This window comes from Chiroxiphia lanceolata, chromosome Z (assembly GCF_009829145.1).
Source record: "Chiroxiphia lanceolata isolate bChiLan1 chromosome Z, bChiLan1.pri, whole genome shotgun sequence".
Classification (NCBI taxonomy): Eukaryota; Metazoa; Chordata; class Aves; order Passeriformes; family Pipridae; genus Chiroxiphia; species Chiroxiphia lanceolata.
In genome coordinates, this window is record NC_045671.1 from 2218856 (window position 1) to 2340751 (window position 121896).

General features: G+C 42.3%; 2 protein-coding genes across 16 annotated transcripts in view; both read left to right on the forward strand.

Moving 5' to 3' along the window:
* Nucleotides 1–17906, forward strand: part of PIAS2 (protein inhibitor of activated STAT 2) — a 28795-nt gene extending 10889 nt beyond the window's left edge. For 2 of the 12 annotated variants that reach the window (XM_032675026.1, XM_032675029.1), the window contains exons 3-14: nucleotides 1050–1134; nucleotides 1765–1815; nucleotides 1921–2011; nucleotides 5845–5979; nucleotides 7967–8072; nucleotides 8667–8740; nucleotides 9584–9744; nucleotides 10332–10465; nucleotides 10896–11067; nucleotides 13212–13351; nucleotides 15185–15222; nucleotides 15904–17906. In XM_032675026.1, coding sequence (XP_032530917.1) covers nucleotides 1050–1134; nucleotides 1765–1815; nucleotides 1921–2011; nucleotides 5845–5979; nucleotides 7967–8072; nucleotides 8667–8740; nucleotides 9584–9744; nucleotides 10332–10465; nucleotides 10896–11067; nucleotides 13212–13351; nucleotides 15185–15222; nucleotides 15904–16113 — 1397 coding nt within the window. In that variant the 3' untranslated portion in view covers nucleotides 16114–17906. Of the gene's footprint in view, nucleotides 1–1049; nucleotides 1135–1764; nucleotides 1816–1920; nucleotides 2012–5844; nucleotides 5980–7966; nucleotides 8073–8666; nucleotides 8741–9583; nucleotides 9745–10331; nucleotides 10466–10895; nucleotides 11068–13211; nucleotides 13352–13857; nucleotides 14854–15184; nucleotides 15223–15903 lie in introns of all 12 variants that reach the window. The other 10 variants (XR_004354410.1, XR_004354405.1, XR_004354406.1 and 7 more) reach the window with 10 other exon arrangements.
* A 23250-nt stretch (nucleotides 17907–41156) lies between these two features.
* Nucleotides 41157–110232, forward strand: ST8SIA5 (ST8 alpha-N-acetyl-neuraminide alpha-2,8-sialyltransferase 5). 4 transcript variants are annotated; one of them, XM_032676140.1, is made up of 9 exons: nucleotides 41157–41329; nucleotides 63962–64670; nucleotides 79192–79299; nucleotides 90823–90915; nucleotides 93141–93227; nucleotides 96416–96560; nucleotides 98834–98946; nucleotides 102330–102422; nucleotides 103455–110232. In XM_032676140.1, exons 2-9 carry the CDS (start codon nucleotides 64540–64542, stop codon nucleotides 103915–103917), a joined length of 1233 nt encoding a protein of 410 aa, XP_032532031.1. In that variant the 5' UTR covers nucleotides 41157–41329; nucleotides 63962–64539; the 3' UTR covers nucleotides 103918–110232. The 4 variants fall into 4 exon arrangements, with proteins under 4 accessions (XP_032532031.1, XP_032532034.1, XP_032532032.1 ...); XM_032676141.1 differs by lacking the exon at nucleotides 41157–41329 and adding an exon at nucleotides 63657–63756; XM_032676142.1 differs by lacking the exon at nucleotides 41157–41329 and adding an exon at nucleotides 63707–63756 and having other exon boundaries at nucleotides 64102–64670.
* Nucleotides 110233–121896: the final 11664 nt, after the last annotated feature.

Below are 121896 nucleotides of genomic sequence, written 5' to 3' on the forward strand. Positions count from 1 at the left end.
CATGAGAACACAAGTGTAGGTGTGTGGTTTTAACCCCCACTTAATTAAATAGCAAAATATTTCTATGGTCTTTTTGACATGTACTCAAGTATTATTTTAAAATATCAAGTGCCTCCTGTGGTGTGTATGTGCATATGTGCACAGTGTAGCTGTTTGTAACTGTTTGAAGAACTTGATGTGTGTTTGCTCCACCTGGGCTCTATTTCAAGTTTGTCTTCTGTTTTTGTGTGTTTTTTCTGGGCATAGAGATATTATCTGCTCAATATTGCAGTGTCCAAGGCAGTCCAGCTCTCACAAGTATGCCTGGTTTAGTTGTGCTGTTTTTGCATATGTCTTCCTTGCTGCTTATTTTAAATTGGACATGTCTAGCCTGCCTTTATTTCAGGTCAAGATTTTTAAGTTTTCAAGTTGAAAGAAAGTAGAAAAGTAAAATGTGCGTACTATTGACCTTTAATACTAAAATCTTGCTGCTTCCTGTCACTGACAGACAAGTTGGACTGTGATGTGAAAGTTGTAGTTATTTATTTTTTCACCAGATGCTACTGATGGGTGATTCCAGATACAAAGTCTAGCTGGCTTCTCTGGCACTAGGGGTTGTGGTCTCTCCCTGTCTCCCCAAAGGTTTAGTTACTTTTAGCTGTTTCTGAATTTTCCCAGCTGCCCATTGATAACTTCTGGTGCACGTTCTCTTCCTGTAGTAGGTTACAGGAGTTGTCAGCATCTCTGTGGACCTCCTTATGTCAGGTATCCAGTGTAATATTTTGTTGTGTGTTTGTTTGAGCCTTCCTCTCTTGGGAGAAAGGATTGTAACACAGTTTGCCAAGCTGCTTTAGTACTGAAGTGTAACATGATGTTGAGCCATCTGAGTGTAGTTGAATGAGTGATTTGTTCCGTTGCTTTCCTTGTGACAGTTACATGCAATTCAACCACAATTTGAGTACATTCAATGACTTATGCCTCATTCCAGGAAAAACTCAATTGCAGATCCTGCTTTAATCAATGACTTTAATCATTGTGGTTCAACCTCTTTTGTGTTTCTCTTTTTCTAGTACAGAGCAGTATTCAGCGATTCCAAGAGAAGTTTTTTATCTTTGCTTTAACACCCCAGCAAGTCAGAGAAATCTGTATTTCCAGGTAAGAAATGAGTGTGGCATAATGTAAGTACACTTCTGCAAAATTTCAGGAGAAAGTGTGCGGGTTTTTGTTCATTTTGTTCATCATGTACTCTGTAGATGCAGAGTGATAATCCTCAAGTTATGCTGAGTTTATCTGTCGTGTTTTCTTCAGGAACTACTGTGCATAGAATTTGTGTGCATTTGGGGTAAATCCTACCGCATTAAAGAGTTAACACTTACTGATTTTTAAATAATTGACACTATTTAGCGGGGTGGAAAGCTTCTCTTCCCTGCATGTTTCCTGTCTGCAGGAATGGAAGACTGCTTTTATCGTTTGTCCCAGGGTTCGTGTTGTTGCAAGACCAATGGTGTAAACCAAAATAATTCATAGGTGCTTTTTCCTCTCTGGCATCATCAAACTTTATGGCTACTGTAAACTCTTGATAGAGGATGCTGGTACTGAGGTCCTGCATAACTTAGCAGTAGCCAAACAGAAGTGTCGCTTGTAAGACTTGTTCATAGCTCAGTAAAAGAAAAATGAGAGCAAAGTTTAGTGATGCTGGGGCAGGTGTGCCAGTTCTGTCTGTGTATGACAGGAATATGAGTCCTGCTGTCTCAATGGGTACTTTTTTTCTTCTCTTTGTCACAGGGACTTCTTGCCTGGAGGCAGGAGAGATTACACAGTCCAAGTTCAGCTAAGGTACCTTTTCTGTAGTGTTCTCTTAAAACTTCTTAATTGGCTAATGTAACATAAGTGTTTGTGGGGACACTTGAAAATGATGCTTTCTCTTTTTTGTGTACACAGGTTATGCCTAGCAGAGACAAGCTGCCCTCAAGAAGATAATTATCCTAATAGTTTGTGTATTAAAGTAAATGGGAAGCTTTTTCCATTGCCGGTAAATGTTTGTATCATTTGTGGCTTCTTGGTGGCTTATGGGGGGGGGGAGGTTGTGTTCCTCTGTAATGCTGGCTTTCTAAAATAGTCAAGCTATTAGTCAAATAGTCAAATTCTTCTAATGTTAGGCATGTGGGTTTTACATTTGCTGTGTGAGATAGCCATTACTGCTATTAATCATGTTACAGCCACTGCATGGACTAATTGTGTTGTAGCCACCTATAGTGAACCTCATCTGTTGCAGTTAACATAACAGAATATGTCAGGAACAAACCAGTGTCTGCATGGAGAATCCTCCTCATGAGTCCTTAGGCTGAGTTTATTTGAGGGTGATATTTCCTGCTGTGTGGGCAGTCTGAGTTTGTGATAGGCTTAAGTTCTTCCTTGTCACAAGGGAATGGCATCACGTTCTTGTGTGCCACTTGTACATTGCCATGCATCTGTTCTGGGTAGAGCAGAGTTAATTATGGGGATGAACAGGCACTTCTTAGGCTTTGCAGCATTTGCTGATACTGGGACAGAACAGTGTTGGCAGTCACACTTCACTGGTGTCTGATGTTGCGGTACATGGGCAGGGTCACCTGCTGGGATATATGCAGAAAGGGAAAAGCACTCTCATTCTCGAAATACCCCTGGAATAGGTTTCTCTGTTCAAGAGAACAGAGAGAAACTCTTACACAACCCACTCAGAAATAGTTCTGGAACCTATAGAAGATGGAAAAAGTCATAGTACAGAGGTGTTTTTCAGCAGTGGGTTTGCAAAGATGCTGGTTGGCAGGAGAGAGTGTGAAACTTCTTTTTCAGAATGCTTGTAACCGTCTTGGTGTGTCAGATGTGTTGTCCTGTACCCTCCCTCCTCCCTTATGCAGCCATGACTTTTTTTTTTTTTTTTGGTGCCTCTATGCAGCTTAAATGAGACTCTTCAGTTTCTCTTCCTCCTACTTATGTCTTCAGGGTATAAGAGGGTTTCTTTTGTATGTTTTCTGGTCAGTACTTTTTGCAAGTGCCACGTACGTTCTCTGCGATGACCTTGAGCATTTTCTCCTCTCTTTGGCAGATTGTCTTAATTTCTTGCAGCAACCAACCAAAAAGAATTGGGTCTGTTGTTATCTTGTGGACATCAGTGTCTCGTTAATACAGTTTACAGTTTTTATGGGAGTTAATATAGTTTACACCCTGCTGTGCTGTGTTGTGCTCTCCATTTTGTGTGTAACTTGTCACAGTCATGGCAGAAACTGTAGTCTTGGATTATTGCTTTGCTTTGGATCTAAATCCTGTAGATTCTTCCTGCATGTCATAAGATGATTCTTTCATCTGTTTAGCAGAACTTTAGGTGAGAAAGTGAAAAAAACACTGTTGTCTTGGCAACTTCCTTTCCCCTCCTCCTTCACTATGAGCTGAATGACAAATACAGTCTCAGTCTGAGTGCTTCTGCAGACATTTTTTAGTTGATGTGGTCACTGTCTGCATCCTCTCATGGTTCCTTTCTGTTGCAAGAAGAGTAAGATAACCTCTTTGCCTCAAAGACCGGCATTGTCCATCTCAGTAGTGTTGGTGCTAGGTAAATAATGAGTGATACTAGTCTCTGGTGCCAGCTTGCACAGTTCATAAGTGAGCACTGACCTGTCTTTCCCTGGTATGGCAGTTCTTGCCTCTGCAGGTGTCTGTACATTTTTCTTGGTCATCTCCTTGGCTGCAGTCCTTACCAGAAGCTTCATGGAAATGCTGCCAGTGTGCCAATGCTGGTTCAGGTTGTGCCAGCTCATGTTAACACAGTGTTTCTTTGTACTCCTACATCTGTGTCCTCCTCTTAGTGTTGGGTCTGAATTAAAAGGAATAAATGTAGAGCTTGCCGTGCTGGTAACAAGGATTTGATACATGTTGCATTACAGCGGGGGCTTCTCCTGTCGAAGTCTCCTGTAGGGAAGTCAAAAGATAAATTGCTTTTCGTCTCAGGGGACCTCCATGGGCCACTGCAGGTCCCTTTCAAAGGCCAAAGTCCAGTAGGGCAGGGCAGGTTGGAAATAGCCAGATAGAAGAGCAGTCTTCTTTCTGTTGATAAATTTCCTGGCTATAGCAGATGATACCTGCTTTGAATAATATGGTTCTTGGAAGAAGCATGGAAGACTTAAGGTCCAAATAATGTTGGCAGTTGCTTGCCACTGGAGTTGGCAGCCTGACTAAACAGCCCATTCTGGTTGTGAAAGGCAAGCAGAGTGCTCTCAGCTCCTGGAGGATAGGAAGGGAAGGCTTCAAATTTGTTGTAGGAATTTTAGGGTGAATCTGTTCTCAAGAAAAACGTCTGTGGAAGAAAACCTCAACAAAAGCTTCACTGAAATGAGTCACGTGCACTGCAGAGTCTGTCTCTAAAAAAAAAGAAAAAAAATTGGGAAATGTAAGGGAATTTGCATTCTTTTTCTTCTGGAAGCAGGGCGGCTTCACTGTAGGTTGGAGGTAGCAGGGTTATTTTGGCTGGTATGGTATGGGTGGAAATACCCTCCTAAATATTGCAGGAATGGTGTATTCATCCACATAAACTCATTAGTAGAGAAAGGCCTACTACAGCAAAGCAATAGGGATGTATGCTCTATAAATGGCTGCAGCTGTTTTGTCTTGTTAAAGAAAAGGCAAATCATTCCATCTTTTAAATGTGAAATTGTCAGCAGTCCCCATGAGTCTGCTGCCTCTATGTTCTGGGGTAAAGCACACGTGGTGAAGTTCCTGGTCACTCATCTGTGGTGAGCACCACTAAAGGCAGTGATTATCCTATGGTATGCTGGTCTAGTGGGTGGAAGAGGCTTTTTTTATTTTTTTTTTTTTTTTATTATTACTGTTTTTATTTTCAGACTTACCATGTTTCAAAGTGACTCCTTTCCCAAGCACTAGTCTGTGAATGCATGAGTTTCTCTGGGTAAAGAAAGACACGTTTTTCCAGCATATTCTTTCCGGGAGTGTTTCTTGTATAAAACAACACTGCCTTGAACTAAATGAAATCTGTCAGTCAGTTCTGTGCAAGACAGAGCTGCAGTCTCTTGTTGGCATCCTTCAGGTGCGGGATGAGTTTGAGGTGAGTTACTGAAGGCTGTCTGTGACCTCAGGGGAGAGATCCTCAGAGTTTCTGTTGCAGACTGGCTTGTGTTCATCGTGATGGATGCAGGGTGAGAGGAATAAGCTGCAGGCTGATTGCATGGTGCAGAAGTTGGAATGTGATGATCTCTAAGGTCTCTTCCAACCCAAACCACTCTGTGATTCTGTGATCTTTTACATACAGCTGATATTCCATGTACAGTCCTCCTTCGGGGGCCTTGGCAAAGGACAGGTGACACTTGTTGCTAATGGGGCCAGGTGTAGTTCATGCAAGGCAAAGCAGGTACCAAGGAGATATGGGGCTCTTGGACAAGACATTGTTTCTTAGATAGAATCAGTGAAGTGTTTTCTCTGTGTGAAACACTGAGTTAACTCTTCATGTCGTGCTGTGTTTGTCACTAAGGCTGTGTCCTTGTGATGTTCCACTCTCTCCCAGTGGGGTACAGGGCAAAAAGGATGAAGCATCAGTATAACCTTTTACTCTTCCAGTGAACTTACCTGGTCCGAAACTGTGTTCTCTTCCACCTTTTCAGCACTCCTGTAAAACCCTTTTAAAACAAAAAATACCTTATAGTTGTGCTTAGCTTACAGTGTTAGACTGTCAAAGACTGATATTTCTCAGAATAAATGTTGGATTTGGTCTGCAGCCTAGAGAGCCTCTAGGTTTACCTGCTTCCCATGGATCTGTTTAAAACAAGTCTGTGTCAGCAGACTTGGTAACACATTAATTGTCCTTTCTTCCCACAGGGATATGCTCCTCCACCAAAAAATGGAATTGAACAGAAACGACCTGGTCGTCCCTTGAATATCACATCTCTAGTTAGGCTGTCGTCAGCAGTGCCAAACCAGATTTCCATTTCCTGGGCTTCTGAAATTGGAAAGGTAATCTGTGTTTTCTGTAGGGTGTGGGAAGTTTGTCTAAATAACCTCTTCTAGCATTCCTGTCCCCCTGCTGCCTGATGTGGCTGGCAAGGCACACACCAGCAAGTGTTTAGTGTTAGGTGGCTGAACTCACCATCAGTGCCAGGAAGCAAAGTTTGCTCTAAAACTGTGGTAGTTTTCAGTAGCACATATAAGATTCACATACAGATGGAAAGACTTCCTTATGGGATTCACATTAGAAATCTTCCTTTAAGGGTTTGCCTGAAATGCATGTCAAAAATAGCAAATTCTTTTTGTGTAAATAGTAAATCCCCCTGTGGATTTATTATGGAAAGAAAGGGAGAGTGCAAGGAATTTCTGACTTCATCCTAGGTTTAAATAATTGTTGCAACACCCTTTCAGCTCTTGGCAAGTCAAAAACTACTTATTCCTTTATCTCCGACTGGCTGTGTGAATTCTGGATTCAGTTACCAAAGTAGTTTGCTGCTTAAGTTGTTCTTCAGAATCAAATTCTGTGGACTGAAGGCACCACATGTTTCAAAGTGAGACTCCAGTATAAGCTTTTATATTAAAGTTTTAAAAATGAATTGCAGAGAAAGCTAATGTTCATAAAATAAATGAAGGGCAGTGCTGACATCAAAGGGTGATTTTTCTAAAACAGAGGTGGAGGGAAGGATCTAAGTTGTTGCTTCCCAATCAAAGCACAGAATCTTTAGATGACTCCAGTACTGTGTGTGGTCTTGGCTCTCCTGCTGACTCCTGCTTTCCTTCCCCCTGTACTGCCAAAGCATATTCTCATAGAAGCAGATGACTTGGAATGCTTGGACATCCTCCCTCTTGCCCTGAGAGGTGAAGCGAGTTCTTTGGTTTAAAGTTGGTGCCAGAACTTGTGTAGCAGCCGTTGCTTTTCATCCTCAAAGTGAGACCCTGGGGGACAGCATGGGGTGCCAGCAGCTCATGTGGTGTTGGCATGGACTGGGTTGATAATGAAGGGCTGCTGAGCGAAAGGGTTATAAACCCCTCAGAGCTGGGCAGACCTGAGCCTGTAGCATCCTCTCTGTAGGCAACAGATGGTTGTTCTTTAAAAAAAAAACCACCAAAAATCCTTGTTTCTTAGTGGTTTCACATGCAATTAGATCAATTTATCTGCTTGTCTAGGTAAGAGCTGGTTTTCCTCTACGTGGTAAAGGAAGAGCAGAGCTGTAGGTGTTGTTTAAAATGCCTGTGCAGTACCCAGGCAGTACAGGAGCCAGAGGAAGGTGGCTGGCAGAGAGTGGAAATAAAAGGTCATGGATTGCGCTCATTATACAGATGAAACCATTATTATCCTGCAGCAGTGGGGCTTGCAGACTTTTCATTAGTGACCTCAAAGAGGGAGTGAGCACTGAACAAAAGAAGCTGGCAAGTGGTGTGAGTTAGGGAGGAGTAGGAAATGCCAGGGAGCTGGGCCAGGCTCAGCAGAGTGAACACGGTGTAACAAGGCTCGGCTTAGAAGTGCAGAACAAACTAAAGAAAAGGTACAAAGAAACTGGGGCAGTTCTGTGCCATCTGAAGGTGTAGTGTTTGCACTGTAAAGACCATATATCTTCTGTCATGTGATCCTTTGAACTCCCCGCTGACACTGGTGAAAAGGGAAGGATTTAGGATACGAATGTAAAAAGTTCCTAAAGACTGTGTGTATGAGATGTGTCGTTATCTAATTGATCTTTTCAAGAAAAGAACCAAGGTTGTCTCTTGGTTGTGGAATTATTTTTCTTAGTTGTCATAACTGGAGTGAGACAGTTGAATTTGATTGGCCAGAGAATTCTGGCACAGCATTGGTCTTCCACAAAATTGAAGTTGTCTGTCAATGCTTTTAATAACAGTTAAGCAAAAAGTCAGGTTTTTGTTTTTACTGTATGGTACAGCTAGTGTAAATAGTGATCTGTTGACATAGTGGAAGTACTGTATGAAATCAACATTTCACCTTTAATCACTCTCTTTGTAGAGTTACTCCATGTCTGTGTATCTCGTCCGTCAGCTCACTTCAGCTATGCTTTTGCAGAGGTTAAAACTGAAAGGTATCAGAAACCCCGACCATTCCAGAGCACTAAGTAAGTCTCATTAACTTGCCTGTCCTGTACTTTTGGAGGGTGGTTGGTGTCTCTTTAAAGCTAAAACTGGTAATACAGAAGGGATTTGCAGCATTTTGAGATGAAAGTCCGTGCCCAGGTTGTCACAGGTTCCCTTTGCTGTTGCTGAGGCATCACACTTTTTTTTAAGTGAGGGTCCCCTGTGCTGGTAGGGAGCACACCTAGAGATCCCATCTGAAATGTCCTTATGGGAATGCCATGAGCACCCCTTACTGTGCTGGGCTGTGAGGTGCAGGTAAATATCTTAAAGTTCTCTTCACTCGTACCTTACTCATCGATAATTGTTTCATTTCTCTCTTCACATGTTGGGTTGAGTTTGCTCTACTAACCATGTGGCTGTTAGTGCATCTGCAATCAAACAGCATCAGATAACGTTGTGATGCAGTTTGCCAATTGCTGATAAGTAGTGAAGCTGTTGTTTGATATTGCTACGAACTAGCTTCCTAGATGCTTAATTTTTTTAGATGGCTGGAAGAAAGTACATGTACCAGTGAATCAAGATTAGCATTTGAAATAATGATGTCTGTGTATAACTTCCTACTTTATTTTAAATAGTTAAAGAAAAGCTAACTGCAGATCCTGATAGTGAGATTGCTACAACCAGTCTGCGGGTATCTCTGATGTGTCCTGTAAGTATGGCTGGAAACTTACAGATACAGATTTGTATTTTCATCTGTAGTGCAGAATTGGGCTGCTTTTCAGAAGCCCTGCTTTAGAAACCTCACTGGCTTTGTATTTTATATTAATGAGCCAATATAGAGTAGTGGGGAGAAGGCTGCATCTAAAGCACCTGGCTGTAGCAGCAGTCACCCATCTGTGGTTTAGAACTGTGAATGCCTCAGTTGTGATGCACTGAGGCAAGTTGCTGCTTGTGCCTGTATAGTGATGTCTGTAGAGGGAGTAACTTTGTATATTGAGGTGTTGAGGCTAATGGGGCAGGCTGGTTTATAATTAAAGGATACAGTAAAAGTAAGTAAAATCCATACCTCCTCATCTTGATAGCTTTACTTGTACTGCCGCTACTATAGCAAAAAAAAGGTTGGTCATCTTGTAGCAAGGTATTGCTGCCTTGGGGTTTCTGTTCCCGGGCAGAAATTGGTCATTCTGAGTCTCACTAGTACATGGAGCTTGGGAAAACGCCTGAATTTTTCAGTTAAAAGAAAATTGTGAAAGCAGGTACTTCAGTAGGTAATTTATTAAAAATAGGATCCTAGAAATAACATGGTTGCAGGTCCATTAGAAACGTTCCTGACTGTTTTCTGCTTTGGGAAGCCTTTGAATGTAGATTAATTGTTCCTTTAGGAGCATTGTACGTCCTGTGGTGGGGTGGATTTGTTGGCAGCACCCTTATCCCAGGGCACCTCTGTAGGAGCAGAGAGAGCTGTTTCACCCAGTGCCTCTGGATTCATTGTTAACCATCCAGGCCTGCTTCTGTCTTCAGTTTTGACACTCTTTAAATGCATCTCCTGCAGCTGGGAAAAATGAGACTGACAATCCCCTGCCGGGCTGTGACTTGCACACACCTGCAGTGTTTCGATGCTGCTCTTTATCTTCAAATGAATGAAAAGAAGCCTACCTGGATCTGCCCTGTCTGTGACAAAAAGGCAGCTTATGAGAGCCTAATACTAGATGGGTAAGAGACTGGGTTTGCAGATTACACAGTTACTTAAAAGTTTTCGTTATGTACTTGACAGCTACTTTGGTTCTTGAGGTTTAGCCATTTCATACTATTTTTTGTCAAAATGCTTTAGACTGGAAGGAACTGTTAGAGTCTCTTAATTTCTCCTCTCATGTAGAAAACTATGTGAGTTATCTCCTAAGTGCATCATGAGACTCTTGAGCCTCAGTGTATTTCCACTGGAGAAATCCAAATGTGACATCTAGGGATAGGTCTTCCTTTCACATGTCCCTGTCTCTGAAAGCTGTTAACTTCAAAGTTTAACTCATAAAAAAAATGGCCAAACTTGGTTCAAATGGTGATGATTTCTGCTTTTGTATGAAAATCTGTGAATTACAGTAATCTTGGAGTGAAATATGGATAGGTTGGGATAATCTTTTCTGATATCTGCAAAGCCTGTAATTACAGGCTTTCAGGTAAGCAGGAACTAAGGAGAGAGAAGAGTGGGTGGAAGGTGATCATAATTATCTTTTCTACTGTGTCTCCTTTTCACTTAGAAGAAAAATTTCACTTGGACTCAAAAGGGAAAATTTATTTTTCAGGCTCTTTATGGAAATCCTTAATGAATGTTCAGATGTGGATGAGATCAAATTCCAAGAAGATGGCTCCTGGTGCCCCATGAGGCCAAAGAAAGAAGCTGTGAAAGTCTCAAGTTCTCAGTGTACCAAAATAGAAAGTATGTACATCTGGGTACTGATTGCAAACCAGCAAAAATTAAGTCTTGGAGACTTAATTGTAGCTTGGATAATGTATGTGGGTGTTGGTGTTTGTTTTGTGGAGGGCTTAGTACTTCTGACTGTCTTGTAATTTGAACTAAGAAACAAAGAGTGCGCTTTTGGGCTTTGTCTTTGCTCTTTATAATAGCAGTTAAGAAAATGAAAAGGTTGCTTTTGCATCCCTTAACTGATAAGTTAAGATGAAAGTTTGTGCTTTAATATCCTCAATGGGACACAGAATGGTCACAGAACATTTACTGGGCTGTAACATTCTCTGCAGTGGCCAGGAAGGTGATCCATAAAGCAGGATCTGAGTTCCTGGTTGTGTTGCAAATAGAAACTGCTGATGTCACCAGCCTTTAGAGAACAGTGCTTTATTTTCTTCTTCAGGTTCCAGTGTTGTTAGCAAACCCTGTCCTGTGACAGTGGCCAGTGAGGTTAACAAGAAGAAAGTTGACGTTATCGACCTGACAACAGAAAGCTCTTCCGATGAAGAGGAAGATCCTCCTGCCAAAAGGAAGTGCATATTCATGTCTGAAATACAAGGGAGCCCAACTAAAGGGTTTGTCAATTTTAAAGTTAGTTGTTCTGTAATGTCTCAGATAAACTGATCTGTGGAGAAATGGACTGGGGATCCAGCTCCACACTTCCAGAGGAGAATTTCTAGGCCTCTCCTTGCAGAAGGTTGTATTGATACGGTAACTTTGTGCAGGCAAAACACTATTAAATAGTTTTACACCTTACAAAAGACTTGCACTGACTGTTGCTGTGTTTGCAGGGATGTTTCTTCATAGAAAAGGAAGCTGACTAATCTAGTGGACAGTGTTCCCATGAGAAAGTAGATTATGCTGTGTGGAGGAGTTCTGTGCATTCTTGCTAAGTTAGTGCCATCTTAAAGTGTGATCCTTTATCTTGCTGTTTGTTACACCCTTTATCTAATCTGCTCTGGTGCCCAGGGAGCAAGGCTGTGTGGTGTCTTTCATCCAAGGGAGGCACTTTGCTGTTTTGAATCGACACAACCTTTTCCTCCGTGTCTCTGATAAGCTCTGGAATGTCTTGAACGCTGTTGTTGGCCGTGATTAGCAGTCAGTCCTGCACCTTGCTTTGCACAGCAAACGACTTCTCAAGTCCTCTGGCAACTGCTCCATCTTTATAGTCAGGCCTGACTTCAGCACCAGGCTTAACTTTACTGCTGTGCCACCTTTTCTCTGCCCTGATCTGTGCACCTCGGCTCAGGTACTGTTTGTGGCTTCCATACTGTTCTTGCTCGTGGCCTGTGGGGCACTGGAGACCTGCAGGGAGCGAGGGGCACTGGTCAGGCTTGCCAGCACTCGCTGCTCCAAGCTCAGCTTTTAGTAATGCCTCATCAGTTAGTGTTGCTGCATGCGTGTCCACGTCTTTCTTATGTCTTGTACTAAAATAGTAGTAAATAACCCCAAACTCCGTCTGTTTCACCAGAAGAAATGAGGAGGTGCTCTGTGTCTCTGGTCCACAAGAATGTGTGTGTGGGCTTAGGTGAACAGAGAGTTGGTCATCTTCAACCACTTTCAGCAGCAATACTGAAATGCTGTTGCTTTTTTCTGAGGACTGTGGAGGAATCCTTCTGCAAGAGACTCTATTTCTTATTTTTACGAGAAAAAATAGCTACAAGTGCATCTCCTAATGAAGTTTCAGAAGGCACCAAGACTTTTTTCCATGCTCCTGTGTTTGACGTGGCTACCTGCAACCGTAATTGTGGGAGGACTGAGTTTTCTTGTCTCTCTATGACCCATGTGTTTTCCTTGCTTTTTGGGTATGGATATGGCATTTTCATTCTTCAAATCCAAGTCAAAGCCAGGCTTTTGGGCAACAACTTGTCTCCTGTAAACAGTGTTGTCTGCTGGTTTTGGCAAAACCATGGGGTGTCTTATAGGCAGGTAGGTGAAGTGGGAGAGGTGCTTATGAAGGGAGGGTCTGACATCCAAGTTTCTGACACCAGAAGTAGCTTAAAGACAGGAGTCCAGGGAGGAAGACATGAGTGTATAACACTCATGGCTGGAGGGAGTGATGTGAAGCAGCTGAGTGCAGGATTCTGGGTGTTTCCACCTGACTTGGAGTTTATGAACTACTTTATTCATGTGGCTGGTGCCTGAGCACCCGTGGTGGTGTCTGTAACAGTGTTGTGAAGAGGTTGGGCAGCAGGAGGAAAGGCAGTAAGGTTGGAGGTGGTTGTATGCTCCTGGAGAGCTAAACTTAGCTTGGGCTCAGGCTTTGAGTAAGGTGGGCTTATATTTAATTGCTACATGTATAATCTGTGCTCCAGGGGCTGGATAATGGTCAGTCATGCCCCTGGCATGGCAGGTTGGCACTGAGGAGGAGTTCTGAGGAGAAATCAGACTGAGCACTCCTGACTTTGGCCACCTGCACATCCCTCTGAGTGTGCTCACAGACGCTCGTTTCTGTCTTTGCCACCAATGACTCCAGCACTGTACTTTGTTTGCCAACTTGCTCTTATGTCACAGCTGCTGTTGAGAGCCAAGATACGGTCATGTTATTATGAAGACTGTTATGAAAGAGGAAATTAGAGTGGATACTTTGTAGTGAGTAGCCACGCTGGAGTTGTGTTGTAACCCAGTGACTTGTGAATGAGAGTGCACAGCAGTGTGTGGTTTCCCTTCTGCAACTAACGGCCAGGTTGTTTGTAATTTCCCATGCTGTCTGAAACAGGGTTCTCATGTACCAGCCATCCACTGCCAGAGTGCCCAGCGTGACGACGGTCGATGCTGTTGCAATTCCTCCTTCATTAACAGAGTACCCAGTACCATTCCATCACCCACCAATATCCAGTATTTCATCGGACTTGCCAGGTAGGTGCCGGATGTTTTTCGTGTGTGTTCTGACAGCATTATTAATTTAAGGGGACCGGGAGGAGGGGGGGTAAAAATTGAAAAATTGGTTAACACTTCGTTGGTTTTTTTTCTAATGGAACAAGACTATATGCAGTATTGCTCTGATGTGATGTCTAGACAAGCCCAGTACAGGCTGTTTGCCCAGTTTCAGGTTGCATTTTGCAACAGCAGTGTGACAAACGTTGCTTTTGGGGTACAAATTGGCACTTGGGCACAGCAGCCAGAGACTGCTCTCGCTGTGCTCAGTCAGACTTTGTGTAAACATCCTGTGGTTATGCACTGTAGAAGTGAGGGAGAGTAGTTGCTTGTTTAAGTTAGTAGAGTTGTGAAGGTGCTGACTCATCCCAGCCCTTGGTATAGATACTCTGCTTGCTGATTGTAGTGGTGCTCTGTCTAGACTGTATGAAAAAGGTTAAGGTGAGCTACAATCTGTGAGCTGACCTCTATTGACTTTCTTTACCTAGACATACCCTAAATGCCTATGATGTATTCTTCAACACTGCTGCTAAATATCAGACAAAAGGTGGGGATACTGATTGTTTTCTATCCTGGCTCCTTGAAAAGAACACTTGTATATAGGGACTCTGGGGGTTCTCTTGGCCGGCTGTAACAAACCCAGAGCCCAGGAAGTGGTGACTTGTGGTGACAGGTGTCACTTTGGCCTCCTGTACTTCCCCTCTCCCTGCTCCATTGCCTGTTTCCATGCCTTCCCTGCAACATCTCTGGGTTTTTTCCTCTTCTTTCAGCACCAGTTTGGCAATGAGATGGATATCATTCCCCCTGTTTCTCTGTCCATTTTGGCTCCCTTACTGCTCCCTCCCTCCACTTCTCCCTTGTTATGAAATCAGTTATTTTCTCAAATTGGTTAGGAGAGTAAGCTGAGAGAATGGAAGTCTAGAACTGTTGTCCATCTGTATTAACAGAAGTTCTAGAATGTGCATGAACAAAAGAAGCTGTCAATTCTGTAAATGCAGCTGAGCTTTAAATCTCCTTCAAAATTTCTCTCTAATGGAGAAGAGGAGGAGAGATGTCACTGGCCAGAACAGATGTGGAGGTGAGGGGAGAGGGAGGGAGTAAGTCGATCATTTCTTTCTGTTGACATAGCAAACACAAGGCCAATATTTAGAAACAAAACAAAAAATGTGGTAATTTCTCATTGGTTTCATAATTCTAAACATCTTGCCCTAAATGCTTACACGCTAATGGTGTTTAAGATGGACGCTAGTTGTCACTGCTCTTAGAGGATATACTTTGAACTACTTGTAGTTTCCTCTTCTTCATTCCTTTTATTTGTCTAGACACAAAACGGGGATGATATTAGAAATGTTTCCTTATTGGCTGCCCGTGGGTGGAGGAAGAGACCTGCTGCTTGTTTTTGGACTTGTGCATGTTGTGACTTTACTTCATTCCAGCATCTTTAATGTGATGACACTCTTCATGTCCCAGTTTGGCCAAGTCAGGTACAATATGCAGTGAAACTTGCATTATGAACCAACAGCTCCAAACGGCAACCTCCATCTAAGCAACCACATTGAACCACCCTGCAATATCCAGTGAATAATACATCATTGTCATCCTCATTCTTAAAAAGAGCCACTTGTACTAGATAACTTGTTTTGCTGCTGCCTGAAGTAGTCATTGAGAGTGGTGTCACAGTGGTATATTCCATTTAGAAGCTGTGTATCAATTGCAAAATCTGTTCTACAACCACAAAAAAAAAAAATTCCTTAAATTTGTTGTGTGTGAATAAAAGAGAGACTTACTGATTTATTATCCTTCTCTTCCTCCTAGGTCTGGATTTTCTTTCGCTAATCCCAGTTGATTCACAGGTAAGTTTCTGAACCGCTGTGGTGTTAATTTCCAAGTCTGATTTTTGTGACATTCTGCTCAAATAATTATCAGGGTGCTGTTGTCCTCCAAACCGTGTTTGCAGTCCACTTGCTTGGACCTAACCACAGCCCAGGAAAATCTGTTTTCCCAGTGAGAGCCAGTAATGTAGGTGCACTAAGGAGGGTTCAATTTAGCCTTACTATGATAAACCCAGGCCTGGAAACTCGCTCCTTACTGGCAGTTTGCCTTTCTAAAGCAAGTACGTGCTCAGCCCTAACTTGAATACAGCCAGGGTGGTGAGGCCCTGGCACAGAGAAGCTGTGGCTTCCCCATCCCTGGAAGTGTCCAAGGCCAGGTTGGACAGTGCTTGGAGCAACCTGGAATAGTGGCACGTGTCCGTGCCCATGGCAGGGCAGTGGAACAAATGAGCTTTAAGGTCCCTTCCAACCCAAACCATTCTGGGATTCTTTGAAAAGCAGAAAGGGGAGGATATGGGGAAGTGCTTGTGTGTGCCATCCCCACTTGCTTACTCTCTTTGCACAGCTCTGGTTCTTGCTGTGCACACCTTCATGGTGTTCCACTAGAAACGTGTCTGGTGCTTGTTGTAGGGAAGATGTATCTTCAGAGAATACATTTCCCTCGTGCAGTTAGTCTCTTCACTCTTCATTGTTTGTTTCAAGCAGTACTGTCCTCCTATGTTTTTGGATAGTCTCACCTCAACCTTAACAAGCAGCACGCCTGGCAGCATCATCACCTCAGCCAGCCACCAGGAGAGCAGCACGCTCGTTAGCTCCTCGGGCAGGGCCGAGCCCGAGGCCGGGGTGATAACCAGCAGCAGCAGCAGCAGCGCTCCTGACGTCATCTCCCTGGACATCATCTCCCTGGACTGACACTCGGGGCAGCACTGGACTCCCGCAGGCATTGCACAGAGCTGCAGCTCCTCCCTCTGGAACTCCATCGTCATCACCCCGGAGGTCATCCTGGTGTTTATTTTGAAAGGATTTCCCTTCTGGAAAGTGGGGTAAATTTGTTGATGCCAGGAGACAGAAGTGATAGGTTGGATGGTTGGTTTTTGGTTTGTTTTTTTTTTTTTTTCCCCTGCTCATTAAGTAGCTGGTGTGGAAAAGGCCCTTGGAGAACATGTGTTTATGCTTTTGGTTTGTTCTGGGAGCACTGCCTTTTTCTTGCTAGGTGGATTCCATAAATGTTTTCTAATTTGGTTGTAAGAAACAGCAATAATGTAAAAATTAATAAGGTTGTGGTTTTTTTTTTTTAAATAAATAAAGGAACTTAATCACTCTAGAACAACAACCTGGATAAAGGTGCAGAAGTGTATGAGTTAGTGAATTCTTAATATTTTCACTGGGGCCTGTAATAAACTTCATTAAGACAATGAAGCTTTGAAATAGCCATGATGTGTTGTTTGTCTTGTTCCCCACCTCCCCCTTACCTGGGGATATATAAGAAACCTCTGTAAATGGGATTGTTTGGGGGGGTTTTTCCTAATTTCATGTCTTTCTCAAATGCAACAAAATCCTAGGCTGTGACTTCTTCCTCTTTTGTGTTCTTTGGGCTAGGAAGGGGACAGACTATCTATGCAAACCCTGCATCACACAGTCTCTGTGCTGCCATGTCGGAATCAGGACACATCCCCACCACAAAAACTCCAACTATGCAGTTGAGAGTGCAGTTGCTTTCTGTGCCAGCTGTAAGGAGATAAAATGGGAATTAGTTTCTCAAGTGCAGATGTATTTGCAAGGATTTCTTGCTCGTGGTTTCTGTCACTTCAGTAACTGCTGTATCCCACATGGGAATACTGCACTTAGACTGTGGGGGAGGCTTGGCTTTTGGAAGGCAGAAGCCATAGCTGCACAATGTCCCCACCTAATTGGAATTATGTGTTTAGGGCTCAATGATGCTTTGTCCCATGTTTCCTGGCCTCCTGATTGTTGCTTTTCTACTTCAAAGGGAACAATTTCCTCCTGTTTTACTCCTCCAAGTGTGCTGCTTTGTTCGTGTGTGTGCAGTGTCTGCCATACACCTGGGGATAACCTCAGCAGTACTGTATGTGGAAGAGGTTACAGACTAGGAAAAACAAGTCATTTCCATAGAGCTGGAATAATGGTATTGTCTATGTATGCTGACATAGCAGCTTTTCCAAGTGGTGTGTTTCTGTTGAATAAATGTATTTGAGATTATTCCTTCCCTAATGTGAAGGTTTCACTTTTCTTCCTAATTTTATGTTCCTCATTCGTTATTTCTTTAATTGGATGTCTGGTGCTTTTTGCTCTCCATTGCTGTTACAGTATTGAACGAAGTACATGGATGAGAAATATTGAAGCAGAATGTTTTGTAACTCTTGTCTGCCCTGTACTCCCACCTTTAATGCTGCATTACTGTTCCTTATTGCCTTTTTTGTATGATATTTCACAGCAGTCTTGAGTTCACATGTTGGTCTTAATAGTGCATCTAGTCTTTTTTTCTTCTCCTTATCTGTTTAAGTTTTTGTACCTGTTAAGGATCAGTTTTTAGCATGATTTATTTCCTATAAAACCATGCTTCTCAGGAAGTTTTTCCTGATGGCCTGCAGCAGATCAGTGCTTTCTGCATCACCATTGCACAGTGACTTGACCTGTAAGTAGAGTGTGGAGAGGGGCTCCAGAATAAAGCATTTAAAACTGGTCTTTGTTGTTGAAGATGCTTTTTTTTTCTCTCCTCAAGACACCAGGGAATTTGTTGGGGTGGGTGGAGAGGGTGGATGGAGGAGGCTGCAACTGAACTGAGGCCTGCACCAATTTTCCTTTGGCAAATTCCCAAATACATTCTTGTCTATCCAAGACCTTCTCACACAAGGAAAATCTTGGAGAAAAAGTTAGATGACATCTTACTACTTTGAGTGAACTGTATCAAACCTTCAAGCCAACTGCAGAAGGAGATAAAGGTGAGATAATTAAAGATGCAGGTAACAGCATGCAATGAAAGCCTTCCTACGCCAACTGGACTTTTTTTTTTTTTTCCCCTCACCCATCAGTTTGCTACAACTTTTTCTGCAATTCCTGGAAGTGAGCTATCTGCTAAAATCCTAGTGACAGAAAGGCTCTACCTTCCTGAAGGCTCTCAGCCTGAGCTGGCTTCTGATTTTCATACTCCAGGAGGTTCTGCACCTGTCAAGCAGCAGGAATTTGGGTGTTTCCTGAATGGGAAAATAGTGTGTCCAGTGGGACCAGGGCAGTGCCCTCCCTGTGCTGGCACTGCTGAGGCCCCTCCAGTGCTGGGGCAGTTCTGGGCCCTCAGACAAGAGAGACATTGAGGGGCTGGAGCGTGTGCAGGGAAGGGAACGGAGCTGGGGAAGGGTCTGGAGCAGCAGGAGGGGCTGAGGGAGCTGGGGGGGCTCATCCTGGAGAAAAGGAGGCTCAGGGGGGACCTTCTGGCTCTGCAACTCCCTGACAGGAGGGGGGAGCTGGATGTGGGGTCGGGCTCTGCTGCCAGGGAACAGTTGACTGGATGTCCTGGTTCTGGCCAGGACAGGGTTAATTTTTCTTGTAGCCGGGAGGGGCACAACCAGGACACGGAGGTTGTTCTGTACCATGTCAGGTCCTTACTGCAAGTGGGGGGAAAGGGATTCTCTCCCAGTCGGGGTAGTGCCAGCTTGGGCTCCCCCCAGAGCATTTTGCATGTGAATCTCTTTTGTACCCTTTAGTTATTAGTATTGTTACCACTGGTTTTCTTATGTCATTGCCATTTCCAGTAAATTCTTATCTCAACCTGTGATCTTTGTGCCTCCAATTCTCCCCAGCCACCCATGGGGGACTAAACCAGGACTTGGGACAAGAGGAAAGGGCCTCAAGTTCTGCCAGGGGAGATTTAAATTTGATATTAGGGGAAAATTCTTCACAGAAAGCGTTGTTGGGCATTGGAAGGAGCTGCCCAGGGAGGTGGTGCAGTTGGTATCCCTGGAGGTGTCCAAGGAAGGATTGGACGTGTTGGTCAGTGGTCTGGGCTGGGGGACAAGGTGGGGGTTGGACACAGGTTGCACTCAATGACCTTGGAGGTCTTTTCCAACCTAAATGACTCTGTGATTTCAACATTGGTGGGAATTTTCTGTATCTGCTTTAAGTCTGGGTGGTGGATGATCGAAAGGTCACCCGGAACTTTCCAGCCTTTTGCCATCAGTCTCCAAGAGCAGGGAGGATTCCAGTTGGGAAATCAAAGAACCCGTTTTCTGGCTGAGAGGGCAAAACCTCAAAAAATTCAACAGGAATTCCTCCAAGAGCAACAGGCGAGGGAGATGCTTCCTAGGTTAAAAAGAACTGTGGATTAGGTAAGCTGTAAAGATCACCATTACTCATAGGTGACTGATTTTTTTAAATGTGGATTTTTGACACAAGTAGGGTTGATCACAAACAAGATACAGACAACAACAACCACATAAATTGAATTAGGATGTAATTTTTATTTCTTTTGTTTAGTGGGTAATCATACCATCACTACACTCCGTTAATAATGTGTGTGTGTGTTCAATGTGACCCTCTAAAAGCTTTCCATTTCCTTCCCAATTTTATGTGGAAACAATATCAGGACAAAACTGGGCATGAAACAGAAGTGATTATGACTTATCTAGGAAGTTACCCACAGGTGGAACACCCTCCTGCAAGCCTTTGCTTTTATGTGTTTCAGCCACAAGCTGCCAAGGATGAGAATGCATCACAAGGATCTCCAGGCAAAATCTGCCAGTGATCAAAGACGCACTGGAAAAACCTGCCTGCCAGTGCTGTATCTCAAGTTGGCAGTAAAACCTAGTGGGAAGGAAAAAATTAAAATTAAAAAGGGATGAGCCAGCCACAGGGAAAAAATAAAACTGGCTAATTGTGAGTTTCTGCATAGACAAAACCCTAAAACACTGTTCCTAACTGCAGTTAGGAAACTACTACTTTGCAGGTTATTCTTTCAAGGAGGTTAAAAGGAGGCCATCTCCCAGCTGCAAAAAGATCTTGTATGACTGAGTAAACTGGTAATAAAAAGGCAAACAAAATTCAATTTAGATGGATAGAAAAGTATATGGGGAAAAATATGTTTTGTGTGTCTCAGGAACTGACCTGATAAAACTTAAGGTCTGTACTGCTTACCGTAACTCCAAGAAGTGTTAGTTTAGTGTTCAGAAGTGAAGTGAGAAGTACCTATTAGGTAGTTCTTGTACCTAATAAGTGCTTGTACCTGTTAGGAAAGGAACAGGAAACAAAACATTATGTCCAGTGAAAGCCTGTCCCTTTATTATGTGGTTCCTTTATTATCAAAGCAGTTACTGCAGTGAAGGTTCCAGAAGGGGGTCGGAGGTGACCGAAGCCCTGGGCTGGCTTCCACACAAAGAACACACCTGAGCAGCTCAGACCCTTCAGCTTGGAAAAGGCAGCACTGTAGTAGGCAGGAGACAGAAGGCTAAAAATCAAACAACACGTTAAAAACCCCCAAATACTCAAAACCAGCCGTACAAACACACATATAAATTATTCTTCTAAGATGTTAAATCGCCAGTTTATACTTTAAAAGTCAACCATCTCTTATTTCATCACTGATTATTTAAGCAGTTACCACAGTCATGTGCTTTGGCAGAGAAGCACCCTCCAAAATAAAACACGTTTCTTATAGTTTTGTCATGTGAGGAGTTCCAAATGTGCCCCATGAAACCAGTAAACTTTATGTTCTACTGTCACAGGCTGCCCTTGAAGTGCATTTTTAAATGGGGAGGAGGGAAATGGGTCACACACACTGACCCCAGGGCTCTGTACCACACTGAAAAGCTGAAAGTTTCAGGGGCAGCATAAGAAGGATCACATTATAATTTTCAAGGTAGTCTTAGGATTGGCAGAAGGGTGTAATGCCACAGAAGCTACTCAGGCTGGCACTCTGTCCTCCCTTTAAAGACTCAGACTGGTACTGAATTTTCTACCCTGCTACTGCTGCTGGTGACCAATTCTTTCTTCCAAACTTGCTGCAAAGGAAAACCTTTGCTTAAAATGATGGAAACCCAGCCTGGTGTACAAGGAAAAGTCAGAATGTGCAAAAGCTATCACATTTTTCTGGCACCCTCTGCTGTCACTAAAGCCTAGGGGAGCTGGCTGCCAGGAAAAAGGGAGTAAACTATCTGTTCTGAACTGGAGATGCACAGGCATAACAGGCTGACAAGCACTCTGATAAAAACCGGGCCCAAAAAACCCTCACACTGGCTTAGACACGTTATCACTAGAGCTGCAGAACTCCCCTGCTTTGTCACAATGGGTCTCACGAAGCCATCAACATGAAAAAATTCTCCATTTTGCTGTTTTGTCCTTACTTGCACAAACCTTTTTCAGCCCTGATGGCCAAAACATTTTTTTAAGCCACTGGTCTGGTAGATTTCCTGCCTATCACCCAGCACTGTAGCCTGGATTTTATTTTTAAAGCAGATTTTAAAGTCTTGCAATTGCTTTTAGGACAGTTAAGACAAACTGGTAAGTGAATAGCTGCACTTGTTGATAAATAAATACTTTCAGGATCGAATATATTTTCCAGGCTTTTCGTGAAAGAATTTAATGTACTAAGAAATCCATTCATTCAAAGGATAGAAGTTAATGTTTAAACAGTTAAAAAAGAGCTTGTTAAAAAAAAAAATCTTTGTTGCTCTTTGTGGTTTTCTAGGATATCCACTGTTTGTTATCCCAACTGTTTACAGTGACAGAAAGAAAGGAGGGGAGAAAAAAACCCACCCAAATCACAACTTTTCCAATGGTACTGGTAATTCATAAAGAACAACATAATGGTGGTGTATTTGCATTTTTGGCAACCTCTGGTATTCTGGGAATGTGTTTTTTACCCATAGCACCTTCATCATCAGGTGGCCCCTCACAGAGAAGTTCCAAATTCCTATCAGAATGGGTTCACACACAAGGCACAGAAATCTTTAATCTAGTGAAATGCAGAATATGTTATTCCAGGTAACAGACCATTCAGATTTGCTGTATTCTGCTTCTGTCCCACCTTTGTCACATTGTTCTTCTTCTTGTTTCCAGTCTCTACAGGAAGCATGGACCCACTTTAGAAGAGGGGTGTCTTTCCTTAAAGTTAACCTGCTAAATTAAAAGAAGTCTCCCCTTACACCCTTGCAATTGAATGAAGACAAAATAGTATTCTACCCTAAAAACAGGATCCAGAGCTAGTTGGTGGAATGTCCTTAGCAACTTCTTTCCCTGTGGGCTAGAGGCTGATTTACTGAATTTTCCAGCTGCTGGATCAAAACACCTAAAGGAGATGTTTATTTTTATTCAGCCAGTTTGAACTTGCAGGAGTCCATTTCTCCTGCAAATTTCCACTTAGTTATTTTAACTTCACAAAGTTTCATATTTAAGCCAAGATTAAAATAGCAGAGGGTGGCTAATTTGAATATAGTCATAACTGTTAGAAGTTTGGGGAGGCAAAGGATGGCTTTTTGTTTGTTTAGGTTTTTGAGGGTTTTTTACTATAAACACTGGACTTCAACATGCATTTTTCCAGGTTGGACGGGGCTTTGAGCAACCTGATCTACTGGAAGGTGTCTCTGCCATGGCAGGGAGTTGGAATGAGCTGATTTAAGGTCCTTTCCAAACCAGACCAGTCTATTCTATTATTTTTAGGCTTTTACAGAGGACTAGGCCCTGTAAGCAATACTGCTGTCAAGAATTCTCTTACTTCACCCTGTGGTCTTTAACTGTTGTTTGAAGCCTTGCTAAAATACCATAAAAAATGAATCGTGGAAGTATCCTATGAGCTAAGAGAGTCAGAGTAGGTTAATTTATTATAAGGCCTCAGAAGACCAGCAAATACACTGAGCTTTCACACAGGTATAAAGAATTCAGCTAATTGTGTACATATCTAGTAGGAAATTCACTCCACTACTCACGAGATACAGTTTCAGATTTATAAAAGCACGGAAACACTCACTGAAATCAAAAGATTGCGTTTGCTCCACAGTGTTGTGTCTGTGTAACTCAGTTCAGGAAAAGCATTTGTGCTCTGAAGCTGTAGGAGTGAACCTTCTCTCTCTGCTCCTATGGAGCAGGTTATCAGAGAAGGCTCTCACAGCATATCTGCTCAACAAACGCCTCTCTCAGTGTCTTCCTTGAACACTCAAATGTGTAAATGTTTTTGTCGCAAGAGTTACAAATTCCTGCCTCTAAGTGCCTGTGAAAGCTCAGTTTTGCAGGCTGAGCAGGCACTGGTATGCACCACTGACATCCTCAGAGTGTCACTGTGGTATCTAAACACGGATCTGCAGCCATTCCATGTGTGTTGTAGTTCTCACTCACCACCCCAGAGGTTTTTCATCGTGTCTCCCTCTTTCTTTGAATGCTCAGCTGGAGCTTTGAAGCAAAAACCTCTCTTTGTTCCGTGGGAATGATTTTAGCAGAGGCTAAAACAAAAACTTCAGAAATACATTTGTAGAGCCCTACGTAGGATTTGGGGGATGATCACTTTGACAAGAGTGTTAACTGAATTGTTAGTGAACTTCCTCTGGCAATTAGAGGTGGCTCATTCCTGCCAGACAGACAAGACTGAGCTAAGAATGGTTGAGGTTCATAGAATCCAAGTATCAGAATTAAATCCTAAACTAGAGTCCTTTATATCAGCAACTAGGTTAAGCTGCAATTTTAGTTGTAAAACAAGCCATTTCAGGACAATCATGTTTGCACAAAGGGAAACAGGTCTAAAATCTGGTGAGAAGGTCTGTCTTGTAGCTGTTAGCTGAAAAAAAATAGTATCTGAAGTGACCCAGTTCTGACAATTTCTCACTCTAACAGCTGGACCACCAGAGAAGACTTCTGGTTGACTTTCCTTTTTTCATTTTACAATTCTCAGCTGCAATGTAGTAAATACTACTTGTCTTTCTATCAAACTATCCTTCCAGAGACATCCAGCACATTATGATACAATTATTGGTAGAAAAACATACACTTGCATCTTGGTATGAGAAAAGAGCAAATTAAATGTCTTATCAGTCAGGGGCAGCAGAAGGGCCATGTTTCTTGTTGTGTGAGTGACACAAGAAGCAAAGTGAGGCACAGAAAGCCAATGTTCTGGCTTTAAAGACCCACAGCTTCCCTTCAGCAGTTTGCCCCAGGCAAATGTCTGACATCTGATGTTTGAATGACACTGAGAAACTGGCTTGAGGTATACACAAGGTATACACATTTTGTCAGAGAGAAAGCATCACTAGAGGAGGATCTGCTTTGTGATTTCTGTCCTCTCTGCCAGTTGCTTTCACTCCCCAGCTGGTTGGTCTGAAAAAACAACCCCAAAAGGAATAGTATGGAGCAGCGTGGGTGGAAGGGGATGGAAGAATGGCTCCTTCAGGTTGCAGGGATCTGAACTGCCATAAATATATGCCATTGTTTCCTATCAAGGCTGGCAGTTTCCAAAACAAGACTTCAGCCACGGCAAGCTTTAAAGTTTTCTTTATAATACTATCACCCGTTGGTCCGGTTTCACCTTCTCCGGGTGTGGGAATGATGGCAGTGACATCTTCCACAGTACACTGGTAAAGTTCCTCCATCTCCAGCTGCAATTCCAGCACACCACGGTCCATTTTGTTCGTCATCAGTAGTGGTTTGACATGTTCTGCAATACCCTGCCCCAGAACAGTCTCTCTCTGTACACAAACCCCTTGATAAAATACAGGCACAATTAGCACTTGCATTATATACAGGGAAGATCTCTAGTCTACTTGATAGAGTGGTGACTGGCAAACTCAAATTTGGAACTTGGTGGTACCAAACCCATCATTCTCAGTTGCATGTAGAGCTCCATTTTCTGATGGAAGGGGAAGAGAGACAGGCAGCTCCACTCTCCAGGATTTCACTGAAAAGTTGTCTTTATTTCCTCAGTTACTCTACGTTCAGCCCAAAAGTTGGGTATGGGGTGGGTATAATGCCCTAAGATACAGGAGATGCCATGGGCTGAGGAGGCATATCAGAGTTCATATCATTAGAAGTTAAACTTTCAGGGAAACAAGCTTCTTCCATCATGATTTTTCTTTTTCTTAAGAAGAAGAATATAAAATACGCTGAGTCCTTTCTAATTGAAAAGCAGTTTCTAATTGAAACAGTCAACCACAGCAAAGGCACCATCAGTGACACAGAGAGCTGCTGTGACTTCAGAGAAGAAACTGAAGTGTCCAAGGGAGTCAAAATTAAGTTAATAAGAAAACCCAAACAACCCCTATATTGTTTGAGGAAGGCCAAGTCGCTGTCTGAGACTTTGCAATGCATAGAAATTGCCATGTAAGAGGAGAAAATAATAATAATTATTATAATTATTATTATTATTTTAATAATAATTTTTCATAATTTGTTGATTTTAAAAGTTGCATTGGTCGGGCAACTATATCTGCTCTGTTACTTATTACCTTAAGTGCCAATGCTTAATGTACTTCAAGGGAAAGCCCCAGGAAGGCTTCAATATTTCAATTTCCAAAGTTCTTAGGACCTAAAATTCTGCTTTGCTTGTAATTAATCCTTATTCAAAACCAACACCTTAAGATAGCAGTCGTAGCACAATATCACTGTAAGACACTTGCAGAGTAATGCTCCAAATCACTTTGAAACTTACTAAATTTGCAGTTGTAGACATCAAAAGCAGAGGTGATAGTAATGAGACACAACCCATCACAGTGGCTTTCTGTAAGAAATCCACTAAAAATTAAGGTTACTGCTAAGAAGGTTTCCAAAAGCATCTTTCTCTATAGTGAGAATCAGGACAAACGGTCACTGGGTCTCACTTAAAAGCCCTACTCCCAAATTGCCCAGATTGCACTCTGAAAACTGGGAGCTTCTCTTCTGCAGTGCCCAGCTTGATTCAACCGTCAGCTTAAAAAAAAAATCTGGCAAAATGCAAGGCTTTGAGAAAACCCTTTTTCTGTCTCCAGATTTTAAAGAAAACGAAAGGAAGAGAAGAAAGATACAAACAAAATCTTACGTAGACTCGATTCTCGCTCTTCTTTCTGTGTGTCTGTGAATCAGGTTTCTTCAGCTGTGGCTGAAGCACATAGTATGACAAGGTTGATTTGGTCTGGTCTGCTATGAAATTCACCTGGAAGTGGGAGGAAAAAGCTTCGGAAGATCAGCTATTGCTTCCTTTAAAAGCGTAGAGATGTCGATGTGAAATTTTAAACCTTTACTGAATTCACAATCTAAAGAGGAAACGAAGTTGTTCATACCTTTAAGCTTAGTATTACAAATATCTGGCCACATTTTTGGCATGTTTGTGTAAGTATGAGGAGTGGAGGCATGACTTAAAACACAGCTCTGATTTCGTACCACAAAATGTTGACTACCACGGTAGTGAAGAATCCACCTATGGAGACAGAACAGCTCACCCCTTCCAAATGTTTCTGGCTTCCAGAAAAGCCTGGCTCTTCTCCTTTCATAGCCAATACAAGATCTCTAGTGGTGGCCCAGCTCAGGCTCGGCCAATTTAAGGCCTCTTAAACCTCTTTAAAGACTTTGATTAGACAAGTGCAAAATTTTTAGAGCTCCTCTTGCAGATTATATCACAGAAAGAAACAGTTCTTGTTTCCATAATTATTCTATCTCTGGCTAAGAATAATTCCCCTCCTTCACTTGCAGAAAAGAAAGAAAACCAACCCCATAGAAATCTTGACCCCCAGAGGTGCTGGTGATTGTCTGTTAAGCACATGACACCTTAGCAAAGGCAGGTGAGATGTCACTAATCTCAGCCTGCCTCAGTCTGTAATGAGTCACCTGTAAATCACAGGAGTGGCTATTCTTGTAAATCCCTTTTAATGCAGGAAGTGCTTCACAGGAACAGGGAGAAGGATAGAACTGGAAGGAAAAATAATAGGGAAGAGTAAACAAGCAAACACAAAAATCACATGCTACATCAGTAGTTCATACTTGTTCAGGTGAAGAAGAATAGACCTCAAGAAACACCTAAATGTGTTCCTAGTCTGCACTGGAGTTGCAAATATCATAGAAATAAAATGAAATGCATTTTTACTGCTACACCAACAGAAGTTTCCAACACAGCCTGGGTGCTAATGGGCGCATCTGAACACAGGGAACCTGTCTTCACACAAGGATAAGATCTTAATTAAAAAAAAAAAAAAAACAAAACCAAAAACCCAAACAACCCAGCCCAGCTAAACATATACTTATATGTAAGGAACAAAACAGGTTTTTTTTTTAAAGAACAGATACACTGCTGATATATGTATTACTGCATATTCTCATACTAACTTCAGATTCAACTTTTGCATTATATATTTTCTCAAAAATTGGTTCTCATTAAAAAAATGAACATTTCTTATTAAAGTAGCCAAGCTCTTTTTAGAGATGAGAAATATCTAAGCAGCAGCCTGCCCTCTTCACCCCAAAATGTATTATTTTCCTACTCTCTCTCACTTTTACAATTTTTTCCTACTTCAAACTCTGCACAAATCAACCAGCCCACTTGCCTTCTCTTGCTGATAAAGAAAATTTAGTACAAACAAGACAATTTTTAGTGTGTGCTTATGCTTTCATCAGTGACCCATCCCACATGAAGGTACTTCATTTCTGAATTTGATCCTTTGAGTTATGCTTCAGCTTAATAAGGAAACAGTGATATTTCTTTTCTAGAAAATTCTAGGGTGTCTCATTCACACAGCATTTACATACATCATCTGAGACCTTGAAATATTTCTTTGATCTCTTGCTTTTCCATTTAGAGAAAACAGGACCTCTGCCATTCTTTTCTACTTTTATAATTTTCCCACTTTTAAAAACTGTGCTGTGCTAAAACAATTAAAACCAATACTTACAATTAATACTACAATTAACTATAATGCCAGAACTTGCTGTATACAGTTATTTCACAATGAAAATAAATGCTTAGGTGTTGAGAAATATACCTACCTGCTCTTTGTTTTAGCTAATTGTACACTTTCTTAATGGTATAAGTGAAATTCACTTCTGATTGACTTTTAACCTGCACAGATGCCACATTTTGAAGTGAAACCTGTGTTTTTCCCGTTGTCTCCAAGTTTCCAAATCACTTATACACACAGGCTACACTATTCTTTTATTTTGGGACAAAGGAGCAGAGATGACCACAGCAGTTTGTTTCTTGCTCATATTTTAAGCCTCCTACAGGTGTCCATTTATACTAATTCTAAATGTAAAGGTCGTGGACATGTTACTCCAACAGGCTTGGGTGTTCTCCTGTGGTAATAGTAATGTTCTACCAGACCTTCTGTCAGGAACTTCAGGATTATGTGTTAATAAATGCTATCTACTTAAAAATATTTTATTTACCACTTCATCTACACAAATGCCAAAACAGACCTTGCTGCTCTGTGAGAAAGGCACTGGTGTCACAGTTTTTTTGGTCATAAATACAACAGAAACCACGAAGTTAGGTTAAAAATTAACAGCAACTTTCATTTTAAGTGTTTTTCATTAAAGAGCTGTTACAGAATTTCTCTTCTGCTGTGACAGGCAGCAACCAGATCACAGGTATCTTGCTATAAGATGCTTTCTGCAGGGGAGTTAAGGTTGTCCATGTGCTCCAGCAAGCCAGAATGAGTGAGCTCAAACCAATATTTGTAGAAGGGGGAGAAACATCACCCCTTTATTGCAAACAGAACCTCACTTTTGCCAAGAAAAGTTTCACGGCCAGTACAGGCAGAAAATGACCTTGCTCCTTTTAACTTGTGCATTACATTATTTGGGTAGCCCATAGTGCAGTGATGTCTGTCCCTGGCTCCCAAAAATGCCTCCAGAGTAGGCTCCTTCCTCTTCTGCAGGGCATCTCTTTCTCTTAAAGATGTTAAATTTGTTGTTGTATTGAAGTGCATGCTTCACCTCAGAAATAAATATTCTGAAAACCAAAGAAAAAAAAAAACTCTTATGGAAGCTGATGTTGGTGACTAGAATGTCTATTTCAGTAAAAAATAATATTAATACAACAAAAGATTACAAGAATTTAAAAAAAAAAAAAGAAGAAGAAAGAAAAGGAAAATGTTTTGATAGCATTAATTATCAAGAAATGCAAATATGTACAAGCATCTGTTTATCACTGATTCACTACAATAAAACAAGATGCAAACCAGATGAAATGTTACCAGAAGCACAGTGATTTAAAATAATAGAATCACAAAATGGTTTGGGCTGGAAGAGACCTTAAAGATCATTTTGTTCCAACTTCCTGCCATGGGTAGGGACACCTTCCACTAGACCAGGTTGCTCCAAGCCCTGTCCAACCTGGTCTTGGACACTTCCAGGGATGGGGCAGCCACAGCTTCTCTTTGGGCAACCTGTTCAAAAATAACAGGGCAGGCTTGCTAAGGGGAAAAATAAATGAAAAGAAAACTAAAAGAACTACTCTGCAGTGTTTCTAGCTTATTGATTTCCCTGAGAAAATGCTGATCTGATCCAGGTCAGACTGTGGATCTAGGAGGTTTTTTCCAAGCTCATTGATTCTGTGATGCTGCGATTCTTCCTCAAGGTGAGTGCTTTGCAGCACTATATAATAAACACACGCACACACATACACGTAGCCTTTGCTTCATCAGAAGCAGTGCTTTTATCTCTTATTCTAAACACTGATGATCAGGGTTTAACCCCAAACCTTACCCTTGAATTCATGGCACACATTTGTGGGCAAAGCTGACCAGGAGCACTCCCCATACCTGCAAAAGGAGGAGAGAGAGAACCAGCAATACCCTCCCTGGGACCCTTCTGATGAAATAAAATGAGGGTAGGAGGGGTAAAAACAAATAAATAAGCTCAGGGAGTGCTTGAGTCCCACAGGTGGGCAGAAAGGGATGCGTTCAGGAACACCAGCGCTACCTCGTGCCGTTGTCTTCCTGGGATCCCAGGGTACCAGGAGGGGATGGAGGGCACAGGGAGGTAGTGGCACCCCCACCTCAGGGATGGCAGTGCCCTGGGTTCACTCGTTCTCCCATGGCTGGGAGCTCATGTTACTGCACAAGTTGGGAGTTGCACAGATGTGGAGATGCAGGAGAGCCCCGAGTGCAACCATCGTGCTAATCCTCCCTCGGTCCCTCAGGAGGAGAGGAGGGTTCCTCAGAGTAAAAGCAGACTGTAAAGACCAGCTCCTGGTGAAGGAAACTGAGAGGGATGAAGTCATTGTGTCCTGCAATGTGATGGGAGCTCTGTGTCTTCTCCCTTCCAGCTGCAGGGAAAGAGGAACATGAGTCTTACCACAACACACTGATTCAAAGCTTAGTTCTTTTCAAACATGGAATCACAGAATATCCTGAGTTGGAAAGGACCCACAAGGATCATCCAGTCCAAATCCTGTCCCTGAGAGTGTTGTCCAAATGCTCCTTGAGCTTTGGCAGGTTTGGGGCCAAGACCACTCTCAGGGGGAGCTGTTCAGTGCCTGACCACCCTCTGGGAGAAGAAGCTTTTCTTGACATCGAACCTAAACTTCTCCTGGCACAGCCCCATGCCAGCCACGGTGTTCACTGCTCTGCTCGAAGGACCACCCCCACTGGGTTTTCCCTCTGAGGATGTGTAGTTTTGATTTCTTGCTTGGAGCAGACAGTCAGGCTCGGTGCTGTAACCCCTCATTAGTTACCTTTAAAAATCAGTTAAATGACTGATCAGTTCCCTGTTGAAACGCAAAGATGACATCATGTCCCTTTAAAAATAACTCACTATCACAGAAGGCACTGAAGTAATAACAGCACTTCACATTTTTAATACAGACTTTCATCCGAAAACGTCTCTTAGAAATATTAGGTAATTAAATTGTCAAGCACAGAGTGAGTATGTGAATGTCTCCACGGAAAAGCACCAGCTTCTGGGACCAAACTAAGGGAAAATTTATACAGTAATACTTCCTAAGAACTGAAGGTCAGAAAAGATGAATATCAAAACAAGCATATTGTTATATATAAAGAACTATGTATGTGTATATATATTTATGTATAATACACTCTGGCTGTTATCAGCCATACAGATTGAATGTCTTTTCTAAAACCCCTGCCAGCCTTGGGTGTGGAAAAATGCTGTCCTGTTACTTTCCACAGAGCTTCTGCTCCACAGAGAACTTGTAGGATTTTGCTCAACTGGATAAAGTTTAATACAATTAATTATGTTTAAGATAATAAAATAGCAAGAGCAAGCACTCAGAGAAGGGCAAGAATGTGGGGATGTGGAAATTCTGGCCTGCAGGGTTGTATTTTTTTTATTAAACAGCAATTTCAGAGGTCATAAATGTGCAGACAGGAGTTTAGAATTACATGTTTCCTCAAGGGTATTACTCATTTTATTAAAATGCAGGTAGTAGCTGCACCATGTTCCTCAAAGGAATACCATAACAGAGGAAAAGTTACATCTAAGAGCTCCAGATCTCCTTTGTCCAGACACTTACTTCACAACTCCACATTGAGCTGGCCATAAGCCCAATGTGTTTGCTGCCTGGTCAGTACCTGTATTCAAGATAAAATAATCTATTTGACCAAAGTTCTTCTCTTGGCCAAGAATGAAAAATGCTGCTCTATTCATCTCTTTTCCCTGAATAAGAGGAAATGTTCACCAGGTACTTCTCTGTCAAGCTTTTCCTACACGAAGGCTCATTTTTCTTTAAGCATATCTTCCAGAGGTTGTGAAAGTAGATGTGAAATAGCTTCCTTTAAACAACCTGGTTGTGTCACAACAGAGGAAAAGTGCTGTTGTTTTGTTCTGAAGAGCTGAGCAGCGCTTGCAGGGACTTGCTTATGCAGCCTGAATGTCAGCTCTGTGCACAGTTCTCTGTCTGCAAGGAGAGTTCTTTCTGAAGACTTGATGGCTGGTGACAAAACCAGCTTTTCCTTGTGTCTACATGCATGCAAGTACACAATTTTAGGACCATTTTGCACAGCTGGTGCTCAGCCATGTTCCTCTACATATAACTGAAATTAAATTTATTTTCCTCTGTCTTTTTATTCTTTTACAATTTATGCCAGTCTCTGCAGGAAAACAAACCTTACAGAACTGCTGAAAATGTTGCAAGTTAACAGGCTGCCTGAAGAAACCACAGAGTGTTTACTGGCATGCCATCTTCATGGGTATTTTATTCTTTATATGACCTCCTTTCCATTTAAAAGTGACAGCTCTTGCACAAAGTATCTTTCAGCTTATACACTACCTAGAAAAATCTTCTTACAGATGCTAACCATTCCTCTTCCCACATTTTTTTTTCACTAAAAGCACAGTCTTCTGTGTTTCTGGAGCAATTACTGTCCTTATTCTCTCGTCCACAGCACCACCTTCAGCCGTGGGTGTGGAGAGTGTTGTACTGAACCCCTTCTGGTTTTATCTCAAGTAAAAAAAACATTCAATATAATCACCTAAATTGTGCCTGAAGAATGAAAGGGCTGTGTGCCATTAAGCACACACTTTAAGGGCAGGATGGAAATTGAAGTGGTACATTATTTTTGTACCCACCTTCTGCGTAGACTTTGTCTTTTTTTCATATGCCAGGATATGCCTGTGAGAATCAGAAATGATTTTTTTGTAAGCGATGAATTGTTCTTCTCAGGGCACTGTAAATAAGAGCAGATTGGCAATTTTGGAGGATTGGAAAACTTTGAAAAGAGAAGGTTTGTTAAAGTGCAGCTGAGGCTTCATGAGGGGAAGTTGGTTCAGACCGCAGCCAGTATTGCACCACCAGGGTAGTGAGGGTACAAAGAGCCAGAATCATTTTCATTAAAGATATACTGGAACAATAAAAAAAAAAATCATGCTAGTTAATACCTGTGTGGCAGGAGATGCCATTTCCCACTTTCATTGTCTCTCAGAATTTTTGTGCATTTTCACCTACCCTGTTCTGCAGTGGATCCTCATACACGTGCATAAGCTTTCCCTATGTGTTTCCTGTTTTTCCTATGTATTTCCTGACTCATTTTGGTCTAGATTCTGCTTTTTATTCAGCTCAGATAGATAGATTTGCCTTGCTTTGCAGTGCATGGAGTACTTGGTTTTCCATGCCTGTAACTGAGCCGAACGGTCCCGTTGTCTGTTCAAACCGATTTCTATAACATTCAGTGGTTTAGAGGGTGGGTGTTACCAATGGTTGTTTACACAGGGACTTGTGTAGACAGGCAGGACCTTCTCTGGCTGTCATCCAGGTTAGCCAAGCAGAAGGCCAGCTCTGACCTGAAAGCCGAAGAGCCCATCAGGCTAATAATATGTGTCTTTTCTCAGGAGTGTGTTAGTTCAGGTGTGCCCTGTCCCTGGAAGTGTCCAAGGCCAGGCTGGATGGAGTTTGGAGCAACGTGGGATAGTGGAAAGTGTCCCTGTCCATCGCAGGGGCTGGAATGAGATGAGCTCTGAGGTTCCTTCCGACCCAAACCATTCTACGACTTTATGGCATTATCATTAATCCATAGTTTCCATGTAAGTGCTGCCTGAGATCTCACGAATTCCAAGGGCATCTGAGGAACTCAAATCTGCCTTCAACTGCTTGTACATAGGATTTTCCCCTGAACAGTTCAAATTTGAACCCTGCCTGGATAAGGAAGACACTACCTGAGCGAAAAACTTAGCTTGTTTGTAAATCAAATGTATTGATTAAAATAATTTCTCATTTGCGGTATTAATACTGTTAAAACACTGCAGTTGATCTTGATCAATATGCGGCCTATTTATTTTATTTCCCAATTACATTTCTTTAAACCTACCATTAACTACTCTGAGAGCTCCTCTGAAGACAGAAAGTTATCCATGTTTCAGTAGATTGTCTATTTTGATCTGATTTCTAGTAACAAGAAGAAAAAAACTCCCAACTTTATTACTAAGCCATTCTACAACAAAATCTTTCCCTGTTGTAAAATACCTGATGGGGCAGCTGTTTCTCTACAACTGGTGATTTCACTTAATAACAGAGACCGGTTCTGTAGATTTTTCATCAAGAAGTGGTGGATCTCAAAATACTCAAAATATTTACCTCAAAAATACTCAAAATATTCCCGTGAATCTTCTCCTTTACAGTATTTCTATACAAATAAAGGCCTGTGATGGATGTGCTCACGGCAGCAAAAAGGAACCTGACCAACACAGTGTCAGAAAACCTGTGGAACTGATGCCAGTAAACCTCGTAAGGAGCAGAAAAAGCCTAAATTTTTGGATTTTCAGGAGTGTGAAATGAAAATCCCATAAGTAGTGAGCTGTAGTTGTATGGTATAATAATTTTTGAATAATTTTACTACCAGATTTTGGAATTTTCCAGAGTGGCACTGAACTTTCCCTAATCTGTTGCCACAGGTTTTTTTAACTTTGCAACCTCAAGCACCCTGCAGGTTTGAACCCTTGACTATCCCTATTATTTCTGCTCCTTCACTGGGTGATGTGCAAGAGTATTCAGAACTAATACTAACACATAAAAACAGCACATATGATTTTCAAAAGTGCTGTCTCAGTGCTGCCTTTATTCTGTTCTCCTTAAATCAATGAGGTTGCTGTTGTCACTGGAAATAGTTTGGCCCCAAACGACTGTTTTTGAAAAGCTGTAAAAATGAGACCTAAGCAAAGACCATCGTGTGAGAATCTGAAATGCTTTGTGTGACCATTTGTGGTAGCGAAACACACTAGTTTGTCTGCCCAAACCAAAAGAATGAGTAGGTAACTCAATCAAATTTGCTTAGCGTTTAGGGCTGGTCCCATAAATAAGGCATCTGACTTCACTGAGAAATTAATGAAAGACTTTACTGAAAAATTACATAATTTCTTTTCCAAAAGGTCCCTGCTTATGAATGAAATTAATGCTTCCTTACTTTGTCACAATTTGTTATTACAATATATTTTCTAATTATGTATGATTATTTTAAATTATAATATGGTGATATGAATGTAGAACTGGTTATATTTTATCAAAGATTAAAAAAGATTAGCTGTAGTGTTTGTTCAATTCTGGCTGCAAAAAACAGAATGAAAAGGAAAGGAAAGCACAAGGAATTAAGGGTTTTTCTGCTTCAGGAAGGACGCAGGCAGATTTTCTGCAGTGAATTAAATAAGAGCTACCACTCAGCTTTGTGGTAACTTTGGTACATTGAGAACATCTGCCAAATTGCACTGGAAAGGTCACATCCGTTTATCTATGAGCAGGATGTGTTCTGAAACTGATTGAAGGAGACGGTGTAGGCCGACGGGCAGCGGCTGTGGGTGCACCCTGAGCAGAGCCCAAGCAGGAGCAAACACGTTCCAAGGTGCTCCATCGGGAACAAGCAGCCTCCGGTGAACCCTCGGGTACAGGGGTTTGGAGTATCTGAGGAATCTGTGGATCTTTATTACTCAGGAAATGAACAGATTAAGACTGAAAGCTCCCAGCTTGAACCAGGCCCAGCAGACACAGCCCCTCAATCCAGGGAAGACGCTGAGGGGCTGGAGCATATGCAGGGAAGGGAACAGAGCTGGGGAAGGGTCTGGAGCAGCAGGAGCAGCTGAGGGAGCTGGGGGGGCTCATCCTGGAGAAAAGGAGGCTCAGGGGGGACCTTCTGGCTCTGCAACTCCCTGACAGGAGGAGGGAGCCGGGGGTAGTCGGGCTCTGCTGCCAGGGAACAAGGGACAGGACAAGAGGAAATGGCCTCCAGTTGCACCAAGGGAGGTTTAAATTGGACATGAGGAGGAATTTCTTCCTGGAAAGGGTGGTCAGGCATTGGAAGGGGCTGCCCAGGGAGGTGGTGGAGTCCCCATCCCTGGAGGTGCCCAAGGAAAGCCTGGACGTGGCACTCAGTGCTCTGGGCTGGGGGACAAGTTGGGGGTCAGGCACTGGTTGGACTTGATGGTCTTGAAAATCCAACCTAATTGACTCTGTGATACATTGGTAAAAACACTGCTAGCACTTTCAAATCTGGGCTGTAGGAGCTGTCACTTGAAAGCTCGGTTGGATCAGCTGCCTGGGGCAATCAAACTCAGTGTCTGGCTACAGCCTTCCAAGGCACATGTGCCCCTTTGAGGCACAGGGATAAGCTGCAGTTTGGGGTGGCCAGAGGAGGGGCATCCTCACTAAAGGAGGATGGAACAACCCTCCACAATTGTCATATCAATCCAGGCTGGTGAAGCAAATCCAGAGCTTCACCACCTTCCCCTTATACCCAATGGTGGTGTGGGGTGGTGAGGCTTGTAGTAATCAACTGTTTTTATTTTTTGAAGTATAGCCCTCTTCAAGCAGAAGTGATCCAACATACCTCTCTTAAAGCTACTGTGAAAAAGGGCGAAAAGCATTACTGCTGCAATAACACCACTGTTAACATATTTCTGATGATAGGGTAGTTATAAGAGCTTTTTGTGTAGTCTCTTATTATTATAGGGACTGCCATCTTCTAGCATAACTACTTCCTTCACCCAGCAGCAGTCATAAGCAGTTTGCTATAATGATGAATGTTCTCACAGTAAAAAATGGTATTGTAAAACTGACTGTAATCAGGGTAAAAGCGACTGTGGTGGTGCTGAATATCTGTTCATGGTCAGTTCTCTACAAAGCAGTGTTTTTCATTTTATAAGCAGAAGGATGATTTTTATCTCCCACAGTGTACCCTGAGAGCTAAAAAACAAAATTTGTACTTTTTAGTGTCCCTGCTATAACTGTGAGGCATCGGGTTCCTGCAGAGGAGGCAATTTTGTCAGTGACGCATGAGACAAAGTAGCATCCAAGCCATTCTTTCAAATTTTCATTTGGTTGTAATTCCAACAGGTCGATGGACTGGTTTTTGTCATTACTGGGAACAGACAGGAACATTTTTTTATCCTTGGCCTGAGCATGTGTCATAATCAAATGTTCCTATAAAGCTGGGAAATAACATTTACATCAGAGAAAAAAAAAGAAAAAGAAAAAAGAAAAAGAAGAAGAAGAAGAAAACAAAAAAGAAGAAGAAGAAAAAGAAAAAGAAAAAGAGAAAAAAAAAGAGAAAAATAAAAAATAAAAAGAGAAATAAAAAACAAAAAGAGAAGCAAAATAAAAAAGGAACAGAAATAAAAAGAGAAATAAAAAGAAAAAAGAAAAAGAAAAAGAAAAATAAAAAGAAAAAGAAAAAGAAAAAGAAAAAGAAAAAGAAAAAGAAAAAAAAAGAAAAAGAAAAAGAAAAAAAAAAGAAAAAGAAAAAGAAAAAAAAAGGAACATTCTCTGTCCTAGGCACTGCCATATGTCTTTCCAGTTGGAAATACAACAGGGTACAGTAAGGCAAGGACTGTGCAGGGACCCTGTTGTGCTTGACTGTGGGAAAGCATATGGTACAATAACATTCCAGCTCTGACTGTGAATGTTCCTTCTCTTGTCTTCTCTGGCAAACATGATTGTTCTAATATATATTTAACTGTTCTGTTTGTGCCTAGGAATAGAGTGTTCCTCCATTTTCTAAACTACTTATTAGATCAGGTCCCACTTCAGAAAAAAATCTCACAAGAAAGAGAGAAGAGGTATGAAAAATTTTCTCACTCATTTTTTGAACCACTTTTATAGTGTTGAAGAGGCTTGGATTTCAACAGCCTTTATGGAAACCTTAGGACTCTGAAACGCCAGGCAAGGGAATCTCTCCCTCTCTTGAAGCACTGGCAGCTTCAAAGAAAAACAGAGGTGGTCCTCAGCCAATTTTTGTGCCCCTGCAACAATGCAGACGTGCAGCTGGCTTGGTCTCAGGACTTCCTTCCTGGCCTTGGAGGTGATTGCATGGAAAGTATTGCATTTCAGGATTTATTGTTTATTGTTTAAGTTTCTCAGCACACTCTTTGGGGCATGATGCCACAGAAGTGTTAGCAAAACCCGAGTTCCTGTCATCCTGCTCTCCTGTGCTTGTCCATGCATGTCTAGGACTGCTTTGTGAGCTTCACATCTCCAGGGCCTTAATTTCTGCGGAATGTGATGAAATGCTTCGGATAGGTGTGAAATCAGAGAGTATAGCAAAAAGCAGGAGAGGTTATATTTGTTTCAGTATCATATTTCAGCATGCAGTGCAGTTTCTGAGTGAGGCTGTTGCTTGTGGCTTCTGAGGAAAAAGGCATAAATCTTGGGCACTTGGCAGTTTTGAAATAAGAAACCTGTGCAGGGAAGTTCATCTGTGATCATAAGCAGTTTCATGGTTGGCTTCTATTCCAAAGCTGGAGAAGGGTTTTATGTCTCCTAAAATACATCATTGTTATCTCTAGAGATCATATCTCTATCATAACTGTGGGTATTTGCATTGTCCAGTCCATTTTAAAAATCCTATTAGGCTTTTGACCTCTGTGATTTCTATCTGCACAAATTCCCTTGCGGAAAAACTGAGGTTTCACAAGGTTCCCTGCACTGAAGGCATGTCTACACTGCATTTCTGCATTGTGGTATCCAAACAGGGGTGTTTGCAACCTGAAGATGTGTCTACCAGCGTGGCTGAAAGCAAGCTGTGAATGCATATTTGGGCAAGGCTGAAATCAAGGCCAGCTTTGCAGCGTGGTTGTAGTACGGCTGTAAGTGACAGGGCTGGAATACTGAACTGTTGACTACGCTTCTGAAACTAGCTGTGCTTCCATCTCTCTTCTTCCTTTGCTTTTCTTACCTTATCTCCTTCATACCTGTTGTCCCCGGAAGATGAAAATGCAAAGTAATGCGAACAAACTCATGCAAAGCGAATGCTAAACAAATATCGCAGATTCTGTTATAAAGTGGAATCCGAGTTGTGCTTCCCAGCAGTGACTTGTGGGCATCACCTCTTGTTATAGTGGTATGTGGAGCATCCATTCCTTTGTTTATCTGCCCTGCTGCAGGGCCCTTGCTGACACCTGCATACACTGACTGAAGGATTTGGGTTTCATCAGCGTCATTGCTGAGTTCCTCACAAAAATACTCGCTCTTACTTCGCAAATGTTGAGCAGAGTAGAGTTGGCAACATTTATGGGAATGTCATTTGTGACATTAGCAGCAAAATGGCAGCATCATCTTGCTTTGACAGCAAGTGTGTGCTCTATTAGCAGTGCCCATGCGCTGAGTTTTTAATTTTATTGTAATTTGTGTTTTAATGCTTTTCCTCTGTGGTCAGGGTACTGCTCCACAACCAGACCAAAAGAAGGTAGCAAGGTTTTCTAAAGGTGTCAGTGGACATTGCTGTGTTGATAACAATAGCAGTAGGACCTCATCTTGTCACTCCTCTTATGCACCAGATCTCTTCAGTGTGCATGCACTTTTAAAACATTTTTAACGTCAATGCCTTTTGATCTGCTTTGTTTCCCTGAGATACAACTCTCTGTGAAAAGCCACTGCTGAGATGCTTAGTCTGAACTTACCGTTTCTGCTTGATCCTCAGGATCAGATGAAAACATTGTCAACTCTTTCTTTCTACTGCCTCTTCCGTGGGATGAAACAAAATTCTGAAAAAAATGCAGAAATGTCACCCTGAGGAGCTTATAATCCTTTCTGTCCATCTCCTACCAGCCCACTGTTGTCTGGTGATGGTGGTAAATCAAGAGTGAAGTCATATTTCTGTGAGTGGGAGCACTGTAAAAAAATAAAAGCACAGGGAGAAGCATATATAGCAAACATTCACAATTCTGATTTTAAAAAAAATTAATTCACAAAACATTCAACAATTCTGATAAAAAGCCAGCTCTTTCATGAGAAATTTTGAGCAACATTCCCATAAACTGTAGGACTCTGAGTGTATTGTGAGGACTGAGGTGCTGGGAGCTCCTTATGACCACCAACACTTCTCCATCAGAGGCCTACTTGAGTGGCAGAGAAATATTTTATCCCTCCTATCCCCATTTCTCCTAGGGAATCCTCCAAATACATCTGGTTTGGGAGTTCTAGACTACCGATGGGAAAGTTGGAACATGGTAAAGTCATTAATTTCACTGAGTTAGACTCTAGATTTAGTGCTGGTTTATTTTAAACAGAGTGAGTTGTTCAGAGCTTGGGGAAAGCACTTTTTAAGTGGGAATGCCAAGTAAACTCCTAAGTTATGAGAGAATTACAGAGATCTGGTACAGAATTGCACCAGAAATGGAGAAGTCCTGCAATGCAACTTCTTGTAACTTCTTTTCTATATGAGTGTCCCTAATCAAGCTCACACATTTACCCAGCTTTAAAACTTCAAATGTGATTTGTGGTGTAGAATTTGATGGAGAGTTGATAAGGCAGGAACGCTGCTCCAGAAGTCATCAGCAATCTGCTGTTATTGTTCAGTCTCACTGGAGATCTACCCGGAGGCTTTTAGCAGGAGCAGAAAGCTGCTTTGTGCTGTGTGTTAAACAGACAGTAGCAGGCAGTCCTGGCCTCACTCAGATATTAAGATAATACTCCAGATTCTGCAAATTTGAAGCTGTTTTGTGTTACCACTGTACACAACGTGAGTGGCCCCAAACAGGTCAGTGATTGAGCCAAGTTACTCTTGAGCCACTTTGCAGGATTATCCTGTAGATTCAGCATTTAACTAAACCTTATGCCAGTAATAAGTCTGCTTCCTTTTTTTCTTTTTTTTGCATTTCAGCACTCATACCTATAAAAAGTTGCATCGATTTAGGATTTTAGATTTAGAATCATGTTCATATTTTAAGAGAAATAAGCCCCTCTAAAGACCGTCTCAATGTTTCTTGTAGATTTGAAAATAAAGCTTGATGGTAAAAACGCTCCTTAGAGAAGTTTTATTGACTTCGGGGGATTTCAGTGCCACTGGAGCAACTGAAAGATCTGTTTCCAGGAAAGGCATGGATTTAGCTCAAGAAAAAGGCTTCCCCCAACACAAACAGCTGTTTCTTGTCACATGAGAAAGCAAAGCTGCAAAAGAAGTTGGGCATAAATTACAGGGTGAATAAAACTGCTGCTTCCCTGCAAAAACCCCTCACAAAAGTCTGGAGCATAGGAGGGTTTTCCGGCTCATGATGCAAGAGCCGTGGGCTGGGCTGAAGCTTGACATCAGGAGGAAACTGAAACCCAGCATTGGTGGAAGCTGCCTGTGATGCAGAGGTGAAGGCTGGATCTGGATGCTTCGGGGAGGTGAAAGAGGGGGACAGCCCGCGATCCAAAGAGCGAGAGAAGCAGGAGTCCCTGAGTGGCAGTGGAGGAGAAACTGGGAGAAAGGGGCGGTCTGGCAGAATAGGAGGGCAGCCTCAGCATTTGTAGAAGGTAAATAAGCAATCGCAGTAAAATAAGGGGCAAATTGGAGTGCAGAACGTCTGGTTGCTGCTGCTCTCCTGGTCTGGCTGGATTCCTTGCAGATGGTGTGTGCTGTTCTCTCCTCAGCACGTTTCTTTTCACTTGTGCAAGGCTTTACAGGGAATCTAGTGATCTACGCTAATCTAAAAGCCTTGTTAAAAACTGTGAATCAACTCCAAACACAAAAGAATTAGTTTTCAATTGGTGATTTTTCTTTTCGAAGTACATTTGTATGGGAAAAAAAAAGAGAGTTGAGAGACAGGCATGCCACATCCGTAAGATGCATGCGCTTTACGGGAGGGGGAATTGAAAGATAAAGATCTCCTGCAGTTAGCTGCTGAACTTCATGTTTACTTTAGATCGCTTCCTTTAGGTCTGTTAGCAAGCTGTTAACACCCGCAGGGAACAGAGTCGCCAAAAAATCTTGGAGTATTTAAACAGTTCTGATTGTATTTTCGTATGTTAAGAGAATGGTGTGAGATTGCAGAAGCAGGATATAAAGAGGGATCATAGTGGAAACTGACTGTGTGATGAAGTGTAAACAAATCAGAAGTCAAATTAAGTCCTATTAAATCTGACTCAGAGATGATTTGCCTCAACTTGACTTCTGTGGGGTTGGAGGGTGTTTTCTCCTGTGCTACCTAAATGGTATCTGAGCATTGTGCAGATGCTGCCGAGTTAATCAAACGAACATTCATTCGAGCACGAGCATGAGCTTTTAGGGATGAGTGATCAGGGCGTTTTCTGAGGCTGCAGGTCACACAGGACCCCCTCAAACTAAAATAACAGGGCACATCATCCTGTGTGTGGGTGGGAATGGGAGAAAAAGAAACCTCTCTCTTGGCATCTGACCCTACAATTGTAACACTGACTCTGCCCTTGAAGAGAGAGATTTAGGGTCTTGTTTCCTGGTTTCAAGTAAATCTCTTATCCAGGATCTAGTATCCCCTATCCACCAGTATGCTGAGAGGCAGCAGTAATGAATTTTTCCATCACATCCAGGGGAGGCTGATGGCAGCACTGTACCTCTCTGGCATTACACGCTCTAATTACATGCCAGGTTTTCAAGAGATGCTGAGGCATCACAGAAGAGAGAAAACAGATAAAAGCCAAGATTCCAAAAAAAAAAAAAAAGACAGACCAGATCAGACAAACACCAACAGAGAAAATGCAGCTCATTTCATGGGCAAAAAACAGCTATCACAAACACAGACTGCAGTAGCTGGAATTAATTGCACTCTGGAGGGATGATGCAGCACCCATGTCCTATCACACCTTTGTTTTGAAGATCTCAATGACTCTCCAGCCATACACCAGTCCTGTGCTCAGCACTGTTTGGCAGGAGGCCAGGATGGTTGTGCACTTAACTCCCTTCTCAAAAGACTTTTCCACAGGTATATCAGAATGGGGTATTTGATGGACTCATTAGGAGTAATATTTTAAATTAACAGTAACCAAACAACTCGATTTTTTGCTCAAAGATGATCCAAATTTTGGACAGGGCCCAAATAAACTTGGTTCAGATCAGTGTACAGAAGCACCTACACTTGTTTGAAGAATAACTCTAATATTTCTAAAGCGTATCAATATGTGTATGAATCATAGTTTTGAAGGACCGTAACTATTTTGGACTAAGGCGTTTAAGAATTACAGGTGTTTTTGACCACCAGTGTTGGTTTCCTGCAAATCTAAATCTCTGTCTTTGCAGAGTGATTTTGTTCTTGGCTGTTATTATGTTTACTGTAATTATAACTTATTTTTAGGAGTCCACTTCATATTTCAGGCACAAGTATGTTTCTGAAGTATTGAAAAACAGCAGTGTCGTCTTGTCAAGAAAAGCAAGAAAATGGGAATAGCCAGTACTTGCATTTATATAACATCAGTTGCCCAAGATCCAGGGAATTTAGCTGCAGATCTATCCCTGACTACGCTGAATATGATGGAGTACATGCAGACTCAGATCTCCAGGATTTGCATGGGAAAGAAAACTTGGAAAAATGGGAAGATAGGATACTCTGGATGACACCTGGGGGGCCATGCATGAAGAAAGGGACAACCTTAAGCTCTAGTAAAGTTGCCAGGTGGCTTTTATAGCTCAAGCTTACCTGTCTGGAGCTTTGGTACTATAGACAATATTGGTATAGGATTAGATTAGAATCCCTTTTTGTTGAGTTCTCTGAGCATCAGTTTGGTAATTTTACCTCTATCTCCTTTTCAGACCAGCTTTTACTTGGAAACTATTTTTTAAATTGGGATGTGGGAGGCTTACTAGGTCACAGAAAGTGACAGACTGGAGATGTAATCAATAGTTCATTTCTGGGAAAGAGGGTACCAGAGGAGGTGATGCAGGACAGGTGAATTGCTCTAATGGGGCTCAGAGTCATAGACTGAGAAAATTACTTTTTATTGCCTTTGCTCATCACCGTCAGTTCTAACCCTTAGTGTTCATTTATTAACTTTGCAATGATTCTCCAAAGAATTGGGATGCGTTTGCCTTACAAAACTCTTGGGAGTGTGATTCTTGCTGTTTGGGTATTAAGACACGTAGAAAATATTTAAATTTATTGATTATAACTGTCAATACAGTCTCTGTTAGGAAAGTTAGCTTTAATTAGTAAAAAAAAAAAAAAAGAGCTCACTAATAAATCTCGCTGTGTCTCTCTGGGCTTACAAGTGAGGATGTAGAAACACTGAGGAGCTTCCACCTCCCTTTTTCAGGAACAGAAGTGGAAGTACAACCTCTGAAGTGAAATCTCACACTACTGTCTTTGCCCTTTAAGTTAGAAGAGAACCCTTCTGTGTGGCAAGTTTAACCACAGGCAGCATTCTTGCATTCTTAGCTACTCATGTGGTTTTAGCAAAGTGCCACTTTTTGGACCTCTAAGACTGGGCCAATCAGCAGTTCCAGTTTGTGAACTCAGTTATATATATCCCAACTTGAGATCTGAGAAGGAAATAGCTGCTGGCCTGTTTTTACTGGCAGTGTGAGAACTGTGTGCTCAGTTATCAGTTCCGTTTTGCTACTGCTCCTGTCAATATCCTACAAGTGATTTTAGAAATAAAAATTGCGTGTGATCATCTTTGTTGGAGGGACTGTATTTTCCATGTCATCCCAGCAAGAAGTCAATATTCTGTAGTAGTCCCCCAACTATTAACTGCTATCTTCTCTGTTAAAGACCTTTCTTATATTTCAATCATGCTCATTTTAATGTTACTTTTAGTATTTCAATTCTGAAATACCTTTCAGCATCCTAGTAAGGGGCTTTTGTCTATCCTTGATTAAATGATGCAACGTATGACATTTCAAGCTTGCAACATTCTGTTCTGAAAAGCGAGTATCATTCAGTTTCAGTGCCTTTGCACTTGTTCATGTAAAGGTAACCATATATAGACTAAGAACCTCAAGTTCAATGGGTAACTAAATTTTGGAAATAAGACAACAACTGGTGGAATTTCTTAGCGATGTACAGCTTTCTAGACCTGCAGCTGAAACTGATACACTTCACACTTAGACAGCTAATAAGAAAAATACCAGTTTGAAAGAGCAGATTCAAAGTGGTGTATTTCTCTGTCCACTTCACACCTCAGTAGATCTGTTTCTCCAGAAGTTTGTACTGTTTATGATGAAACCAAAAAAATATTGCTGTGTTGTACGTTGGAGCAATCCACATCTTCTGGTGGCTTCTGGCCTGGGATTAAAATCACCAGAAAACCAATAGTGTTGTTACTTGCAAAACAGTTTAAGCTCAGCAAAAGTGGCATGGCTCCTGCTTCTTTTCATTTAAGCTTTTGATGTCTCTTAAGGCTTAGAACAGAGTGAGAGGTATTATTAGTTAGGCAAATGAATACTATCTGTAGCACTTTTCTTTATCTGACAAAGGAAACAAATGGCTTCAGTTAGGGCTGAAAGCAAATTGCTTGTGGTCCTGGGCCTCAAAACTTGCCAGATTTTCTGGGCCACATGCTGAATTATTTTTTTATGTGAGATTTTCACTGTTGATTATTTTTTGGCAGCACTACATAGATAGAGAGAAAAGAAAATCTGTCCTGAAAGAGATTAATAAAGTTTTGTAGAATTTCAAGGCAAATTTATTAAGTGGACTCGTGGGGGTATTCATTCAACATTACAGGAGATTGCTAGGAGAAACTGTGGAATTTCCTTGGAACTTCCCTGAGCAGACTGCCACAGTTTAGTGTAGACTTTTCTCCCAGTGGAATGTAGGAACAGAGAATGTCCAGAAGTTACAACCTTCAATAAATTGTCCCTGGCCATGGCAGGTGGGGATATTAGGCAGAAATCCTTGGCTGTGGGGGTGGTGAGGCCCTGGCACAGGTTGCCCAGAGAAGCTGTGGCTGCCCCATCCCTGGTAGTGCCCAAGGCCAGGTTGGACAGGGCTTGGAGCAACCTGGGACAGTGGAAGGTGTCCCTGCCCATGGCAGGGGTGGAATGAGATGAGCTTTAAGGTCCCTTCCAATCCAAAACATTCTGTGATTCCATGATTAGAAGACAGCTCTTGCTTCCTTACAACAAAACTGAGATAGAAGTTCCTCCTAACATCTGATCCAAATCTCTCCCCTTTTAGTATAAAACCTTTCCCCTTTTCTGATCACGCTCTGCCCTCATAAAAAGTTGCTCTCCATATTTTTTATAATCCCCCTTTAGGCACTAGAAGGCCACAATAAGGTGTCCCTGGAGCCTTCTCTTCTCCATGTGAACACCCCCATCTCTCCCTGCCTAATTTCACAGCAGAGGGGCTCCAGCCCTTGGAGCATCTCCATGGCCTCCTCTGGACCTGCTACAACAGGTCCCCACATCTTCCTTGTGCTGAGGATCCCAGACCTGGATGCAGCACTCCAGGGGTGGGCTCACTAGGGCAGAGTAGAGGGGGAGAATCTCCTCCCTCGACCTGCTGGTCACATCTAAGTTAGTCATTTAAGCACTTCCTGAAGTCAGTGTGGAGAGAGGAGCACACCCAAGGGCTGATTTGCCTCAGTACCTACCTGAAAAAGAAATGAAACTTTTTTTGGAGGTGCCCTTTTTCATCTGCTGATCATATCAGTTGTCTGCTGAACAGCTTTTCTACAGATTATCACCAAGAGAGCTAACATTCAATCAGATGAATTCTGGTTTTTTATGCACCACACATGTTCTCAGCAGGCCCAGGACACTTTTCTTCGAGAAAGGAAGCTGTATTTAATTTTTTAAAACTTCAGTTCAGAAAAAACCACAGAATATGTCTGTAATGCTATCAAGATTGAGTGTTAATCGGATATTTTTTCTGCCACTTCTAATGTAATAAGCTTTTTTTAAAAGAATCTTTCTGTAAAATGTGACATCCAAAAAATGTAGTTTCTACTATTTGCAGTAAACAGAGCAAAGACAGGTAAAGCAGGCTAGTGCCTGACCTTTGGAAGCTGAACATGTAAAGAGAGGACATTGGGATCATGAAATTAAGGAGCTGAGTACATTTTTTGTAATGCAATTTTTTTGTCATATGGTAGTCTGAAAGTCTACTGTGTTGTTTACAGTTAAAATATTTGAGTGAATGGACTTTGCATCACGATTTTGTGTGAAGAATTATCAGTGTAAAACAAGAATAGGGCTTGTAGTTCTCATTAATCTACATGTAGGACGTTTTATTGGTTCCCAGGGAAACCATTAAGGTGGCATTTGAAGAGTACAAATGAAAAAATATGATGAAGCACAGTTGGAGGCACAATCTCTTACAGAAGACTCTGAGAGTGAGTGAGTAACCCTAAATAATAACTAGATTTGAGGTGGCGTTTCCCATTAGTGAATGAGGACCTAACAACTGATCCTAAGAGAATGCAGAGTATTAAATGATACTAAGAAAAGTAATTTTAGAGATGTGACGCAGTGTTTTCAGCCTACATAAGACTTTAATCCTCAGACCTACTATTCTAAAAGTATCAGCTGGCGTTAATCAGGAATGCTTACAGCAGGGATTGAAATGGTCAGTTCACTCCTTTTTTTTTCCAATCAAATTTTGCTCTCAACTACACTGCTGTCCCGTGTACTTGTGCAGGTAGGATTTGGTACATAATTTCATCTTCTTTTGATTGCAAGCCAAATGAAAAATTGTGTTCGACTCGCTATACAAGCTGGTTAGTTTTCCCTCTAGATATTCACTAGCCTGTATAAAACCCACCATTTTTTAGGTGATTTAAAATGTGTTTTCAGTGTGTTTTTAGGAGATCTGGACAGAGCTGAGCCGTTGTTCCTAACCTTGTCCTGTAGTGGAGTGGTTCCATAGGATGGGGGATTTTTCAGTCTGGCTGGTTCATGTCACTGAGTTTGTGCCTCTGACTTCCAAGTACCCTCCCAGCCTCCTACACCTTCTCCCATGGAGTTTTCCTTATGCAGGACAAGAGGGATCATACTGGGATTGTAGATTAGACCCTGGGGACAGATAGGAAGGCAGGCAGTGTCACATGCCGAGTGACACAATTTCAACATCACTGTCTTTATCTGCAGGGAAGCAACATCTCTTACTAACTAACCCGTGTGATGGTGCTCACCACCCTTTCTGAGTCAGATGACCTCTTTCCTCGTGGCTGGAAGGAGCTGCCTGGGTGTCAAGATAAGCAAAGTCCTTGCCTCTCTCAATAGCTTGGCTCTGTTTTTGCTTGTGATAGATGACTCTCCAGACTCTGAGAAAGCTTTGTCTGTTACCCTCCCATATTAGACCAACATCTGAGCAATAGTCAAAGTCAGTGGCCCCAGGTTGTTTTGTGAGTCCTTTTCAAATCAGACAGTGACTGATGTGTCTGTTACCTTTTCTGGAAGGGACAAACCACAGTAATGTGCCATAGACAGGGCTGGCCATTGCATAGCCACACTAAAAGCTATCACCCCAAAACTGGAAAGACTCTTAAGCTTGATACCATCTTCAGGTGTTGAAAGTATGCCCAGCTGGGGTTGATGGGTCTGGTCCTCTCTTTCACAGAAATCCCAAATGGTTCAGGCTGGAAGGAACCACAATGAGTCATCTGGTCCCACCTCCCTGCTCCAGCAGGGCCATCCCAGAGCACGTGGCACAGGATTGTGTCCAGATGGTTCTGGATTATTCCCGGTGAGGGAAACTCCACACCTTGTCTGAGTAGCCTGTTCAGTGCTCAGTCACTACACAGCAAAGAAGATCTTTTTCTTGTTCAGGTGGGAATTCCTGGGCATCAGTTTCTGCCCATTCCTCTTGTCCCATTGCTGAACCTCCCACCCTGAGCAGAGCCTGGTCCATCCTCTGCCCCCTCCCTGCAGGCACTGACAGACATGAGGTCTCCTCTCAGTGTCTCCTCTTGAGGCTGAACAGCCCCAGCTCCCTCAGCCTTTCCCTGTCAGGGAGATGCTCCACTCCCTTCACCATCTCTGTCAAGCTCCACTGGACTTGCTCCTGGAGCTCTTTGTGCGTGGATGGAGTGAGGGAACAGTGCTGGATGCCCTTTTTCCTGAGCAAGCACATCCCTCTCTGACCCATATTGAAAATCTTTGCTGCACACCGGCATGTTATGAATTTCCTGGTGGATGTTGTGCACTTCTCCATGTGCAGGGATGCTGGGTGGACATGCAGGAGCTGCAGTGCAGTACAGCTTTGCAGTGGGTGTGGTTCATAACCAGAGTGTTGTTCTAAAGGCTTTTAGTAGTGGCAGTGTTGTGGATGAATTCTTCATCCACTCTAACTAGATGAAATTTCATTTATCGTCAGAGATCCTTGTTTTTCAAGAGTTTATTCCTTTTCAGTTCCATGGCTGGAGACTTAAAAAATAAAGTTCACATCTTGTTAGTTTATTGTAATTTTGAGAACTCATTCTCTGAAGCCCAGGGTTATTATTTTGTCCGAGTCTTGCATTGTATAACAGGGAAGAGTTTGTGCCCTTCAGAGTGGCCTTAAATAGCAGTAGCGCAAAGGAAAGCGATCAGATGCCATTAGCAGCCTTCTGCTGGATTAATGGCCAGCAAAATCTGGTGGAGATGCCTGGAGCTTTCTAGCATCATTGCTGTGACTTTGGACATAATTGCCCACGAGCAGCTACACAACATCCAGCTCGGTTACGCAACATCCAGCTCAGCCACAGCACCCGCACGTCCCTCCCCACCAGCTTTCCCAGCTGAGGCAAACAAGCCCTATTCTCCTGTGGTGTCACAGGGTGAGGCAGCAGCTCTCCTCTGGTCGAAATCCTCCATCTCCACATGGCTCTCGGGCTTTCTGTCCCGGCCACCTGAGTGAAACATCTTTATCTTCCTGCCTGCTTGGATGGGGTGGTTTCGTTGGAAAATCAGCCTGTGCTGTGCAAAAATAGAGAGATGTGATACTGTGCTGTCCAAAGATTTCAGCAGGGCTTGCTTGAGAATGCCACAAGTCACTTTTTCAGGCCATCATTTTGCAAACACTTTCAGCTGACAGAAGAGTCCAGTCTTCTCACTCCATCATCTCTTATCTTCCTCTCTAGCATCCCTTCTTCTGTTGTTTTGAGGTCTGTTTGTGTGCTGGGAAGCTAACCTTTTTAAATTGTTTTTCTTCTGGGTTTATTCTAAACTGGATTACCTCTCTGTTAATCATGAAAAACCCACAGCAACACTAATGCTGTGCAAGAGAAGGAGCAGGGCAAGAACAGACACAGGTAGATGAGAACAGGACAGGTGTGATTTTTCCATTTGTATTCCAGCTTAAGCCAGGTTGTAGTGCTTTTAAGGCTGCAACTTCATGTTTTCTTCAGCCATTAAAACACCATTCTGCCCCAGCACACCGTGAACTTTTCCATAAAATAATGTAGTCTAGAACACCTAGTTGGAAGTGTTTGAGAAAATCATATTTATTTTTTTTTTCTTTTTAATTAGGGCCTATTAGACCAGATGCTGCACTTTCATTAACCAGTTGCACGGATGTAGGAGAGTCAAAGAAAACCCTATCTGTACCCAAAAATACAAAATAATTATATAATTCAGTCTATTCCAAGTCAGGAGATGCTATTTCACCCCGGGGTGTCTTTCAAGCAAGTGCACAGACCAGGCTGCAGACGCAGAAAATGTGAGAGGAGGAGAAGAGGCCTTTGACAACCTCCTCAAGCTGGGAGGCAAAGGTCAGAGAGGGGAAGGGAGCTGTTGTACTTTGGATGTTCGGCTTGTCAGAATTTGTTTAGTGAAAAAACAGAAATGTTTCCCAAAGCTCCTTTCCTGGTCCCTGGGTACATCTGTTATTCTTTTTCAGAAAATGAACTAAAATAACACGGGGGGGGAAAAGTTAACTCCCTAACATCAGACACGGGGAAGGAGTGATACCCGCTTCTGGGTATCCCATTCTGTGTGTGAGGGGGGAATTGCCACCCTCTACCCTCCCTGAAAGAGTTGAGAACAAAGAGGTGCCGAGCAGCATGTTCAGGAGATGATGTTGCTGTGGAACTTCTGGAGAAGAGGATCTGACCAGCTCCTGGAAATGCCTGACACCCAGCTCAGTGACCTTTATGTGATGTAGCTCATCTCTAACCCGAGCAGGATTTTGGGATGAAAACTGGTAATTGGGATTTACTGGTAATTACCGCCCAATTGGAGGTAATTACCATCCCAGTTTCCTCCCCTCTTACTTGTCACAGAGCACCTGTAAAAGACTGTAGCCCAAGAAAAATGAGTCAGGGACATGTGGGGTTTGAGATTCCGAGAGAGCCTTTCACAGGGCCTGAAACAGGAATGGGAGTAGGGAAAAAATGACAACGTCACTTGGAGCCAAGCAGGAACTCATCTGCACTAAAAAATGTCTCTTAAAGAAGGCAACCCCTCTTCTGTGCTTACTGACAATTGTACTTGATTAATCAGGTTTCTGTGGGGGTGTTTTCCTTTGTTCCATTCCTAAGAGCTTATTTTGCCAAAAGTGATCTGAACCTTGTCACAGGTAATATGTCACCTGTGAGATCATGACTCTTACAAAAAGCTGTGAACATTTTGCCCTCAGAAACTAAGAAAATCTGTGTTGAAAATCCATAAACACCTTTTTCAAGGCATCAGTCCCACAAAGGTGTATTTGTTCTTTTTAAAGTAATGGTTGTGTGTTTGCCTCCTCACTAAAAAAGGTGGGGTGGGAGTTTGGCTGGGTTTGATTCCCGTGAAGCTGATTGAAGTTTTCCTGCTGGAGTCCATCAGGTATTTTCAAGCCAGGGAGCATTTACACACAACACACCTGTTTCCAATAGCTCCACCACCTCCACAAAGACAGCTGCAGCAGAAAGCCCTGTTCACTCTGGGGAAAGCACATTTTATAATAGCTTCCCATCCCCCAGCCAGATGGGAATCAAGCTGAGGCAGCTGCAGTCCAGGTCCCATGAGAAATACTACAAAAAGTGCAATTAAAATAATTAGTTAATGCCTTTTTATCCAGCATGGTAACAAATAGGGAAAAAGAGCTTGAAATAGCTATTCTGTTTATCAGTCCAGCGTGATATTGGATGCTTCCCAGGGTTGCTGTAAGCTCTCCCTAGGGCTTTAAAAGCTTGTGGGTACTTGGCCAGTTGCTGGATTAAGGATCTCTATTACTGGTGGTAGCAGGGGTGGGTTAAAACCACTTGAGCAGAACATTTTGCTGTAAGAACATTAAAAAAAAAAAAAAAAAAAAGAAAAAAAAAGAAGAAAAAAAAAAAGAAAAGTGAGTCTGAATTGATAATAAAGTGATTTAGATTCTGCTCCCTCCCTTGGAAATCAAGATTGCCTCCCATTGATTTCAGCATGTATTGGCTTAGATTCTGATTAAGCAGAATTTGCCTGATGATTCAACTTTATGGGGGATGTACAAACAAAAAATACATGGCCGAATACGTCCCTGGCACAACTCAGTGAAATCTGACATTTACCCAGTCATTGGCAGCTTGTTGTTTGAGGGTTTCTCTGCTACCCTGCAAATGGTGCAGCAAGTGAAGGTTTCTTTGCAGGCATTCAAATTCCTTTTCCTGAAGTGTTCTTAGCAAATAAAGAAGTGCACCAGGAGCTCTGCCCCCAGTAAGCTGTATTTGTTATTGCCATAGCAGGTGTTATTTATTCTGTAGGCAAGTGACATGGCCAAAGGGTGAAACATAACCTAAAAACCACGGAAGAGTCTCTTAATAATCTCTAGATTCTTCAATTTCACTCTAAGACTTCTTCCAGGGGCCGAATTATGCAAACATGAGTATTTTTTTCATTTTATATTCCTATCATCACTCCCTGTCATCCCTGTGGGGTGACCTGGAGGTCAGGCATGTTAGTGAAGAGCATGAAAATAAGGAAATGTTGAATAATAAATGCTTCAGGTCATGCAAGCTGTCCCTATCTCCCACCTTCCTGGCAGATGGTTACAGAATAGCCAAACAGAGCAAGGTCTCAGTGGCTCACAAAGTGGTTCTGGAGTGTTTGTACCCAGCCTGTGAATCTGTCAGTGCTCTTACCCTTTGCATGGGTCATCAAAGGAGTTTTTGAAGCACAGTCAGGACTTTGCGTTGAGGCAGGAAGTTCCAAAAGCTACATGCCATGTAACTGGGCATTTCCTTCTAACAGTTTCAAATTATTTTACTGTTGATGCTTTTGAAATTCTTTCAGTTCTATGAGAAATGGTATTACAAAGTATCTGATTTTCTTATGTTGTCTGGAAATGTAAATCCCGGCCTCTACGCATCCCAGACCATTTCTTAATGTTACTGGGGGGGAAAAGAAACATTCCAGGTTTGCCCTGTCTTCCTTCCCTCTGTGAGAGGAGGGTTAATAATAGAAGTGGGAAGAAGGGTTAGCAAAGGGGAGTGCTAGTCATGTGGACAGAATGCCAGCAGCAAAGCTGGCACATGTTGTTCCATTCCCATGAAAGTATGTTTTATTCATTTGCTGATGATCATCTACAGTAGCTATGAGAGAGAAATAAGAGGGCCAGAGTATAACCAGGTGAAATGCTGTGGCTTTGTCCCCCTTCTGTGGTATAAGGCTGCAGGAAATATGATTTTCTGGGACAACTTCACTTGATATAATATAGGCACTTTCTGGGGATTAAATATTAAGGGGAAAACAATCGTAACTCAACTCTTTATGTTATTTACTTGACATCAACTTGTTTCCATGCTATTTTCACACTTGGCCCTCTTGCCATCCCACCTGCAACTGTACTGGTCATCCCAAACTCCCATTATAGTCAGGAAAGACAAAGGCATTTTTAGGATGTGATTTGTTTGACACATCTTTGAGATCTCTTGGGATTAAAAGAACTGTTTTCTCCATAGAGTGTGTTGACTAAATCTCAGCTAACTGCTTGGAGGATTTTGGTAGGTGTAGGCACATACATTGGTGGTGGGAGTCAAGTACATCTATGTTTAGTGCCATTAATATCAAGGTTTCCTGGTTCCCATGAGCTATGTATGATTTTGTCTGTCTTACGTGATCTAGGGGGATGTAAAAGATGGAATTTCTTGGGGAAGTGAGTCCTGTGCCCATTCAGATGGATCCTGCTCTTGTGGTCCTCAGAGTGACAAAATCATAGGTTAAAAGGCAGAGGGAGGTCTTTTTTGCCTTATGCAGTAATTGGAAAGTTGTCCTTGTTACTCCTGCAATACAGCTGCAAGGCTGAGAAATGCTACGATTGCTGGTTCTGAAATGAGGGAAGAGATGCCAAGGAGGGCAAAGATACTCGCCTGCACTGCACATGGAGTGTGAGGTGAGCTGATAAAGTAGTAGATGACTCCACCCCACCATGCAGAAATCACAGTTCAAGCGCTGAAAGCAGCCACGCTGTTGCAGAAGCATCTTTTTGCCTTCCCGAGCCAGCTTGGAGATCTCAGCACTGTGGTGCAGCTCTGCCTGCAGTCATGAAGAAAGCCTGGTAAAACACAGGACTCTGAAACCAAACCTTCAGCTGAAGATAGAGCTCGTGTCCCCCCCCCTTGAACGAGGATTAGGATGAACTTGGCTCTTGGAGTACTGGGAGAAAGTTTAAGGTGTTATGTTTAAAAAAGGAGTGGATAGTTCTGCAAAAATAACAAAACTGGTAACAATTTTTTAATCGAAGCTCTTACATTTAACATTAGAAACCTATTAAAACCAATGGGTAACGAAGCACTTGGAGCTATAGTTTGAAATCAGCCAGGATGGATATTGAACTGCAACTTTTTTGTAGCTCTGTAACTTTTCACTAGCAGCTGGGAAGATAATACTTTTAACAGGAACACGTTAAATTCTGGAGCACAGACATGCCATGATGGGAGAGTGGAGATTGCAGGGAAGGGCAGTGTTTACGAAACGCTGAGTTAATGGCTTTTTTTGTGTATTTTAGGGAAGGGTGATGTGCTGGCTCCAGGCAGCAGCTGGTGAATCTGGGTGTAGGGCTGGTCAGAACTTGCAGGGATTTGCCAGGTGCGTGGCCCGGAGCAAGGTGTGTATTCCTGTGGAGCTGGTGACCATCCAGATTAGATCATGTGCCACAGCACGATGTTTGTTGTGAAAACACTGATTTTTGAAGTGCCAGCTAGTTCTGCTTCATCATCTGGAAGGAGCAATGCTGAGGAAAAAGGTTTGTCCTTCCTTTCCCCAGAGAAATGGACGCTCTGTGTGTAGACCTCAACTACAACTTCCTTGGATTGTCAAGGCAAAGCTGTAGTGGTATCCAAGGAGAGACCATAGCACCTGAGCATGAGCTGTCTGAGGGAATTAGGTGACTGTGCTGTGCTGAAAGGCCCTAAGTTTCCTATTGCTTTGTATTTGAAATGGTGAATTTTTCCAGCTGGGAAAAGTCAGTGGAAAACCTCTACCTGGTGCAGTGTATTATGAGGCCAGGCCTCATAATACCCTGAGAAACTGGGAGTCTAGAAATCTGTAAATCAAAAAAGGGTAAAGGTCACTCTTCATATACTCTTTCCACCTCGCTTTTAATTTCTTTGCCTGTTAAAGCTTAGAGCAAAAGTTGAATCAGGTTATAATGGCAGCATGCAACAGAATATATCCTCCCTAATCTCTTTGTCACAGTGAAAAGAAAAAAAAAGTACAATTTAGTGTGATTATTGCCCCTGTTATTAAGCAAATGTTTCACCTGTGATTCCAACGGAGGTGAACTCAGAACACTGTTCTTGTTTGCCAGCTACTTCCATAGACTGCAAGGACCCACAAACAGTGCTAGTTATGATTTTTGTTGTAACATCAGGGAAGAGCTCTCATCAGTCAGCCAGTTCTTGGACCTGTGACACCTTCAGTGTAATCTGACACAGTGGTTTGTTTTGTGAAGTGCAGCATGGATTGCAAAGGAGGACTGGGAATGCTGGTTTGGGTGTTCCTGTGTCATCCACGTCCGTGAAATGGGAACCAAAATGAAAATCAAAAGTGCAGATGCAATATTTAGTTATAAACAGAGGATGAAAAAGGCAACAAGTTGATGTAGGAATATCTTCATTGGTGAGTTTTCACTGTTGAATGTCTCAACACACTGAATCACATTTGAAAGTCATATGCAATGAAGAATAGTTTGGTAGTCTCTGAACTCAAACAACCATGGTTTTGCTGTGTTTGAGTTCCAGATTTATCTTCCTCTGTTACCCAGGTCCAAAGCCTTGCTCTCCCACTGCCACTAGCTATTTGCTTGCTCCTGCTTGCTCATGTACATATTATTTATTGTCATATGACAGAAACTAAAACTGCACTTCAGAAAATGCTTTACCAAGAGTAATTTGTTCCCAGCAAGACCTTTTAGCTACACAGTAACATGAAAGCATCAAAATACCAGGAGAACATTATAAAAATAAACTGCCCTGATGCTAAAATAAGCTTTAATTGATTGAGAATTGCACCGAGCCTGACAATCTGAACCATTTATTATTATTTTCCTTTCAAACTTCAGCTACATGTGATTTAAAGTGACTGAATTATAGTTCCCACATACCTTCCTGCCCACAGTGCATGCAAGAAAACCCACGCACAAATTTCTTAGCTCCAGAGGAGCGGCTGGATACACCTGAAAGAAAATAAAAAAGCTGATAGAAAGTGAAGTTTAAATAAAGGTGATGGTGATGTGAACGTTCTGAAAAAAAAAAACACCAAAACCTAATCTAGCTAAATGCCATGCTGTGCTTCCCTCTCCTCAGAGGTGAGCTCTCCTGGGTATCTCTCTTCCTGACAGAGACGTTTCCTTAATATCTCCTGGTAGAGCACTGGATCCTGTAGGTCAGATGCTGTTGCAACTCCCTGTGTCAGAGGTTGATACTGGCTGTGGATAAACTATCATTCTGTCTTCCCCACTTTAGGTTCTTAATGAAAAACCACAAGCAACTGACTGTACTCAGCTATTTAAATGAATAACCTGTTGCAGGCTCTCCAGCAAAAGGTCAACATGACTGCGGAAGACTGTGGTTAAATGTGAAATACTTTCTGTCTGATGGATAGGAGGCTGTAGTAGTGGTCCTGTGCTAGAGAGAAGTGGTTGGAATATAGCAAATATTATATCATAAAATCACAAAATCATAAAATCACAAAATCACAGAATCATAAAATCATAGAATCTCAGGATGATTTGGGTTGAAAGGGACTTCAAAGCTCACCCAGTCCCACCACCTGCCATAGACAGGGACACTTTCCACTGGACCAGGTTGCTCCAAGCCCCATTGAAGCTGGCCTTGGACACTTCCAGGGATGAGGCAGACCCATTTTCTCTGGGCAACCTGTGCCAGGGCCTCACCACCCTCACAGTCAAGAATTTCTTCCCAATATCCCATATAACCCTGCCCTCTGTCCATGTGAAACCATTCCTCTTTTTCCCGTCTCTCCAGGCCCTTGTAAAAAGCTTCAGCTACGAGATTTCTTCTTGGCATTTTCTTGTGAAGGATATGAGAGTGGACAGTCATTCATTAGTGGTAACTAGTGATGCTCTCAAAAAGTGCGTCACCTGTGATCGTGGCATCTCTGATTGTGTGAGCAGGGAAGGCACAGACCTCTGCCTTCAGCCTGGGAAGCATTTTTAGGCTCATTCTGGGGCTCTTGGGTAGCTGCAACTTCCCCAAACGCTCTGCCATGTTCAGGTCAGGCAATCCCCAGGCTTGACCCAAGCTTCAGCCGAGTTTAAGATCTCATTGTAAGTCCTCATTTGAATTACAGGCCTAGACAACTCACTTGCAGCCAAAAGCTGAACAGGGATTTTCATCTAACTCCCAAAATTTCAAGAGGAGGGAGATGCTTAAATACCTGTTTGTCTGTGGCCCTCCATCTCTCTGCCCATGTCAGCACTGCCTGTGATAGTCCTGTGATATTTATGTTTAGAGCCAGCAAACCTCAAGCTGCTGGTAGAGGTTATGGGTGATCCAGGCCCAGTCCATGGATGAGTTTCTCCACCTGCCTGTCCGTCTCTCCCCTTAGACTCCCAGGCTTGTTTGTCACCCAAATGGACTATGGTTGCCTTGGTTTTGCATCCCAGCACAGGTTTGCAAGCTGAGCAAGTTGCATGCTGTCAAACACGACTTCTTAAATTGCAATTCCTGCTCTCTACCAAGGGGGCTAATAAATCCCTCTCTCACCTTCCCTTCTTGCCTGCTTAAATTATGAATGCTGGTGGCAAGAAGTGGCTCTGCTAATGCCCAGCAGCAGTGTCCAGCTGTTCCAGGAATGGTCTTTGTTACCCTAATACAGATAATCAAGACCCAGGGATTCACGGCAGATCAAAGATCCAAAGGAAGGAATTTGAAAGGGTGGCCAGTTTTGTTAACAGACATCTCTGTAGCCACATGCAGGTCAGACCAGACACTGTACAGGGCTTAAAAGTTGAATCCACACTGTCACAGGACAGGAAGAAAGATGTGCCTGGTCACACTGCTGCAGGGATAGAGGTTTCTGTTCTTTGGGTTGGTTGTCCAGATTCCAGTGAGCATTTCCACAGTGACAGAAGAGCAAAATAATATGTTTCATGAAGAATGAGGGTTTTTGAAGATCACAGAAGCCAGATTTTTTTTTTTTTAATTTATAATTTTTGTCATGGACTGAACTAAGCATGGGCTAGCATGGATTATTTGAAATATTATGATGTGTCTGAATATTGGCTTTGGGTAGAGGAGTAACTCAGGTGAACAGGTCGACTACCCAAGTCAACACTGGTTGCTACAGTGTGTAGTTAGGAATGTTATCAGTGCTGTAGGAGGACATCATGAGAAAGAGTTCAAAAACTGAATGTCTGAGCTGCTTGAAAGGTCATGTGAACTGAAGCTGATGGTTAATTCAAGAGGAATATAATTAATTCCTTCGAATGCAAAATCAATGCAGAACTGAGATAAAAAGGCAAAGGTAACTTTTCCTAAATAATTTTCCATAATAGGTCTCTTCTACATCTTGATTATAAGTGTAGTGTAAAATTTTTGAAGTATTTAATTAGCTGATTAATCAGAGGGATAGTTTCTTTTTCGTATTTACCCCCATTCTAATTAGTGCTACTCACTGAAAAAGCAAAACTTATTACAAAATCTGCTACATTGTCTCTGAAAATTAACCTTTGTCTCTGCAAATGACTTCATATGCCACACTAGAGATTTTTTTTAAATATTTCAGATTAACATTTTTATTTTTGCTGTAAAATGCATTGTTAAAATAGTGAAATAATTATTAATTGTGGTTTTAGGCATTAGATAACGTATGATCCTTGTTCTGGTCATGGGAAATATTTGTTCATTATGGTGTTAATGCTGGAATGTTTTCATCAAAAAGAAATATATCAAACTTTCAACTGCCATTAAACTTGTAAAGTGGCTGCCACAGATTCCAGCACTTTCCATGCTTTCAGTGGAAGGTTTTAAACAGGGTGTTGATGAACTAGGTGGGAGTTATGACTTGCTTGGGATAGAGGCAGGATCATGTTCCTACTCTGAGAGCAACTGTTGGCCATGGAAACCCTTGGACTCCTCTGTGGTTCTACCAACATCTCAGTCCTTTTGATTTGGTGCTAAATCTGAGGCTCTCATGCAGTGCTCCAAAATCAAAGTAATTCTTTCAGCAGATGATTCCTGTAAATGAAATTTCATCCTGTGCCTTTTTCCCTGCAGAGCACATGAGCTTCCACTGTTCCCAGCTATTTGCAGGGCTGTTGCTGGGAGCCTGAACAGGATCGTAACAACCACACTAAACTTCCTGAATTTTCTAGGAATCTGGAAATGGCCCTGGGAAAGCAAAGCTCTCCCTAGCATTGAGCCCAGCTTGGTTTTGCACCTGGCTATACATTTTAGCAAAGGAACTGTCAATAGTAAATGTGCAGCACTACAGCCATGGAAGCCTCTGCATCAGAGCTCCCTACCAGTGAGGGGAAGATGACATTCCTTTGGGGAAGACTTCATTCCTTTTCCACGCAGGGATGGTGTCAGCAGCGTAAAAAAGGGATATTTTATGCACGGGGACATTTTTCCCCCTCTATGACCCATAATTGGAAAGAAACTGGCCGTGATTCAATAGATGATGCAATGTATATCCAGTGTACAGACCATATGTTATCTTCAGGACACTTCCTCTAATTCAGGCACGTCCACAGGTAGCAAGCAGCCTGGTGCCAAATTAGCTGTTGTCATCTCCTTGTGGCTTAACCCAGCTCAGAAGGAAATAAATATTTACATCTTAGCTGAATCCTTTCATCTGCCTTCAATATCTCAGTTTAAGACATATGGATTTGTGGCAGTGATGGGGGACTAGACGTTGTGTTAAGCACTAGATTATGTTAATAAATTCATGGTTTATATCTGCAAAAGAATTAATATTGATAAGCATATGTTTATGAGTTTCATATTCAGCAGAACCTTCTAGTCATATACCTATGTGCCAGCTCTTTGCAAAGTCAGGGATCTAGCAGTTTACACAAACATTGTAGAAACTGTAAATAGGCATGATTTAATTTTAAGTTAGGGGGGAAAATGAGATGTGAAAAATGTTCTACTCGAACCATTTACAGCCCGTAGTACTCTGCTATACTGAGTGTGAAGTTCTTTAGTCAGTGATGAAAAGGAGAGCAGCTGAGCACTCAGGGAGAGAAAAAACCCTGATGGGGAATGTGAAGCATGTTTTGTTTTACTCTGCACCTGTACAATTCTGTGAGTTTAACATGTCCAGTTATGTATTCTGTGATTTCAACCACCAAGAGACAGATCCTGATATCCCAAGCACTAAGTGCCCTTGCTTTCGGCTGAAATTAGAATGCATGATCAGTCAAACACTAATTCAAATGACAGGTTCAGTGAAAGGTACTTAAAAAAATTCCCAATCAGACCTGCCTATCAGAAATGAATTTTTCTGATTCATTTGCATTAAAAAACAAACTACAGCTTGGTTGTAAGGGCTGTACATTGTCCTTTCAGCAGAGAGATAGAGATAGAGATGACATGTGCTTATTCCCCACCCAGGAGAAGTAGAGTCTGACTCTCACCAGGTTTTGCCATTTGGCCAATTCATCTTTCCTTGTGTAGAGCTTTGGTAACATGGCCTTGGTTTATTTTTCTTTAAGATTTAATATTAAGTTCTTTTCAAAAGAAAAGCTGTGACCTGCTTCATTAGGACTGAAGAGAAAATGATGGACTCCCATGGGAGGTGTCACTGTAAGGAGCACGTTTGTGTTTGTGTTAGAGGACTCAGATTCTCCCTGCTCAGGCTGGAGGAGTTTCTTGTGACAGATTATCTCTGATGATATTTAGCAAGCAGCTCACATGCAACAAATAAAGGCCAGACATGTGTAAGACTGACTGCTTTTGGCAGCTTCATATTAAGAGAGGTTATGAGTGGTTCCATTTTGCCAGATTTGCTTTAGCCTCTGAAGTCTGTGCTCCATCAACCAATATGGGAATACCTATTCTGAGCTTCTGTCTATCATTCTAGAAGTGTTGAGAAATCGTGTAGATGTGGCACTTGAGGACATGGGTTTTTGGTGCATCTGGCAGTGATGGGAAATGGTTGGATTTGATGCTCCTGGAGGTGTTTTCCAACCCTTCTCAAAATCTGGAGGGGGTAGGTCTTTTATTGCCTGTTACTTGCTTAGGTGCAGGGTGTAAAATCGTTTTAAAAAATTAATTTTTTCTCTTCAGAGGCCTGATGCTTTCAAGGAGGCCTGTAGCTGACAAGTCAAACTCTCCAAGGGCCCTGGGAATGAGTGCTGACGTTGCTCATTCAGCCCTTCTGCATGAACCATATGACTGTTTCACTCACAACAAATATTGCAGGCAACCTTGAGCACCGTTTGAAAAATTGTCAGTAGGCATCCTATTCCTTTATGCTGGCACAGAGCTGCTCTGCTTCCAGTTCTGCAGTGCTGTTGTCGTACTGGGCTGAAGGCAGCAAACAGATTTCTTTTCCATGTGGCATCAGGAACGATGTCTGTGCGAGATCTGGCACAGAAAACCCTTCACACTTATAATAGATATCTTCTTACTTTGCTTTTTGCTTTAGGTCTGCAGCTCTCCTGCTCACAGGCCTCTCAGGTGCTGTGTCTTCTTGCCAGCTGTGATACAGCAGAGAACGATGAGAGGACACAGAGAATCAAAGACTGACAGAGTACATGGGCTGTTTGCTGCAGCCCAGGCTGACTGTCAGTCCACGAGAAAGAGTGGCTGCTCAGCTCAGGAATTTGGTGCACTACAGCAGAGATGTCAGGAAAAAAATCCCTTTGGATAGAGGGGAATAAAGGTGGAAAGGCTCAGAGTGTTTTCACCAAGACCTAGGTGATATAAGAATCTGCAAGACAGGCATTACACCCATAGGAGGTCATAAAAAGCCAGATTCTACTCTCTGATACTTTGCTCTTATTGTAAAATAACTCCTGGAGCAACTGAGGAAAATTTCTCTGTGAGGACTTTCAAAGCTACAAGTAAAAATCAAACAATTCAAAGCATTAAATTCCTTTTCCTTCACATCTGACCTTACTGGCCTTGTCTCTCAGCTTCTCCATACAAATCTGCCTGTATAGAGTCTTTTGGAGTCTCAGACTGAGATTCTGATGACTGTTTCCGATTTTCTGTTTCTTAGAAGTGTATATGGTTAGAACCATCTAAATGGTGCAGTTCCTATATGGAAACAATCTCATATTATATGGGCTTACATAAACTGATCATTAAAAGAGATATATTTGGCCCTGGAGATGATGACTTTGACAATAGGGAATCAAACTGGTTTTGCTGTTTAATTTGCAGTCCCCTGGTATGTGTATTATTCCTAGTACAATACAAATGAGTGCATCCAACTCAGTTATTTTTATAACCTAAATACCGGTTTTCTTTCCTTGGTTCTGCAAAACTCTGAATCACAAAATGGTAGGAGAGTGTTTCCAAGAAGGTATCGGTGTGTCCTTGCCCTCTACTTCTGCTTTTGCTTTTGTATCCGTCACTGGCCACTACCAGGAACAAGGCTCTGGGCTGGATAAACTCTGATCTGACCCGGGATCATCACTCTTTTGATATGTACAGGTGATAATTGAAGCATTTAGCAGGGTTCAGAAATAGAGTTGTGGGAGCTGTGAGAGGGACTGAAGAAGGACATCTCAGGAGCTGGATCCCTACAAATTCTCTGCAAAGTCAGGGATGTCTAAAGGACTGGTCTCCTGCCTGCAGGAGTTCAGGGTGACCAGGTTCCTACCTTAAACACCGGTGTTATTTTCGTTGCTTTAAATTAGGTAAGGCAAAGCCTGCTTTAGCCATTGATTGTCTCACCTAGGTTGCTGTAGCCCTGGCTTCAGGATCTGTGTTGAAAGGGTTGCACAGAGTTACCTTTGGCCTTCCTTCCCATGCAGCACCAGTTACAGCTGAAACAAAGTCCATGAACAGTCTCTGTTTGCTGTTTCACACAGCTGGGCTGCTGGCACACTATAGCACTTTGCATACACTGATTTAACTGTTGGAAAATTTATTCACACAAAAATCCTCCTATTCTCTTACTCAAAGGGTTTTTTTACCCCCACATTTTGTTATCAAAACCCTTTTCCCATCTGTTATTGGGGCAAAACAACCTCCTAGTCTGGAAGTTTCATTCATGGATAAAGCTTTTCGCTGGGACTTGTTTTAAGAAGCCAAGGGTCGGGGGCAGATTTTGCTCCCGGTGAAATGAATACAAAACTCCCATTGATTTCCCCGTGAGCTGAATGGAACCTCTCATGACAATGGGGAGATTTTTAGAGGAGTTATGATGGCCGTGTACAAGGTCTTGTTGCTTTGCCCTCTCAAAAGAGAACTGTTCCTGGTGGAGGAACAATCAGAATATTTGTCTCTTTAAATGAATGGTTCTCAGAGCCCGCACTGAGAGGCAGGCTCCCTCTCTGCGGCTGTGAGGCTACTCAGAGCCTCCAATAAATCAGCATGCAGGAGCTGAGAGCTCTGTCCTTGACGGGATGCACAGTGACCTTGCTTCTGCTTACTCTAGAGGAATAACCAGGGGAAAGAGAGGAGCCCAAATAGTGAGTGGTGTATGACTGAAAGCACTGCATGCCGCATGCAAATGCTACAGCAGGGACAGCACGCTGCTGCACGGAATGCAGCTTTCCTGACATTCCTGATAGCCTGACCAGATTTCTGCTGCTGATGCCTCTTCCTTTTCTTTCTTTCTTTCTGCTTTTTTTTCTCCCTTTTTTTTTTTTTTTTTTTTTTTTTTTTTTTTTGCAGGGGACTGAATGAAACCCTCATGATTGTTACATGCTTGTTCAATAATAGCACGCCCCAGTCACGTCTCCTTGTGAGCACATTTCACTGGAATCACTGAGCAGAAGCGGAGAAGAGCTGACGACTATGTGTTTCCAACGCAGGTTGCCGGAGCCCCGTGCTTGCCATTGGCTGCAGTTTCCTGGTTTATTTGCAGCTTCCCCCATCTGGAATATGAAAATGGGATTGAAGTAGATAATTGCTAGCAGCGGGTTTTCAAGAGAGGCTTAGAGGGAACAGAATGCCTCTCTCACAGCATAAGCTGCCTGCGCTGGAAGAGCTCTGAGAGATGATTTTAGATGTTACCCACGTCTGAATCTCCTGGAAACTTTACCATGGAAGCAAGCCATTACGCACAATCCTGGAGTTAACATCCAAAAGGGGCAAGGAAGGGGCAGCAGGGCCAAACAATGGGATACCTTGTCCTTGGATTGCTCACAGAAAAGCCAGCGAGCTTTCCCCTCTGCTTCCCAGCAAGAAGGGCATGAAGGCGGCAATGAACTGAATTTTACCCGGTGGAGCTTCAGTGGCTTTTAGGAAGGATGGGATACACTGACCCTTCGTCAAGCCGGGATTTGCTGGGAAACAGAACTTTGTTCTTCATATTCATCTGCGCCTTTGCTGTGGTCACCTTGCTGCAGCAGATCCTCTATGGGGGAAACTATCTCAAAAGGTAAGGGGGGATTCTGGGGAACAGGAAAAGTTGTCCGATCGGACTGGTGGGAGCTACAGAGCTCCAACCAAAACACTGTAACAGTACAAACCACTTCTTGGTGTTGTGCTGACAACATTAGTACCTTATCTAGGAAGGTGCATCTGGCATCTGTAATGTCTTAGATTATGAATGCTGGAGAATGTCAGGCAGAATACAACGTTTTGTGAGTTTCTAAGGTTATGTTTTAATCCTCAGCTGTCACAAAAATATAGGTTGCATTTACCTTAAAGTGACTTGCACCACCTGAGTGTTTCCTCCTGATCAGATCCTGCCTTACAGGATTCCCACTCTGTGTAAGTTCTGGCTGAAATACCTCGAGGGGGGGGGGGGGGGTGTTGAGTTAAGGTAGCATGCTCATTGCTTAGATTTTAATGTCTTTAGAAACAAACATGCAGATGCAATTCCTAAAGTCAAAGTGGCAATATTACTCTTGCAAATAACTGAGGGAGCACTATTTTCTCACTGTTTTATTCCTATGAACTGCTGCTGAGACTGCCCTGCTGTAGAGTACATCAGTCCTTCATCTGAAAATGGTACTGCTCTTTTCACAGCACACACCAGTGGGGATCTCTAAGTGTTTAACCTTGACCCATGCAGAGTTTGTATTACTTAAATCTAGTTTGAGGAGTTACAGCTTGTATGATTTTATGAAGAGGAATGTGTGTCTTTCATGCTTTGAGGTAAATGGGTTTCAGTAGTATAGGCAGCTGCTGTGGAATTTTTTACTGGAATTAAGCTGCATTCTGCCAGAAGAGATCAATGGTTTGGTTCTTGCCTTGTTTGCAACCCATGTAGTTGTTTGCCTTGTGCCAAGAGCAAGCAAAATGCTGGCAAATCAGCAAACGTTTCTCTCTGGGAGGGAAAAACAAGCATGATATTAATATGTATAGACAGGAGTGTTGTTTATCCACAGAGAAACTTGTGTGCCTTGCACAGCCCCCCTGACTGGGGGCTCTGTCTGATTTTTGGGCACCTCAGTTCCAGAAAGATGTGACTTTCTCATTTGGAAGGAGCAAGAATGAGCAGAGGTGTAGAAAACATGTTTGTTTGGCTTGGAGAAAAAGGAGGGGAGATATGATAACTGCCTTGAAATACCCAAACTATTTCTGACAAGAGGAAGGTAATAAATACATGTCTGTAAAGACTGATGACATGATAAGAAGTCATAGGCGTAGGCTGTAGCAGGAAAGATTTGAATTTAACCAGATGGAAAACTTTTAAAGAAAAAGGTTATCCAAGGAGGTATAAAATCTCCACTTTGGGGGCTTCAGGAACCTGGTAGGTAGACAGAGGTAGTACCAAGCTGCCTTAGTGTTGAGGGTGTGACTTTATGGCCAGTTGAGGTCTCATCTTGCATTATTTTCTCAGTTTTTCGCATCTGTGCTGGAGGTCTGGCAGCCCTTCCAATACTTGTTTTTCTAAGTCAAGTGACAGCAACAGGATCAGAGCAACGAGAAATAAATCCCAAACACAAACCGAAATGAAAAATGGCAGAGTAAAGATAAAATGATGAGAAGATGCAACCAAAACTCTTCCAGTGAGTGATCTCTGTGGCCTGTCTCTGTCCTGCCTCGTGCCCTGGGAGCCTCTGCTGTCATCATCAGGGAATGAAAAAAGACTGATGTCCAGTTCCCAGGACTGAAAGGAGAAAGTCTGGTTCTGAGCCCTCTGCCATCAAAGGGGCTCAAGCAGGGACATGTGCATGCATTTTGTCACTTGGACTGGAAAACACTCTTTATTTATTTATTTTATTGCTTATTTATTTATAATTCCAACTTGTAATTATTTGTTTCTTTTCCTTTTTTCTACTTTTTTTTTTTTTAATCTTGTGAAAGAGTCTCAAAGAATGCTTCCCCCCTCCCCTCATTCAGAGCAGGGAAAGAGCACTTCAGCTCCTTTCAGCTGGGAAATGGCAGCTCCCATCTTTCATGGAAATCAGAATGCAGGACATGGCAGTCTCAGGCTGCCAGTTATTGACAACAGAAAGGTGATTTATGTAGCAGCCTGCATTGTTGCCATAAGGTTATCATGAAGTTACTTTTTTCAGTTTTCCTTTCCCTCTCCCAGTCTTGACGCCCTGAAGTACCTTCTGATGACCATTCCCAGGCAGTCTGACTCCAGCCTGCTCCATGCAGGGGTAGCTGTAACCTCTAATTACTCTTTTATTTCACAAACCTCTGGTGTTAAGTCCCGTCCTAGAGGCCAATGCTGGCTGTGAGGTTCCTTGGACAGGTTATAACTGGTCCCTCAGGGACCACGGTGGAGCTGGTGGTTCTGGAGAGGATCCTTGCAGAGCTGAAGTGGGACATTTATATCTCTGGTGCCACTTGCCAAGCTGGAGCTTGGGGACGCTGCCTAAACCTGCAGCCATTTACTCGCTGGGATTCCACGTGCTGCTTGTTTGGTGATGGCCTTTACCTGCATCCCAACACCAGCAACAGCAAAGAGCCCCCAGGCCTCTTCCCAAGGCAGAGGGAAGAAATTCCCCAGTGTGTTTAGAGAAACCTGAAAACTGCTACTCCAGTAAATGTACAAAGCTTTTTAAATCTAAATATGACAACGGGGTAGCTCTTTTAGAGAAAAGAGCAAGAAGACAGTGGAAATGGGCAAAGGCCAGCAAGGCAGGGGGCATCTGACCTAAAGCAAGCAGCTTGGGCTCAGTGCAGGGGAAAGCATAAGCTCAGGACTGGTCCCAGGAAGCAGAGTGAAGAAAGGCATCCTTTTCTGGGGGAAAGATGGGAAAGCTGGCTGTAAGGTGTGCCATGCCAGATGCCCTTAAAAGCAGGGAATGGGCTGGTTTGATTGCTACAAAATTCCACCTGAGACGGTCCATAGAGGTTCTGTGGAGGGTCATGATCTGTGTTTGCCCATGGCCATGTTCCCAGAGCATCTGTGGAGGTGGCAGGACTGCGGACAGGAGAGGAAATAAAGTGAAATTTGATAAGGGGCCCAGCCTCTGGTCAAGTCCTCTCTTTCCCCTTATGAGATACTGATGAGCTCCTGGCATTGCTGGAAGAAGGGGAGGATGCAGAGATTGAATTTCTAGGCATTCACACCTTTTCCACCCACCGCGTAATGTTCTCTGTTCCTTCCTTTGCTGTTTTATAAAGGGGTCACTGGAAAGCAGAATCCTGCCCACCTCTTTTTTTTGGCCCTTTTTCAGTTTTCCCCAAAGTGGGATGGATGTGGGTGTTTTTATCAGGGCCAGTGCCTCATCCCTGTAGTGGCAGTTGAAGTCCCAACAAAAGAGAGAAAAACTGCAAGCTGGAGAATGACATCGGGGACCTCTGGTCCCTGTAGCTTCTGATCCCAAGTAAAAAAGGATGATGAAATGAGATACAATTAAGGGACTTTAATACGGATCTCTGGGGTAATTATTTTTATTTTAGGATTAATGTGATGATTAAAAATCCACTGCATTGATCTGCTAAAGTGGGTTAAATGCTGTGGACTTCTGCTTAAATCCAGAGCTGCCTCTTGCTTTGGTATTGACTCCTCTTTCCAGTGCTCGCCTTTCAGCTGAATTTTCTTTTGAATCAGATGCTCAGCTGAGGGCTGGCCTTTTTTTGTCAGCTCTTGTTTGGCCAGCAGGGAATAATCCTGGATTACATCAGGAAACTGCCACTACAGTAAAAAAATGTTGAAATCTGTCTTCATCTCCCAACCTGTAGCATGGGAGACATCAATAGAAAAGTCCTTCCCTTTGGCAAGGGAAAAATATCAGAGCAATACTTTCCTATATGCCAATACTCTACTGGCAGGAAATTCACTAAATTCTGGGTGTTTTACCAGCCTGACTTCTCTAAAGGGTGAGTGTTGGAGTGTTAGATGAAGAAGGGAAACTGCACCTTTAAAACTACTTTTTTTTTTTTTTTTCAGCCAAGCGAGGAGAACACACTTTCAAAACTTTTAAAGACTCTAAACAAAGATTACCCTGGGGCCTGCCAGAGGGGGTACATACAATATCTCTAAGAATCACACAGCAAGAGGCAGAAAACCTTCCCATGCAGGCAGCCTGCATTGTTTGAAAGCTTTACATCTTTTAAATGAGAATAAAACATCACTCTTACATCTGTGTATGCCCTAATTAATATCAGAGTCTCATGACTTCAGGTAATACCACCATTTTTGTACATCTGAAGCAGTTTTTATTCAACAGTTGCAAATCAATTCCTAGACATTCTTACCACTTTCCTTACCACTTAAGAAAGATAGCTTGTGATAATTTTTTGCAAATAAGGAATAAACACACAGAATAAACCTACAGAGAATAAACCTGGACTACACCTTGAGACATCATTTGTCCTGTACCACAGGATCATATTGTACTTATATCAGCAAGAACAGGAGTTACGGAGGCTGCATGTGCCCTGAGTTGTATTTTGTCCTAAACTGGTTGTTTGAGGAACTACAGCCAACTCAGGTCAGCTGAGAGCTCCTGCCCCATTCCTGCCCTGTGCTCCTCTGGACTGTTCGTAACACCCTGTGGAGGTGTTAACTATAGCCTGAGACCATCTATCCCAGTGTAAAAAGTCTCTTTTCATTGAAATGTTTCCCCCAGGAGACGTAAGCTGAAGGTCACCTAGTGAGTCATCTCTGTGGTCATGTAGCTCTGTGCCTCCAGTTCTAACCAGAGGGAAACGTTATGCCAGAGAAATGACATGTATCCTGTGAGTCACCTTGATGAATCCCTCACAAAGCTGCAGAGCAGGTCTTGATTTTGGGTTTTTTTCAGAGAAGAGCACTGCAAACTTCAGGAGAAAGCAAAGTCTTGAAACTACACATAATACAAAAAAATATGTGTATTTACGGAATATGGCCATCACCTTAAAGTGACTGTGTCTAATCTGGCATAGCAGGAGAAGCTGAGAGTCCAGCCATGCTGATCTTTCTACGAGGTATTCCCAAGGGGTGCAGGCATTCCTGTTGTGCCTAACTAACCTGGCAAAGACAAGGAGCTGAATCACCTCCTCAAGAGGTCAGAGGAGCTCTGGAGCCTGTACTGGGGATCACAGGATCAGGGAAGAGATGGCAGTGGGATGGAAGGGGTAGAACCAGCAGGGAGCAGATGAACTCAGCTGCCTGAGAAGTCATAGAATGATAGAATCACTGAAAGATTTGGATTGGAAGGGACCTTAGAGACCATCTCATTCCAGCTCCCTGCCATGGACAAGGACACCTTGCACCTTGCAAGGACACGTTGTTCAGAACCCCGTCCAACTTGGCTTTAAATGCTTCCAAGAGTGTGGTATCTACAACTTCTCCAGGCAATCTGTTCCAGTGCCTCACCACCCTCACAGCAAAGAGTTTTTTCCTAATATCTAATCTAACCCTACTCTCTGTCTGTGTTAAGCCATTTCACCTTGTCCTGTCACTCCACGCTCTCGTAATAATGTTTCTCTCTCTTTTTTGCCAGCTCCTTTCAGGTACTGGAAGGGAGTCACAATTAGGTCACTCTGAAGCCTTCTCTTCTTCAGGCTGAACAAACCCAGTTCTCTCAGTCTCTCCTCACAGCAGAGCTGCTCCATCCCTCTGATGGTTTTGGTGCCTCCTCTGGACTTGCTGCAGCAGATCCATGTCCTTCCTGTGCTGAGACCCCAGAGCTGGATGCAGTCACCCTCCCACTGGTCATCCCATTCCTATTCTCATTGCTGCTGTTGGTTTCTTTAGGCAATGCTCCTGAAAACAAAGTCTTTCCTTCTGCTACTTAGAAGGGGGAGTTTTTGACCCAGAGTTTTAATCTGCTTTTAAAGGAAGGCATCAAGTGATGTACCAGAGTACAGAGTGTGAGTACCAGAGTGTGAGGGTATGTTATTTCCTCTCTTATGCTCCCTGGCAGTGCTCCCTATGGCCCTGATGCAGCAAACAGACAGGGTTTGTGCCCCTGCTCCTTCTAGACCTGCCATACTTCTTGCACTGATATGTTTCAGGTCTGCTTTTAAGATGGCAAAACCACTCTGTATGACAAAGTAATGGTTCAGTTTTACCAATGCCCAGCATTCAACACCCTCTCATCCAGAGCGGTTTTAACCCCTCTGACATTTCTGTTAAAAACATCTCCGTTATAACCTGCCATCAACTTGTTTTATGTTGTTTTGAAGAGAATCACCTTCTTGGCCTCTATGTGTGTGAGCAGGTACAAGGTTCAGTCTTGCCTCCCTTTGTAGGAAACCAAACCCAGAGCCCAGTGCTCCTATTTTGGGTTGTGCTACACCCAAGTCCCCCACAGCCCCAGCTGAGAGGGATCACATCCTTGGCCACTGACCAGTGTTGCTGGCCTGGTAATTTGGTCTTCTATTTTTGACCTGATTGGAGATTCCTGATGGTTCTTACACTTGCTGGATTTGGTTCAGACATAATCACTGTGCAAGGCTTTGTATTTTCTTACTTTTCGCTGTGCCTCATTCTTACCCTTGATTGCTTTTTCATTTCATTTCTCAATTTTTAATTCAAGTGCATTCATTGCTCAGCAGTCCATGCCTCCCTCAGGCAAACTGTGGACTTAACCTCTTATTTCTTTGAGGCATCTTTGCCCTCTATTGCTTGCATACATTTTGCTTTTTCATCAGCCCTGCAGATAGTCACTGTCCTTCCATGTCCTTTTTATTTAGTCGGTTTTATGCTTTAGTTCTCTTGAGGAAAACCTTAAAAGCAGCCTCTGTCACTGGCATGGCATTTTCCATCAGAACAAATAAGCCAAAGCTAGGCTTTTCACAGTCCTAGCTGAACATCTTAGATCATCAATAGTTTTGAGGGCTTGCTAAGTGGTAGGAGGAGATTGTGCCATCCACTTCAGTGCATGGAGAGAGGGAGCATTGCCTATTCCTGTGCCTGGTACTGGGTACACAGCCATTGACTCTAAATGGCATTTTCTTCATTGTTTTCAGCATGAATCCTCAGGGCAGGATAGGGACACTTGACCTGATGCTAAGTATATTAGTACTTGAGATGCAAAGCAATTAGTTTAGTCAGATCTCTAGTGCTACGGTGAGATTGCTTGTGGTACTCAGCCTGCATCAGGCATCTTTGCAGTGAGATACCATCTCAAATGTCAAAATTTGCTGGTATCTGAAAACATTTGTGAGACTCTGTGCTTGGGGCTTGATAGTTTGTTGGTTTTTTTTCTTGAAAACAACGCACCTCACCATCAATTCATTCTGTTGCGGGTTTTGTGCTGCCCCTAAATATTACAAACAATAATATTTTAATCATTTAATATTTTATTACAAATAGAATTTATAAAGATTGTCTATTACTCCTTAGATGTTTGTCTTCCAGTCACAGATGAGAAAAGGTAAGATTGCATTGCTTTGAAAGGCATCCTTTGATGTTCTTGGTGTCCTAGTCAACATTTCATCCCCTGTAAGCCCACTAGTTGAATGTGGTGTTGAGTCTGTTTTATTCTTCTTGGGAAGTGATTTTGGACCGAGTTTTTCAGACAATGCATGTGAATATCTAAAGCAAGGCTTAACCCAAATGAAACATGAAACAAAACCTCTTTCTGTCTAACAATGGTTATAATCCAGAAGCTTCCCACCTATGTTTTCAGTTTTACTTTTTGCACTAGTCAAAATATACTCCTCCACCACTTTAATACTATTATTTCCTTCTAACACATAGAGCCAAACTTGTCCCTGGCATAATAATGTAAGGCCAAGTGTGTGGTGTGACCAGATGTGCTCATTTCCCACATCCTCGATCTGTATTTTGTTTTTCATGGGACCTATTTTATTTCATTTCTTCCTTCTGTTGTGACTATACCATTCCTGCTCTTCCATGTGTTTTCAGACATTTTCCAAACCTTTTAATAATCTTGTCCCAGTAAGATGGCAAGTGATCAGCTCAGTAATTACCCACTGTCAGTCAACTTGCAAAGCTGTAGGTCACCGAGACAAACTGTTAGTGGAGCAACCAGAACGATGCATGTATCCAGACTAACACTTGCATTTTGCTAATTTTACTGGAGAAATAACTATTTTTCTAGACCAGACTGGTCAGATTCAATGCTGCTTCCATGGGATGCAAATGCGAGTTTTCATACGGGCTCACATAAAAAGGACAGCATCCTGCTCAGGACATGAGTTGGCCCTAGAAATGTTTTACTTATTTGTGCCCTGCCCAGTAGGGTTGTGCCCATGGATTCCCAACTGAAAGAAGCCAATGGACATATGGTATTTTTCTGGCATTATATAGCACAGGTGAATTGGACCTGGACTGCTACAGGCAGATTTATGTTTCTTTCTTTCATCTGTACTGTGTCTTTCTAGACAATTGTGCCTTGAATATTTATTTCAAAATGGATTGGGGTGTTTGAAGTGATATTAAATCATTCAGGTTAGCATTTGCCTTGTTCTTGTCATCTGACTTCATTGTCTTCAGGGACTGAGCCTGGCCCTTTTTTCAGGAAAGAGGTTTTGGACACAGAGGCTAATCTGACTGGACTCTGCTGGGCTGGGTTTGACCTCAGTTACCTCATGGTAACTTTACTCCTTTTGAGCACCTCTGAGATCTTTTCAAGTGCAGTGTAAATAAACTTGTTGTTTCTGGCCTGTGCAACATAAAAAGAGACCCTTGTTTTTAATCCAAATCTCCTCTTACTGTTATCTCTGCTGGCTGCTATGCTTGTCTTCACTTGTGCAGCAGTCTGTCACCCTGGAGATTCCTGATGTTCCTCTTACCCAACCTCCTTTTACTCTCTGATCCATTTTAGTGAGTGTTTTCAATCACTTTCATCTGCAGGTCACTCATGCATACCACTGTTTTCGTTTTATTTTCCGTACACCCTGTGGACAACAGTGAGTCATAGTTTCCCTATTTTGCAGAAAGAAGAAATTGGATCTCTGGCAGGATTAACCATCTGACTTTCCAACACCTCTGTGACATCCCTGTTAATAGGCTGGGGGCATCACTTTCTGTTTTCAAAGAGAGTAGCACGATCATTTAACACTAAAGTCTTCAGTTCCTCCTCATCAAGGGCACAAGAATTATGAAAGAGGGAAACTGAGGTACAGAGCAAGTGATTTTCCAGTGACTTTAGGAAGCCTTTACATGGCCTGGACTGCCTGGTTGTCAGGGCAGTGACTGGATATGTGTTTGAGTAATGTGTGACAGTGAAATGCAGCACCATGACCAGGCCTGTAGAAGTAAGATTACAAAATTACTAATGATATATGTGGAATGAATGTATATATCATTAGCTTATAACTTAATCAGAAGGTGGAGTCACAAAACCTGAATTTGCTGTCACCTCCTAGTGGCCTCTTTGCTAGGGAGAATGCATGCAGAGCAGGAATATGAGAACTGCTAGAAAGCAAGAGCAGGAAAAGCGAAGAGAAGAAATAGAAGGAACTCAGAAAGAAAACAAAGTTATTTTGCCTTGCTCCTGGAGACATTCATATCTTCCTTCCTCCTTCTAAAAAGGAGGCTATAGAATTCTCTGCTTCCCCTTGCTTGACCACTTGGGTAGGCCAGCAGGCTGAGTCAGGTCTTGGCTTAGCATCACTGACATAAGACAACATCACTTTCTATCTGGTTTTGCCTGGTTTTTTGGGTTTAATTTGCCTCTGGTGGATACTGGCCGAGGATAGTGGTAGCTGTCACCTTGAAAGATGAGTGGAAATAGCCTGCTGGCTGGGATTAAATGGGATGGGCTGGTGGTATTTGGGGAATGGGTTGTCACTGGAGTGGCAGGTGCTCTCTCCTTGTACCACCTTTGTGATGCCCCCGTTGCCACTCTGTCCTTGTCACCCAGAGGTGCTGATCACCGTGCTACTCAGCCACTTGCACCAAACTGCTCTTATGCCCTGAAAGCCCGTGGGTCTTCCCTGAATAAATTCTGCTGCATGCATGGTCATGGACTGCTCTCTGGACAGAGCCCAGACAGGACCTCCACTGTGCTTAAAGCCCTTTAGGTCTTCTTCATCTATTAGCTGTAGAATGGCCCCCTTTTAAAGCTTTGCCTTCTGGTCTAAACCGAATTTTCACCTTTCCTTTCCTCTTCAGAAAGACAATGAGACCCCCCCCCTGAGGTGGGATCTCAGTGTGAGAGCAGGATGGATACAAAGCTTCTTGCTGCAACCCATCCACACGTTCGTTCCTGCCTCGTAGTTCAAAAACCTCATAATATCCTGACATCCTCGGCTATTAAAACCTCTGCTTGTGTGGGAGTTGTTTTTTGTTTGGTTTGCAGCAACAGGCTTTTAGTATTTGCGCCCTGCTGTTCCCTGACAGCCGGTTTTGACAAGCCCTTCAGAATTACTGCTGCTTTGTTAATTTTCTGGTTTTTCACCCCCTCCCGTTATTCTTACATTATGCCCCTGTTTATTTGGCCACACACTGATTCAACATTTACAGTTACCAATTAGGATCAAAATATTGCTTTGACATTTACCTGGAACTCAGGTCTTTGTTGCTAAGACATCCAACTTCACCGAGCTTCTCCAACGCAAGGCACAACATTATTCATGCTCCTATTTGTTAGGGGTAATTTCTGTGATTAATGATGCCCATAAATGACGTCCATCTTCCTTGATGAGCAATTTCCTTGCAGTGAATGGGCAAAACATAGCATCTCTGCACTGAGTGTGTTTCTGGCTATTACATCTTTTATAAAGTCGTCATCAGCATCACATGTTGGGAAAACATAGTAATTTTAGAAGTTATCACAATTTGCAAATTGAGCAAATGGCAAAGTTCCACTATTGGTAATCATTGGTAATGATTCCAGGTGTAAAATTAGCTTTTCTTTTCTTTTCTTTTTTTAAACTGTTTTACATGAACTATCTCAATCGTATAGTAGACCTCTATGTCTGAGTCACTTCCTCAGCTTTCCTCCCATTCTTTTAATCTTTCTTTACCCTCTTTTTTATGCTCTGCTGCTTTTTCTCTTCCTTTTCTGTGTTTCCTTCCTGCATGTGCTTTTGTGCTGCAATTCTGATTCACAGAAGATTAATTTGCCTCTTCTCTGTTTACCAGTTTAAATGTAGTTAGTGCTGAGAATGAATGTGGTAGAATTTAACTACAGTAATATGCCAAAGAAATATACTGATGGAGCAGTTCAAGTCTCTTTTCTATTTTCTCAGACTGTTTGCAAATTTGTCCAGGCAGCTTTTATGGACACTTAGAACTCACAACTGAGAGGATTAGAACATTTTATGTTTTAAAAATTGAATTCTCCCGACTCAAGGCTGATCAAAATCAATGGCAAAGCTCTCAGTAATCCTGTTAGAAACAGAATTAATTCAGGTCGGTGTTTTTAAATGTCTCATCCTTGGTTTCTACTCAGTCCCAATACTACAATACCACAAACCATTGTTCATGGAAGTTGTTCTTACCATGAGGAGGAGGTTTATTGTACCACCACTGCAGAAAATGCAGAGCAGCAGCTTGGTCTCAGCCTTACAGACTCACAGTGAGACGCACAGTCCTAGAAAGCTGTGCAGCATTTCTTTGGTGGTGTGTTTTGTGTATCTATAAGCCTGTGTGTTGTTTATCTCTGGAGTACCTCCTGGAAGAAGAGCCCTGTGTGATCTGCCTGGTTAGGGGCTGCACACTTGGATTTCTCCTGGCTCTATAAGCTCACAGCTCTGTACTTTGCGCTCACCACAGAAGGTGTCATACCCAGACCCTTACTTGCCCTCGGTAGATATTTTTGTACCTTAATTAGATCCCCCTTCCTGCCGTTTCAAAGCCAAGTATTTTAAGCTGGTCATCGTAAGACATATCTGCCATTCCTCAGCGATAGTCTTCCCACCTCCTCTTGGATCTTACCCAAAATGTGAATGTCCTCCTTCAAACTTGGTGCCCCTGCTGCAGTGCACATTGTTCCCAAAAAACTGCTTGATGAGAGGAGGGCATTCAAGAGTAATTTACTGTTTGTTTTGCTTTATGGACAGATTCACCCCCCTCCACCTTTGGGCATTTACTTAGATTTCCTTGCAGCTGTTACATGTGGAGCAATGAATCCATCTTTGAAGTTTACCCATTGAAATTGCATACATTTGTATTAGTTATTCTGTTAGACTGTGTATGTAGCTGAAGCATGTGAAATATACCAAAAGCCTCATTCAAGAGATTCTTCTGCTGTGAGGAAGACATGCAACAGGAAGACATAGAAAAGGGAAGGACTTTATTGCGTGTTTTAATTCTTCATTTAATCTGCTTGAATACTGGCTATACTTTTAGGAGAGTTCACCTCTGAAGGACACACAAACACCAGCTAATTATCTGAATTAATACCCTCTATTTCAGTTTGCAAGCAAATATCTGAACCTCAAATATGTAAATTAAATCAAACTAAAAAGTATGATTCCAACTTGGTTTTCCCACACTTCTGTTTTCTCTCCCCATATATCACTTAGAGCAATTATAAGATATTTTTAAGGCCATATATTTAGATGTCTTATACAAAGATATATATTCAAAGGATGCATGTTTCTATACCAGTTACAGTGTGGCAAAAAATGTGTTAGATTGTGGTGCATGGGAGATAATCACAAGTGTGTATTTCAACAAGCCTCAGAGTGAAGGTGTTTTAGTTGTTTTTCTCCTGTTTTCTTCACACCAGTATTATACTCAGAAATTGTACCTTGAGCAGTGTCAGCTGATTAAAAACTGCCAGAGCAACATACAAGGTATGGGGCTCCCTGATTATCCAGAGCACTTAATTACCCTGTAGCCATTATAGAATAATGTATACACACTTGGATATGATTCATAGAATCCCAGAATCCAAGACTGTTTGAGTTGAGAGGGGATTAAAAGATCATCTTGAAGCTCATCTTATTCCAAACCCTGCCATGGGCAGGACACCTTTCACTAGACCCAGAGGCTCCAAGCCCTGTCCAACCTGGCCTTGGACACTTCCAGGGATGGGGCAGCCACAGCTTCTTTAGGCAACCTGGGACAGGGCCTCACCACCCTCATGGGGAAGAATTTCTTCCCAATAAACCTTCCATCTAACCCCGCCCTCTGACAGTGGGAAGCCATCCCTTGTCCCAAGTCCCTCTCCACCTCTCCTGGAGCCCCTTTAGGTACTGGAAGAGGCTCTCAGGTCACCCTGGAGCCTTCTCTTCTCCAGCTGAACCCCCCCCAGCTGTCCCAGCCTGGCTCCAGAGCGGAGGGGCTCCAGCCCTTGCAGCATCTCTGTGGCCTCCTCTGGAATTGCTCCAGCAGCTCCACGTCCCTGTGCTGTTGTTCCCCAGGGCTGGAGCAGCTCTGTAGGGGGATCTCACCTGAGGGGGCAGAGGGGCAGAATCCCCCCTCCCCTGCTGCCCACGCTGTGGGATCAGCCCAGGGCATGGGAGGTTCTGGGCTGGTTCATGTCCAGCCTCTCCCCCACCAGTACCCCCAGGACCCTCTCCCCAAGGCTGCTCCATCTGTTCATCACCAGCCTGGATTGATCCCAGGAGCTGCCCCAACCCAGGTGCAGCACCAGCACTTGGTCTTGTTAAACCTCATGAGAGTCCCACGGGCATATTTTAACGCCCCACGTTGTTCCTTCCTGATTTCCTGTGCTTATACCACTGCCAATTAGACCAGAGGGTGGACGTGGTCTGAGAGACTCTCCAGTCCCTGTAATCAGCCTGTTGACCAGAAAAACTACAGGGGTCCTGGATGCCCTTTCTTTTGGACAAAGCATGCTGGGAGATTATTCCCTGGCCATTTCCACACAATCCAGCTGAAAGTTCACTTTCAGTATTGGCAGCACCAAATGTTCACAACTCTGCTGCCAGGCTCCTGAAATAATGAAATTGGGTTAAAATGGAGAAGTCTAAAAATAACAATCTGAAATGTTCTTTTTTGTTGACTTCTGAGCTAGGGGAAGGATTTGACTGTTGTCCAACATTTCTTTAGCATTTTTAGATTTCTACCCAACTGTAGGTGTAGTTTCCAGAAGACTGCAGGTGTCATGGAGCTTGGAATGAATTTGTGGAAGTTTGGAAAACAGGGAGTTGTGATGATTATGTTGTGCAATGGCTTAAAAAAATGTCTTCTGTTCAAACAGGGAAAAGAAGCAATATATTGTGACAAATCCTTTGCTAGCATGGCCAACAAATTAGAGGCAGGACCCAGTGTCCATCACATTTAACAACTACTGTAGATGTAAATTGTAGTTTGGAGCTGCAGTTTTCCACATCTCCAGCTCTTTGCCCTTGTGTCTTTTGGAATGAAATTTCTACCTTGCTCCACTCCACGCATATGTATGTTGTTTCTGAGCACAGATGAATAGTGAGCCTTCAAATTTGGATGGGGAGCCTGATTTTCTTTTCAGCCAAGGACTTTTAGTGTCTATGGGAAGTGAAAATTAATTGTTGCCACTAGTAAAGTGATATCTTGTGCTTCTTGGTATCTTTTCATTGGTTTTGGTAAATGTGTCATAGTCACATTTCTATGTTAAGAAATAGGACATGAGAAGTCATGCTGATAGACTTGACCTAATGAATGATATCAAATATCAACTGCCTCGTTTTCTTGCTAGAGGGCTGCAGTTTAGCTGGCAGAATGGAGAGGAATTGGCAAATTGGACCGGCACCTTTAATTTCACGGATGACGGAGCAGTGAAGAGTGGCAGTGACACAGTCACCAGGTACCAACACCCAAGGGAATGACTACAGAGATATTTCTCTCCTTGTATGAACCATAAATGTGAGCACAGGCTGTATGAAAAATGGGATTTGCAGTGTGCTTTGGCTGTTTGGCACTGCTGCCCATGGCACAGAGGGTTTCAGAGTTGCCCAAGTGCTGCCGTGCTGTTTTCCCCCTTCAAGGCCTCAGGGACATTTTGGAATATGCCATAAGCATTCATGCAGGAGAGTGACTTCTGTGTCTTGGTCTCTCCTATCTCCATTTCCCTACCAGCACTGTGTGTCAAGATGTGGCAGTGGGAGAATGTCCCAACACTGGACGGAGAATATCACAACATGTCAGTACTGATGCACACAGAGCACACTGGAGAATCTGGTCTTCATAATAGAACATGTATTCTAAGAAAACATAGTTTAACTTGCATTCTTTCCAGGGCCTAGCAGAGCAAAAGTGTTCTGTCAAGATAAGGCTGGAGTGTTTCCTCTATTTACACCATTTGAAAACATGAGAAGCACTGATGTGCTGTTACACTTTTTGTACTTAGCAAATTTGACATGGGATCAGGTGTCTGAAGGGTCACGTGCATAGTCAGGAAACTGGAAGCAGTTGTGCCTAAAGAGCTCCACAGCTATCACAGGCCATCTGCATAAACTCAGGCACAGGTGTAGGGTGAGTATTCGGGCTATCTACCTGGAACATTGTCAGTTGAAGAGGTTAGAAATCCTGAGTCACGTGTAGTATCAATTTCAATAAGTAGCAGGGAAATCTTAGAAACACTGTAAGATAGAGAAAAAAACCCACCAATAATTCAAAGGACCTTACCTTTAATATCATGTATAAGTAAAACTCTGAGTAAATTGCTTATTTATTCAAATTATTATCATTTTATAACCGTACACAACCAGAGCTGTGCAACTGATAGCATTTCAAAGGCAAGCAGACATTACGGAGTCTAACCTGCCAAAAATCATCCTGTCACTGAACTGCAGCAATGCTGCAGTTCTTAAGGCTCTTGCTGTAATGTGATCCTGTACAAGTGTTGTCTGCTGCTCTGCTAATTTATTTAGTTAAGACTCCTTATGAAAAGAACCAAATTAGGCTGAAGTTTTTCACTCAGAGCAAGGAAAAAAAAAGGTTCATGTACGTATGTATGTATGCATGTATTTATCTTCTGTTTTTTTTGCACTTTTAGTGTATGCACACATAGCCTGTATATACAAAGTCTTCAATTTAGGCACTTGGCATATAAAAGAAAATGTGACACAAAGACACATATCTTCTTAAAGAAATGAGAAAATAAATTAATATAGATTTCCCACTCAAGACACCTTTGACAGAGGCAATTGAACCATCACTGACTACAGGACAGGGAACCAAAACCCTTGAATGCAAAATACATCCTTGTGAGGTTCTGAACCACAGGACTATTCTCAGTCTCTTCAGCCTCTTTAAAGACAAAGAGGTTCAGGATGCAAGTGGTTCTTACACGAAAAACTCAAACTGCAGGCTCGAACTGCAGAAGCTAGATATAAACTTAAAAGGTTATCACATCAATAAAAGTTTATAATATCAGTAAAAATGCATATGTCACATTCTGTGTCATGTGATACAACACACGTCTCTGTCTTCACTGGAACAGGCTCCCCAGGGTAGTGGTCATGGCCTCAGGGCTGCCAGAGCTCAAGGAGTGTTTGGCAAAATACTCTCAGGGACAGGGTGGGATTCTTGGGGTATCCTGTGCAGTTGGACTTTGATGATCCTTGTGGGTCTCTTCCAACTCAGAACATTCTGTGATTCAGTGTTAATGACAGTGGAGCTGAAAGTTGGGGGTGTTGAGTTAGGGGTAACTCTGGATGCAATATTTTCATACATAAGTGTGTTATAGATGTTATTTATGCTTTTGTCTGCTGTATGAAAGCTGAGAATACAGGAAAATAAAAACGTACCTCATAAATGTGGAGATAAGACTGTGTGGTGACTCCTGCATGTCAAAAGTTGTTTACTATTTATCTTTGATCACCTTGCTTACTGTGTTGTCACGAGACATCTCTTGAGAGTCTTAATCTGACACCCAACTTCAGGCTGTTGATATAAATTGAAAACAGGCCTTACTCTAATGAATAATTCTTTCCACTGAATGGAAAACTTGCAGACTACATTTTGCTGAACTGATTTTACTTGTGTATATTTACAGGACTCCAGAGAGATGTCTGAAGTGCACAAAATTAATTATATGCCAGCATAAGCACAGTAAATACCTTTCACTGCATGGTTCTGCAGGTTACTGTGTGCTAACACCTCCTTGTAAAAGGTTTGGTGGTTAAAGTTATTGATTGAAATATACTTTAATATGCTTTCCATCAGCTCATATCTTTTATATATATATAGACACATGTTTATTCATACATAGTGGTATCAACCCATACATATTCTAGAACTACTCTTTATCTTTTAATTACATAACTTAATACAGGATGTAGAGACACTGACAACTCATTCTGTAGGAGTGATTTGTTAGATGAAAATGAAGGACTTCCAAAGCAAAGGCACACTGAAAGAATAAGTGCATTAGAATTGAAAGACAGCCAGACTTCATGAGAATAGTGGCCATATCAAAACCAATGAACAGTGAAGATTAAATGTTACAAGAAAATGATCAAGAAAGACAGAAATGAAGATTAGTATGTTATCTGATTTCAGTAGAAGCTGATTCCAGTAGAAATTGATTCACTCCTTAACTAGGATAGAATCACAGAATGGTTTGGGTTGGAAAGGACCCTAAAGCTCATCTTATTCCACCCCCCTGCCATGGGCAGGGACACCTTCCACTATCCCAGGTTGCTCCAAGCCCCGTCCAACCTGGCCTTGGACACTTCCAGGGATGGGGCAACCACAGCTTCTCTGGGCAACCTGTGCCAGGGCCTCACCACCCTGATTGCTGAGTCTTCCAGGTGGCAAAAAATTGTGAATTCTTGCAAGAAGTAAAAGTGAAGTAAAAGTGAAACACTCAGGAACTCCCCAAAGCCACAGGGATTTCAAATGAAGGAGGACTAGATGGGCTGCAGCACTTTGAAACACCCATTCAGATGCAATGTCAACCAGTTGTTGAATACCAGCTTATTTTTGATTCTTATGTATCAACCATTACTCATATTTCTATCTTTTGCATTTTATTTTGTGCTAAGTGTTATAAATCTTGCAGCATCCTTGTGGAGAATCAGGTAAAGGGTTCTATCTGATGATGAGAAGTTTATGAGAAGTGATATATACAACCACTTCCTAGAGCTCTGATTCCTCTGTTCTCCTTATAAAATGTTTTGCAACTTTCTGGGATTGTGAGTTGTCATGCCTAAAGGATTTTTCATTGCTAAGAAGCTGCCTTAATGATACGATGATTTATCTGTCATATTAGTTGGTTTATGTTGTTCTCTTCAGTCTATTGGAGCTGAAGATAAGATTTAATATAGGACTCCAGTGGTGAGACCACAGAAACCTTTGATGGGTGAGAGGAGATGTGATCTTTATACTTTTGGGCCTGTCAGTTCTCTAGTATGACAAATCTGAGGCTTTATACCCAAAATAGAAAGCAAAATCAACTGGTTTCATCAAATACACATATAACAAGAATGAATGTAAGGGCTTGAGCCTTTGACTCATCCTCAGCTGAGGATGTTCCTTAAGTCACACTGCTGAGTTTCTCATAAAAAGATATTAAAATCTGAAGAGGCATAAGGAAAAAAAAAAAAAAAGAAGCAGTTGCTTGCAACAATAAGCCAAAATGTGGCTTTTGAGATGTTATTGATGTATAAGTGTTGTCAGGAGTTTTGTTATGCCTTCTAGGTGTTCATATGGATAACAACATCAGCAGCTTATTTCAGTCAGAGTGATGGGAATGGGCTTGATTAAAACAGCCACACAGCAGTTTATTAAAAATTGGAGGGTTTTGAAATGACATTGGTAAAATAGGGCTTCCTGCAGCATACTCCACTGCTGCTTGTCACCAGGCAGTGTTGTTTTGATACGGTGAAAGAAAAGAAGCACCAAAGTGTCCCTAAAACTACAGTTCGATGTTCTCTGCAGTACATCATTCACACATTGCACAGTGGGGAAACCTCTGAATGAAGAGGGGTGGCAGTCTGTGTGAGAGAGGACCCAGGAAGCACAGGGAGTAGTGTTGACTCCAAAGCATGGACTGCAAGGTGGGCTTATCTCAGGTGATAAGCAGGAGGCAGCCTGGTCTTTGCTGTGCCATTTAGGGCTTGTTTTGCTGGAGCTCCTGCTGTTACACCCACTGCTGTTACAGTGGAGCTGTACTGGGTGGTGTGTTAGGCTGAAATTGTGTCTCAGATAAGTGGACTGATTGGAAGGGAGCAACGTGGCATTGCCAGGAGAGGATGTTTGGTCAGTTCACACTTCTAATGTGGCACTGGGTAGCAGAGCCAAGCAATCCCAGGTGATCTGTGTGTGGAGACATGAAGACAGGAGATCATAGTCAGAGTGGCAGAGAGCAGCCAGTGCCAGTTTGCCAGGACCTTCCGTGGCTGTGATGAAAAACACCTCCATGGGGTATGACAGCTATCATCTTAACTGCACAGGTGTGTAAAATGTTTATGAAGTCAGGGAACCAGGTTAAATAATGAATGCACAAAAGGAGCACCTCTGAGGCACGACAGTTGGGTGGATGGGTGCACTTTTTTTAAGATGATGTAGGAGGTTCAATGAGCCACCTGTGGACTGCTTTAATGGACAGAAACGTTAAAGCCACTCCTCCTCTGTGCAGACCAAACTTAGGAATTTAGGGCTGGTCAGTGGGAGCACTTTTGGTTTTCTGAAAGTAAAAATCTTTTAATTTGGAAAATAGGCAGGGTATCTTGGTGAAACGCTCTTGCCTTGGTGGATTGACATTCCTGTTGCCATTATCAAAACCCAGAAAAACTTATGACCTTGTTAAGGATATTTCAAAATATCCTAAGTGGATGATCAGGAGGTTCATGAATCAATAGCTTTTAACCTCAGCTATATGAATCTCCAGGGAAGAGTGAGTCCCTGTACAGGAATTCCAGCTCCTGAATTTTAATTACTCTGGTTCTTCTAGAAAGAAAACCTGAACTAAAGATGCCATTTCTATCTTTAGCTTCCAGGCTTCCTTGCTATACAGTATTGAAAACTTTCCTGCCACTAGTAATTGCTTCCTGGTGCAGTATCTCCTTACTCAGTCACCATATGTTTAGATCAGGCGTCATACGCCTCTCATAATTTTTTAGAATCCATATAATTTCCACAGGTCCTTTTGTAACTCTTGCCAGCATCTTGAACCCTCGAAGATGAAATGTCAGAACTGGATGCAGTAGTTCAGAAGAGCTATTACCACACAATGTATAGGAAGGTGTATGGCCATTTCCTCTTACTTACATTTTAATTTTTTTACCTGACACAGTTTATAGTGACACATTTTGTTCCTACCTACATACACATACTGAAGGTTCGTGATCAGTTAGACATCTAATGCATCTACTAGCGCTAGAGATGAAGATGGTAAAGGATTTAAACCAGTTATTGCCAGTGACATTGTCATCAGCAGGTGGTAGCCAGGAGGAATGTGAAACATCTCTTTTGATATTTGTTGTCTCAGAGGACGAGACAGTCAAATGTTTTCATCAACCTGCATAAGAGAAAACCACTGCTCTTCCAGTCTCCTCCACTGAGCCCACAACTCCTTCTCTCTCAGCTCAGTTTTTCAAGCACCATCCTGCTGGGGGCAAGTCAACTCAGGCTCTCAAACAGCAGAAACAACACAAGCAGCAATGTAATTTTTTTGTGCCACAGCCTTAGTGAAGTTTTAATTAGTTCTGCTTCACTTGCCAATTCTCAGTGCAGAGGGATCTCATTTAACATTGGTGCATCCACAGGCATTTTCTTTTGCAAGGTGTGGTATGAAAAGTCCTTATGATTTCCATCAGACTGTTCCTCTTCTTGGTGGTAATTATGGTTAGGTAGGGTCTACAAAAAGAGAGTCCAAGTTCTCTGTTCCCATCTGCCATGGACTATCCTGTCAATCAACATCTACATCAGCTTCTTTACCTGCCAAATGGGGATCATGCCTTCCCAGAGTAATCTTGGGAGAACAGGCCATGTGAAGTGATAGGAAGCACTCTTTGAGGGAGAAAAATCACTGCATTGATGTCAAGCCCTTAAACCTTTTGACCAAATCTTGTAGTTTCTGATGTTGCCACGTAGAAATACTAACAGAAGCAAAGGCCAGAGGGATTTGGTCATTCAGTCACAGTGGCCTCTGGTGAAGTTTTACTCTGGGTGAGTTTTCCAGAGCCTCTACAGCCATCATATGCTCCATATGGGGAGCCTGAAGTTCCCACGCTGACCTTGCCAGATGTGAGTCCCCGTGTGCTTTGGGGGATGTGCTCTGGCCCACTTGCAAGGTTCCTGAATAGGGAAGATGAATCTAGACTCGAGGTTGGCTGTGAATCTGCCCATACTGATGAGAGCAGGAACTGATAATTGGACAGCACTCTTAATAAGTATTTAGTGGAAGCCTGCAGGGCTTGGTTCATTTATTCTCATTTCTTAGTCACTGGATAATGTATATTTTTGGAAAGATCTTTGTTTTTCCTGCAGGGTAGGTGGAATCCTTCCTGCGATGCTCTGCAGCCTCACCGCAAACAGTGTCGAGAACTGGCTCTGCAGGAGCGAGAAAAATGAATGGGAAGGCAGTTTCTGTGGGGGAAAAGATGTTAAATCTTGTTTAAAAGATGCCTGACCATTACACTCAATTATATTTTAAAACCTTTGTTCAACATATCAGACTAATCAGTGTCTCAACCCAAGCGTCACTTGAAGGCAGGATTGAAGTCTTGGGCTTTTCTATTCATGTAGAGTGATCAAGAAAAGCTTACTTCTGATCAAAGCAGCTGCAACCCAACTGCAGATGATCAAAGACCTAAGAGTTAGCTGGTGTGCTGAGAAACCAAATGTGCCTCTCACCAGCGAGCTCAGCAGGCTGCTCAGCTGGAAGTGAGGTTGCAATGGGGGACATGAAGGTTAGAAAAGAAGAAAGTCTCAGTCAAAAATGGAAAATTACAGAGTGAATAGCATCTCATTTCCAGGCACTCAATTCTGAGAGCCATAAAACACCCATCCCCTCTGAGCACTTGCAGCTTGCGTGGTGTTCGTGTTGTGTGGTGTTTCCAGGATTTGATCCTGTCAAAGTGTTGTAGATTTGAAAGACACAATTGAGGTGAGTGCACACAGAGCAGTGAGTGGTCTGTGGTGTCCACTACACACTAGTGCCCTGAGAAAGGACAATCCAACTGTGCTGTTTGGTGTGATTCATTTGTAGTTGGGCTCTCTACTACAAAGAACCATGAATTCTTGCATTGGTTTTCCTGTAGACTTGTGACCTTTGAGGGATAAAAGTTATTTATATTTTAACAGGGGAAGCGAAGCCAATGAAGAGAGAGGATATTCTGGTGGTGACATCAGCTCTGTTTTATGGATCATAAAACTTGACTGTCATTTGTGTAAAGCTGAAACATAGACCTTTCCTGTAGCAAAAGGAGTAAGTAGTGTAGTCAGGTTTGTCATTTGTCACTAATCAAGAGCATAAATCAAAATAAACTGAACTACACCGTTACTTCTTAGCTGGAGATCAGACCGAGGAGGATGACGGGGAGGACAGTTTCCATTTGGGCTAATTAAGCTTTCTGACAGGCAAATACATCTTCCTTCACAGGGAACTACATGTTTTAGAGTGGGAGTTAATAGGCAGAAGGAGCTCTCAGAGCCCAGGGAGTGGGTGAGAGTGATGCTTCCTGTGGGAAAGCACGGGGGTCTGGTCTCCAAACACTCCCAGCAGGACCAGACCCTGGCAAGAGGAGGAGCTGGGTTTAAAGGGCATTTCTGGTGGTTGAGGGAACCCATGTTCCTTGTGCTAGAACCTAGTGTTGTGCAAAAGCTGTATTCCAGGGAAGTACAACATGAAGCACTTCTGTGGGAAGAGGTTGGCTGGAGCTCCAGGGAACTGCCTCTGCTAATTTGTCTCCGTGTCTGTAGCAGGAGGGGAATTGCTGTGAAGCAAATGAATAGCATGAACACTCCTTGGAGAAGGAGAGGAATCTTCTTTTTCTTTTTCTTAGTTTATTGACCAGATACCGCCTTGAAAAATCCTTAATGATGTTGCAGCATCATTAATGATTACAACCTCACTGCTGCAGCATCAGCAGCACTAAGACTAAGGAGGCTTCAGTGACTGGCTGCCTGCTTCAGTGTGGTTCAGGGCTTATGAAGGACAGCCCAAATGATGATTTTTCAGTGGCTTAGGCACACTGGGTTAGTTTCAGTCGAGCTCACCCCGTGGCCAGCAGCATCTTCTCCCCTCTCAGCACAGAATGACACGGCCGTCAGTGTCCCCTGCCTTTTCCTCAGGAGGGAGGTGCCCCACCTGCAGTGTGTCATCCAGCTTCTTCCACATATCCTCCCTCTGCACTTCCACGAGGTGCCAAAGGGTGAATTCAATACTCCCAGTGGCTCTGCTGGGGAATCTGGAGTTGTGGTGAGAGTTAGAGACTTGCAGGACAGTCCTGTGCTCTCCGAAGCTGTGGACTGATGGAATACCTCTACTACAAATGCAGTGCTGTCTCATGGATTGATTTCCCTTCAGATCCAGAAGTGGTTTATTTTTTACCCAGTCCTTTCCTCCTTAACCTTCCGCCACTTCGGTAACACATCCTTTCCCATTTCTATTTTTGGTTTGTGGATGGTGTAAACAGGCAACGATCAAAGGGAATGGCTGGGACACAGGAAATTTCATCTCCATTTCATAAAACGACGTCTTTGACTCCACTGCCACAGGCTGAAGCCAGCTTTCCCCTGCTGTGGTGTTCCCACGTGACAGCATGTGCTGCTTGACATCTGAACTGCCATTCTCCAACTTAGCAGCAGAGCCAGAAGTGCACAGGAGAGATAAAAATACATGCTAATCTAGATTTTTGCTGTTCTTATCTGTCCTGAGGCACATGCAAGGTACTGAAACCCAGTGTTAGGTGACAGGCAAGGGTGAGACTGATAGACATTGCTATCCCCCCTACATCTTAAGAAGCAGCAGTGGTGTGTAACGTGCTGTGTGTTGTTTGGGGGTGTATCCTGCCTCTAGCTATTGTGTAGAACATGCACGTTTAGGGTCCCAGCCTTGTCTGACTCAAAGAACCAAACTAAAGAATTGATAATGCAAAAGACAGTTAAAAAAAAAAAAAAGAGCATTTCAGAAGGATGAAAAGATTGCCTGTACTGGCAGCCAAAGAGGACTCCTTAAACCCTGAAAACTCTATGACAAGTACGAAGTCCTATGATGCTGTCTAAAGAGAAAGACTTTGGTTTAGTTTGGGAAAGTTACCCAGAGTACCTGCACACAGGGCTTTGGCCTGGTGCAGGTAGGTGAGCTCTTAATCCAAATTCAGTCGAAGCAGCTTTCAAAACACACAAGTTTCTCAGCTCCATCCCAACAAGACAAGCACTACAGGAGCTGTGCCAGTGCAGTGGATTTCAGCTGCTCTGTAGTAAATGCTCCATGCCCAGGTGAATGATTGAGCTGGAAGGAGAGCCCAAGCCTTTTGGTGAGAGCCCAGGTGAAGATTCGTGTTAGATCTCCCTTAGGGAGGCTGAGGAAGTCTTTTCACAGAGTTGTCATGGATTATGGAACACTTTAAATACATAATTTCCTCTAAAAAAATAATAAATTTTTTTTCTGCCTTGAAGACTAGGCAAATACATTTCCAAGTAGCCACATTTTTTAAAGATTGATGAGCTATTGTGGGTTGTTTTTTTTTTTTTTCCTGATAGTAATCAGTTTACTTCTTTATTAGGAATTCATTTTTCTCCTCCTGCTACCTTTTAAATATGGGCTTTCCCTTTTTATTTTCAAGGTTTTTGCCCCTCACTGGATCACAGAATTGGTTGGTTGGGGATTTAGCAAAGCTGAGGTAGTGAAAACCTCAGGGAGAGGTGAAGGAGACATTTCCTAAAGCAGCATTTCACAGGATAGAAATGTTCCCAGTTACCAGCAGATTGCTTTGGGAGGCTCTTGGACTTTTTCCAGTTACACACTATAGTCCCTTTCTCCTTTCTGTGGGTTTTCTTTTTGTCTTGCTTTATCACATTGATTTCTGGATCAATTGAAAAAGCAAAATTCAGAAGCTGTTTGATTTTAGATGCCTCTGGCCTTTGGAGACCATGTTGGAGACGCCTGGACAGTCTTTCTTTTTACAGTTCCCCATGGAGATGTGAGTGCTTAGCACTTCTCCAGAACAGATTGATTTTGGATCCCCGAAAATTCCAATATTAACTGTAAAGGTGAACTACTGAGGAAACTAACAAGGCTTTCCTACTCAGGGATGCAGAACTGAGCACATATGTTTGGGTCAAACACAAATTTTGATGTTATTTTACAATGACAAAAAATATTGCATTTCCAATTGTGGGTTAAAGAATGGTCTTCCAAGAACATTGTGTTTTTATTTCCTATTGAAAATTCAAAACGTAGTTTGGACTTAGGGACTCATGAATTCCAAGATTTTCAAGGATCCATCAAAAGAACTTGCTCTAGCCTTGTTCATAATACCTTTTTCTCCTGGTCATCTTCTCTTGTTTCTTAATTGTCCCCTTAACTGCTGCATAGGAATGTGCAGGCTTTAGGAATTAGGTTTTAATCCAGATGTCTAATGATAAGTGGTGAAACTGACACAGAGCTCGGTTTAAACCCTAAATCTTGTCTGCTCTTTCAATACAGATTCATTGAATTCCCTGGACAGCCCGAGCTTTCTCTTGCCCCTAAACATGAGTAGTTACCATTGTGTTTTGTTTCCCCTTCACTCCAGTCCAATGTCTAAGGCAGAAAAATTAACCAAAAAAGTAAAGATTTATGCTCATATTTTAATTAGAATAACACTATTGTTTGTACTGTGCCTGAGCATTCAAATCCTTTCGTTCTCAACATTTTTTTTTAGAAGAAAATCCCTGGCTCCTTTCCCCTCCAAATGTAGCAAAAGACTAAATCCTAATGAAAGGCTCAATTGCCATGGAATAGTCTCCATAGACAGGATACACCATTAGCACTTTGCTTTCCACCCAAGAACAACACTTATGGTACTGTTTTTTTCAACTCTTAGCACATTTGGGCACCCAAAAGATGGAAACAGTGTTCCATAAGTGATCAGTTCCAGCTGCCAAGTGCTGACTGCTGGAAAAGGTAACTGCTCCTTCTTGGTGATCGCAGGAACCACAGGACAGATGAACTCCTGTAGGGATGGACGAACTGGGCGTGGGTGACTGTTCTACAATCAGCAATGACATATGTGCTCTCCTGTGAAGGAATAACCTGCCCATAAGCCAGGAACTGTAGTCTCAAGTTAGGCAAAAATCATAAATGACAACAGTCAGCAAAGTTTTGTTGATGTGCAAGACAAGTATTCCAGTCTAAGCCTTATTTATGGTATCTTTCCTTGTTCTTCTTCAGGTATTTTGAGTTTTATGAGGGGCCTTTGGAATACAACTCTACCAAATGCCTGGAATTACGGCAGGACATCATTGAGGTGAAGGTTTTGTCAATGTAAGTATGAACCAAAGCTTGCTAAAAAGGTTACTTTTCAGGCAGGATATGATAAATGATAACTTATAATGATGTTGTCGAAAGATGCAAGGCTCAGGAGATCCCATCAACAGGGATCTCAGCAGGGACTCCTGAGATTCTCTTACATGTGCAAACAGTATTTGAATTTGACCTGAGGTCCATTTGAAAAAAATGGAGGCTTTTCAGACACATTGAGACATTTTGGTCAGACTCAGTGTTATTGTTTGGAGTTAAATACAGTGTTTATAGTACCATATTTCAAGTAATTGAAGAGTAAGAACAGCCAGACTGACTCACAGCAAGTGTCCTTCTAGCTCAAGGGTCTATCACTGACAGTGGCCAGCAGTAAAGGCTAAGAAAGAAAGCAAAAAGGTCAGCCCTTCCTGATAATAAATACTGGCATGGGGACTTGTGGAGTGGCAGATGGAGTCCAGACTTCAGTAATCAGAGTGGACAATAGACTCCTCTATTAATTTACTTAGATATTTTCTGAGACCATTTGTATTTTTCACCTCCTCAAGCTGCAGAGAGTTTCACAACTGCATAAACCTCAGTAGAAAGGAAAATGTTACTGAAGCAACAGTAAAAAACCTATAATTTGTGCTTTGTGGTCCTGTAAGTAGATCAGGAAACAAATTAGTTGAATGAGATGTGTCTGTGAAGCCATAGCAATGAAACTGGGAGGAAAAAAAAAAAGTTAGTTTGCCAATGGAACTTATTGGACACAACATTCAGCAGTCAAGGCTTCAGAAAATACAGTTTGTTGCTCCAGGTCTGCACAATTTTGGACATGTCTCCCTCACTGACTTTGTGCACAGAAAAATGTAGGTTATGTCCTTGCCTTCTGTGTTTGGTACTGGATGAAGGATACACGAGTAACACACTTCGCACCGCTTGCTGACTTGCAGTGCTTAAAAATAAATGGAAGGGGTGAGAATGTCACACCTCTGCCAATGCTCTGCTGAAGATGGGGAGTTTTGAATTGCCTTTTTTTTTTTTTTTTTTCATACTGATCAGAGGGCACAGGGAATTGCTCATTTTTCTTCATCTTATCCGATGACCCAGGGAAGGTAGTGGGCTCCTGCTCAGATGGATTTATCTTTACCTCTACAGTAGATGCCATTTGACACTAAGCTCTCTTACTATGCTGGGCTCTACTGACGCTCTTGCTTCTAATGTGCTACATTTCCAGAGTCAGACCTTATGGTAATGGAAGATTTCCAAGTTAATGTGCTCTGGTGGGCTACAGAAAGTACAATATGACCTAATTCCTTCCTGTAACTTCCACAGCCTGGGAAATCCTAAGTTCTACTCACTCTAAATATATAATTATCTTAAAACTCTTTGCTTTATTCAAATATTCGAAGCCCTCAAGCCTGAAGAGAACTAATTAAGACTTACCAATCTAGAAGAAATCACAGACTTCCAAATTTCTTAGCAAGATTATGCAGTTGCTCCCTCCCTCTAGATATTTGCAAGGCCTTTATCTCTGTTGTCCAAATACAGAAGGATGTGTATGAGCTTTAAGGCAGGAGTGGCTGGAATTGGTGATATCACCAAAAAATATGCTGCCTTGTATCAGCCTAGTAGAAATAGGAGTCTCATTTTCTAACGTGACTGCAGGTACATTGATTAAGAGAAGAAGAGGGAGAGCTCCTTATGTAAAGAGCTTTCCATGTCCTCTTGCCATCACAGATGCTTATCCCCACGTGTGTGCTCTTGCAGTTCAGAAAATAAGTTTACCTACAGTGCCATGCTGTAGGATCTCATGGATTAGGTTAAACTCTCTGATAACACTCAGCCATAGTTGACCTAATGTATCCTCTTTCCCAGTACCCCCTCCTGGGCCCTTCTGAGAGGTGCAATTTCCCCCCCCATCCAAACCCAGTTGCCAGACCCTCACTGGCTTCCCAGTAGGTTTTGGTAGAGTAGATTCTTCTTGCTTAATTTTGCATTTTTCATCCTGAAGAAATTGAGAAAGAATACCAGGGAACAGAAATCACTTCCAAACATCAGTACCTGTGCACACGTGACTTTAGAGTGGCTATGTCTGAGCAGAAAAACAAATAAAAATGACACATTTTGTACCAGCTAGGCTGACTGGTCAAAAGCCAACAGCATGGTACCCTGCCTGCGGCTGTTTTAGGAAAAGAAGCCCTTCTAATAAACTGAAATTTTATTTTTCTTTTCATTTTATCTTTTAGGGTGAAACAAACTGAATTGTTCGACAGATGGAAGAACCTACAGATGTGCAAATGGGAGATGAATGTCACAGAAGCCAATTTATTCAAGTAAGAATGGTCCACATTAGTGAGGCTGAGTAAAATATACTTTAGTTTGAGTTTAGCTTCCTGTAGAGAGATCAAACCTTCATATGGATAACAAGAGTAACTATTATAACACTAGCTCTTGGGGTACCGTCCTTTTGAATAAATACGGACTTTTTTCCTACTTTTAAAATGTCAACAGCAAGATAAAAGTATGCTTTTCTGTCATGTGGAAGATTCTTCAAGGAAAGGCAAGGAATTTGGTAGGGGAAAGACTTACAGGTATGATTCAGGCAGAAGTGAGGATGGAGACAAGCCTTAATGGCTGGACTTAATATATCAACCTAACTCTGTGGTGATCTGGAAGGCTAGAATTATTGGCACTGCAAATTTGGCCGACAAAATGTTATAATTGGACTTCTTCTGTGGTGTTTCAGGTATTGTCAGACCTTGTTTATGACTTCCTTTTGTTTTTTTAATTGGCTTCTCAGCTATTATTCACAGGCTACCTACATATTTTTTTCTGATCTCCCAAGACCTCTCAGTTTGTTTCTGAAGAACTCTGTCTTTCTTCCTGTGAGTTTGTCTTTGCTGAAGGTCCCCATGATCCTCTCAAGATACAGCTTTTGAAACTGGTTTTGTGAGGGAAATAGTAGAAAGGAGCCAAAACAATTTTTGAATGCTGTATATTGATATATTCAAGTGCCATATTTGCGTAGGTTTAGACAAAACACGTTATTTCAGAGTAAGTATTGCAGAGACTGGTTAAGTCTGTAAGCCACTGGTACAATTCAGAGCTGTTGTTTAGAATAAAGCCACCAGCTCTATCTCAAATTCTTTTACATGATTCCAGGAAATAGCTGTCAGGAGTTAATGAGAGAATGTGAGAATGCATGTGCTGAGTTAGTCACTGACATCTTTAAAAATAACATTGTTAGTCCCAGGCACACAGGAGGTTTTCCAATGTGATCTGTACTCATAAATTTTTTACGGATATTTTACTATATTTTTTTCTGGAAATTACTTGGTGTGGGCAATTATCAGAGCCTGTTTTGAAGAGAGGAGCCATTCAAGATTACAAACTCATTATCTTAAAGACAGCTTGGAGTAAGAGAAGTAATGATTGTTCCCAGAGTGCAAGGAGCACACTGAGGTGTGAAGAGGTATGGGACCAGCGCAGAGGTGGGAGCAATGGCAAGGGACTATATAAAGACCATCAGGACAGGAGGAGCATCAGTCTGTCTGAGGCCACCAACACCATCACGTTAAACAAAGAACTCCTCTCCTCCCTGTGCACTGAGAGAAAAAAGAGAATTGATTTTGAGAAGAGAAAAAGAGGAGAGATTGATGTATCGCCGCGTCAGAAACCCCCACTGGCACCTAGATGTAACCTAGCCCTTGTGAGCTGGTTCCAGGAACACCAATCATGGTAGTCATGAGAACAAAACAAAACAAAAGAAGTGTTCAAAGTCTGTTTCGTTTTTGTGCAATAAGACAGAGACTTCGTGTGTGAGTGTGTGGGGGAACTGCAGCCTCTCAAATCCAGACCAAAGTCTCTGAGTTTGGAGGTTGACTAGTAGGAGGCTGAAAGGTATAACAGCTCTGAGCTGTGGTATTTTGAACTTTGCCAGTTCTGATCCATCTGGTGAGATGGGAAGAATCCAACAGAAGTTAAATGGTAGCTACTTAAGCAACAGGGAGGGAGGAAGCACAAAAATCACACTAGTGTTTGTATCTGAAGATTAGGGAAATCAATTTCATTGAGTCTCTTCCTCCATCAGATATCAGACATTTGCATTAAGGAATGTGACTCTGGAAAACCAGTTGGTCATCATGGAACAACATCTCTTTCCATTCCTTAATGCAGAACCAATAAAGAGTTTTTTTCACATCCCAAATATCACAACTTAATTTCAATACTTGCTTGTAATTATTTAGTAATTTTGCTGTTAGAGATCATTCACTGACTTAATACAGTCTCATTTGCTGCCTTGATCTGATCATCATATTGTGTCATTCCACATGAGTCAAGTACATAATAGTAATTGGACATCACTGAAATGTTTGCATAATTCTGTATTTGCTTTCTGGTGCTTGTAATAAAGCCCACAAAGAAGACTGGGTTATTTTTTCAACTCATAATGAGGCCACACACCCTAGAGGCAAGGTATTTAATCTAGGTTATTTGAGAGCCATTTGGCTTTGTCTTCATGTTTGTGCATTTGCCATGACATGTATTTTTCATTAAAAGCACAAAATGCATTGACTGGGAAATAAACTGTCTCTGGAATAAGAGGGACCTGAAGTCAGGGCTTTCAGTTCCACCAGTAATAGAAGAAAAGCATTCGGGGAAAGATGGGAGCTAAGAAATGGAACCCTATCTGGAAAGGTGCTTTTCCTATTTAAGTTTCATAAGAAACATGGTAAAGGGCTCAGAGCTGAATGTTTTTTCTCTCATGTCACAATTCCCATTTTTGGGATTTCATGTGGTTCTTGTTTGCATCAGAATACCTGCGATTTTGTCCCAGAGACACAGAAAATTTTGGCCGTTTGTCTGAGATTTTGGAGTCACAGCCATGACCAATTTGCCTGGCACACCCCCCCACCTGTCAGAGCCACATCATCTTCCTGGTGCACATATGCTGGACCAAAGGCAAAACTAAGACCTTTAAAAGCTTTTTTTGCACTCAGAGTTTGCTGTGCCCCACAGTAGTCTGGTAAGTGGGGCAGTGCCTTTAGGTATTTCTGTGTTTAAGTACCTGTCCTGCCAAACATCCACATCCCCAGATGAACTCTTTAGCCCCTGCATTTCCTGCCCAGTGATGAGAATATAATTTGCAAAGTGTGGAAGATCTCTAAAGCAGAAAGGCCTAATTCTTTAAGGTGGTGTCCCCAGGATATTGGGGGCAGAAGCTCAGCTTTAGGTACTGGAGCAGGGCAGAATTTCCACATGTATTTCCTACAGCCTAGGAAAGACAGATGCACGTCTCATTTATTCTCTTTTTTTCCCCCCCATAATTTTCTCAGTCAAGGAAAATTTCACCAAATCCAAAATTTGCTGAAGGAAAATCCAGCAAAGCACCGTCTTACCCCTCCTACAGCTAAAATGTTTCTTTTTGCTGAAAAATCCCTTTTTAGGAGTAACAGCAATTGCAAATCCTCTATCATGCCTTCAGCTCCTTAATCTTATTTCTCTCTTTTTCATTTCACAGGTCTACTCTGTCGAGGTGTTGCAATGCCCCTGCCTTTCTGTTCACCACCCAGAAAAACACTCCCCTGGGAACTAAACTGAAATATGAAGTGGACACTAGTGGAATCTTCCATATCAACCAAGAAATCTTCAAAATGTTTCCAAAGGTGCCTCTGCCCATTTGCAGAATCAACTTCACTATACTTGCTGCATTAGACACTATCCTGTAGCCAAGCATTTAGCAGTTGACTGACATTTCTACAAAATTCATTGCTTATACTTTGAAAATGTTTCTTTCTCATACAATATTTTAGCCAACCATCCTATTTTTTAAGTGGTCATCTGCAATATATACAATTTCCTGCAGAGTGTTGCTGACCTAGGAGCAAAGTAGTTAATGAAGTGACTTAAGAAAGCTGAATAAAGAGACACTGACTGGTCAGAACTTTTCAGAGTACAATTTTCATGCATAATAAATCCACCATTTGGGGTAGACCCACATTTCTTTTTGGCATGATTATTTTATAATTCATATTAAAAAAGATTGACTATTTTTAAACCTATTTTCATCTGCAGATTATCCGTGAACAGGCTGCACAATTTTTAAATATATTGTTTAAAAATACAGATAATAAATTATAAAATGTAAAAGGATTAGCCAAAACATTTTTAGCAAGTAATCCTTGACCTCAGGGCCATTCAAGGTTATAAGCAGTGGGCAATTCCCACTGCACATAGTGACTGATGCACAGGAATGGGCTTATGTGGCTGCCAATTTATCATGGGCACACCTCATCAATTTACAGTGGGGTATTTGGAGGGGATAAATGAAATCAGACAAACATTCAGGTTAAGTACTTAGATTTGTGCCATTGAACTTGCCCTTCAGGGTCTAACCACTTTTAATCCATTTGCTTTCTGAGCACTGCTAAGAGGTAGGGTAGTGCCGTTACCTAAATGTGCACGTGGGGGACTGGGGCTGAAGCAGGGGAAAGGCTTGGATCCAGGAAAGCACTTTGGCATCTGGAGACATGCAAAAAACAGGCACATCTAAGTCCAGGAGTATTATCTTCAAAACCCTGCCTGATTGTGCAGATGATTGCATGAAAGACTAAACGCCTACATTTGTGCTAGGAGTGTGCTATAGCTGCTGTTGTGTTTATCCAGGTAGGATTTAGGATGCTTTGGAGGCTTTATTACGTACCAAAATGCCTTTGGGATTCACAGGGCAGCACCTATGTGGCCAAAGCCACCCCACTGCATTAGAGCAGAGCTGCAGCATGGCAAATATAGATGGTAAAGGGCTGAAAACACAGAAGCAGTGCTGGGAAGGCAGGAGCCTTGTGCTGAGCACAGACACCTGGCTTCTGATTTCCCTTTCAGAGCTGCTGAGGCATTTTGTGTTAAGAGATTGCTGCACAAAGCGCAGACAGCTCTATATTTCCTCTCTGCCAGACAGCTGCTGCTTTTCTCAGGCAGGTGTAATTGCATGCCCTTTTGCCTCATGGCTTATGAATGCCGTGGAAAGATCCTGGGAATAATCACCTAGAAATGTCAAGCCACCACTGCATCCCTCTGTAGTTCGCGGTAATGAAATTATTGATAAAATATGTATGTACCAAAACGAGCACTCTCATGCTTATATAAGCACATCTCTACATATTCATAAGGTGTAGCGAGGCGAGGCTCTGCATCACAGCCCTCTCACCCTAACAGCCCAGTTTGTTCCCGGGATGTGATTTTTCACTCTCTCTGGCTCCAGCAGCAGCTGCGTGTCTGTGTGTGAGGGCAGAATTTTGCCCAAAGATTACAGAAAGACGAGGGATGCTCCTACAACAAGTCCAAAGAAGTGTCTGACCAAAGGCTCTAGTGCTGGTAATACAAATGTTAATTCATAACCATTAATACTATCAGTATTACTACAATTCAGTAGTAAGCACTGAAATTTGGACTGTTTTCTGACAAATGGCTGTAGTGTGCTGTCAGACTTCTTGTGTTTTCCTGGCTGCTCTGGAACTCTGTGTGTAGACTTCTCAAAAGCAGGAGATAGAGCCTGAGGAGCGAGAAGTTTGCAGGCAGCTCAGAAAACAATGCATGGGGTTCACTAATTCATGGTTCATGCCCTCATGTGGAAAGCAAGTGCCTAAAAGTACTCCTTCCATTATTCAATTTAGGAAGAAAGCAAGCTATTGTTTCTTTCTTTTTTTTTTTCTTTTTTTTCATCTGGGTTAGTGGCCCATGCTGTCTTGAATCACACAGCAAACAATCCCGTCCTTTCACGTACAGCACAGGAATATTGCACCCCAGAACCAGTGTCAGCATCCTATGATCAATGCACCTGCAGCAAGGTGCACCAAAAAAAAAAGGAAAAAGGAGAAAACAGACTTGTTGCCTCCGTGTTTTTTGGCTTTTTAACTGTTTCCTTGCTGTGCTGTTGCAGGACATGCCGTACCACCGCTCCCAGTTTAAGAGGTGTGCAGTGGTTGGGAATGGAGGAATTCTGAAGAACAGCAGATGTGGCCGGGAGATTGACAGCGCAGACTTCGTGTTTCGGTAACCACCACTTGTCCGTTTTTCAATTTTCTTTTCTTGCCTGTTCTAATGGCAAATAAAGCAATCCAAAGCTATTCTTTCTCACTTGGAAACAGAGGATTTGCTGAATTGGCTGCATCAAGCCTGCTTCTGGCACAAAAGGCCATGTTTCAAAATAAAGCCCCAACAAAACAGCTCACCGTATTTATTTAAAAATTATGCTTTAGGGAATTATTTCTCCCTAACTCCATGGGGTTAATCATTGACTTGCTGACAAAGTCTGATGTACTCTTTCAGGATGGCCCCTGTCACTCAGGCCATGGACTTATCTTTCCATGGACATTAGCCTATGAGCAGTGTCCTGTGAACCTGGCCATGATTTACTGGGGCAGATCTCAAACAGAGGCACAGCCTCTATTGCATGGCCAGATGTTAATAGCTACCAGCTCACGTGCCTCAGAATTGTGTTTCTGAACTGGTGCAGAGCTCAGGTGCTGGATAACATGGGTTGTCAATAACAGTAATCAATAGTCAATCCAGGGTGTGCAGAGACACACTTCAGAGATTGAGTGTCTTGCTACTGTGTTCCCCCCTATATGTGGAGTCATCCAGGTTTTGCATGAACTGGGATGTCCCACAACTGCTGGTCCTGGATAATGGAACCTAGCAGCAATTTTATAATCCTTAATATATATGAGAAAGATTTTATTATTTTTTTTATTATTATTCATATGCATGACTAATCCATCTCTAAATCCTGTTAAGCTCTTTGGCTGGGTCATGGCATATGACCGCTAGCTCACAGATTCACGACCTCTTCTGGAGAGAAGAACAATCTCTTTATTTCTGTTGGCCTATTTTCTGATCTTGGGTGTGTTGTTGTCAGTTTGGAATAACTGTGAACAAAACAATTAATTTCTCTGACTTCATATTACCAATAATTAGGTCAGATTTTGGCTCATTGCAGTCTTAATTTAATTTGACATCATATTAGTTACAAAATTTTGCAGGTCCTACTTTCAGTATTCATTGTTTTCAGACCCTTGTGTTTGCCTCATTCCAACTTTATAGAAAATTATTGTCTTAGTTTTTGATGAAAAAAAAAGTCTGTGGAACAGTTCAAGCTTCACATAATTTGCTTCTTAAAAGCCTGGTGTACCCTATACACTTTAAATAGTTATTGTAGATGTTGTGTTGGATCACAGCTATCAGTATATCAGAAAGGAGTAGTGCATGTTACACAGGGAGATGACAAGTTTTTAAGCTGAAGTAGAAAAATGGACATCAAAAAAATCTCATAATTTACATTTAAGGACTTCTAGTGCAAGTCCCTTTTTTACCACTGTTACTCTTCCTTGAACTGTACTGAAATCGATTAAAAAAAAAAAGAGCAGATGATTACAGAACTTAGAAACTGGGTTGTATTTGTTAATAGTAATTAATTAAGTAGAGGTCTAGCTAGAACTGAAATATGAATAATATATCACTACTAGTGCAAAAGAAACCCATGGTTCACTATCTATCTCCAAAATATGTGGATTATGCACAAAGATGTGACAGTGTTTTAAAACTCAAGGTCTGCTGACTTCATTTTTAAAGTAAAGGGTTGGGTCTGGACACACCTGCTTTCCAGGCATCAGTCCACCAAACTATCAGGAATCATCATCTTGATCACCAATGAAATAATTCTTTAAAATATTTCACAAAGAGCATGACTAACACCCAGCAACACCTTCAGGACACCTGGGGGAATCTTTTCTTGTCAAGAAGCTTGTGGCCAGCAGGGTGCAACCCAGATTGTTCTGTGAAATGAATTCTGAAAGCAGTTAATTGTAGTACAATAGAATATATACAATATGCACAAGAATTGCAGTTACTAGTAGTTATTGTCTGTCTCCATCTACTGGCCAGAGCAGAGCTCTGTGAGGAAGCACTGGGTGTGTTTAGAGATGCTGTCTTTGTTGGGATGAATTTTTGGAGTGTTACCAAAAAAATACTGTTTAAGCAGACTTTATCATTTTTATAAGGAATTACCACTTCCAAAAAATTCAGTCATTCTTAGTCCTAGTGGGAGTTTACTGTTTAAAAGTATTGAAGCTGATTATTTGAAAACCCTTTTTCAATGGTCACAGTGCCTAGTGCTAGGTGGAACTGAGGATGCTGGAGGACTTCAGAAGAATGTTGCATGACCTAGCAGAGAAAAGTGCTGGAAATAACACTACCTCTGAGAAAGATAGCTAAAAAAAAATTCTCTGACCTGATAAAGAGGGACTCTCTGGAAGGCAGATGTGAACCTCTTGAGTCTCAGAAGGATTTTGAAGGATTTTTGTGCTCGCCCTCTCCCTTTCACTGAGAAATCATCCTGACAGCTGAACTGTGGTAATGTGAAAACACTAAGCATCTCTTACCCTAAATACCCTCACAATTTTCTCCTGTTCAGCCATGATCTTCAGAAATATGGGGAACTTTGTGAATCAAGCACCATTTTTGAGATGTAGGGATCTTTGCTGTGATGGCTTTTATTGAGGCCTGTAGCTCACTTCTAAAATTTTCAAAATGTCAGTACCTTACACTAGCTTAAACTGGGTGTAAAACTACTTGTCAGGCCACATGTTTTGTCTCTGAAGCTTTTTTTTTTCAGCTGTGTTTCCTGTGGAAGTCAAGCCTGTGTGATAGTTCATGTGTGTGTGTTTCAGCAACTTCAGCATCTCTTGAGGGATGCTCTAAATTTTGTGAGATGATGTATGTAGGACAAGGCCAAGGTGAAAGGAGGCTGGGCAAAATCAAGGTTTGCAAATCTACACAAGTTTGCTCCTAATAGGTTTGATGTCCCATGGTGAACCTGTACAATCAGAATTTCTGCTATTGCACTTCGCTGGGAGATGCTTATAAATGGAAAAGGAAGGGAAGCAGATACTTTTGGGTTAATTAAGACTGGATTGATTTGTTTCTTGTGGAACATTTCCCCTAAATCCTCTTAGGTATAAACCAAAGCATGTTAAAGGCGATGTTATAGATACAGTTTATTAATTATTGAAAACAGCTATTGCTGAGCAAGCCTTTGATTTTACTGGCTGATTGGCCTTGGGGCTTCAAGCCATTTCTCATCCTAAAATGCCAGAGCAAATAGGTAAACTGCTATTAAGGAAGCAAAATGAGCATTGGCTACATCTGCAAAAAGGGATCATCTTTCACAGGCTGGCGGAAGAGTCTTCATACAGCCCTCAAGAGCTTGTTACTGTACTGCACAGTTTGGATATCAACAGGTTCTGATATAATTTTAAATTCTCAATCTGCTTCTAGATTTGCTGCTTGGCAGAAATGCTGAAATCAATTCTATTTTCTAGTCCTGAAAAGGTTCAAGGAATTTTTTTAACTGTCTTACTGATTTCTTTCCTTTATAGATGCAATTTGCCTCCTATATCTGAGAAATACTTCATGGATGTTGGGGTAAAGACGGATGTCGTGACTGTCAATCCCAGTATAATCACTGAGAGGTTGTTTCTGCTTTTTGTATTTTCATCTCTTTTAACTGTTATGGAGAATTTTTTCCCCAAATATTACTTTAAACTGACGCTATGAATCATACATTAAATTCTGCATGTAATTTATTCAGTATATGGAATAAGTAACAACTTGTAGAAACGTGTTAAACACTTAAACCTGCACTTTGATGATAGAAAAGTAAAGGTCATGAGCTAAAACTAAAACAATAGAGGCATCCCTTCCCCAGAAGTCTTATGCCATGCTTGCAATCCCCAGGCAAACATCTTAGAAACATTCAGGGTGGAAGCAACTAGATTATAGAATCTTAAATTAAATTGAGCAACTTAAATTATAGAATCAGCGTTGTTAAGGCTGGAAAAGACTTTAAAGATCATCAAGTAAATAAAGTAACAGACATTGTCATACATTTTAAAGAAATGCCAGCTAAGCTTTGTGGCCAGGATTGGCTGGGTGATTTCAATTTAAAATTTGTTAATAACCTAATGCCACCTTGCTGACAGGTTTGGGGCCATGGGGCTAATTATTGCTTTCCTTTCTTATGGGGCAATGTGTTTCTTTTCACAAGCAACAAAAAAATCAGTTGTTTGATTTTGGATTTCTTTTAAATGTTAAAGTTAGACATTTTAGACATTTGCTGGCTTTGGTGTTTGCTGGCTTTGGTGTTTCTATACAGCTCTGCACTGCATAGTGCACCATCCAGCTGCTCCGCACCTTGGAAGAATGACATATGTCTAACAATAAAATGAGAAGTGAGACATGATCAGAAATGTCTACACGGTTTTCCTGCTGTTTAATGAATTTATAGACAAAAGAGAGCACAGGATGAATTTTTTTATCCCCTGAATTTTTGCCCTACATTTCACACTGATGCCGCAGCTACAGATCTAAACAAATTCCCCTTGGCAATCGAAACATCACTTCGATTACCTCTGCATCAGAAACACCGCGGCGAAAGCCCACTGGAGGTTTGGTTTTGTGCTGGGTGCTGACTGACCATCCCTCACACCCTCTCCCCCCTCTAGATTCCACAAGCTGGAGAAGTGGAGGAAGCCCTTCTACGACGTGCTGCAGGTGTACGAGAACGCGTCGGTGCTGCTGCCGGCTTTCTACAACACCCGCAACACGGACGTGTCCATCCGGGTCAAATACGTCCTGGACGACTTCGAGTCCCAGCAGGCTGTTTATTACTTCCACCCCCAGTATCTCATCAATGTGTCGCGCTACTGGCTCGGCCAAGGGGTGCGGGCCAAGCGGATCAGCACCGGGCTGATCCTGGTGACTGCTGCCCTGGAGCTCTGCGAAGAGGTCCACCTCTTCGGCTTCTGGGCCTTCCCCATGAACCCCTCAGGGATTTTTATAACTCACCACTACTACGACAACGTGAAGCCCCGACCCGGCTTTCACGCCATGCCCTCAGAAATATTCAATTTCCTCCACATGCACAGCAAGGGGATCCTGCGGGTTCACACGGGGACCTGCAGTTGACAGGGACACTGGGAGAGTGTAACGGGAACTCGATGCCTGTGTATGGTGTAGGAGGTTTTATTACACATGGAGATTATGCAATAATTGTTTGATATAAATTTCCTCAAGGCATTGCATCCCATAGGATCTAGGATACCAGCATCTTTCCTACAAGCAGAGTTGGGTCCATAATAGTGTAGGAGGAGAAAAACTCCTGTGCCCCAGGGTACACACTGCCCTGGAAAGCAAGTCAGATAAGAAGCACATTTCCAATAGATTTAGAGATAAACAGAGCACATTAATATATTTATCATTTCACTATCAAGAAAAGCACCAAACTTTTGAGGAAAATCAGTGGTGGAGAATTTCAGAGTAGACTGTACGACTTTACACAGGTTTCTGAATCGAGTACCTTGGGGCATTGCCAGGTTTTATTGAGAGCACCGCTCTCTGGCATTTAGGTTTTTGAAAATACTCTTTAGCAGTATAGCTTAATGGGGATATATAACTTAAGATCTTTGTTATGTATTGTCACAAAGTGTTGTTCAAAAATAGCAAATAGATGTATTAGGAATAAACAAAATCACTTTATGATTTTTTTTCAGCCAGGATAGAACAGAATGTTAAACTCCCATTCACAGCAACAGGTAATGGTGTGAATCATGCTGTGATATTGTTTTAGAGTTTCTTTCTTCTTCCTTCTTGTGTCATATATTTCTGTTCTCCTATGCTTGATCGTGTTTTCTTTCTCCTTGTCTATGATGCTTTCCTTCTAGCTATCCCATGGGCAATGTGTGTACTTCCTGCTGTAGAGACCATCTCAGCTTCAGTTTGGAGTCCTTGTTGAGGAAATGTGCTCCTTCACACTCCTGCAAGGTTTTCTCAGGCTGAATAGCAAGAAAATTACATACTTATATTTTACAAGTTGATTTTTTGGGTTAAAGTATCACAGCATATGATAGAAAAAACCACATTTCCTCATTGATTTTTATTAAAGACTTTGTAAGAGCATCTGAATGTTGAGTCACTGGGTAGGTTGAGTTACCATTTTCAGGTATCTGTAATAAGTAATGTCAGGAAATGAAGTTAAAACACAGAGAAGATATTTTGTGGCTTAGATTATGATGCTTATTTTAAAATTATGCATCTCAAGATGTCAAATGTCTTAACATGGCATTTATGTATGTTGAGAATGTTACCAGGATAGTAAAAGGGCTGGTGTATTCTTTAAATGTTATCGGTGTAACTCTGTCACTTATGCCAAGCTTGGTTTTTCTGCTACAGTTGAACTGGCAAAATCCTGATGCAGAAAAGGTGCTACAGGTTGCTGAAGTTTATTTTGCTGTAGCAGGCTGCTGGTTTTTGCCCTTTCCTACTGGTGTGACTGCACACACAGGAAGGTGAGGTTTGCTGCTTCAGATGTGTTGGCATAGTTAAATGAACAGAGTTTCCCTGTCTTAGTTCTTAGTCTGAAGCACTTGGGCTGTTGTCCAGTGCCTTGTCTTGTCTGACATAGATTACAAGATATTTGATCAAGGATTTGAAGTTTAAAGTTCTATATGAGGGATACTTTATTTTTTTTGTGGTTGTTTTGGTGTGGGGGAGAGGGTTTAAAATCCAAATCTGGACTTGGATATTGTAATGTACGAATGCACAAAGCTTCTTTTAAAAGCACCTGTGCCATGCTTAGAGTTGTGAAACTTGCTCACGTTACAGATAAAATGATCACAAAGGAAGTGAAAGCTGATGGTCACCACTTCAAAAGTCCCTACTGGTCAGCAGTGACCTGCATGGTACGTGAGGGTGTATTTACTTAAACTTTACACTGCACTCCACAGGTCTGATTACCTTAAAAGTAACGCATATCCTTGAAAAAGGTGTCAGAACTCACTTGAGAAACACCAGCCAGGGGCGGGTGAAGGACCAGCGCTTAAGCTTTGTATGTTTGTGTTGTTGTGGTTTCGATCTTAGAGTAACACTGTGTGTTAGTGAACACCCCCTGTATGGTCTACCTGTGAAGTAGGCAGCGCACTAATGAACCTGTGGGTGAAGCGGTTTCCTTGCTTTCATATGCAAAAGAGATCTTTGTCTTCGCTGTGTTTTGTGAATTTGTGTGCAAAGGGCTTTGACAACGAAGTGCTGTAATGAAAGTGCTATTTAGAGAGCAATGACACCCTGCGGGTTGGCCGTCTTGCTGTGCATTAAAGCTTTATGACAACAGTAATGACACTGAAGCCGGCACCTAGAGCCCTTACTCCCTATCCTGCCTGAGTTTGGGATTGGTAGTGACTTCAGGATTGCTTTGCTGCTGCTGCTCTGCTACCTTCTCTAGTAAGGGATTTTTTGTTACCTTCTCTAGTAAGGGATTTTTTCTTTACTGTGGTGATCGAAGTGAACAAAATCAACGGAAAGGAGACTGATAACGTTGCAAAAGATACTTCAAAAAAGATGGGAGAGCACTTGAGAAGCACCCATGTGTTGACAGAAATGGTGCAAATCCCTCTTTTTGGTTGCATAAATCCTTTTGGACAGACAAAAGGATAAGCAAAACTTGTATTTACAGTTCATCTGTAATTTCAGGGTCACAGACATTTCCTTTCCTTTGTTTGCTTCATACAAATGAGCAATGTAAATTCACTGTAATAAGTGCAGTTTTACTGTGTTTAGATTTTGATTGCTTATAAATCTAGAGCTACTATATTTTTTTAATGATTTTAAAAAGTGTGTGCAGGATACTCGCACGTATGCACCAAAGGCCCAATCTTGCCACATTTATCTGAAAAGAGCTCCCACTCAAATGAGTGGGTATTTTATTTGTGTAGGGACTGCAGAAGCAGGCCCGGACATGTCTGTGAAGGTGTACATAGGTGTATAGTTAGATATAAGGAGTGATTGGCAAGCCAGTGAGATAATTAAAAAAATATATATAAAATAGTCCTTAAGATGAAATGCATGTTGCAACATGTTCACTTTCTGATTAATTTTTCAGGTGTTGCTAAAAAATGTGATTGAAAAACTATGGCATTTGTCAGAAATGCCATATGCAGAAGGGCTTTTGCAGAAAGAAGGACCTTCCTTGTTTTCTGCCATCATTCTTTTGTGTGCTGAGCATAAGAAAATACTCTTTGACATCAATGATTTGTCTGAGTTTGAGGATATTTTGTTTTCCCTTCTCCCATATGGTCAAAGCTCCAAATGTCCACTGTTAACCTTTGGACAAGGGGATAGCTGAGTGATAAGAAGTGACTGTCAGGTGTGTCTGCTGCAAGTGAAGGACATGCACAGCTTGTTATGCTTTCCCACAGAAAAGGCTTCAGGCCCCAGAGGAATCCCCCATACAAAAGTCTGATCTGTCCAGGAAGAAAGTCTGTCAGCTGTCTGCTACCATATCCTGAGCTCAAGCTGTAATCCCAGCTCTGTTGACGAGGGTATGAAATCTGAGACAGGGAGGGAGGAAATATGACAGTTTAATCCCCAGTTCCTCATATTATTTAGAAGAATCTCATAAGAAGTTCCTAAGATTTGCACACACTGGCAATACAAATCCAGTTGGAAAAACATAGCTAGGATTGCTTTGACTTTATTGTCAGGTCAACAGAGGAAGCTTATGAATCTGCCAGTGCTTTCATCAAAGGGAAGGAAGTATTTAGTCAGAACAGTTTAGCTGATTGCTTCTGATTTATGAAATCCAGCTTTGCTGTTGGACAGAATGGATTCAATGGTGATAGGGCCATTATAATATTTTAGCATATTTTCTGTGATTGCAACAAGGTTGTCAAAACCAGCTCATGAATTGCAAAGGGAGAGCCACGCCATGGCAGCTCCTCCTGCTGGGATCTTGGGGAGGAGAGACACCATGGGGAGCAGGTCCGTGGTCAGCAGGAAAAGCAATGTGAAGGGAATATAGGAGACTGCAAGCACAACTCTGGTCCAGAGCCTTTAGTGCTCTGAATAACATGGAATGTGGAATACCATGGCAGAGATGATAGATGAAGCTTCACAGCTTGCAGCAATCAGGGGTAGCTTCTCCAGTCCCCCAAAAAATCTGCCCCCATGCAGGCTTGACTGATGATAAATTAAAGGTGATGTTCACTCAAGATGGTCAGATGTAGGAAACGGAAGGAAATCAGCTCTAAGAATAGTCCACTCTGTGGGGGCTTGGTGAATCAGTAGAAATGTTGCTCAGACCTTGAAGGCAGAAACACTGATAGTGACGCAGCTGTGTGGGTGGACTGCCCATGCTCAGCTCTCCCTGGCAGCAAGGAGCAATCTCTGGTTTTGTGTGTGAGGGAAACCGAGGTGGATAAACACTGAGACGTGGCACGGTGGGGAATCTGTCCTTCTTGATCCTCTGAGGATTGTCCAATTGTCCACTTGGGTGGTGAATGTGGAGAGCTCTGAAATGGGCACTTGAGTGTGCTTTCATGAGCATGTGAAGAAGTAAAGAGTAAAATTCTGCAATCCCTGAAGGGCCAAGCTCCCTGGGAAATTCTGGAGTGAGCTGAGGTTTTTAGGAATAAAGAGGTCAGTATTTATGTGTAGGGCCTTTTCTGAAATCCAGAGAAATTTTGATGTGTTCCAGAAACAGACCCTAATCACGGGCAGGAAGAGCAGCCTCTTGTTTCTTACTCACTTGACTTCAGATACATTTTTTTTTAATATACTTTAGATATGGTGCAGTAGCAATACCATGTTTTTAATGTGCATAAAGAACAAGCTCATCTGGAAGCAGAAGCGTTGTGACTGTCACTCTCCCTTCCAGATTTTATCAAGTCATCTTTTCAAGCTCATCTATGCAAAGCACTTCATCGTGGTAGTGTAAATTGCTGTATGAAATTACACATGGGCCCTCTGTACCCGACTGTATGTATGAGAATCATAGGCCTCAAGAAAACAGGGTTTTTTTCTGCTTGCTTTAAAATACCAGCATGGAATTCATCAGTGATATGAATGTGTTCAAGCCAGGATTCAGCCTGTTCCCTTTGAAGCCAGCACAACATTTGCATTTGGCTTCAGTAGAAAGAGAAATCAATGTTTGTAGGTCAAGCCAATAACCTGCTTCTCCCCAAAAACCCTCAGAGATTATTATCATTTTATGTCTTATTATCATCCTGTCTAATGTGGGTGAGGTTGCTGGGCATCCCTGTGTTGTCCGCATGGTATTCAAAACAACAAAAAAAAATTGTATTCAATTGAAAATTTTACTAAAGTGCTTTTTTTTTTTAAATGAACTTAAGGGAAATCCAGATGTACGCCAGGGGTTAGGGTGAGGGAGCCTGGATCCCAGGGTGTCAGCACCTCCAATGCTCCCCAAAGCCCTGAGCATACAACAAACATGAGAAATGAGGGATTGGGACACAGTGGGAAGCTTAAAGAAAGACAAATCTGCCTCAGCACTTCAAGGATTGAAAGATGTAAATACGCCTGACTTTCTATTTAGAAGCCATAAATGTTCTCAGTGTTTGATCTTTGGGTAAATTGATGTATGTTTTTAACTGTACTAATCACTGTAAAATGTGTTAGCATGTAAAGCAGTGACAAATTAAGCCAGAAAAGTCAGATACTGTGTTGGCTGGTTGTCTGTTCTACCTGAAACTGTCTGATGGACCAAGACACTGAAGTATCTCCAGTGCTCCAAGTGGCTTGTGAAGACTCTGGTTATTCCCTGTTTTAGCATTGTGAAACAAGCAGAATTGAGTTAATCCCTATTTGTTAACCTTGTTTTGGCCAAGTGATTCACACTTATGTGTGCTTTAGAGCCAGTTCCCTTAAAGACAAGGAAAACTGACCGTCCCTGCTCTGTCTGGGACAGGACGTGATGATTTTCGCTCCATTTCTTGGCCCTCCTTGTTGTCATCCACGAGGTCCCTGATCAAACCTCTGCATTTGGCCCATGTAAATCATATTGAACAGGTGCTGCCTGTTGAATATGCCCCTGGTTTTCACCCGGTGGAAAACAAATCCTTAGTTCGGGAATACTGGAGTAAAACTTTGTGTCTTCACGCTGGGGGAGCTTGGGTTATGACGAAAATAAAGCTGTTTCATCTTTCTTATTTCTATAAGGTGGTGACAGTGAGGGTGGAGAAATCCAGGCAGAGTCATGTTGGTTTCATGCTGATGTTAATCCATTGACTCACCTTTCTGTTGTCAAGCCTACACCTTGTAACTTTTGCTTATTATTGTTTGTGTGGCTGTACTATGGTTGTAATAGAAAGCCTATCAATTGCTGTAAGCCATAACTAGAACAGTAATCAGGGTATTTTTGTTTTTTGGTCTGTGTCACTGTGTTTGAAAGATGATTTAATTCTATTGAATAAACAAACCACTTTAACAGTTTCCTGTGAAAGGAAATCTTTGGGCCACTTGTCGTGCCTTCAGTCTAATTTTGTATTTTCTGCTGTTCCCTGTCTCTGAACAGGGAGGGAGTTGGAAGTTCAGCTGATAGAAATGGGTTCATAAAACTAGATAATACCACTGTGGAATTATATGGTGATATAGCATCATTTAGAAATATGTAAAAGTATATTTAGGGTTATAAAGTGAAACAAATTGAAAATTTTGTATTTTGATCACTGAACATTCAGTGCATATTCTGGATTGTTGCCTATACAATATCTGGGCACAGTAAGGTAATTTTTTACTGACAGCAGTAATCTGTGCAGAGACAACCTTTGAAAAGCTTCTGCAGTCCCAGGGATTTGCCTACTTATGCCTTCCTAACAGCTCTGTCCTTTACAGTCCTCATCCTTCACATAAAATCATATTCCTTGGATCTGCTCTGTCTTATTCAGGCTCAGCCTTACAAACTTACATTTCCATCAATATTCTAAGAGAATTAAAACATAAATGTAAAAATGTTTGCGGCAATACAGAATAGCAGATGAAACAACCATCTATTTTTTTTGAAATTGGATATTTTCCCAATTGGCATTCTATTGTTCCTAGATTATAAGCTGAAATACGAGTAGGTAATAGAGATAATACAATCTGAATATTAGTGCTGGTATAAGGAAAATGTAAATGACTTTGAAGATGCAGAGCTGTGGTGAATGCTGGAGGAATCAGTTCTCATTCCTGCTGACATTAAAACTGATGGATGTACTTCCTTCCCCCAGCTGCTTGTGATTATTGTTAGTGATTATTCAATCAAGGAAAGGAAACATGTGGAGAGGGAAAAATGAATAGACAAATTGACACTGGATGATATAATTTCTGTCTATCACATCGCAAATTGCTCGGCTAAGCAAGCAATCAGAGAATGGTTCATTTCCTAAAGCCTGCAGCATCCATCATTTTCCTTAGTGGCATTTGCAGCCTTGGCTCTGAGAAAGTTTCAATAAAAAGCTGTAGTGAATTACAGAGATGCTTCACCACAGTCTGACAGTGCCCAGAAGTGGGCACTTAGGGAAAGAGCAGAAGAAACAGGGGAAATAATAAATGGCCCTTCTGCTGGTATTCCCTCAAAACAGTATTGCCAGCTTGTATTTTTGGCCTTGGCAATGCTATGTGGTACTGAGTGTCAGATTCTAGCTCTGTGTTCACGATGAATTGATTCCTTTTGCTTTTGTGAGCTCCCAAGGGTACCCAGAAAGGTGGTTTTGGATTGTGGTATCTGCCAGATGGAGCCAGGGCAGATACTGACCACCTTTCCCACAGCACAGGCATCACAGGCAGCCTGTCTCAGAATGAAAGCTTTAGATATCTCTACCTTCTGTTTTCCTTTTTTTTTTTTCCCCCCTCCCTAGCACTGCTAACCCAAATCTTCTCCTGTGTGGTGAAGTGTTAGCAGTCAGGTAATTTTATCACCTAGTTGTTTTCTTGCTCTATGGCTTCAGTCCTCTTTTAGTCATCCTGGTGGGTCTGGCTAGAGGAACTAACCATTTAAATCCAAAAAGAAATGACTGTCCATCACAGAGATGGAAAATGTCGCACTAAGTGTGTATAACTGCTGCCACAGGTACATTTTTAGGTGGAGAAGACACTCTGTTTACAAGGATGTCAATGCCAAAGCTTCCTGTGTGTAGACACTCAGACACCACTCTTTTTTTCTACACCTGAAAACTATTGAGGTAGCAAGTTTAGGGAGCATGAGTATTTTGGTAAAGGTGGGATGTACAAGGTTGGTGTCCCTGTAGACCTCAGGGACAACAACACAACCTCTGGGTCATACAAGAGTCCTTGCTGTTGTGATATCTGGTCCTGCAGGGAAAGGACAAGGGACTCTTGGAATCCCACTGACTTCCAGGAATTTGGTGCTGCCTTTTGAGACCTACAGACATGCTGATATATTAAGGGTCTTCCAGATGCAAGGTGTGCTGCCAGGCCAGGGTTAACTGGTCTGATAAAGCATGACAAAATTCATCAACAAAATTGAGTTTTCTGTCAGTTTTATTGCATCTTTAGAAATAATAAGGGCTGAAATCGACTCCTTTCCTTTTATGGGGCACCTTTTGTTTATTTCTGGAAGGAATGGATGTTGTCAGCTGTGCTAACAGCCAGGACCATCACACTGTCTGTTTTAACAGCCTTTCTGCCTTGCTGGGCTTAGAGTCAAATTTTGCAAAGTGAAGTTCATCCTTGCCCCAGACGAGGTGAATGAAATGCTGCTGAGGTATCTGAGCTGCCTGGAGCTTCAGCGTTTTCGTCTCACTCTCTGTTTGCTCAGCAGCACTTGATGAAACAGTGGGCTGCAGTCAGGTCAGGCAGGCAAATGCCTTTCATGCAGTGGAAGTCAATCTTGGCTACAGCCGTGTTTCTAAGCATGCTGTTTCCCCTGAGAAGTGCCGAGGCACTGATAATTTTGCAAATAATTTGCCATCTTTGCTGCTCGATCCAGAAGCTATCAGGCGATAAAACAGAAGTCCCTAATGCCCTGCTCTTTGGATGTTTCCACCGAGCATGTGGCACAGGATGATAAATAAGGAATATGTGTCCCTTTCACCTGAAAAGATTAATGACATTTTTGACTTCCTGCATAGGTTTCATGAAATACTGTCTACTTGGAATGGTTTTTTTTGTTTCAGATTTGTTTCCTCAATGACATCTCAGAAACTTCCAAGTGGCAACACTTGGGAAAGGTTTGCAATAGCGATGGAATTCAGTATCTCCCTACGTGGAAATGGATTGAATAGGCTCTTTGAGTGGTAGTGAGAATGAGAATTAACCACCATTAGATATTTCTCTTCCTCCTTCGTGGAGGATCAGTTCCCTGTGCAGAACTAAGGCATCCTGTCCTTGCAACCAGAGATGTTCTCCTTTTCCCTCTCCAGCTCTGATAGTCCAAGTATCCTGTACATAAAACTGGTCAAAGACAAAATATTTTGGAGAAAGGATAGCCATGTCTCTGGGAGGGAATTTGGCTGAATATCCTCTGTTTACCTCTCTCATGCCCCTTTTATGACCATCTCACCCCCACTGTAGGTCCCATGGGTGGTGGGACCCAGATTTGCCACTCACAGGATGAGATTCCCCAGGGATGGTGGCTTTTTCCCCTGTGCACCTCATGTGTGTGGAGCCCCCCATAACCAGGTGGCTCGACACATCTGTGCCCTCCCTCCTGCTGAGATTTAGGGTGGGTGAGTTTTGCAGCCAAAACCCCTCTAAGGGAATATAGAATCCAAGAATCATCAAGGTTGGAAAGGACCTTTAAGATCACCAATTCCAACCATCAACACAGCACCACCACCACGCTCACCACTGAACCATGTCCTCAAGTGCCATGTATCCGCGTGTTTTTTGAACACTTCCAGGCATCCTGACTCCACCACTTCCCTGGACCAACTGTTCCAATGCTTTACAACCCTTCCCATGAAAAGATTTTTTTCCTAATGTCTAATCTAAATATCTAAATATTGTAGTGTGGTACAAGCTGCTATGTCCACCAGCTCCCTTCCCTTGTTGAAGTAGGATGAATCTCACTGTTCCTCCTGCCTCTTTCTGGGAATCTTGTTTGATTTCTGTACAAGGTGATATGGATGTGGCTCTGCCAGAGCATATAACTCCAGAAAAACTTTCGAGTGCAGCAGTCTTCATGTTCTGGGGGATCTTTTTGCTTCTTTTTTTCCCAGGAGCAGAAGGGAGACAGGAGGATTTGACAGAGCCTCTGCACATCACCCTGCACCATCTCAGACCAGCCTCAGAGCCAGGCTTGGTCTGACCTCCTTCCTTGTTGCCTGCCACTGAGAAGACTTAAAAGACAATTTTTCTTGGCACCTTTGTAAACTGCCCCAGGAGGTTCCTGGTCTTTCTTGAGCCACCTTCTTTTCTAACAAGGATGCATTTTTTAAATGCGTTTCTTTTTCTCCTTAACACTCACAGTTTTATGGCTCTTGAGCATCTCCTGCCTTGCACCCACATACAATGAATTGTAGGTAGCAATGTAGAGGTTGGGATTAGATGGGTACCCCCAGATTTTCCATGCTCCTGGGAACAGAGAAGCCCAAATGCACTTCCATTGCTTCAGGATTAGCTGTGGCAGCAGTACTTAAGACAGTTACATATTGATTTGTAAATATCACAGAATCACAGAATGGCTTGTGTTGGAAGGGATCCTAAAGACCATTTCATTTCATCCCTTGCCATGGGCAGGGACACCTTCTACTACACCAAGTTCCTTCAAGCTCTGTCCAGCCTGGCCTTGGACACTTCCAGGGGTCCAGGGGCAGCCACAACTTCTCTGGGAAACCAATGCCAGGGCCTCACCACCCTCATAGCCAAGAATTCCTTCCCAATATCCCATCTAACCGTGCCCTCTATTAGTTTAAGACTTGCTCTCTGCCTTGACTGAAACTCAGCACAGGAGTTGGGAGGCAGAAAGGAGAGACTGACAGACACTGACTGGGCACTTACACAGTCTGTTCTGTAAGAAATCATGTCAAAAGGCACTATTTACTCCAAATCCTAAGCCCAGTAGCTGCTCTATTAACATTTTATTTTCCCAGTGGACATGCAGGCACTTTGCCAGGCTGATGCTAAACTTTGTGACAGGGAGGAGGCTGATAAGGCACATACCAATGTAACTCTGTGATTCTTTGGGAAAAGTAACATGTATTTTCATCTCTATAAGCTCTTATAATTAAAGTTTTTGGACCAGTTTTCAACTAGATCACCAGATGCTGACTGTCCTCAGCAGGGTCTTTAATGCACTGAACTCTCACCAACTGTGTATCCTCGTGGCACAGCTCATTTCCAGATCCTGTGCTGCGTATTTCTGACCACCCATAGTGCAAATCTTTGGTGAGTATTGCTAAGCTGTTGCTCGAAAAATGTATTTTTATGATTAGTAAACTTTCTAGCAGCAAGAGCAAAAGATTTCATTTCTGCAGAGTAATTAATCTCTGCCTTAACAACTTTTTCAGCTATTAGCCTTTTGACTTTTAACTCTATACTCACAACCAGCAGGAAAAGCAAACATGATGCATTCACTGAGCAATCAAAGAAGATATTAAAATAGTTTGGCCCCACCCCCTTATCCTAAGCAAGATTATTTTGATTAAAAACTATTGTTTTCTGTATTGTATCTTTTTATACCATGTTTGTGGCTATTTAAAGCAGCTTGCTGTGAAGGACAGCTATTTGTTAAAGGCTCCCAGTAATCCATCCACAAATCACATAGACTCAGATGGGTCTGGTTGAGCTGTTAGCCTTGAGTGTCTCTTTTTAAGTCCAATCATACTCTTTGTGCAAGAAAACTGAATGTGGCTCATCTCAGAGTGTTAAATTTCATCATTTTTGAGAGAAAAATGAGCTTTCTGCTGAGTAGAGAGCTCAGTCTGGGTTTTTCTAAAGCTGAGGTCGAGATCTTCCTTGCTGGACATTTGAAACACAATCCCAAGGTGGTAAGACCCTGACAAACGCAGAGGTGAGAACTTGTCTCTTTGGCCATTGATTTCCAACAGCCTGAGGAGCATTAATGAACTCAGCTGTATATTGTTCAGACTCTCAATTTATAGATGGAAAAGTAGAGACAGGGAAAAGTTGAGTCTGTACCTCCAGCAGATTCAAATACTTAGCATGACATTAATCTCTCCTAATTTGAGACGTGTCCAGTGTGGACCCTACATGCAAGCTTCTTGCCAAGGCCCTGTGTTTAGAAACGCCACCCAAATTTACCAGTTTAAACCAGGTATTGGTTTTGTGCCCCCCAAATGGCATCAGACTGATTGCAGTTCTCCTGAGTGCCTCATCCTGCCTTTTCTTCTCCCTGCTCTGCATCAGCCAGGAGGTACCAGAGCTGAGCAGAGACATCATCCTGCACCTGTCCAAGGCCAAAGTTAGGCTTTGTTTTCCCTGAAAGATGAACTTGTGTCCTTAAAGAGATCTGTTTGAAAAAATAAAATAAAAACCCCGCTGGCCCTTAAGCTTGGAGCTGTCTGCTGATTTGCATAATTCCAAAACCAGTGAATATCCAGTTGATCTGTAAGGCTGTAATTTAGGAAGGGCATTCATCCCCACAGAGCCAGCTTGTGTTGCAGAGCAGTTTGTGCCCATGATATGGGCTCTGATATTGGGACCTAATTGCTTTTCTAATATCCATGTATTATTTATACCATGCTACTGTTGCAAACTCCTTCTGACTCCAGATCTGTTGTTGCTGTAAGGTCTTTGTTGGAGCAACACAAGGTCAGGCTGACCTCCATTATTCGTCTGTAAATGACCCAACTGAAACCAATAGTTTTAGTGCTGGAACACCAATGTAAGTGAGATTCAAATCAGGACCCTGGAGTATCAATTTACTTTATTGCCATATCTTGATAGGTGGTTAATAAGTACTTAACTATTAACTATTAATGTTGCTGCTTTATTTATTACACAGAAATATGTCGTAAGGGTTTCCATGGTGTTTCTTCAGGAGAAGGGCTTGGAGGGAAAACAGAGCAAGACATGCACACCACAGATGTTTGGAGCAACAGTGACTGGGACAGCAGAAGTCTTCAGACTCTCACTAGAGTTGGTTAATACCTTTGCAAACCACAGTCCAGAAATCATATACATAAAAAAACCTGTTAGTGTGCAATTTCAGATTACTCTGATTTTCTTCAAAGTGAAATTACAAACTAGAATGGGCTGAGGGAAGTGTGAGAGCTTTGTTGGCTTAAAATCTAACTCAAAATATCAATAGAGTCCTCCTGGGCAAAGAACAGCCCAGGGAAGGAAAGCAGTGGAGTGCCAAGCAGAGACATTCCCAGACATTGTTTATAAATTGCCCTGTGCAAGTCTGAGGTCATGGTGTCCCTGCTCACTACCTATGCATTGTTTTCCTTTCTCTAAGCTTGTTGTCCCTGCCTTTATCTTCCCAAGGGCACATCCTTCACCATTCCATATCTCCATCTGTGCTAATCAGGAGCCCCAAGGCACCCAAAGGGCCATCACCCCTATCACCATTTCAGTGTTTGATTATGGCTTGAGTCCACTGATGCTCATGTTGGATGGAGACTGCTCAAAAAAGCACAATTCTGGCTGCATGTGAGGCAGTGTGGGATGTCAGTGTGGTGCTGGGACACCCATCCCAGCTGTGCAGGCAGACACTTGCCTCCCTGTGCTCATTCCCTCACACAACCACGCAGAAAGTCCATCTTTAATGCCAAAAGATCTCAGATATTATCCCCAAGCCGGTTGCCCGCACTGGGTTTAGTGGGAGCTCTGTGTAAATGAGGGTGGTGGTTGTTCTGCTCTTTCCTGAACTCAACAGCTCAGGTTCAGCCTCACTGCTTGTGTGATGAAACATCATCTTCACCCCACCAATGCCTCTGCCTGGTTTGAACAAGGGCAGTCTACCTGTTTTTCTGCTTTTCTGTCTTTTGGGGGAATTTTTTCTGGTGTTGCATATATACCTAGGAGGGGTGAGTGCTGCCAAATGAACCACACTGAAAAAAATCTAAAAATTTCACAAGCATTGAATAACTTTATTATTCAACGAGGATGTTAATGCAGTACACGAGTTGCATTTTTTCCTCTCGTATCACAGTCAATGAGAATTATATGAAAAACACTTAAAAAAGAAAAACAGCACAACCCAAACCACTGGTCAGCTGCCAGACAGGAAATCCAGGATCAGACGGATGAGGTGGGCAGGCTGGCACTGGGAGCTGGTCTCATATGCTTGGAGTGTATTTGCACCTGAAGGAATGAAAAGACCTTTTTCTTCATATTGATTATTCCTGTTGTTGTTGTTGGTGGTGGTTTTTTTAATTAAGTCCACATTTTTATTCATGCACACACAAGCTGGCTTTCCATTTGATAAGCTCTGGTTCATTTATTCTCCTTTCAGCAAACCCCTCTGTCTCTTCTTCCCTGCCCAACACTTGAATCAGTCCACACCTTCAGAAGCAGAATTAAGTTATTTTCCACTTTATGACAGACTAACCTGCAAATATAAGAGAGCTGGCACATTTTCATTTCTTAAAAAAGTAATTAACCAGAGAAAGAATTTATTTTTGTTCTCTCTGTTTAGAAAATCCATGTTGCAATATATCTTATTATTTATTAAACTCCAAAGTCTGACTCAGACTGACTCTTGCAGTATGCCTCCCATCACCCCCTTAAATTATTACTCATATTTGAAACAATAGGCTTTGAACCTCTGACACAAAAAGTTTCCAATACTTTGTTCCTTCAGCTCTTTGAAGCGGTTGAGTTCACTAACTGGCTCCATTATTTGTTTCAAGGTCTGTCTTTTTGGCTTTTCAAAAGCCAATAAAGCAATATGCTTCACTGGATGTGCTCACATACACACAGGCACGGAAAACTGGGGCATGTAAACTGAAACAAGGTGTAAATTCAGTTACTTCTCTGAGGAATGATGTGCTGCAGGGTGGACATGCCTGGCTGGGACCTGCTGGTCCATGCTGTGTTTTGGGTTGGCAGTGACACCCCAGATAGGGCTTGAGCACCCTGAGACCCCCCCTAACACCCCTGTAGCACCCTGTGACAGGGCTGATATGTTTAATACCTTCAAAGTTCAGCACTAAGCCTTAAATGTTGCTCTTTCAAACAGGCTTTGTGAAATATCACTTTGCTGGTGGATGGATCCAGATTAAACCGGCTCTGCAATTATGTTGCATTATAATTACAGTGAAAACTATTTGTTCTACAAAAGAAAGTGCATCTGGTGAGCTGTGACCTGAGGAAGAACAGCAGATGGTGTCCTCAGCGCAGGGTTTCTGCATCACAATTTCCTAAGACTCCTGCACTGACCTGATTTTGTTCCCATTGCAAAGCACCTGTCCTTTGGTCAAGTGCAGGTCAAGCTGGACCTCGTGTACAGCTCTCCCCAGTCACCCTTTGTTCCTTTTTCCAAGAAGAAAGTGCTTGGCAAAGAGGGAGGGAATCTGTGCTCAGGTCTGAATGCTGAAAAGCACAAAAATATCGTAAGGACTATTTATCCTCAGGACTGAATATTCTCAATTGTATAGGATATACTTCATCAAACAAACCTGGTCTGTGCCTTGAGAAGAGGATTTTACTCTTCTTTGATGTTGAAAGTCAGAAACTGCAAGCTTTTTCCTCCTCTGTAGAAAAGATAAAATGGATCTAGTCTGTAGCATACAAAGACAGACGAAGTTAGTTAAATGGGAGAAAGGAAATTAGAGGTGCACCCGCAATGGCAGAAAATCTGATTAGTGGGCAATTAGTTATTTTCATAAATTATTATTATTTTGTTATCACTCTCTTATAACCTCCCCACCATCTCTCAGAGGCTGATAGCTCCTTACTGGCTTCATATTTTTTTAAAGCCCTCATTAACTCTGTCAGGGCTCTCAGTTGACTCCCTTTGGCACGTAAATACCCCGACTCCCCTCCTGGCTGAGTTCCTCTGCTGAGGGCACCCAAGACCTCTGGAAGAACCTTTTTTCCCTTAGGTGGCTTCATTTAGCAATCTGCAGCTGGGAGCTGAAGGAGGGAACAGGCTGAGTGCTTCCAGAACAGGCACCATGGGACTGGGGAAGAGACTCCAGTCTGCTGGTGGGTGTGCTCGGGTAATGGTTTTCACTTTTCTGTCTTTTATACCCCAAAATCTGTATGCAGAAAGTGAGCCCAACAATGTTGAGTTACAACCAAAAGTTATAATGTGACTTTTTTTTTTTTTTCCCTGCTGTAGTTAGAGAGGAAAAAAATAATTACCTTAAGAATCTTTTATCTCTGTAAGGAGAAAGTAGTTAAAAAATGCAGATAAAAGGTTTTGAGCAGCTTCTGTTTACTTTGAGCCTGATACTACTGTTTTGCAGACAGGCAAAAAAACTAAACTAGCACTATTTTTTTTCTTTTTTTAAGTCTTTTCACATTATCATCTGCAGGAGAAGACAGGTGACATCAAAAATTAGTGCTGCTCTTTAGCACAGGTGGAAGATGCCTGTAAGAATATGCATAAATTGGGGTTAAGAGTAATGGAGTGCCCTGTTCACTCCCTGCCAGAGCTTCACCCTCAAAGGAGCTGAATTTACATAAGTTAATAATGAGGAACTAAAAACTTAAATGATGACTTGGTAGCTTATGATTATAATAAGCTTCTCCAAATCCATACGACTGGGGACGTGCATAGGTTAGACTGCTGCAGTATGAGACAGGAGGTTTATTAATATTTTAAATGAAATAACGCAGACTGATGCAGACTTGAAGATCTGGGGGGATTTGACTAGATGATCCTTAAAGGTCTTTTCCAAACCAAACCATTCTCTGCTCTGACCCTGGCAATGAGGGTTGAGCTGTGTTGAAAATCTTTATGGCAAAATGGTAGAGGGTGAGGAAATATTTGTGCTTTCTCTGCCTTATTTCTTTTAATTTTCATACAAAATGGTGTGTTAGTAAAACTCGTTGAAAGCCCAAAAAGAATTATACTTTCACAGGCTCCTTATTAACTACGTATTTTAATTATTCTGCTTTGCACGGTCACGCAGAGAAAATGTGTGTCTTTCAAACACGCTCATGATTTGTCTTCTGTGTGTTGGAGAAAATGAACAGTTCAATTTTGGAGCAGTGCCCTGTTCTTTGGACAGCTTTAACATCACCACAGAAATCCCTGGTTTGGGCCCTGAGGCTTAATCTTAAGCCCACCTTGGGTGTGTTGCTGGACCAAGCCCAGGCAGGGGATGGAGGAGGCCCAGTGATGCATGGTCCTAATCACTGACCTCCAGGGCAGGGATCTTCTGGTGGGTGCTAAGTGTCTTGAAGACTGTTCCCTGTTGTGATAAGGGATAATGAGGGGGAGGTGTGTCCTTAGCTCTGCCAAGAGCCCCTCAGGACTGCACAGGCTGCAGTGACACCAGTGACACCAGTGACACCAGTAGGCACTGGTGGCCTCTGTCCAAAGAAAACATCTGTCAAGGGATGTGTGAGGAAGTTTCCCAGAAAACCTTCTGACACAAAGAATTTCCACAAAGGAGGGTGTGTGTGTGGAAATTAAACAGGGTTAAGCAGCTGAATGCATTAACTGGCTGCATATCTAGTTATATATCATTATCTAGATGTAGCATTTCATACCTGTTGAAGATGTCCCTGCTCATTCCAGGAGATTTGGATTAGGTGACCTTCAAAGGTCCCTTCCAACCCAAACTATCGCATGGTTCTATATCCAACACCATTATGTGCTGCAGAGAGAATCACCCTCCCCACACAGGAGGCAGCAGTGAACTTTATCTGCTCTAATACTTAAAGGGCTGCTTAGTTTGGCATGTGCTGGCTCCAGGGAGACTGCTGACAGGGTTACAGTGAAGGAAGTAATTACTTTCCTGGGTTGATGAGAATAAGTCTCAAGCCAAGTCACAGAAAGCCACCCCTGAGAAGCTAAAGCTGGGAAACAGACCTGCTGATGGCAGGATGAGAGGATGGGAGCTGCACTTATCTAGGCCTGGTGAAAACAGCACAAAATACATCTTGTTGTAGCGTAACGAGATTTGGAAATTTTGGCCTTGTGCAATTTCTTTGTTAAGGGAATAAAAGAAATTTCACAAATGCTTTCTCTGCAGAGATCTGAATGGAATTTGTGACTTGGCTTTTAAGCAA

Excerpts from the sequence above, each read along its gene's own strand:
- ST8SIA5 (XM_032676140.1), top strand. The coding sequence starts at position 64,540 with ATGGGATACACTGACCCTTCGTCAAGCCGGGATTTGCTGGGAAACAGA. Across the intron at positions 96,561-98,833 it reads TCTTCAAAATGTTTCCAAAG|GACATGCCGTACCACCGCTC; the intron begins GTGCCTCTGCCC and ends GTGCTGTTGCAG. Across the intron at positions 98,947-102,329 it reads AGCGCAGACTTCGTGTTTCG|ATGCAATTTGCCTCCTATAT; the intron begins GTAACCACCACT and ends TTTCCTTTATAG.